The sequence below is a fragment of the Lepidochelys kempii genome, chromosome 2, assembly GCF_965140285.1.
Source record: "Lepidochelys kempii isolate rLepKem1 chromosome 2, rLepKem1.hap1, whole genome shotgun sequence".
In the NCBI taxonomy this organism is placed as follows: Eukaryota; Metazoa; Chordata; order Testudines; family Cheloniidae; genus Lepidochelys; species Lepidochelys kempii.
The window spans coordinates 180,033,933-180,148,245 of record NC_136381.1 but is presented as its reverse complement, the minus strand read 5'-3'; the positions used below and the strand labels follow the sequence as shown (position 1 = coordinate 180,148,245).

General features: G+C 42.1%; 2 protein-coding genes across 2 annotated transcripts; one reads left to right on the top strand and one right to left on the bottom strand.

Annotated features, from left to right (window-relative positions):
- Positions 1 to 11,580: 11,580 nt before the first annotated feature.
- On the bottom strand, positions 11,581 to 26,677 carry SFRP4 (secreted frizzled related protein 4). Its single transcript, XM_073332868.1, has 6 exons — positions 25,665 to 26,677; positions 24,700 to 24,780; positions 24,531 to 24,596; positions 21,322 to 21,520; positions 18,230 to 18,293; positions 11,581 to 12,162 (listed from the first exon to the last, which is right to left on the bottom strand). Exons 1-6 carry the CDS (start codon positions 26,212 to 26,214, stop codon positions 11,974 to 11,976), a joined length of 1,149 nt encoding a protein of 382 aa, XP_073188969.1. The 5' UTR covers positions 26,215 to 26,677; the 3' UTR covers positions 11,581 to 11,973.
- A 1,934-nt stretch (positions 26,678 to 28,611) lies between these two features.
- Positions 28,612 to 73,360, top strand: EPDR1 (ependymin related 1). Its single transcript, XM_073332869.2, has 3 exons — positions 28,612 to 29,285; positions 62,814 to 63,022; positions 71,357 to 73,360. Exons 1-3 carry the CDS (start codon positions 28,627 to 28,629, stop codon positions 71,545 to 71,547), a joined length of 1,059 nt encoding a protein of 352 aa, XP_073188970.2. The 5' UTR covers positions 28,612 to 28,626; the 3' UTR covers positions 71,548 to 73,360.
- The last annotated feature ends 40,953 nt before the right edge of the window (positions 73,361 to 114,313 follow it).

The following is a 114,313-nucleotide window of genomic DNA, read 5'->3' as shown; positions in this document are numbered from 1 at the left end:
TTTTTTCTCTTGTTGTCCCTAGTACTTAACTGCAACCTGGGCTTAGTGGTTGAGGGGGCAGGCCGTTAGTCTTGGGTGAGCCTAGACCCGCCTGTCCCAGTTCTGCAAATAGTATGCATGGCTCAATTTCAGTTTGTTGCTCCTTCTTCCCTGGGCCTCTTCCTACCTGACTCCTTTTAACTTCACTCTAGTTAAGGGTTAAGGCTCTTAGATCCTCTCTCCCTGCAAACCCAGCTTAAGCAAATGCAGACAGAAAAATAAACTCTGGCTACCCCTCAAGCCCCTGTCGCCAGAGAGGACTACCATTCCTTGCCCTTGGTCCCAGCCAGGGATTGACCTGCTAAGGCCCTGCAGCTTCTTTTTTCTGAGCCTGCTGGGCTCTGATGGGTTGGTTCCATGAGATCTCTCTAGGCAAGTCAGAAGGACACACTTTCACGGCTCCTTTCTGATTACTTCACTGTTTCCTGGGGCAGGATATAGTAGGATTATGGGGCCTCCTGTAGGGAGATGCTGAGGACAAGTACATGCGTCGTACCTGCCTTCAGTGGACATGGACAACAGCTGATCACAGTCAACATGCTTGTAACTTTCTTAAATGTACACATTTGAGTCTAGAAATTTTCAGTTTGATCTTTACCAAAGGTGATTTCACTCACTGAATGCATGTTTTGTGTCCATTAATAGAGAAATTATCTTGCGATTGTGATCTGTCATTTGAGCTTGATGAATGACAAACAATTTTTCTAGTGTAGTTTAGTGTAAGTCTCCTTTTCGTGAGCCTCATTTGATCTCTATGAGAAAAGGCCATTAGTCTAGTGCAGAGGTGGGCAAACTGTGGGCCATATCTGACTTATCTGGCCCACGGGACCGTCCTGCCCGGCCCTTGAGCTCGTGGCCAGGGAGGCGAGCCCCCGGCCCCTCCCCTACTGTGCCCCCTTCACCGCAGCCTCAGCCCTCTGCGCTGCCAGTGCTCTGGCCCGCCACTCCTGCCGGGCAGCGCAGCGGCGTGGCTGGCTCTGGCCGGGCCACGCGGCTGGGAGCTCCTGCTCCTCTGACCGACATGGTAAAGGGGCGGGGAGTGGCGGGGTTGGATAAGGAGCAGGGGGTTCTGGTGGGTAGTCAGGGAGCAGGGGCAGTTGGATAGGTGTGGGAGTCCCAGGGGGCCTGTCAGGGGGTGGGGGTGTGGATAGGGGTCCAGGCAGTCAGGGAGTGGGGGAGGTTGGATAAGGGGTGGGTTCCTAGAGGGCAGTTAGGGGCCGGGGGGTCCCAGGAGTGGACAGTCAGGGGACAAGGAGCAGAGGGGGTTGGATGGGTCAGGGATTCTGGCCAGGGCAGTCAGGGGACAGGGAATAGGGGGGTTGGATAGGTGTGGGAGTCCCAGGGGGCCTGTCGGGGGGTGGGAGGTGTATAGGGGTCGGGGCAGTCAGGGGACAGGGAGCAGGGGGGGTTGGATAGTGGGTGGGGTTTCGGGGGGTCCCGGGAGGGGGTGATCAGGGGACAAGGAGCAGGGGGGTTGGATGGGTCAGGGGTTTTGAGGGGGCAGTCAGGGGCGGGAAGTGGGAAGGGGCGGATAGGGGGCAGGGACCAGGCTGTTTGGGGAGGCACAGCCTTCCCTACCTGGTCCTCCATACAGTTTTGCAACCCCGATGTGGCTCTCAGGCCAAAAAGTTTACCCACTCCTGGTCTAGTGGCTAATATCTTTAGTCAGATCTTGCATTCAACAGCAGTATAAGAAAAAAAATAAAACAAATGTCTCAATTAGAAGATTTTATTAAGAAGTTTAGAAGTATAGGACATCTTGTAAATAAATTTATAAAAAATGCTTTAAGGCTTTGTCAGACCTGGAGGAGGTAAGACATATATGAGAAGCTGAATTTCATATCTCATTGCTAAGGATGTGAGTTTGTCACAGAAGTCACGGATTCTGTGACTTTCCATGCCTCTGTGACTTCTGCAGCAGCCGGTGTGCCTGGCTCAGGGGCAGCTCAGGCAGCCCCTGTGCCAGGCGTACCGGCCACTGCTGGGGCAGTCTTGCATCCTCATGCACCTCCCAGCTACAGAGGTTGGGTTTGGGAGGGGGCGGGGGGTTGGGGCACGGGACAGGGTGAGGTGGACTCTGGGCAGCACTTACCTGAAAAGCTCCCCAGAAGTGGCAACATGCCCCTCACTCAGGTGCTAGGCGGAGGTGTGGCCAGGCAGTTCTACACACTGCCTCTGCCCAGAGCACTGGCTTCGCAGCTCCCATTGGCCGGGAACCTTGGAAGACCACTTGGAAGCTTTAGTCAGTGCATATTTAAATGTCATCCTGTATAGTAAATTGGGTACCCAAGAGCACAATACAGAGCTGTTGTATGTTCTCTGGGTTTTCTTTTGCTTTTGGATACAATACAAATTATGTTCTTTAAAACCACACATTATCTGGGACCTGTGGAGCTGGATGGATGCAGAGCATATTACATCATACTAAGGTGGAAGGAAGACAATTCTGAGAAAGCGCCATGATCAGGGCAGCGAGGGATGCATCGATGGAGTGCAATTGTTTAAGGCCTTTTCTAGAGCCCTGATCACGTCACAGGTGTTCTACAGCAGTGCTTCTCAGGTATCTGATGTGGGGGACCGGCAATTTTTTTTTCCAATGTGCGCGCAGACCGGCAGTGGATGGCTCGCAGACCAGTACCGGTCCGCGGACCACCACTTTGAGTAGCACTGCTCTACAGAACGCTGAGAGAATGTGTTGATACAAACATTGTCTGCCCTCTCTTTTTGGATTGCAGGGAGTGCAATTTGCGCCCGCACACACACACAGACACTTCACCACCACCGTGGGTGAATGGAGCTCATTATGTTTTTCAACAAATGGGGTTTGCCTTGATTACACTGTAATAAAGTATGAAGTGGTTATGACTTCAGACAGCATTATTTTATGACAATGCAAAATTTTTTGATGCTGTGAACTAGATACATGTCTTATCAAGTATGTGTGAGAAAACAGCTATTGGAAGACTGCCAACAAACTAATGAATGTTTGATAGGTACCACACAAAGGCTTTGAATGCTGTAGTATATTTATTGCACCTGTTTCAGCTCTAGCTGTATTATAGATCTGCCTGGTTAAGTGTGATATAATTTTATTTACTGTGCTATTATTTGCTTAACCTTGGTTTTTTTATAGATCATTACTTCACCCCAGGCCTCATAATTCAGATATAGCCAATCTCCTCTGAACAAAAATATGGTTACTCTTGTATGTTAGATTTTGAACTTTAGCCGTAGATGGATTGCACTTTTTTATTAATGTCCCTTATCTCTTTTGAACAGCATCATGTGAGCTTCATTAAAATGATCAGTTTTAGGTTTTGATGCTGAAATGTTATCGTTAGATCTGTGACACTTATTTGTGTATATTGCCCATATATCATGCAAGTAAAATGTGAGTATGTGTGATCTATTACTGCTTAATTACCCTTTTTAATTATCTTCTTGAACTTACCTTCTTTTCACAGTTAAGACTTCAAAAGTCTGAAGGAGATTTGGTGAAAAGTTGTGTTCAAAGCCATAAAAAATACTCTTTATCCTGCTGGCAGAGTGTTTTTCATACATAGAGGTTGGGTGTCTTTTGTAGGTACTAACCTACATGAGAACATCAAAATACATTCTAAGGGTTACAACCCAAACACTGTCAACATTTTAGCACCCATATTGTTGTGTCCTTTTCAGAGCACAGTTAAACATTCAGGTGTGATGTACATTTATGATGCACATCTGGAATAATAGAGTTATAGGTTAGAAGGCAAGGGTCATCTAGTCTAGGATTTGTTGTGTCTAAACCATCCAAGACAGATGGCTATCCAGCCTTCTTTTGAAAGCCTCCAACGAAGGAGCTTCCACAACTCCCTAGACAGTTTGTTCCATTGTCCAACTGTTCTTACAGTTAGGAAGTTTTTTCTGAGATTTAATCTAAATCTGCTATGCTGCAGTTTGAACCCACTGCCTCTTGTCCTGCCCTCTGTGTCAAGAGAGAACAACTTTGTACATCTTATTTATGACAGCCTTTCAAGTATTTAAAGACAGCTATTGTGTCCGTCCCCCCTCAATCTTTTCTTTTCCAAATTAAACATACCCAGTTCCTTCAGCCTTTTCTCGTATGGCTTGCATTCCATTTCTCTTTGTCATTATCTTTTTCATTCGCCTCTGGATCTTTTCCAATTTCTCCACATCCTTCCTATACATTGGTGACCAAAATTGGACACAGTGCTCCAGCTGAGGCCTAATCAGCACCAAGGAGAGCAGTACTGTCACCTCCCATGACTTGCATGCTATGCCTCTGTTAATGTGACCTAAAATTGCATTTGCTTTTTTTGCAACAACCTCAAATTGCTGATTCTACGTTGTATCCTGCGCTTTTTTTATGTTTGTTTGTTTGTTTTTGGGGTGTTTTTTATGGAAATCCCAGGCTGTGGCTCCTTGTGCGATACAGATTTTAAGGTCAATGGAAAGGCAATTTCTGTTCTGTGTTGAGTTAGATTTGATTCTAGCTAGCAAACAGGAGGGAGCTAGCAAACAGGAGTGGCTAAGGGGAGATTTGCGCAGACTTCTCCAGGTGAGGGAGGAGCGATTACGTGACCCATGAGGTAAGTTTGTTGTCTGTGTGTTTGTGTGTGTTGTGATGTGCTTGCTGCTGGACTGAAATATACCATGTGGTCTGTTTGTTTGGGGGACCATGTGCTGACCTTGTGGGTGCTGAGCCTAGCAGTCTGCTAGGCAAGGCTGAGAGCTTCTTAACGAGGCTTTGATCCCTAAGCCCTTTAGCACCCATCAACCCTTAACCAGGGGGTGGGGCTATTCAGGAAGACCAGGGCTTTAAAAAGTTCACTCCTAAGCGACCAGAGGAGCTAGCAAACAGGAGCGGCTAATGCGAGGGTGTTTACAGGGGAAGTGGGAAAGTGGGGGGCTAAATACACATAACATTCCTTAAATGTCTTTAAACTTAAGCCAAAAACACCCCCTGATAAAAACAGAACCTCAACAAAGGAACTAACTTCAGGAGTAAAAAGAGAATGCAGGCAGAAGTTCAGCAACAGAGTGGGGACTATCCAGTTTATTGCACCCAATGCAGCATGTATGATTAGCTGCCCTATGGGCAGGTGGTGTATGTGTGCATTCGGTGCAAAGAGCTTCTGGCCCTCAGACATGTACAGGCTTTGGAGACCAGAGTGGCTGAACTGGAGGAGCTAAGGGGAGACAGAGAGGTACATAGATGAGACTTTCTGGGACATAGTAGAACAGTCCCACGCCCAGTCTGACAGCCTCTGTGCTGTTGAGGAGGATGAAAGTCTCAGGGAAGGAGAACATCCAACTGGAGCAGAGGAAAATGAACCCATAATTGGGAGCCTCCTTCCAGATGATGATGTGGAATCCTCTCGCACTGAGGATACCTCTCTGGGGGAGGGAATCCCGGTTATTAGGAAGAGACAGGTATTAGTAATGGGCAATTCGATTATAAGAAACATATACAGCTGGGTTTGCAATGACCAGGAGAACCACATGATGACTTACCAGCCTAGTACGAAAGTTGCGGATCTCTCAAGCATCTAGATAGACTTATGTGTAGTGCTGGGGAGGAGCTGGTGGTCTTGGAGCCATTGTGGATAGTTCTCTGCAAACATTCACTCAATGTGCAGTGGCAGTCAAAAAAGCAAACAGAATGTGGGAATCATTAAGAAAGGGATAGATAATAATTCAAAGAAAATATCATATGGCCCACATCTTGAATATTGCGTGCAGATGAGGTTGCCCCATCTCTAAAATTGGAATTGGAAAAGGTTCAGAAAAGGGCAACAAAAATTATTAGGGGTATGGAGCATCTGCCATATGATGAGGCATTAGTAAAACTGGGACTTTTCAGCTTGGAAAAAAGACGACTCTGGGGAATATGATAGAGGTCCATAAAATCATGACTAGTGTGGAGAAAGTAAATAAGGAAGTGTTATTTACTCCTCATAACACAAGAACTAGGGGTCACCAAATGAAATTAATAGGCAGCAGTTTTAAAACAAACAAAAGGAAGTATTTTTTCACACAATGCATAGTCAACCTGTGGAACTCCTTGGCAGAGGATGTTGTGAAGCCCAAGACTACAACAGGGTTCAAAAAAGAACTAGATACATTCATGGAGGATAGGTTTTCCCAATGGCTATTAGCCAGGGTGGACAGAGATGTTGTCCCTAGCCTCTTTTTGCCAGAAGCTGGGAATGGGTGACAGGGGATGGATCACTTGATGATTACCTGTTCTGCTCATTCCCTCTGGGGCACCTGGCATTGGCCCCTGTTGGAAGACAAGATACTGAGCTAGATGGACCTTTGGTCTGACCCAGTATGGCCATTTTTATGTTCCTATTCATATTTAGCCATGAAAATTAACTGAAGATGAGGCAACTTTCCTGAAAATCTGGTAGAGGAAACATTTTAGGATTTATTTGCAATTACAGTCAACTGCTAAGCACAACCATAGCAGATTTAGTGTCATTTATGTGTACTTAGAGTAAATATTTTTTCAGGTCTCATTTTCTGAATTCGGGTTAGAATGTTGGGTGAAATAATTTAAAAGCAATTTTGGGTTATTTTAGATTTATAATTTTATTTTTGTTCAGTGAATGCTTTTTAGTTAAATGCAATGATTTGATCAGAATAACAAAAATAAGCAAATGAAGTAACAAAGATCTGAGTTAATACAGTGACTGGGGCATTTAGTTTATTTTATAGGGGACTTCATTGAAATATTTTATGTGCTTAATAAGAAAGTTGTGATCCATAAGTTTCTATCTCTTACTAAACTGGATACATGCTTGTGTGGTGACAAAAGAGCCGGAGCTAAAGCATCTAGGATCTGGGCACATTAACTACATTAGTGATGCAGCCAAACGCTCTCCTCTCAATTTGTCAAAGTTATGTATTAAAGGATTATACCCAACTGATACCCATTTTAGGGGTATGGGCAAGGTGGTGCTATAACTTTACTGGAAGAAAAGCTACACAAAGAGATGGGACTAGCAATGCACACCAAATAGTCTGGTCAGGGCTTCCTTGTGAAACTAGAAATAATTTTAAAAAGCTTCTATCTCAATTACATTTAAAACTCCCTAGCTTTGACTCTGAGAATTGTAAGTTTCCCTGTCCTCAACTCCCAATTTACTACCTCCACCCCCTCAAAAACAGACCCTATAGTAGGCAGGTGACCATATAACCACAAAAGATAGCTGGGGCCCTTCAGTTTGGCCTGCTACCTTCTTAGAGTCAAAGTTTAGGGCCAGATAGGACCACCTGGTCATCTAGTCTGACCTTCTGTAGATCACAGGCCACCAAAACCACCCAGCACCTGCATACTAAATCCAACAGCCAAAATTACACCCAAGTATTACAGTCAACAGGAGACTAGGCTATTATGTGCCACAGACAGCAAATAGGAGGAGCAAAGGTACACCAGTGGCCGAGGCCCCCACAATGGCAGATAAATGATTAAGTGAGATATACCCAGATAATCCTGGCATGTGACCCCACCAATGCATTGCAGAGGAAGATGAAACCCCCACAAGGTCACTGCCAATCTGACCAGCAAAAAAAAAAAAAAAGTCTTTCCTGACTGCACATATGGTGATCTGTTAGACCTTGAGTATGTGAGCAAAAACCAGCCAGCCAAGCACCTAAGAGGGAGAATGCTCGGTAGCCCTTAGAACTCTGGCCCACCCCATCCAATGTCCCATCTCCAGCCATGGCCATTCCCAGTGCTTTAGAGGAAGGAGATTAAGGGTTTGTCTTCAGTACAGGGAGATCAAGTCTGCTGCAATCAATGCAGGACGGGGTGATTTAGTGGGTCTAGTGAAGACCTGCTAAATTGATTGTAGAGCACTCTCCGGTCAAGCCCGGTACTCCCGCACTCTGAGTAGAGTAAGGTAGACGACCGGAGAGCATCTCCTGTCGACACAGCACAATGAAGATACCATGGTAAGTCGACCTAAGTTATGTTGACTCCAGCTACATTATTCATGTAGCTGGAGTAGAGTTACTTAGGTCAATGGGTAGTGAAGACAAGCCCTAAAAAAACCACATCCAGAATACATTAGGAGGGGGGAAAATCCTTTCCTGACCCCTGTAGTTGGCCAGCTGAAACCTTAAACATAAGCTTTTAGGAACGTAAGACATACATTGGAAGTGAGCCCCAGAGTACCCCTGTCCCCTACCCATCACAAACAAATCCGAAATATAATCACACTCATAAATTTGTCCAGTTCTCTCTTCAACCTAATTAAATTGTTTGCCTCCACAACTCCTATTGGGCCCAACACTAAAAAAAGACGAGAGGATGACTTCTGTCCATCAACATATAGATTGAGTCCAGCACATTCTCATTGTGCCACTCTGCCTTGCTGTTCCAATAACTGTACATATATCTTAGTGACTGGGAGTCAGGAACCCCTTAGTTCTAACCCTGGCTGTGACAATGAGTTGCTGTGGCCTCCAATATGTGACTTCTAACCAAATTTTCAAACTTGAGTAGCTAAAGTTAAGTGCCTAAATCCATATTTTAGCAACAAAATAGCACTCAAATGTTAAAATATTCACTTAGAAGCCGCACACAGGCATTGTGTGGATTTGTGAGCCAATATTTGTAAGGTAATTTGTAAAGGTAAAGACATATTAGTACTACATATGTATATAGTATTATATAATGGTATCATAAAAATTAGAGATGGAAAATAGAACGTTAGCTCATCCAGTCCATCTCCCTTGTGTGGATAGGATTGCTCCTTATACAGTATTGCCCCATGCTATCTGCAGTACTGGCCTTCATTCCCAAGCATTTTTAACCGTAGGTATTTCCAATTGTAAGGACTAGGAAAGTGAAAGTGCAGTCAGCATAAAACATGCATATAACATACACTAGGGAATATGTAAAAGCAAACATACAAAACCACTAGTATTGGTGCATCAACATTTATTCCCATACAGTGGAATGTTGAATGATCTCATTATATGAAGGAATGGCGCAAATTCTATGTAGCAAATAATTTTTACACTTTTTCTTTAATATCAAAAAAGCTCTTGATAAAAGTTTGATTTTAACAGATGTAAAATAATATGTAATGCTGCTATAATTTCTAAATAGCGGTGTTTCATTCAACAAACACACTTGTGCTCACAATATTGTATGCTCACAACAAAGCTTGTTAAAGTGAAGTATCACGGCTACAGTATTTGCTGGTTTAACAATGCAATGTTAGGAATGTTGATCCTTTTTTAATCATTACAGTTACATGTATTCCTCAGCTTTTTTTTAGGGGTTAACTTGAGATGGATATGAAAACAAAGCATTAGAACTTCCACAATGCTCTAAAACAGGAATTGGCAATCTTTGGCACACGGCCTGCCAGGGTAAGTCCCCTGGTGGGCCGGACCAGTTTCTTTACTTGCTGTGTTTGCAGGTTCAGCTGATCGCGGTTCCCAATGGCTGCGGTTTGCTGTCCCAGGCCAATGGGGGCTGTGGGAAGGGCCAAGGGATGTGCTGGCTGCTCATTCCCGCAGCCCCCATTGGCCTGGAATGGCAAACCGTGGCCAGTGGGAGCTGCAATCGGCTGAACCTGCGGTCGCAGAAAGTAAATAAACTGGCCTGGCCCACCAGGGGGCTTACCCTGATGGGCCGAATGCCAAAGGTTGCCGATTCCTGCTCTAAAAGCATACTATTTTAGAAGCTTTTTAAAAATACTGATTTTTTTTGCTTATGGTTGTTTAGGTCAATATTTTCAAACTTGGGTGTCTAATTGAGGTATCTCAAGTGATATCCTGGCTCCAAGAAGCCAATGGGAGTTTTACTATTGACTTCAATGAAAACAGGGTTTCATCCATAATTTTTATTTAGCCACCTAATTATATGGCCTGAGTTTCAGAAAAGGTGATCATCCCCAATTCCCATTGTAATCAATGGGAACTATGGGTGCTCAGCACTTCTGAAAATTAGGCCACTTAGGTACCTAAACATAGATCTCAGACCCATATCTGCAAGGTTGAATTTCTGCATCTGCACGAAGACAATGGCTGGAGGTGCCTATCTTAGGATGCCCACATTTGGACATTTTGGCTAGAGCTTTTAGTCACTTTGTTCTTCTAGTTGTGTAAGTACACAAAGCACACATCCATTGCCACTTAGGGGGCTCACAGCTAGAAATTGCACATGTGAAAATTTCATTAGCTTGCACGCCAGCAAGCAAGATGATTATGCTGCACAGGTACGAGCATGGCTAAGGAAAGTAATATTTTTGCTGGGTGCTATTTGGATTTATTTGAGCATCTTTTGTTGCTTGTGCTAGATCATTTTGTTACCGAGTCAGGGTGACAAATTATGCCCTCATATAAAATACATGCAACCTTCATTAGGATTCCTATAAAAAGAAAAGGAGTACTTGTGGCACCTTAGAGACTAACAAATTTATTTGAGCTGTAGCTCACGAAAGCTTATGCTCAAATAAATTGGTTAGTCTCTAAGGTGCCACAAGTACTCCTTTTCTTTTTGCGAATACAGACTAACACGGCTGCTACTCTGAAACCTAGGATTCCTACAGTAACTTAGATCAGCATGCTAATGTGTTGACACAATAAATCGGCAGACATGCAAAGGATTTTTTAAAACTTGGGGTTGTGTCTTTTTTTCTTCTTATTTAAGATGGATAAAGAAGGCAGGAAAGTTGGGTGCTTGCTTGTTTTTAAGAATGGTATTTTGCCCCTTAAAAAATAGAAAATATCAGGGGTTTTAAGTCTAGTATTTTTTGGTTTTGCTGCAAGATTTCTGGGGGTTCTCTGTGACATTTGTTGTGAGCTCTAACTGCTTAATTAAAGCTCAGGGGTATTGAAACTTTCACAGCCAAATGTTCATTAGGCAATGGCATTAAATAGGTGTCAGCAAAAAACAGTAGCAATGGCTTGAGCCAGGTAAGATGCAGTCAGGAGCAGTGTAAACTGCACCACAGAGTTGTGCCAATGTACCTCATATTTAAGTTACCTCACACCTTTGCAATTTTAAGCCCTGACCGAGCAAAGCATTTAAGCACATGCTTATCCTCGAGCACATGAGTAGCTGCATCAACGTTGTCCTGGACCTTGTTCAATACGAGTGCCTTCCAGTTGTGCCAAACTGTGTGGTAGTGTAGAGGAGTTTATGAACAGGGAATAGCAATCTCATTTGCTTGTGTGATCTAAGCAAAATTTAAAATCAGGTCCCCAGTGGTAAAATGGCTAATTGCCCACTTTACTCCTGAGATACTCTAGTCCCTCTCTTGAATATTTTAACATCTGCACTATAGAGTAACTGAAGGGCATGTTTACAGTAACAGAATAATATTTTCCTTCCAGTTGTTTTAAATCACTTTTCATAACAAAGCCATATTTCAGCAAATGGCAAACATGTAAATGTTACTGTTAAGCACTCTATTCTTTTGTTTCACTTTAATTTGTTCCTTTTAAAAACATTGATTTTTTTTATCTAAATGTTTAAATATATTTAAAGTTATAACAACAGAAGCCAGTCTGAAGTACAATAAAAAAATTAAATGTTTCCGTTTGATGTGTTTTTGCTATACAAACACACACAGTTCAAACACCAATAGTGAAAGCGTATTTATGGCACACACATAAAAAAATTGGATAATGCACATCCCAATGCTTATTAGTAAACTATGCGTTCGACTGCTCTGAATATGATAAGCGCCATCAATCAGCTTTAATATTTCCACACATCAGTGCAAACCTACAATCTATGGTTTGCAGTGGCTTAAAATAAAAAGCAAACATTTAAAAGTAAAGTGCTACAAACAATGTCTATGCAGAATACCGCAGTTGATGAGTTCTGTAGTAATACACATGCCACTCAAGCCAGCTTGTGACCCTCATCATGCAAGAAAGTCTTCCCTTAGGGAAATTCATAACTCATACTTTTTGTGGGGTTGCTTCTTTCTGGTCATTTCTTATTTTAGTGGTCTTTTTGGGGGTCCTCAGCACTGGGCTGGTGTTCTTAGTGTTCAGTTTTGGTGCACCACTCCGACCAGTGCGTCCAACGTTTTGATTTTTATCATGGGCTGTTCGCACCTTTTGTTCTTGCAGTCTCTGTTCCCACCTCTAGGGAAATAATTTCAAAACAAAACACTTAGAAAGAAATGTTACCGCATTCTGAGTTAATTCATAAAAGCTAACGTAAACTGTGAACTCTAATGTAGCTCTCAGTAGCTTAATATTTTACTCTACTTACTGTCAGTATGTCACCGATGTCTACAGTAACAGCCTGGACCTGTATTCCTGGTGCAGTCAAAATTCCCATTGATTCAGTGATATTGTCAATGAAACTGGTGCAATAGATAGCTGCATACTATGGCCCTTATCCTGCAAAGGGATCTACACATGCAAAACCTAACAACTTCTTGGGACTTCAGTGAAGTCAGTGGGCATAAGGGTCTGTATGCTCTCGCGATGTGACGGAGAGACTGCCGAGACTCATCAAGCCCTCGGATCGCTACCCCTTCCTGCTTCTCCACGTGGGCACCAATGATACTGCCAAGAATGACCTTGAGCGGATCACTGCGGACTACGTGGCTCTGGGAAGAAGGATAAAGGAGTTGGAGGCACAGGTGGTGTTCTCGTCCATCCTCCCTGTGGAAGGAAAAGGCCTGGGTAGGGACCGTCGAATCGTGGAAGTCAACGAATGGCTACGCAGGTGGTGTCGGAGAGAAGGCTTTGGATTCTTTGACCATGGGATGGTTTTCCATGAAGGAGGAGTGCTGGGCAGAGACGGGCTCCATCTTACGAAGAGAGGGAAGAGCATCTTTGCCAGCAGGCTGGCTAACCTAGTGAGGAGGGCTTTAAACTAGGTTCACCGGGGGAAGGAGACCAAAGCCCTGAGGTAAGTGGGAAAGCAGGATACCGGGAGGAAGCACAGGCAGGAATGTCTGTGAGGGGAGGGCTCCTGCCTCATACTGGGAATGAGGGGCGATCAGCAGGTTATCTCAAGTGCTTATATACAAATGCACAAAGCCTTGGAAACAAGCAGGGAGAACTGGAGGTCCTGGTGATGTCAAGGAACTATGACGTGATTGGAATAACAGAGACTTGGTGGGATAACTCACATGACTGGAGTACTGTCATGGATGGTTATAAACTGTTCAGGAAGGACAGGCAGGGCAGAAAAGGTGGGGGAGTAGCACTGTATGTAAGGGAGCAGTATGACTGCTCCGAGCTCCGGTACGAAACTGTAGAAAAACCTGAGTGTCTCTGGATTAAGTTTAGAAGTGTGTGCAACAAGAGTGATGTAGTGGTGGGAGTCTGCTATAGACCACCGGACCAGGGGGATGAGGTAGATGAGGCTTTCTTCCGGCAGCTCACGGAAGCTACTAGATCGCATGCCCCGATTCTCATGGGTGACTTTAATTTTCCTGATATCTGCTGGGAGAGCAATACAGCGGTGCATAGACAATCCAGGAAGTTTTTGGAAAGCGTAGGGGACAATTTTCTGGCGCAAGTGCTAGAGGAGCCAACTAGGGGGGGAGCTTTTCTTGACCTGCTGCTCACAAACCAGGAAGAATTAGTAGGGGAAGCAAAAGTGGATGGGAATCTGGGAGGCAGTGACCATGAGTTGGTTGAGTTCAGGATCCTGACGCAGGGAAGAAAGGTAAGCAGCAGGATACGGACCCTGGACTTCAGGAAAGCAGACTTCGACTCCCTCAGGGAACGGATGGCCAGGATCCCCTGGGGGACTAACTTGAAGGGGAAAGGAGTCCAGGAGAGCTGGCTGTATTTCAAGGAATCCCTGTTGAGGTTACAGGGACAAACCATCCCGATGAGTCGAAAGAATAGTAAATATGGCAGGCGACCAGCTTGGCTTAATGGTGAAATCCTAGCGGATCTTAAACATAAAAAAGAAGCTTACAAGAAGTGGAAGGTTGGACATATGACCAGGGATGAGTATAAAAATATTGCTCGGGCATGTAGGAATGATATCAGGAGGGCCAAATCACACCTGGAGCTGCAGCTAGCGAGAGATGTCAAGAGTAACAAGAAGGGTTTTTTCAGGTATGTTGGCAACAAGAAGAAAGCCAAGGAAAGTGTGGGCCCCTTACTGAATGAGGGAGGCAACCTAGTGACAGAGGATGTGGAAAAAGCTAATGTACTCAATGCTTTTTTTGCCTCTGTTTTCACTAACAAGGTCAGCTCCCAGGCTGCTGCGCTGGGCATCACAAAATGGGGAAGAGATGGCCAGCCCTCTGTGGAGATAGAGGTGGTTAGGGACTATTTAGAAAAGCTGGACGTGCACAAGTCCATGGGGCCGGACGAGTTGCATCCGAGAGTGCTGAAGGAATTGGCGGCTGTGATTGCAGAGCCATTGGCCATTATCTTTGAAAACTCGTGGCGAACTGGGGAAGTCCCGGATGACTGGAAAAAGGCTAATGTAGTGCCAATCTTTAAAAAAGGGAAGAAGGAGGATCCTGGGAACTACAGGCCAGTCAGCCTCACCTCAGTCCCTGGAAAAATCATGGAGCAGGTCCTCAAAGAATCAATCCTGAAGCACTTGCATGAGAGGAAAGTGATCAGGAACAGCCAGCATGGATTCACCAAGGGAAGGTCATGCCTGACTAATCTAATCGCCTTTTATGATGAGATTACTGGTTCTGTGGATGAAGGGAAAGCAGTGGATGTATTGTTTCTTGACTTTAGCAAAGCTTTTGACACGGTCTCCCACAGTATTCTTGTCAGCAAGTTAAGGAAGTATGGGCTGGATGAATGCACTATAAGGTGGGTAGAAAGCTGGCTAGATTGTCGGGCTCAACGGGTAGTGATCAATGGCTCCATGTCTAGTTGGCAGCTGGTATCAAGTGGAGTGCCCGAAGGGTCGGTCCTGGGGCCGGTTTTGTTCAATATCTTCATAAATGATCTGGAGGATGGTGTGGATTGCACTCTCAGCAAATTTGCGGATGATACTAAACTGGGAGGAAGAAAAGGAGGACTTGTGGCACCTTAGAGACTAGACTTAGAGAGTCTCTAAGGTGCCACAAGTCCTCCTTTTCTTTTTGCGAATACAGACTAACACGGCTGTTACTCTGTAAACTGGGAGGAGTGGTAGATACGCTGGAGGGGAGGGATAGGATACAGAAGGACCTAGACAAATTGGAGGATTGGGCCAAAAGAAATCTGATGAGGTTCAATAAGGATAAGTGCAGGGTCCTGCACTTAGGATGGAAGAATCCAATGCACCGCTACAGACTAGGGACCGAATGGCTAGGCAGCAGTTCTGCGGAAAAGGACCTAGGGTTGACAGTGGACGAGAAGCTGGATATGAGTCAGCAGTGTGCCCTTGTTGCCAAGAAGGCCAATGGCATTTTGGGATGTATAAGTAGGGGCATAGCGAGCAGATCGAGGGACGTGATCGTTCCCCTCTATTCGACATTGGTGAGGCCTCATCTGGAGTACTGTGTCCAGTTTTGGGCCCCACACTACAAGAAGGATGTGGATAAATTAGAGAGAGTCCAGCGAAGGGCAACAAAAATGATTAGGGGTCTAGAACACATGACTTATGAGGAGAGGCTGAGGGAGCTGGGATTGTTTAGCCTGCAGAAGAGAAGAATGAGGGGGGATTTGATAGCTGCTTTCAACTACCTGAAAGGGGGTTCCAAAGAGGATGGCTCTAGACTGTTCTCAATGGTAGCAGATGACAGAACGAGGAGTAATGGTCTCAAGTTGCAGTGGGGGAGGTTTAGATTGGATATTAGGAAAAACTTTTTCACTAAGAGGGTGGTGAAACACTGGAATGCGTTACCTAGGGAGGTGGTAGAATCTCCGTCCTTAGAGGTTTTTAAGGTCAGGCTTGACAAAGCCCTGGCTGGGATGATTTAACTGGGAATTGGTCCTGCTTCGAGCAGGGGGTTGGACTAGATGACCTTCAGGGGTCCCTTCCAACCCTGATATTCTATGATTCTATGTGCATAACCTTTGCAGGACCACTACTAAATGACTTACAGAACACGCCTACTTGGCCTAGTGTTTCGCCTAAGTAGAGAGCAGTCTATCCTTTAAAAGTGTGTGTGTGTATGTGTATATATATATATATATATATATGTAAACATATCCCCATATAGGAAAGCTATATTTAATTTATGGATTAATCTTTTCACTAGACTAGAAATAACAGGGCTGATGTTAGGAATAGGACAGCTAGATGGCCACCTAAGCCACTGAATTTTTAGGGGTACAAGGTGACACCTGTGAAGGACAAAGTTTGTGCGGTTTTGCCTAGGGTGACAAAATATAAAGCATCAGCCCTGTGAAGTGTTGCAGAGTGGCAGAGAGTCTTTTGTGATTCAACAACAACCGCACACAGCCCATTAAACAAAATCAAAAATACCAGTTAGTACTTAGGCTTATATTTAAAAGCAACAGGTTTAAAAGGTGATTATTTCCTGTACTGTGGACAAAAACATACTAATCACTGAACAAAATACAGTGAATAAGCACCACAACTTGTAAGATATCTATAAAACCTGTAGCGGTCTATAAATTATTGTTTAAGCAGGTTTTGAGATGTCTAATTATGTAGTCAGACATGACAAAGGTGCTATCTGAAGGCCATTAAATCACACCATGAGCCAGAGAGGAGGCATGAGGTTAAAGGCTGAGTGTTTTCAAATGCCCAAGTCACATGGTAATGGTTCCATAAATCACAGCCTGTGCTGCCTTATTGCTATTATAATCTAGTTTTACTTTTTCCCCCATTTCTTTTTTTTAACTCTTTTTAAAAGTGTGTTTCCCCATTTCATAGGTAGTTTATAGTCAAAGGACTGGATAAAAAGAATAATAAAATGTAGCAGACACACAGCTGCAGCAAAGAGTTGATCTGTAGCTTAAAAGCTTCTTTAGGGAAAAATGAGCCTTCTTTCTCTCCTCCCTGGCATTCTCCAGCCAGCCAATAATTAAAAGCAAAAAAAAATAAAAATAAAAATAGTATGATCTCAGCCCATTATTTAATTCTTTGCAAACTTTTTTCAGAACTAAGAGGCAAACAAACCCTGCCTCCAATTGCTAATGTGCTCAGGCTCCATGCTGAGCACAGCTGAATCAGGACTCCATAACACCCTGTCCATGATGGATCTCTGCCCTGGGACTTACAGGAAGATTTGTGAGCAGGCTGGGGGTTGGTGGTGGTGGTGGTCAGTGACCTTGTAAAGTCAGGGAGAAGTGCGCTATGTCTATTCCTCCTCCCCATGCAGAAGGAGGTACAATGTAGCTGCACAGGCATCCAGACCAGTTAAGGTCCAGTCTGCAGCCCATTGAAATCAATGGGGTGACTCCCAATAAGTTCAGTAGACTTTGGGTGGGACCTTAGTGCATAGGATTCCATGCCTCAGTCCCTGCAATGTTTCTAAATGGATCAAAGCCTGTTTACATTGGCTTTATTCCGTGCAATAGGATTTGGCCGTACTCTCATATTCACTTTGTAATGAGCACTGTATACTTAACAATGATAGAAAAAAGAAAAGGAGTACTTGTGGCACCTTAGAAACTAACCAATTTATTTGAGCATAAGCTTTCGTAAGCTACATGCATCCGATGAAGTGAGCTGTAGCTCACGAAAGCTTATGCTCAAATAAATTGGTTTGTCTCTAAGGTGTCACAAGTACTCCTTTTCTTTTTGCGAATACAGACTAACACGGTTGCTACTCTGAAACGTTAACAATGATAGGTTATCATTCATAGGTTAATGCATTAGCAACTCTAGGAAAATAATTCACAAGTTCATTGTTGTAACAAATCAGTGTTTAAGAAAAGAACACTAACATAAAACATTTACATATTCAAAATATTTTAGATTTTTGTTAAATGTTTATGGATTAAATGTTCATAGATGTTTGTTGTAAAAATAGTTTTCTTCTAAGAAAATTATAAACATATAAATGTCTCATTATGAGAAACCCTCTCCAAAATTTAAGGCCAAAATATTCAAACTTACACACTTCAATGTACATTTAGTCCTCTAAATAGAAGTCCAACTTACAGTGGTGCTAAACACCATCACTGAAGACAGTAACAGCTGCCACTGCTCAATATCTCTGAAATTCAGGTCATTTATTTAGGTGCTCACATAGATTTTGATGGCTGACTTTTTATTAAGAATGTAAGAATTACTTTCATTGGTTATATTTACCTTATATCTTTTATCTAGCTGATCTTTCCATTTTTCAACTAAACATCCATCAAGAAGCATCAACCTAAAATTTTTAAAAGATAAAAATGTGAGCTATACCTAGTTTCCTATATACAAGGTATCTAAAAGATATGATCCCTGATTTTATATGCTTAGTCATCATTCCAGTTGATTTACCTTAGACAAAAAATATTTTCCAAAGGGAACCAGTCAGGTCAAAATGATCCCAAATTTAAGTTTTCCACAAATAAACTTTTGCAAACCTAAGACCAACAGAAATGTTTCCATTATTAATTTTTAAATTCTAATGAAAACACTGTTTTAAAAAATATCAACATTTCCCTGACATGTTTGCAACCCATACAACATAGGCATTGTACTGGTGCCTATGAAACACTTCAGAATCTGTGTCCTTACCTGCCATAGTGCTGTAGGTGAAAGATACCCCAGCTTCACCAGGTATAAAGAAGAATGATGGGTTGGGTAGCATGTCCCATGACACTCCATTTAATTAATCTCTCTCTCTGTCTAACTATATCTATATCGTGAAGGACAGCACAAGGCCCAATCGTTTCAGTCTCTCACTGGAACAATTGCTGGGCAGAAACTGTATGCCTCCATACCCCCCACTGTCAGACAGAGAGGGTCTCTATGCTGGTCCAACACAGGCTGCAGCCAAGGGCCATGGTGGGTTGGGGTAGAGGAAAGGCCGGGGTACAGTGAGCAGGCCGGGGATCTGAACTTATGGGGCTCCAGTGTCCCTATCGCACAGTGACATGGAGGGGCTTCTGCTGTAACTCCAGCTGGGAAATGTCACAGGAGAAAGAGTACACATGATTATACACTGTGGTATAAAGATTTCATTGGCACTTATTTATGACAATTGTATTACTCATGAGAAACATAAACCTCTGAAGCAGCTGGTAGAGGCCACTATCAGATATAGAATAATAGACTAGATGGGCCACTGGTTTGATCCAGTAGAACAATATTAATACTCCCATGTCCCTAACCACAAATGAGTTATGCAGGTATAAAAACTTTATACCACACTGTCCAATCTTACATTTTGTTTGTCTTGCATAACTGCATGTCACTCTGAAGCCTAGAATGTCTGTTGAGTCAATGTGAAGTAATGGAAACAACTATAAGCATGGTTGACAGCTCTTTTTCAGAATATCTCCAGCAGGGCTTAAATTCTTACAAAGTATTTCCAGGAGCCCGCACAAACCCCAGCCCAACATGCAATAAACACTCCATGGGGGGTTGAAAACATTAACCGGAGTTCCACTCTGGACAGCTCCAGCTGAATTTAAGCCCTGATCTCCAGGTTCAATCATCACTGGGATTTGCTGTCTGTTACCCATCAGTGTTTAAGCTCTCAGCCACACTGACTTTATGAATTACAGCCATGCAGTGTACAGCCATAGTAAGGCATGTATTTATGCCATGCCAAGAGTCCTAGAGTATTGTGATAGCAGACGTAACTCAACCAATCACCAGCCGCTAATTTGCATGCAACAATTTCATTGGGTGTATGAGGGAGACTGCACACAGATGGTGGACTACTTGACCCAAATGCCACACCCATGTGACAGCACAGGCTTTCAGCTACTAGTATTTGCATTTTTTTCCCCTGTAAAGTTAGCTGGCATTAGTACAAGAGAGCTATAGTACAGGCCACAGAATGAGAAAAATAAAATTGTAACTACAGAATGTCGGAAGCCTCTAACAAAAGCTTAAAATAATTTAATCTAAAAATCATATCATCACAGTTTTAAGGTCTGATATCTCACAATCTAGAATCATGAGTTGTTGTCTCACTGGGAGACTGGGATTTCCAAACCTCCATGCTATAAAGCACACATTTCAGACCCTCATTGATCATGAGATACCAGACCTTAAACCTATTGAGTAGTCGAGGCAATGCAATCCTGCAATAATTTTCCAGACTTTGCAGATATCAATTAAGATGCACGCATTAATCAGCTGAAGAAAGCAAAACATTGATATAAATATGCCTGATTCCATATGACATTTAACTGCTAATCGGGCATCTGCACTACCTAATATAGGGCCTGATTCTCCACTGTCTTGCACCCCAGGTAGTCATGTACATAGTGCAAAGTGAGTATAAAATGGTACCATGCAGAGTTGGTAGCATTTTACATCCCCTTTGCACAGATGTAAATGACTAAACAGATAACAACGCAGTGGAGAATCTGGCCAATATTATAGACCACTCCTTCCCTCCTCTAGTATTGATTATAGAAAAAAATAGTAGCATTAATCTGAAGGGGAAATCATTATGAATGAAACCACAATGTGATATTTCCTTCAGTGCTGATGTCACTTCAGCTCAAAACTAGTTACTGGGTGAAATCCTGGTCCCATTGAAATCAATAGGTGTTTGCCATCAACTTCAAGGGAGACAGGATTTTATCAGTTGTGACTTCTGACATTGTAAAAAGCCACTGTAACTCAAAACCTTCTGTTTATATACAACTGAGTTCAACAGGAAACATATAACAGTTTTTTCAAATCCATTTTAGCAGAGCATATGAAAATAAAAACCTCAATAACCTTTCCAAATCATTCACAACATATTTGGTGATTAGTTTCGTTTTCCACAGTAATAAAAAAGCAGATGGTGATCTTTCACTGGTTTTCTCTAACTGATTCCTGCTGGGTAGTTTGGGGTGATTAGCCCAGAGGGGTAATAATTTCAAATAAAGTTGCGGTGGCCACATTTTACCATGCTACACATCTGAGTCTCGTTTCCATGTACACATCAAAGTTTGTAAGTATGTGTTGTAGGTCAGAGTTCAGGTTGCTTATGAAATGTGTAAGTGAATTTTGAAATGTTAATGTTGTTACCTGAAGCCATGGTCTTGTAAAAGTAATAGAATATTTATATATTTTCCCCTGAACTGTATATGGGATACTAATCAGGGGAATTAAACTCAGCACTAGGTTCACATGTGCTTCTGAACAGAGAAAATGGCCTTTTCTTGCTTGCTTGCTTGCTTGCTTGCCTGCTTTCTATTAAACTTGACTACAGTACATTTCTGCACTGCATTGTAATTGCTTACCTTGAATGCCATTCATAACACATAATGAGAACATCTTGATTTGGGAGAAGATGTGGACACTGGCAGGATGAATTAGTAAGAAGAGGCACTTGAGACCGAGGAATGGGCACTGAAGATTTAAGTATCTCTTTCACTTCAACCACTGTAGTTATTTCATTGCAGCTACCTCTCTCTACACCCTTTACTTTAGCATGAATAACTGCAAGTAGGAAAATATATAGGCAAAGAAAATTATAATGTAAATTAATAAGAACTATTAATATGAGTAAAAGTTGTTTTTTCACTCCTTACATGTTGTTATTTATGATTAGCTAAAAATGTTTGTCATAAAGATTTACCAATGGTATTTGTCATAAATATAAATGACAAATGACAAATAAATATTTGTCATAAAGAATTACCACGAAATCCACACTATTTTAAATAATAAACCATTTAAACTACTGATGTCTAGATTACATCTAAAAACTGGATACATTTTCCAGGTGTAAATTAATTACGTCAAACATACTGTAAAAAAAAACATTGATTTTAAATGAAAAGCTGAAAAATTAATAGGCTAAGGTTTTCACAATGTATATAGTTTATAGTCTTCCTTCAAATAAAAGTCTTTGAGAAACTGTTTTAAAAGTGGTATCTCAACTGTGGATTTTACCCAGAATAGAGACCCAAATACAATATCCATTGACTCTTGTTACCTGACTATATAAAGGAGAAATTAAGATTGTATTTGGACTCTGGAATGCTAAACATCCTGAAGAAAACTATACACCTACGTGGATTTAAGAAAGGACCACTCATTAGTCTCAAAGGACACACCTGATCAGCGGCGCATCCTGTACCTGAGCAGTGTCTCCACTTTCTTTTTTAACATTTTTTATTCCATCTCCAATAAATAACATTAGTAACTTGCAAATTCTAGAAATATAGCAAGGTTTCACATAAAGGAGGAATAATATCTATTGAGAACAGTAGCTATAACAATCTGTGCTATCTGTGTTAACAGTAACTATATCAAAATCTGTAGCATCCACATAGTGTTTTAGGGATATTGGTGACATTTTCAAAAGCATTTAAGTGAGTTAACAGTCTATGTCCCATTTTCAAAAGTTACTGAAACATTATGGGATTTGGGGTCCTATGTAACTTAAATGCTTTTGAAAATGTCTACCCATAATCTTTACATGAATTTTTAGTTGGAAATTTGCTTGGAAATTAAAAAGCTGAAGACTTCATATAGACGTACTATAAAATATGATTGTTGTTGGGAACGGTTTACAAAATAAGCTATAATATCATAGCTAAACCCAGATAACCATCAGTGATTCTTTTGTATTTACAACTAAACAGTACCCCCCAATCAACTGGAAGAATGCGTTAGTTGCAGTGCTTAATTTGTGCCAGGACTTGCCAGTGCTCAGTCCCGGCACCTCTAGGCTTGGCAGTTCACAGCCCCAGCACCTCTGGGCTTGCTGCATCAGTTATGAATATTAAAAAAAAATTGCTTGAGCCCCAGCACCTCTTTCATTACAAATTACTGGTTAACTGTATATACTATTTAAAGGGGATTTCTAGCAAAAACTGGATTTGTACTTCAACTTTTCTCCCACTTTATCTCCCCATCCCACTTCAAATGGTAACTCTCCTATTGATTTCACTGAGGGCAGAACAAGACCCTGCATCTCAAAGCTAAAATCTTGAATACAAATGTCGTCAATGGAATGCAGTGTTTTCAGCTCTTTTAAATGTAGGACCAGTAGCGGCATCTTTCTTCAGCAACACTCCTGTTGAAGTCAATGGAAACAGGATTGGGCCAAACATGATTTAAAAAATTCTATTTCAGAATACAGACATTTTAAGTTACCATATATATTTATATGCACACACAGAGTACAGATGTATGTATATATTACACAATGCAGAATCTCAGTGTTCCACCAAATGATAGTGTGTGTTGTAGAGAGAGAGAGATTGGGAAATTAGATATTAGAAAATATTAATGTTTCATATAAGTGCATCAGAATGCAACAATTTAAAAGAAATGTGTTTGCAGTTTGCTTTGTAAGGTTAATATTACAACTGTCTTGCTAATAGCAAACTGAATTTGAAATAAAGGATTATTTAACAACAAAGACTTAAGCACGTACCCAAACATTTTTGTTTTAATTTGATATTGAATATAAGTTTTTTTAAACTTCCTATCCATTGCTTAAAATAAGAAAATTAAAATAATATCCTCCCAGAAACAGTCACTGTAAACTGCAATAAACCATAATATTACATATTAAACTCACAGCTCACTTTGCATTCACTCTTAATCTTACAGACTTGTTATTGAAAGAAGAACTAAATTATAAATAAATATTTTGAGTTCCTCTGGTCACAAATCCTTTTTGTGGCTGGGCACTTGTCAAAATGCCATACAATGTACAATAAAATCCAGGGGCTAGATCTCAGCTGGGGTATGTTGTCACAGCTCCATAGACCTCAATAGAGCTATGAAAATTCACATAAGTTAAGGATCTGGCCATTGCACTCTAATGGCTAGTATGCAAAATATAGTAAGTATTCTATGACTTAATTTGTGATTAAATAAAACAAAAAAGTTGCTTTTCAGGCTTTTCATGTCTCTCCAATTTCAGTGTTTTCACATGCACTCATTTCATCGAGTGAGAACTGCACAGTAGTGCTTACTTGATCAATCAAGATTCCAATTTGTTCCAGCTGAAATAGCAAAATAAAAATGGCAAGTCATAGGATCTCCAGCTATTTTGTGACTTGTCACTAGACTGAGTCGCGTTAAACAACGTCAGGAAAATTTAGAAACGGCTCACATGACCCTCTCCATTTTTGCTAAACAATCTGTCCCACTAAGTTGTGTTAGACCGGTCTGTATTCTAAAAACACTACAACAAGTTTGTGATTTTAATGACCAGGTTAACTTTAGATATTTGTTTCTTCTTGTTTTTCGGGAAAACAAGGTTTCGGGAGCAACATCGTTTAAAGTGCCAGATAAAACTGCTTCTTTATGATTTATGTATTGATTTAACCTTAAAACCTACGCTGTGGCTTGTCATGGATTACAAGCAGAGGAGCTATAATAATTTGATAATACCAAAAGAAGCAGGGGAAGGGAACTGGAAGATAGTGCGATTATAGAGAAATTTTGCCAAGAGTTGAAAATGAGATTATTTCACTGGTTGACTTACTGTAGCTGTAGTTTTTGGTCAGGTACGTTGTCAGGGTAGGCTTTATCTTCCGGCACTTGCATCGAGCTTCAAAGAAAAAAACCCAAGATCATAAGGAAAAATTACAAATTAATGTCAATTGCAGAATTATTTTCGAGAGAAATAAAGGGCGACCCTTACGAAGACGCACCATGGTTTAGATTCTTGCAGTTAGACTCATGAGGTTTTTCTTGGACCATTACATCTTGAGTAAAATCCATCCACTTCACATCTATTTAAAAAACATACAAAATAAGATTTGCGAAGAACGTGGTTTCTGCTACCGAAAAGAAATGAACACAAGAAGATACGGGGAAAAAAATCATCTCTGATATCTCCGGAATCACTTCCCCAGCGCACACATCTTGTGGAGCATTTAAAATAGTTAATCTGTCCTAAAAACAACAGATTCACTATATTTTTGAAAATATGTCTGCATCAGGTCTGACACTTGTTTTTTTTTTTAACAGCACTGTAAATGGTTTTAAAGAAGGGAATAAGATCTGCAATATATAATTGTATGATTGCTAGTTCGCTTCATGGCCAAAAGCCTAATTTTGTGTAGTGCACTGCCAATTTGACACTCACAGTTGAAAGGCATGCTTAAACATCACTATTAAATGTTTACGTATGCCTAACTCTAAATCCTCTCTCGTTTTGACTAGTAACACCAGTGAGATTTGGAGAGGATATTGGAGTCCTTCTGCCCTGATTGGCTTTTCAGTGTTCTCAGAAAAGCTGCCTGCCCATAGGAAATTCAATCTCTTCTTGTTTGGGTTTGTTTGTTTGTTGCCGAGAAGCCTTTTTTTTAAAAAAAGACAAATATTTTAACTACCCGAGAGAGTAGTTGCAATCCTCGCCAAAACCTGTCTCTGTGTTATATTTGAGAGACAGATTGCCTACACAGTGCTGGAGCTTCTGGAGCTCTGTGCTTTTGGGACCCACTTAACTAAAGCTTTCTGCTTTCCAGAGACTTGGTGAAGAAGGGCACAAATCTGAATTCAAAATTGCCACCTTATAATCAAGGTTCTTTACTCCATGAGCCCTGCCTTTGTGTATCCGTCCCCCTCCCACCACGCACACACACACGCCCCCGGGGGGGGGGTCCCTCCTCACCTTCAGGGACATCGGTGACTATGGCTTCAGGAGATATGCAGACCCCTCGGTCATACACAGGCAGGTCATCGCAAGCCAGGCTTTCGGGCCAGCTGTGGTTGTACCTCTTCATGATGGGCTCGCATCCATCGCGGGCTCTTTGGCACACAGATTTGCAGGGCTTGATGGGGTCGTGGAGGAACTCCAGGGTGCAGATAGGGGCATACATGGCACACAGGAAGAAGCTGAGCACCTGGCTGCAGCTGATGTCCACCAGCTCCTGATACTGCTCGATGGCCAGGATGGCATTCTCCTGGGTACTGTGGTGCAGGTGATTGGGCATCCTGGTGATGTTCCAGGGCATGGTCTTGCACATGGGGATGCGCACAGCCTCGCAGGGAGCACCATGCACCCCTGTGCTGACCCGGAGCCACAGAAAGAGCGCTGCCAAGGTTGCTAGCATTTTCCCAGCCTTTAGCTGCGGGACTAAAGTCTGGCGCTCCGGAGACTCTCGGCTTCCTCTCCCGAAGTCTTGGGTAATCAGTCTCACAGTGCTGATCCTGTCGCTCATTCAGCTTTCAGTGGAAAGGGCTAAAGAGATGCTGGTCTATCCAAGTTCTTCCCTATCACTTTGGCACATAAAAACCACAGGCAAAGATGAACTTCTATAGCTCCTTGTGCCTCAGTGCTAAAAAGACACAGAGCTTCTCTCTTGTTCCAAAGTTCAAACGATCTGAGCTTTACAGACAGCCATGGAAATTGCAGGGCCATATTTATACCAGTGCCACAAGTGACGTGGGGGTTGGTCTTTCTTCTTGGCAGCATCATTCGTTTGGGGTGTGTGTATGTTTGTTTTTCTTTTCAGACAGGGTGACATCACCTCCACTCGGTTTAATCCCAGGGCGACATCACTAAATTTCTCATTGCGCCTCAAGATAAATTTCAGCAAGCCATTCAGTGTTGATCTGTGCAATAAATTCTCTCAAGACGAGAGAGAGAGAAAAAACCGCCTCCCTCATCTACCTCGGTCTGCAAATTCACTGGCAGAATTAAGAGACAAGGAGGGGAAGTTCAATAGGAGCAAGGACGGTACTCTTTTAAGCAGTTCTGAACTTTATGCCCTTTTCCTACATTTTCAGTGACAAAGCACAGAAACTTTTGCAGCTTTTTAAAAAACGCTGTTATTATTTCTGTCGCCTGTAGGTGGTTACGCAGTTACTGCAATGGCTCCAGAGGTAGATACATCATGTGAAACTTAGACTTTACAACAACATCAACAAACAAACAAACAAACAAAGAAATATACAAACTGGTCAATTACTTTTTCTGGAAACGATCTTGGATGGGGCAGCAGCTGCAGCCAATCCGAGCCTCGAGTGAACCTCAGTGCACAGCTCCAATAGTCGTGTTGCACCTGCAGTTAGAAATCCCATTAGCTACCCACTTCGCCTTCGTACAATCTCCCCATAAATCGGATCAGCAAAGGAATCGGTGAGAGGGGAAGATCTATTATTTAAAGTTTTTCAAAAGCACTTCGTGTCACAAACCAGCAGCCGCCAGAGTTTTAGAAAACAGTGCAGACCGTTCACATTCGAGTCGTTTTGTCCCTTTCAGTAGTCTGAACGCCGAGGCTTTCATTTGACTACATTCTACTTTTACATCGGTGTAATTCAGGAGTAACCCCAGAGTGTTCACTGGAATTGCTCCGGATTTACAATTTATTAAAAGAGTTGCATTTCATCCTTGATTACCAGGGACCAAATTCTGCCCTCAGTTCAACTGTGCAACTCCAGTGAGAACAATGGCATATTGCAGTCACTGGCATAGCGGGGATGTAACTGAAGGCAGACTGTGGCCCTCCTAGGGTAGCAATTTCCCATCCCCTCATTAAGATTCTTTTGTAGGATGCACTTGCAGTAAACTCAGGTTGATGTGCTTTCCTGTTTGTAGCAGCAGCAGCGCCCTCCCTTCTAGTTCCCTCTGTGTGCTTTATGTTGCCTATGTTAGTCTCTCCCCCTCTTTTCTAGGAAACTGCTCAGGAGGAGACAGCAAACTTAGGCCAAGGGCTCTCCAAGGCAAATGGGGGAAGAACGGGTATTTTTGGGGGAAAGGGGGTGATCCTATTAGCCATTGGAGAGCAGATGCCAGGGAAAGTGAAATGTTTTCCCTCAAAAGCAACATTTTAGACAGGTCTCTCTAAGCAGATCATTCTTCAACTCCCTTCCTCCATGAGCCCCAAACACACAACAAATGGACACGAATATATGTCGATATGATAAAACTGGTTGCAGCTTCCAGTCCTTCGCTTAGTAGCTCTGCTTTGAGACTAGTAGGAATTTGGGGAGCAGCAAAATTGTATGCTCAAATATGTGCTTTCACCGCGGCATAGGAACCCTTGACCGTACACACGCATAGAACACAGAGGAAAAAGTGATCAGATTTGCTCACAATCAAATTCCACATCACAGAAGCTCCTGTCAAAGACAGAGCACAAAATATAGGGTCCAAATGGAAAGCAAGCAAACCATCAGCTTCCCAAACAAGTGGCCACTTTGCTCCTTGCTGAAAAGTGTCTACTTTCCTATTCTGGTTTATATATGGAGCACGAGCATGAATGTATTTTAAAGCACATATTGTCCTTTTTTCCCTCTTTTTTTGCTGAATAAGAAATATGTGATCATTATAAGTAAACTGAGCAATGACATTAACATATATAGTTTGCTTCCTTTTTATCTTAATTAAGCCTTCAAGGAGAAAACGTCCAGGGCTGAACATAAAGAGGTATATGGAACAGATATCAAATACAGGCTTAATAGCCAGTATTCCTAGCCAGAGTATTACATCAGGAGCAGAGCTCCCGGCTGTGGCATTGGTATCATGTGCTGCCCCCCAGCTCCGACACTGGCATCAGATGATGGCTCCCCTCCTACAGCACGGGTATTAAAATCCAGCTACAGAATTGGGGCTCTCGATCTCATGCGCAATGCCCGTGGCAGGAAACCCGTGTAGCTTTTCCCACCGTGGCCGTTGTTTAAATAATTGGTGCCCGGCGGGCTGCAGGCGGCACTCTGCCTCCGCAGTCCCCTGCTGGCCGGAGAGAGAGAGAGAGAGAGATCAAACAGCAGCCGCCCTAGCTCAGCATCGCACCCGCTCCCGTCTCTCTCCCAGTTGCAGAATTTGCTGGGCCCTGGCTCCGCGCCTGCCGCTGCCGCAGTCAGCCAGACCCGCCTTCGCCTTCCCCGGACATAGCCACGCAGAAGGGGCCAGCGAGCGAGCGAGCGAGCGAGCGGCGGCCGCTCCAGCGCCTCAGCAGCCCCGGGCTTTCTCCCCTCCCCCCTTCACCCCACCGGGCTCGCGCGGACCAGAGGAGGCACGGAGGATGGCGCGCGGCGGCGGTTGCCTGGGGCAACCCCGGCGGCGGCTGCTGCTGCTGCTGGGCGGCCTCCTGTGCCTGCCGGGCTGGCCTGCGGGGGCGGCCGCCCCGCCGCCCACCCCGTGCCAGGCGCCGCTGCAGTGGGAAGGGCGCACGGTGGCGTACGACCACAGCAGCGGCAGGAACACCAGGGCGGCGGTGTCTTACGACGGCCCCGGCCAGCGCCTCCGGCTCCTGGAGGAGAGAAAGGGGCTCATCCCCTGCAAGAAGTAGGTGCTGCGAGCTCCACGGGGGTGGCCCCTCCCTACGGGGGAGGGGAGAGCAGCCTGTCAGCCAGTCACTTCTGGGGAAGGGGCGGCTTGGGGCGGGAAATCCCACACCCTGCCTCTCGGCCGTCAGGGACCTGCTGCCTCTGCAAACCTGCTCTAAACAACCCCCCCCCCGCCGCCGCCCCCCTCCGGCCGGGCAGTGCTGGCGTTGGCGGGAGAGAGAGGACCTGAGGGTGCTGGAGCAGGGTGTGGTTCGGTAAAGCTTTCAGGTGCACCCTGGGCCCGAGTCAGGGCACGTTGAAGTCAATGGGAGTATTTCCACTGACTTCAGTGGGCACTGGAACACGCCCCAAAGGGCTACACAAATACTACTGGGGAGCACAGTCCCCGAGAGTCCCCTGTTCAAGGGCTGTAGCCCCCTTCCCCTTGCTCCCCCCTCCACACACCGACAAGGTGGTATAAACGCCCAGAGAGAGAGAGAGAGCTTCCATTCCATCCATCCCACCATCAGTACCTTACTCAGTTTGCAACCAGGGGATGCATTTCTTCCTCCTCCTATTTTCCCCAGGGTTTGTTTATCAGTCTGCTTCCGCATGCTTATTATATCATTTATGCATCCCAGGCCACAGCTTTAGCATTGTGCTGTGAGCCTGCCCAAAGAATGTCACAGATAAATCATTTATTTCAGCCACTGTAATTTGGCAGATTGTGTAGCTCACTTTAGACCCATTCCCCAAAACTGGACTCCCACAGGTCCAACAGATTCTGCCCTTTTCATTTTCATCAGATTCAGATCACTTACCCCAGTGTAAATCAAAAGTAACTTAGTTTAAGTCAGTGAAATTTCTCTGATTTTACACTGGCCTAGTTGAGAGCAGGATTTGGCATCATGTTTTTAACTGATCTGATCAGTGATGGGTGGTAAGCACAGTGAGATGAGGTGATTTCTGGTGGATGGTGACAGAGGACTTCCCCCATTACATTTTTTTTCTTAGGAGAGGGAGGTGATATGGAGGTTAAAGGCAAAACCAGAAAGAGCCTTTTAAGTGAACTGAGCTGTCATATCATGGTGACAGATACTTATGTAACAAGCAACAGGAAAAGAGCCATCAGGGACTTGACTGATGTCCATGCTCAATAAATATACTTTACTATATTTATCAGTGGCAGCTTGTGAATCTTACTGGACTTGTGGACCCTCTGGAGCTGGACATGACTCACGGACCCCCTGGAAGACTCTCATGGACCCCTAGGGGTTCGCAGACCCCACTTAGAGAACCACCGCACTAGCATTTTGGCTGGGTTGGGCACGCAATTGGTTCTTGTAATAGACTGAGAGACCAGACAGTGCAGTGTTAATGCAGTTTCTGTCTGGCCAAGACCTTTGGCTTGGGCAGCGACACATAGGTTGTTGGCAGAGATAAAACTTCTTGTGTCAAGATGGATTAGTTGATCATTGGTATAGATGTTAAACAGTATGATGAGAATACACTCCCCTGTTATAGACTTTTTTTCTGTTGCCATCATTGGCTCTGCTTCCACATAGTTTGACATAAAAACATTAATTCTCTAATAGAAATTGTAGCAGTCGTAGGAGGTGGTGATATTTCATCACATATGTTTTAGTAAGACGCTTTAAGTGATGCTGATAGGTCAACAAACATGGTGCCTGCTACCACTTCATTTTCAAAACCATCTTTAGTGTATTGGGTGATGTTCAGCACTTGACTGGTGTGTGACTTGCCTGGATGGAATCCAGCTTGCTCTGGAGTTAGGTGCTTTTCAATGAGTGGCGATAGGCCTTTCATTATTTTCCCATTTGCCAACTCAGACTCAGGAAGACCTCTAGGGAAAACTCATTCCTGAGGTGAGGCCTTCAATTGAGAATGCCTTTTCACTGATTCAGTGGAATATAATTCTAGGTATCGAAACAAGATTTCAGTCACTACGTCAAGACACATGAGGAAAAATGAAGGTACCAAATCTGTTCATTCCCCTTGGTACTTCCAACTGGCATTTGTTTTTGTTCTTTCTTATTTGTATTGTGGTAGTGCCTAGAATTTACGAGGTGCTGAACATGTATAAAGGAAGATGAAATCTTTGCCCCAATGAACTTACAATTTACTCTTCCAAACTAAGTGTAATCAGTTTTGCTCTCATCCTGCATCAAACACTGGGAAGGAAGAGAGAGGGTTCTGTATTGCTCTTTGTGGCAGAGCAGACTCGCTCCTACCTACTTCCTAGCCCTCAAACAGCCCAGAGACATTTGTTCGAGTAAAACACATCATGCAATATATTTACAGTGTTCTATTCCACCACTTAAGGATGATGCAGCTACATACCAACAGTACCATGGAGTCCTCAGCTCCGGAGGGGAGAGATTGTTCATGGTTCTGACTCTACAAGGCAACCTCTCTCTCTCCCACTCACTCTCTTCACACTTCCTTCCTGTGCCTCTTGTACCCTCTGGGCTAATGAGTTAATTAGCCTTTTAACTCTCCCCAGTCCATTCCAGTCTATCAATTGCGCACTGTTCCCATAGTCACGTGTGCTCAGGGGCAACCCACTGGAGTTGCAGTGATCAGAGCGCTGGCTCAGCTGTTGTTGCCCAGCACTCCATCACACACCTTTCTGCCTTACCTGACAGTCAGATTTTTCTTTTCCTGTTGTCTTCTGCACTTATTGGAGGTGCCACCCTGTGTGGGTCTCTCTTGGTCCTTAGGCTGATCATCTAGGTCATCTTTGTGGTATCCACTCATTTCCCACCCATTGAAATCACACTTGGTGTGGGGAGGACACCCCCCACACTTCCATTTCAGTCCACAATTCGCCACATCATGGGCACCCTAGGGGAGTGCTTTCTCCCTCTGTGTCTGGCGATGGATTGAGAGCACTTCCCTCATCCCCCTGATTATTCAGGGCCTCGGACTCTCCCAGGCCTCTGAACTGTACCTGCGCAGCTTTTCCTTGGTGCTGTGGTGTGGTGGGCTACAGGAGCTTGGGTTGTCTTTCTCCACTATTTCTGCTTCCTTAATTCCTATCCCCTCCCCATCAATTTTTGCGAGGACTCTCCTTTTCTCCCCTTTCACCTGAGTTAGGCTCTGTTATCTAGGGTTTTTTCCCTTCCATTTGGGCTCTGTTTCTTCCCTCTCGGGTTTTCTGTTTCTCGGCCTGTGGCCCCCTAACACCACCTTCTTTTCCTAATGGGAACGGGTTCCAGTTGGTGCCCAACACAACAGGATGGGGCAGTCTGTCCACTCCCCCAACTCACTTCCAATTAAACCTTCCCTGGTCTTCCAGGTTTACCTCTGCCACAGGGCAGCACCTTTTTATGTGTCCCTGGTGCCTGCACTGGAAACACGTCATGTCAAACCCTGGCTGAAGCTCTTAGTTCTGGGCTCTTCCTTCTTCATCTCCACACCCTTGGTAGCTGTGGTTTCCCTGAATTTCCTCCCTAGTTCCAGTCCTTTATAGGGTTGACCCTCTTTCCTTCATAGGTCCACCTCCTCAAACTTCTCCATCAGTTTTACAGCTGCATCAAAAGAGATCAGTTGAAGCCATCTAACCCATTCCAGTATATTCTTGGAGAGGCCCTGAAGGAGTTGTGCCAGCACCAGAGCATCCATTATCTCTCCCATCATTTGGGTGTCTGGCCTGAGCCAACGGGTAGCCAAATCCATCGAGTTTTGAATGAATGCCTGGGGCTACGCGCGCACACACACACACACACACACACACACACACACACACACACACACACACACTTCACCTCACGCCTCTGATTTTTTGGCATTATTTCTCAGTGAAGAAGCTGACTTGATCTATGATGGCTACCTGACCCCCTCATAATCCCTGGCCTGCTCATCATTCAGGGCCATAGAGGCCACTTGAGTTTACCCAGTCAAATAAGGGGCTAGCTGTAGGGCCCAGGTTTCCCTGTACCAGCCTGCACACATAGCCACTCTCTTGAAGGTACCCAGGAATGCATCAGGGTTGTCCGCAGGGCCCATCTTACGGAGCCCCAGGGCTGGTGCCCAGTTGCTGCTCACTGCTACAAAACTCACCATCTGCAGTAAAAGCTGCTGCTGTTTGTTGGCTTGTTCTCTTATTAAGATCCTACAGGCTCATCTGTTGCTCAGCGCGTAAAGCTTACCTCTCCAGATGGTGGAACTGCTGGAAGCTTTGCAGCATCTTTGGCATCTCTGCCTATTGTTTTACCAGTCATTGCAGCATTGTATCACCATCCTCTACTGTCCAGGCCACCAGCTAATATCCTGGATAAGTGTGCTGGCTCAGCTGCTGTTGCCCAGTACTCTGTCACATTCTTCATCCAAATATCTCAAATACTTATTAATTCTCACCGTACCTCATTTTACAGACGGGTAAAATGAATCACAGAGGTTAAGTGACTTACACTAGATCACACAGAAAACCAATGGCAGAGCTAGAAATATGGGTGAAATCCTGCCTCATTGAAGTCAATAGCAAAACTCCCATTGACTTCACCGGGTTTAGGATTTTCCCTTAGGAGACCTGATCCCCATCCTGTGGCCTCCCAAACTTCAGACCAATGATTTCAAAAATTTTGACATTTACAAACTGTACTGTTTGTTTGCATGCATTGACAGATACTTTAACAATTAATACAGTTCTTAGTGCACTAAAATGTAACAAAAATAATATTTTTGCTCTTTTTGTTAATAATTTCCATTCTTTCCAGCATCATATAATCATTTAAAAAGTCTTTCTAAACTGCATGCTCCTGAATTCTTTTTCTGTGTCAGAATGGTTGTCACAACATTCTTATTCTGTATCCTGTTTTAAATCTAAATTTTCTTTCCCCTTTCTAAATTGTGGGGTTTTCTTTTAGTGATATTTTGGAAAGGAACAGTTTTAACCGTATTAAATATAAGATAGGTCAAACATGAAAGGTGGTAATTCATTCCTGGGATCTGTTCCTTGTCATACATGTCTTAAATTGATCTCAGGAGATCTATGAGGTACAAGTTTCTTCATCATATATCAGTTCTAGGTTGTTTTTCAAAACAGAAACAAGTGTAGAAAAGTGCATTAGAAAATCTGATGTTGTATTGTATTCTGATATGCAAACTGTACAACACATATTCCCATGTTTGCACAAACATATTGCTGTATTATTTGAAGATTCTGGTTTTTTTAAATATTTTTTGAATATTTTACATATTTGGACTGGATTCAACTACGTCTGGGCTGATAGAGCTGGGCACAGGGCAGACAGGTGCAGTCGAAGCCTTCCTTCATTAGTCCTACCCATTCTATTCCTGGGGGCATTCTGCACCAAAAAATTAAAAATTCTGCTCACAATAATTTTAAATTCTGCAAATTCTGCAAATTTTATTTGTCAAAATAACACTACATAATCACGCCAGTTTCAATTATTTTGGTAATTTATTTAAAAATACCTGTCAGCAAGTATGTCTTTAACAATACAAACACGCACACAAATTCCCCCAGGAGTAGAAAGTTAAAGAAACCCCGGTGACAATCCAGTTCCTGTTTCTCTGCCCCCTCCCCACCTCCTGAGCCCAGCTGGGGAACCAGACACCCACAAGCCCTCTCTAGGGCCCAGCCATGCCCTCCCAGCCAATACACCTGAATCCCTTCCCTTTCAGAACCCAGCCACAGGGACCCCCGGCCAAGATACTCACACCTCTTTCCCAGAGCCCAGCCACAGGGCCCTGCAGCCCGTTTTTGTGGGGGAAAATAAATTCTGCACATACATTAATTTCTGCAAATTCTGCATTCAGAGTTCCCCCAGGAGTATACATTACGATCTGCATTTGGGGACAGAGCCTGTCCCACTTCTAGCTCCTCAGAAACACCCCGAAGCCCAGCCCCTCCATGCCAAATGAGCCGCAATAATGAGCAAGCGGGACAGTGTCCCTCTCTCTCACATGCACAACCGCCCATCTCCCCCTAGCGGTGATTTACATTTCTACCAGCTGCTCCAGGCACCCAAACTGACATGCCTATGCTGCCAGGGAGGGGCATGTGACCACTCTTGTGGCTTCCCTTTGGTTCCCCATCAGAAGTAATTTTTCTGTGGGGAAGCAAAGAAATCTGCAGGGGACATGAATTCTGCACACACGTAGTAATGCAGAATTCCCCCAGGAGTACCATTCATTTATTGCAGACAATCCTCTGACCTTCACTATTCCTGGTGGGCAGATTTCCTGTCATACAAAATTGTAGGGAGATTTTATCACGTATGCCAATAGTGTCCACTAAGGGCCTGATCCAATTCCCACTAAAGTCAATGGAAAGATTTCCATGGATTTCAATAGGTGTTGGATCAGGCCTCAAGGTGTGATCATAACTTCATTTTACTTTGGACATAGTGAGTCATATCCTGAAGGCATCAGAAGTTCAAAATCAAAAGGAATTTTCCAGATTTTTGAAAAAAATAGTTCTGTCTCCTAACCTCTGTTATTGGCAAGAGAAAGATAATTAGGCCAAGGCACTGACTACAAAAACAAACAAAACTGCTATGCAACCCTCTAGAGAACTGTTAGTAACACTTCTCATGAGCAGCAATATACAAACTTTACTCATATCAAATGTAACTAAGATACAGTAATCAGTGCTGACCAAAGATTTAATTAAATTGTAAATAACAAAATGTTTTCTAAATCCTACAAATATGGGCCTTAATCCTGCAAACTGTTCCATGCTGTGGGACTCTTGTGCCAATGCCCAGCCCCACTGAAGTTGCATGATTTCAATGGGACCCAAAGGAGTGCAAGGATCTGCCTGCTTGCAGGATGGTAATCACAGTAAGGACTATACTTATTAGGGCTTTCCATGTAGGTATATCAATGGTGCGCAACCTGCGTCCCATCAGGATAATACATGGGCAAGCCGCAAGACAGTTTGTTTACATTGACCATCCGTAGGCATGGCTGCCCGCAGCTCCCAGTGGCCGCGGTTCGCTGTTCCTGGCCAATGGGAGCTGCGGGAAGGGGCTATGCTGGTTGCTGCTTCCCGCAGCTCCTATTGGCCAGGAATGGCAAACCACGGCCACTGGGAGCTGCGGGCGGCTGTGCCTGTGGACGGTCAGTGTAAACAAACTGTCTCACGGCCCTCCAGCAGATTACCCTGATGGGCTGCAGGTTGCCCACCACTAAGGAATACGTTTAAAAATGAAATGAACAAATTGTGGTATTTTCATACCCACTTCAGCCACAATGCCCACAGTGAACTGCTTAAAGATAATAGTGAGGTAGGTGGCCTCTTAGGGTATGTGTACACTGCAATTAAAAACCCACAGCTGGCTCGTGTCAGCTGAACCTGACTCAGGCTTGCGGGGCTCGGGCTGGGGAGCTATTTAATTGCAGTGTAGACTTCCGGGCTTGGGCTGCAGCCTGAGCTCTGGAATTTTCCCACCTTGCAGGGTCCTAGACAGAGCTGGCACTAGGCATAAGCAGACTAAGTAATTGCTTAGGGCCTCGAGCAACTTATGGGGGCCCCCTATTATTAGTATGTGTTGTGTGTTGGGAGGAGCAAAAATATTCCTGCTTAGGGCCCCCAATGGGCTAGCACCACCTCTGGTCCTACTGCCTGGGCTTCCGCCCAAGCGCGTAAGTGCACACTGCCGTTAAACAGCCACTGCAGCCTGAGCCCCGTGAGTCCAAGTCAGCTGGCATGGGCCAGTCACACGTGTCTAATTGCAGCGTAGACATTCTTAGTGTTTCATTAATCTCTTTTCTTCACTTACCTTATTTAAGAACAAACAAACACTGAACTCTGCAAATTGTGCACTTAGGCTGAGATTGACAAAGGATATTTAATTAAATGGGAGCTCAGTGCCTAACTTCTTTGAAAATCCCAGTTTTAGCTAATAAAGGCAGCCCGATATTCCTGTTTCACTCACTCATGTCTTCTGCCATTCTCCACTGCATTGTGTTCTTCAGATTATTGTAAATTATAAAATTCTTGGGGTAGGAACTGTCTTATTTTACATTTGTGCATCACCCAGCACAATGGAGCCCCGATTCTGGCTGGAACCTCTGGGTGCTACCATAATACAAATAATAAAGAAAACAATAATTTTCATCCACTAGATTGTGCCATCTCATGTTTTATTATATTATTCCATAGTTCACTCCAGTAGTGCTATCATATCATGTTCACTGAGCATGCTTAAAAAGTTCATCCTGGTTCTAGAGATATTACCATTTATTGTGGTATTCCCCTTTTTAAAAATAGGGAATATCTCTTAAATCTTTATTGTCTAATGCTGGAAGGAACTTAAGTGTGCCAATAGTATATAGTAACAGTAATACCTAGTTCTTGTAAAGTGCTTTGAGATCCATGGATGAAAAGCACTATATAAATGTGGTAAGTATCATTATCCCTATTTTACACATTGGGATCTGAGGCATTTGTTTCATTTGAATGTGATCTCTTTCAAAGGTAATAGGGCGAGTCAGTGAGACATTGGAAGAGAAGCTCAGGTGCTATTTTACCTTCATGCTATATTTTGCAAGTTTCAATTTAGCCTGAGCGCGTAGGTCTTTTAGATACCTTTTGGATTCAATTGAAAGGAGAACAATAGCTGCAGGACTCATAAAATTTCACTCCTGGTCCGTCACAGCTTTTACGTGCACATACAGAGATATACACAAAAAGGAATCCACATTGGTGTTAGCTTCTACTCTATAAGAAATACAAGAAAAATATTAAATTCACCGAATGGTCAGCACCATGAAGAGAGGAAGATATTTCATATTCAACCTTCTATAAGTATATCATGAACAATAAACTCTTTGGGACAGGAACTACAATTAAGGTATGTTCGTATAGTGCCTAGCATAATGGGACCCTAATATGGTCAATTCCTTTTGGCACTTATAATGGCAATAATAATGGAGAGTAAAAAATCTGAACTATTAAAAAGATGATAATATTTATTTAATAACAAAAATGATTATTGATTATTTCTCTAGTCTCTGTGCTATTTTCAAAGGACAGACACAAATGATGAATCTGCTTAACTCTTTGACTTGAGAACAAAAGCTGCTGATGCTGTACAGGAGGCACAGTGCTATGATTAGGCAAGTGCATCTTGCACTCCTGTAGCCTGTCTGCATACTTGTGTCAATCCTTCTCCCAGACTGATAAGAAGAACCATATGGTCAGGTGCAAATATAACAGCATCTGTCCAGAGATGAGATGATCACTTTTCAAAATAAACAAGAGTGTGGGCAGGTGTCTCTGATTTATCTTGAGCCAATTCTTAATTGTTTAAGGCTGTGCAGTTGTAAAGAGAAAAACAGTGGAATCTGACCTATTAAAATAATGTAATTCTTTTTGTTTCTGTGGCCATTATGATGACTTAACTGTCTAAGTCATTGAGCTCACATCACTGAATGACTGCAAATTTGTTTCTCAGACTTGCTTTTGAGAGTGGTTTTTGCTACTCAACATTTAGGAAATAAAATATGACTATGGATAAAATTTTCAAAATTGCCTAAGTGACTCAGCAGCCTAAGTCCCATTTTCAAAACTAACAGGAACTTAGGTCCTAAGTAACTATTAGGCTTTTAAGTGCCCAAATCACTTTTGAAAATAGGACCTAGTCTTCTCAGTCACTTAGGCACTTCAATAATTTTGCCTATAGCTTCATCTGCCATTTCCGAGGTGTTCGTAACTCTGAGGTTCTCAGGGGATCTTTGGTAGATTCTAAATATTGCTGAGGGGTTGTTAAAAAAAAAGATGTCTTCTTAGTGAGAATCACTGTTAATTCATAGTTCTTTATGGACCAGGTTGCTATTGCATTTAATGGGAACTGGATTAAACCCTTCATATTTCTGAACCTCATAAAGTGGGGATAATACTTTATTCCTCCCACTGTGTCTGTCTCTTCTATTTAGATTGTAAGCTCTTTGGGAAAGGGACTGTTTCTGCTATATGTGTGTGCAGTGTCTAGCACGCTGGGTCCCAGTTTTGACTGGTGCCTTTATACACTACCGTAATACTACTATTAATAAAAGTAAAGCAAAACCATATCTGAACTAGGAGTACATTATGTCTGGGTGTCTTTGAATCAGATGCACAGGACAAATGTTTTCACAAGAGAAATTGTTATTATTTGCATTAGGGGACTTTTTGGCATCCTGACTAAAGGAGTTAGGACATATGTGTATGTGTGTGAGTGTATATATATATTCTTAATTTGTTCTGTGTTTGCAGACAGTATATATGCAGTGGTGATGACATGACTGAGCAGTTATACAAACACTGTGAAAGAAATCTTTATATTCATGATCTTATACTAGTTTCTAGTTCAACTTGAGGTTTGATGTAATTAAGATGGCAACATTACATTTATCTTCAAAGGGCCAAATACTATATGTCAGAACTACCTTTAAAATTTTATTTAAAAATAAAATACTGTAGCAGTGGAAGTGCAGTATTGTTCTTTAAAATGAAGTTATTTTCTCCTTGAGAGAAAATGTAGCTTTGCATCTTAAACTGAGTATTATATTTTCTCTATGTATTATATACAGTGAAAGCCAGTTTTACTAAACTCTGATACTGTGAAACTCATGGTGAAATAATATAAAGTCCAATATTACTTCAGTGAAGTGTAATATAAACATTTTAATAATGGTTACAATGAACTTTTTCTTATAGTAAAGTTGATCTGTTAGAAAAATTACTGCTCTGTAAAAAGGTTCCACTCTCCATTGATTTATTTACCTTACAGTGGGCCAAATTCTTTTGTACTTACTCAAGTGGTATAATAAATTACTCCATAAATAGTCCCTCTGAAGTCAATTTAAAGGGGGTATTCAGAACAGAGGCATCTCCAGAAATTTATCACATCTTATGCACAACTGAACCACTCTCACTTTAACTTAAAATGTCATGAGGGAGGAGCTGCTGGGCCAAATTTCATGGAGTGGTGTTGCAACCCATTCCACAGGGTCGCCGCACCACTCAGCTTTGGCCCAGCACCCGTCTGTCAAGGAGCCAATGGGCCAAACCTGAGTGGTGCAGTGAACTCATACGCCACATTACAACCTCACTTGCTTTAGTGGCCTTCTCAAATGGGGGGGGGGCGGGGCCTAGAGAAAACTGATCCTCACCCTGGGCAATCCTGCCCCCGCCCCAGTTGGTCCCCTGGCCTATGCTATACACTGTGGGTACCATGCATACAGCTTCAGGCACTAATGATTCAGAATAAGTAAGGGTATCATAATCTGGTCCTATGTAACTAATTTAGTGTTATCACAGATCCTTGCATATCTGTTAAAAGCACGCTGTTGTGGGGTTTATTCAAGATGAAATGTTTTTAAAAGTCTGCAGCTAATATCCAAAAGTGGCAACTATAATTTAAATGATGTTTTCTTATGGAAGTTGTTCAGAGAACTAATGTAATTATCCTTGAGGTTTTCATCATAAAATGCCACATCATTAAATGGCACCAGTTCCCAACAGGAACAGAACAAAATAATTATGCTTATTTTTTTTGCTGCGTTCTTGTTCTAAACCTGTGACTAATTACAGAAAGAAAACAATGTAAGATAGCTATGAAAACCACCGGTTACAAGACTGTCCACTCAGGTTTCAGGCATTAATCTTGTCCATCTGTTTCTCTGTCAGTTCTTGAACTTTCATATTTAGCATAGCAAAATCTATCAGCTTCCTTCTGTCATCTCCTTGCAGTTCAAGATGAGGTTGATACTTCATCTAGAATCAGGGAGATCTGAATATACGAATGCACAAAAATGTAGCACCCTTTGCTTTTCTCAGTTCTTTAAAACATTTTGAATGGAATTCACTCCTGTGTAGATGGCTAGCATGAATTCTGTCCACCTCTTCAGTCCCACATTAGTCCTCAAAATAAGGGGCAAGGTGGTGCATAGACTTTGTGCCAGGCTTCTGCAAAGATTTCACCCTCTCTCACTAGGAAATATATACCTACTTGTGTCATATAAAACTTATGTTTTTGAGGAGGAGAAGCTAGATTTCACCTGAAGAGTGTAAAAGTGTAATGATTTACATGACTGTGCTAAAACTTTTGAATGCTCAGGTGGAGAACAGTTTCATTTGTTTAGAAGTGCAAGGAAAGACATTTTGTTGTACTCAGTTTCATTACTTCCTTATACCATTAGCATCTGTGGTTTCTATGATATTTGAATGCTTTTCTTGCCAGGAAACTTGTGTTTCTGTCACACTTTTAGGCAGACAGCACTGGAAAGTTTACTCATTCTGCATGGGTATGACTCTTTCTAAAGGGATTGTATATTTGGAAAACCTGTTTCCATAAAGGATCAGGCATTGTTGTTATAATTTAACTTAATCCAGATTCATTATCCTATACCTACTGCTGTAGATACACATTCATTGTTTCTTACACTGTGGCACATACGCATAACCCACCCTCCCCCCGCCCACACACACAATCAGTCTGTTATGTTATTCTACATGCCTTACAAAAGAGGGAAAAGGAACCTTGACTATATAACTGATTAGGTGGTAGAAGAGTCAAGATGTTTCTGGTGTCTCTTACACTTTTTTGTAGCAATGAGGAGGAAAATTAGGATGGGAGACTGTGGCGGGGTGGCGACTCACCGGTGTGGTGCCGCCTACTGGTTGTCCAGGGAATTAGCTCTTTCCAGCCCCAGAGCACCCTCTGCTGGCTGATATCTCACCTGCCCCTGGCACCTTGTGTCCCTCCCAGACCTTGGTGCCTTTTACCAGGGGTTCTGCCCATCGCAGCAACCCACAATCTGGGGAACTCCCAACCCCCTATCCCCACCTCGCCTCAGTGGCTACTGCCAGTCACCATCTAGCCCCCACTCACTGGGGCTGACTGCAGTCTTTAAAGGCCACTCATCATTGGCAAGGGGGGTTTGGACCTGCTGCCTCTGCCTATTTCGGGGCTGCCCTTCTGCAGCCCCAGTACCCTTTGTGGGCCCTTAACTCAGCCTGCAGTTTTGCTAGGCTGGAGCTCCCAGCCCCCTCTGCCCTTCCCCAGCACTGCTCCATCCTAGGTACCCTTCTCAGGTTCCCAGGTAGCCAGATCCTTCCCTGTCTAGAAGGAGAGAGAGAGTCTGAGTCCTTCTGACCCACCACCCTCTTATAAGGGTCAGCTTGGCCCTGATTGCACTGGCTACAGCTGTGGCTGCTTTCCCAATTAGCCCAGCTTTCCTCACTGCAGCCCTCTCTGGGGCTGCTTTATCCCCTTCTGGCAGGAGCAGGGTTACCACCCTGCTACAGAGACATAAAAGAAATGAAGGGAAGATGGGCCTAATGTTGGCTAATAGAGTCCCCCAGTGCATCAGGTAACTAGGTTCATTCATCTAGTTGTTGATGTTGTATGAGACTACTATCTTATCATCAGGGCTGTGCAGATGAGATGCTTTGTTTTTCTTCACTCTGTGCTTGAGCTGTTTGTGACTACAACCACGTGTGAATATGCACAAACACGGTTTGAATCTTAACTCTCTCTATAAAGACTAATTTTTCAATATGTATTTTATTAAATTAATGTTTACTCATATATTTGTTTCTTTACTCTTTCTTTGTTTATCTATAGATTTGTTTTTGTTTGTTACACTATATTTAAGCTGTGATGATTTGTAATATATAATACTCATGGATGTGAAACCTTATGACTGCAAGCATAAAGTGTGACAGCATATAGGTTTCTGAAATGAAACAAAACAGCAAACTTGGAAGCACCACTTAGATACAAACCATACATTAGGAGATAAAATTATATTATACAGTACTTATATATATCTGACTGTTGTTAGAAGTGGTGACCTCCTTCTCTATTTCTATGAATACTGTTATGGATTTAAAGCACTGTTTGTTTGAATTTACTTTAAGTGCCTATTTGTGTTTTGAACTAAATAAAAAAAATCCTTCAAAACTACATAAAATTTGGATTATGACATTGCAGAATATATGTTGTAACTGAGATACCTATATGCCATAGCAACAGGGACTATAAATGTAAAAAATGTTTTTGGGATTTTTTTTAAAAACAGGTGACCTGAGTTAAATTTATAGTCTTTTGCTCAGGGGTCAGATTAGGCCAGCTTGCCCATGCTTAATTACCCATTGGTTTTAAATACTACCTTCTGTTAACATCAACCTGATCTTCATATTAATTCCCCCCAAAACTTATTCAAGTGTAATTTTGGCTTTCCATGGGAAGTTCAATATAAACAGAGTTCTCTCTCTGTTTTTATGTTCAGAAATGTTACTAGAATTTTTGTTTAAAAAATAGCAGATCATCATTACCATATTTATATGATGCCTATTAGAATCGAGTATTCGTAAACACAGAATATATGCATAAATCTATGACAGCCAGGACTCTATCTACTGAAACTGCAAACATAGCAGAGCAAACAACAAACATACATATTTAGCTACATTAGCCATAATTATCTTTAAAATATCAATATATGCACATCAGTATAATTGTAATTTTTATGTTATTATTATAATTCATTCCAGTATAATGAGTGCGGGATAGGCCAAACGTCAATGTAACTAAAAACAAAATTTGGTCAAGTTTACACATAGATATCCATCTGTTTCTGTTTATCAGGTTAATAACTATAGTTTGCTGAATCTAAAACTCTGATGAAGCAGCCGGTAGTGTCTTACAACATAGAATCCTGGAGTTTACTTTGCATAGGTGCAGCGCTGTTCCCACATGAAGTCCCATTGACTTTAGTGGGGTTCTCCATGCATACAGACCTACACAGGTGAAGCAGTGCACCCATGCATAATGAATTGCAGGTGTAACTCTCACCTGAAGTATGACAGCCATAAAAAGCTCTTGGAGCTTAGGGCAACAGTTTCCCATATGTGCCACTCCAGCAGCACAAAGAAGGGCTTAACTAGCTACCCAGGAATTTTCCCAGCATAGGGAAAATCTCCAGATGGTGCAGTCATGTAGTGTAGAGGACAGTCTGGCCTTCTGTTTTAAGATCCTACTCCTGGCCTCTGCCATATTTACCCACAAACACTTCCTGCCAGAAGAGATGAGCCGCAGCAGGATCTTCACCCCTCATATGCAATGAATTCCCCTCAGATCCTTACTCTTTGATTCACCAACGCCTTATAAGCCCATCTCTGAGAAACTCTCAGTAGCCCCTGTCACTCCCTGAAGAACTTCTACTACCTCACTCCTCTTCAGGGTCAACCTCGTACAAAAAATATGGAGTTTCTCTAGACCATGGCATCTCTGAGATATGGAATTACAATAAAATGCTACATGGAGCAAAAAAGTCTTTCACATCTCTAAGACAGTGGTTTTCAACCTTTTTTCATTTGAGGACTCCTAAAAAGTTTTGAATGGCGGTGTGGACCCCTTTGGAAATCTTAGATACAGGTTGAAAATTTCTGCCCTAAGAAGTTATCCAATTAACTTTGAAGATTGAGTATAAAAAGGGAGGTCCCCAAAACCAGCACAGTTCTTTTATGGCAGGGAATATGCACCAGATAATTCAGGTGGTTATAATCAAGGATGTAAAGATATAGTCTATTAGTTATTTTGCCTAAAATAAATTCTAGAACATTAAAACCAGAAAATTCAGTTACCGTAAATTTGTGAAAAATAAACTTTTGGAAATTAAGATTTTACAAACAACGTTCTCTCTGCCCTCATTCCATACTCCAGCATGCACCCATATAATCTGCATTATCCACTTGATGGATATTGGCATCTGTGCTAAGTATTTCAAATGCCTTTTTTAGATTTTTGTTTCAACTACTCTTTGTACTCCATGTGTAACAAGTAATAAGGACCTGATTTAAGAGTCTATTTAATTCTACTGACTTCACTGGGCTTTAGATCAGGCCCTAAATTTGTTTTGGAAAATATGTTACAGTTCATTGTCGTCTATGCTGGTATTTGTACAGTAGCTGGAGTGATAGCGATTATCTGGTTGTACTGGGATGGCTGGGTCTCATGCTCACACTGTGATGGAAAATGAGATAAGTATATTGGTGTACATATTTTTCATAGAGAGGGTGCTGGAAAGGGATCTGTAAATAGTAGCAGGTGTTTGGGAACCTAATGTAGATGATGAAGTGTGAAAAGGCTCTTGATAGCCATGTGGGAGGTTGGAGGGACAGGTCTCAACTGTATTGGTGAATAAGTGGTTAATGTTGATGTAGCTCTTTCTGAAGAGTCATCTACCCAGTCACAGATGCAAGAAGGTAGCCTTTGAGAAAAGAACCCCAAAGGGTTGGATATACAACCTGAAGAATGTGTCCGTAAAGAGGTACGGATGTGCCAGAAATGCCTAAGCTTTGGAAGTCCTGAAAATGTAAGCTGGAGGCATGAGACCCCCTCAGTAGGAAGGCTGATCTTCTGGTATATTAGGATAATAATTTAAGCCAGGGATCTCAAACTCAAATCACCATGAGGGCCACATGAGGACTAGTACATTGGCCTGAGGGCTGCATCATTTACACCTTTACATACAAAGATACAAAAGCCACCCGCCTCTACCCCCAGCCCTAACCCCACTCCACCCCTTCCATGAGGCCCCATCCCTGCTCCTCCTGTTCCAACCCCTTCCCCAAAGTTCCTGCCCCAACTCCGCCCCCTCCCTGCCCCTATTCCAACCCCTTCCCCAAATCCCCGGCCCGGCCCTGCCTCTTCTCCACCTTCTCCCCTGAGCGTACAGTGTCCCCGTTCCTCCATCCTGGAAAGTCCTAAGCGCTGCCAAACAGCTGTTTGGTGGCAGGAAGCGCTGGGAGGTAGGCGGAGGATCAGGGATGCGGCCCACTCGGGGAGGGGGGGGGGCAGAGGCGGGGGGTTAAGGGAGCTATGACAGGCCTCAGGAAATAACTCCACAGGCCGCGTGCGGCCCACAGGCTGCGTGTTTGAGGCCCCTGATTTAAGCAAACAATAGAGACAAGCAAGCAGCCCATTGATCAAGATTTTCAAATTTAATGATTTTGGATGATTTTTATCTTAATTTTTGGGTGTTCAACTTGAGACAACTTAAACAGGCTTGATTCTCAGAAAATGCTGCGCATCCATGCTCATTTTCAGAAAATGCTGAATACTCATTCTCTGAAAATCAGACACCCCAAAAATGAGGTAGTCAAAATCACTAGTCACTTATGAAAATCTTGGCCATTACTTCTTATTAAATGTGCCTGAAATTGGAAATACAAGAAAATTACAATATGCACACTTTGGATGGTTATCAATAATCATAATAATAATAATTTGTCCACCTCAAAAGATAAGTTACTTTGGTAAGAATATTTGTTGTGATGGTGGACAAAATGTTTCTTAGAAGGAAAAAAGTAAATCACTATTGCACATATAAGAAAAGTTCTCAGTTCTTGCTGATGAAAAATGTTCAAAGTGAACAGCAGCTCTTTTTTCCAGCTGATACCTGCCACAGACACTTTCATGTCAGGAAAGTTAGACAGTCTTACCTGTTTGCCAGAGACTTTGGTTTTGTATTCATGTCAAATGCCAAATGGTAAACCTATTTCTGTCATGTTTTAATCAGCATGGGGTAGTCTAAACATATTAAGTAGGTCTAGTGACCTTTTCCTGAGTAATGGAAAACTTTCAGCAGTGCCCGTGCTGTATTTTTATACCACTGTTATTTACAGGTCTTGTCTTCCTTGCTACTATTTCTTAGACCTGTCCTTGAATAAAAAATAAATGTCAGTCAGGCGTTTAGTCACACCTGTTTTTTAATACATTTAAAATGGCTATAACTTAAAAATAGAAATGTCTTTAGCCAATCTGTTTTAGCTGAAAGTCATGTCTTTAGGAACAGTTGTTTAACAATGATGGTCAATTTCTGCAGTATATTAACGGGTAATGTATGAAATAATTCTGTAGCAAATATACTTTTAGCAATTTACCTTAGAGCAAACACTAGACGTTTTAAAAACCTATTTAAAAATTCTTATTTACTTAAATATTTACATCTTTACAGTCAAAATTAGTTTCAACAACAAGGATTATTATTCATTAATTTATTAACAATTATCACAGTAGCAGCTAGATACCTATTGTCATTACAAATTTTAATGTAATAAAGGTGAAATTTAAAAACTGCTTTTGATGGAAATAAAATCAAACAGAAATAAAAAAGCACAAATGCTCTGAAAGATACCTAACCAAATGTTGTCACCTTACATTGTGCACTCACTAGACTCATGTTTTGGCAGACCTGCAAAGAAAGCAAATTCTCTAGGCAAGAGCCCTTTGCGGAGAAGGCCCTGCAGCTGATTGTGCAGTGTTTAACCTCAAGAATAAACAGGAAAGAGCCTTCCAGCTGATCTAAATGTCACAGAGGGAAAGAGTGAGAGGAAGCCTCCTTTAAGATGGCTGGGTTACAGGGCTTTAAAGGTTAGGATGCACACCTTAAACTGACCTCAGAAATGATCACGAAGCCAATGGGAAGACTTTGAGTACAGAGTTATGTATTCATAGTGGCCCATTCCAGAGGTCGCCAGCTGTATTCTCCACATGCTGAGGGAGGTTCCAGGCAGTATACTTCAAAGGACTCCCTTCCAAAGCCTCGCTAAGCCTCACTTCTGTAGCGCCCCATAACACTAGCCTCTGTTGAATGCCTCTTCCACACAATATTACATTATAGGAGATGAGTGAGATCAATGAAACAAAATAAAATAAACTCTCTAATCCTGCACTCTAATTTGGCTCTCCCAGTGCATCTTGTTTGATCTGTGTGTATCTTTTAAATGGTAAGATTAGGGATCAGGATCTGTCCTTATATTTATCTCCAGTACAGCAGCAAGGATAGAGCCAGTGCATAAAGTAACAGTTATGGAGGTGACAAATGTGTGGGTGACAGTGGAAAGACCTACTGATCAGATGAATAGTTGCAGGTTTCTGACCAGTTGTAATTAATGAAAGGTACAATGGATTCAATAGAAACCAAAGACTTGGAACCATTTTGGTGAAAAGCAGCCACATGTCTCCCAGTGCCAAGAAGCATCACCTCCATTTTATCTGTACAGAGCTCTAGCCAGGCTGCTTTTGTCCAGGCCTTTAACTCGTTCAGGCACTGGGGAATAATGAGATGGTGTAATTTGGGTTAATTGAAAAAGACACATACAGCTGAGTATCCTCAGTGTACAGGAGACACTGCAATCCCCCATATTTCAGAATCCCTCAGTGGCTTCATATGTCCATGGAATAAGAGTAACAAAATGACTCTTACTGAACTGCCATGTGAGGACCCTCAAAGAGAATGAGCAGTTGCCCCGCGCTACTCTCTGGAAGCTCTCAGAAAAGCCATTTGGTCCACTCTGGCAAGATTCTGCAGATGGCAGTACCTTGGTATCAAAAGCTGCAGATAGAGCTGATAACAATAACACTGACATCTAAACCTTGTCCATTTCCAGAAGGAGATTATTAACCACTGATATCAACGCAGTCTCATTTTCGTACCATTTGAACCAAGACTTGAGAAGGATCTAAGACACTGACGGAATCCAGGGGCAGCTGGAGTTGGCCTATAACTACTTTCTCAATAGCCTTCCTTAAAATTAGGAGAATTGAGAAGGACAACAACTGGCAGGGTTATTCATGTCTAAAAATGGTTTCTTGAGTGAGACTGACACCACTTGGGTGATCTGTTGAACCTGTTGTCCCTTCACTACCTTTAAGGTAGTATAGGGTTGCAATGGATTTGGAATTGCTCAATTTAAGTGTCACAAACTGATCCATAATTACGAACCTATGGTTTTTTTAAACACTTGTTATATATTGTACCACACTTGCTTACTGCAGTGATTGTCCAAAGTGCCATTTCCCTTATGAACATAACTATGAATGCTTAATTCTTTCTCCCTGTGTCGCTGTCTGTCTCTCACATGCCGCCTCTTATCTCCCATGATACTCTGTTTTGCACATCTAATTGTGATGTTATTGACATAAACTGTGACCATATAGATCATTGTTGCAACCAGGGTCCTATGGTTGCACCAATTCTTATACAGAGGAGGCCAAGTGGGGTTTCTATGGGAAGATTGTAGTTTGCTGGTTATGATTATACTGTCTGTATGTGTGTATCATTTTTGTATTTGAAGTTCTGAATATTGGCTATGTATTTGTTTGATTCTATGTATCCTCAGTGAAGCATTTGGTCAGCTTCTTGAGAAAGGACTATTCTCAGTAAGTTCCCAATCAAGAAACACTTAACTGACAATGGACTTCAGGAGACACCAATCCACATCTGAGCTTTCCTGGGAACCTTCAAACTAACATGTAAACAATAGCATCGGCCTGTCAAAAGCTGAATCATTCATAGACATGTGACTTGCCCAGGTGACTGCAAACTTCATCTTGTTAAGGGGATTTTACAAAGGAGAACAAAAGGGTTTCCACCCACAAAGACTATATATTGCCCTGTAAACCCCACCATTTCATCTTCAGCTGGCTTAAAAGATAGTCTCTCCACCCCAAAGAGATGCCTGAAAGAAACTGGAACAAAAGACAGTAACTACAGGGGTGTGAGTGATTGCTGGACCCAAACTAGGAAGGAATCTAGTCTATCAAAGAAGCTTATTGGAACATCTCTGAGGGTGAGATTTACCTGCATTTAGTTTCCTACTGTATTAGGCTTAGACTTGCATGTTTTGTTTTATTTTACTTGATAACTTACTTCGATCTGTCTGTTATTACTTGGAACCACTTAAATCCTACTTTTTATGTTTTTAATAAAATCACTTTTTGTTTATTAATTGACCCAGAGCAAGTAATTAATTCCTGGGGGAGTAAACAGCTGTGCATATGTCTCTATCGGTGCTATAGAGGGCGAACAATTTGAGTTTACCCTGTTTAAGCTTTATACAGAGTTAAACGGATTTATTTGGGTTTGGACCCCATTGGGACCTTGGTGTTGGAAACAGGAGCACTTCTTAAGCTGTTTTCCGTTAAGCCTGCAGCTTTTGGGGGACGTGGTTCAGACCTGGGTCTGTGTTTGTAGCAGGCTAGCGTGTCTGGCTTAACAAAACAGGGTACTGAAGTCCCAAGCTGCCAGGGAAAATGGGCTCAGAGATAGTCTCAGCACATTAAGTGGCAGTCCCAAGGGGGTTTCTGTGACCCAACCCGTCATACTAATCAATGTTTATTCAACCCAGGATTTTAACTCCTCAAACTATGTGGGTTTGAGCCCATCCACTGGTGTATAAACTGAGCTTCCTTTGATATACACAATATTATCTTTTTTCTGTAGCAAGGAAAGACAGAGAGAGAGACCTGCACAAAGAATTCTAGATGAGGCAAAGGAGAGTTATTTTTAGGTTGGGAAGGAAACCTGACGAAAGAGCCAGAACTTCAGGTTGTTTTTATTTTCAGTGAAGTGAATCTTCATCATGCACAGAGCTTATTTAAAAATAAACTATACTCAAAGCTTTGAATAAAGATGTTAGAAAGCTAAAGTGAATGTAACTTCCCTACTGTGATGTCTGACTCAAAATGGCCTGTCTTCCAATCCCTTTTTGAATCTTATCAAGTTCAACTAAGTCCTCAGTTTAATCACCTGTTGTGTGAAAAAGTACCATATTTCCTTTTGTCAGTTTTGAATTATCCACCTTTCCATTTCATTGAATGTCCTCTTGTTCTTGTATAATAAGACAAGGAGAAGAGAAGTTCCCAATTTCTCTTCTCCATATCCTTCATTATTTTCTGTACTTTTATCATCATGCCCTTCTTATCCATCTCCTTTCTAAGATAAATATAAACTATCCCAGTGTGATAGGGCCTTCAGTGACTGAGCAACCTAGTGGCTGGTTAAGGAGGGCTGAAGGAGGACCTGACCTCTCCTTCCTCAGGTCCTGGCCCAGGGTCCTGTGTCACTCACCCCTAAGCAGGGTAGATGGAACTCCCTCTGAGCTGTGAGGAAGGCTTCAGGGCCTGAGGGCTGCTCCCTATTTAAGTCCTTTTAGTTTGGGGCATGGCCCCGCTAGTCCAGTTTTCCCACAACTGGGGCTTCTCTGCAGATTCCCCTTAGCAGGGGAAGACTTACTTACCTTGTTGTACCAATAAAATAAAAACCAGCAGGATTTTATTAAAGGGAAAAAGGCAAAATACCACATTTATTGTGAATACAGAAAGAATCATAGTAAGCAGTTAGTTATAGCTATAACATTCCATTCAATCTCATTTATTCACACATTCATTCATACAAACACGTACACACCCACACACACAGGTTCTGCAAAGTTGTTATCATAGTTACCAGCCTTAGAGTTGCTCATGCCAAGCCACTGGTCAGGTGGCCTGGACATGAGGAGGGAGCAGGGCCTTGTCAGATGCTCATCTGATGCTCCTGGAAGTTGGTTTGCAGAATCAGACCCCCAAAGTTCTCACTTTTTAGAGTCTATTTTTATAGGAATTTCTTCCTATGCCAGTCTATGGGAATTGCTTCATCATGCTGTTGCTGAATCAATCAACAGATAGCACATTCCTGACGGCTCCAAGATGTTATCTTGTTCTTTGGTTCTCCCATTCTTGAGGCTGTTGGGTGGATTCCAGTCTGCCCTCCGGGGGAGGGGGGGGGTCCTCTGGTTAGTTCCACTTGATGCCTTCTTCAGCCGATGGACACTGGATTCTTAGGCTGGCACCTCCCTGATCATTCAGTTATTATCCACACCAAGCATCCATCCACATACATCCTCTATCTCTATTTTAATCACAATTGTTAATACAACAAAAGGGCGGGGAGTCTCTGGGTGCTGTTTCTGTTGTTAGAGTATTGCTTTGAGTCTCTCTCTCTGTGAATTGCTTTGAGAACAGACTCTGTCTTAGAATGTACTAACACAATTAGCAGCTTGCAAGTTTCACACATAGAGGGAGAGAAACAGTACCAAAAACCAAGAGACCTCTTAATTAGTAATACCCTGGAATTTAAACTCTGGGGAATCAAACTCATTTGTGATTTTAATACAGAACTTCTTTAATATGATCCAACAACCTCCAGTTACTTGCATTGGCAGGAAGGTTGCTGGTCTGTGCCTTCAGGCAGGCATACAGAGAGCTCCTGCCTCTTTGCCAGTCAGCCCCTGGCTGAGCCAGGCTCCCTTCTTTTCTCACCCCTCCAGGCTTGGCATTGGCTGCAGGTATAATGAGGTGGAGCTAGATTAACCCACAGGTGTTCTTTAACCCCTGCTGTGCCCAGCTGCACTCTCTATGAACCTTCACACATCCCCCCCACACCCATGACCTCCTCTGGGGTCTGCCCCCCCTCAAACTGCTCTCCACCATCCAGTGGAAAGAAGTCTGAATTCAAATGGGCTCTGTCTCTCCCGGCCTGGTGCTGGATGCGGAAGAAGAAGGGCTGGCGGGAAAGGTACCACCTCATGATTCGGGGATTTGTGTCCTTCATGGCATGGAGCCAGCAGAGGGGGGCAAGTTCGGTAATGAGGGTGAAGTGCGCACCCGGAAGATAACGGAGCGAGTCCATGGGGTCTATCTTACCGCGAGGGCTTCTTTCTGGATTACCGAATAGGTCTTCTCTTGCGGGAGTAGCTTCCTGCTAATATATAGAATGGGGTGTTGGACACCCCCTACTACCTGCGATAGAACTGCTCCTAGGCCCACGTCTGAGGTGTCTGTTTGTAACAAGAACTCCTTGGCGAAGTCAGGGCTGTACAAGACGGGTTCCTGAGGGAGCCGGGCCTTCAGAGTTTGAAACACCTCCTCACAGGCTCTGGTCCACAGGATCCTTTTAGGACTCTTGTTCTTGAGGAGATCGGAAAGGGGGGCCACAATGGAGGCAAACCCTGGGATAAAGTGGCAGTAGTACCCGGCTAGTCCCAGGAATCAGCATATATGCTTCTTTGAGGACAGCGGGGGGCACAGCTGGAGGGCCTGGACTTTGTCAACTAAGGGTCAGATTAAGCCCTTCCCAATGTGTACCCAGGGTAGGTGGTCTCTTTCTTCCCAAGGTGACATTTGGTGGGGTTCTCTGTGAGGCCGGCCTCCTGGAGGGACTGCAGGACTGATGTCACATGTTCCAAATGGTGTTGCCAGTCGCAACTATAAATCACCACGTCATCGAGGTACGCAGCTGCATACCCACTATGGGGGTGAAGAATTCTGTCCCTTAGCCACTGAAATGTGGCTGGGGCCCCATGTAAACTGAAGGGCATGGTCTGGAACTGAAAAAGCCCGAAGGGGGTGGAGAAAGCTGTCTTTTCCCTGGATTCGGGTGTGAGTGGGATCTGCCAATAGCCTTTGTTAAGTCTAAAGTGGTTAAATCTATTCCGCCTTTCCCAGCTGATCAAGCAGTTTATCAACCTGTGGCATTGGGTAGGCATTGAACTTCGATACTGCATTGACCTTTCGGAAGTCTATGCAAAAGTGGGTGCTTCCACTGGGCTTAGGGACCAGTACCACGGGGCTTTTCTAGTCGCTAAACAACTCCTCAATCACCCCCAATGCTAACATCGACCTGAGTTGGTCTTTCATGGCCTCTCTAAGCTTCTGGGGCAGGGGCTGGGGGTTTTCTCCTACCTTAATACCCGGTTCTGTCTGAATATGATGAGTTATTAGGTGAGTACGCCCCGGTTGGGTCGAGAAAATGGAAGAGAAAGCGGTGATCAGTTTCTGCGCCTGACCCTTCTGCTCTGGGGTAGGATTGTCCCCAATGTTAATGATCCCTGGAGTTGAAGCCTTCATTGCCTGTTGGGCCTAGTTCAGGTTCTGGTGGGTACGGTGTTATTAGCAAGCCTTCTGGGGCTTTCCATGGTTTTAACAGGTTCACATGGTAGATTTGTCGTACCTTACGTTTGTCTGGTTCACCTACCCCACACACCGGATCACCTCATACGGTCCTTGCCAGTGGGCCAGGAGCTTCAACTCCGAACTGGGCAACAATAGCAGCACCCAGTCACCGGGCTGAAACTCTCGGAGACGCGCCTGTTTATTGTAGGCTGCCTCTTGGGTATCTTCGACATGTAGGAGGTTCTGCCTGGCAGACAAGCCTAGAGCCTGAAGTCTCTCCCGCAGGTTTAAAACATACTGCACCATGACTGTTGCTCCTCCCACATTTCTCAAACAAGGTCTAAAATCCCTGGTGTTGCATCCCATACAAAAGCTCGAACGGTGAGAAGCCAGTGGAAGACTGAGGTATTTCCCAGACCGCGAACAAGAGAGGCAGGAGCAGCTGGTCCCAATGTCGGACATCCGTCAGGATGAACCTTCAGAGCATTGTTTTTAGGGTTTGGTTAAAGCACTCCACCAGGCCATCCATTTTGTAGGGTCTTGGTTTTAAGTAACTGGCAAAGCTACTTGATCGTCTGAGACAAAGTTTGTCCTTTGATCTGTCAGGGTTTCCCGGGGCACCCTGACTCGGGTGAAGGTGTTCATAAGTTCCATAGCCATCCCCTTGATATTCATGGAGCGTAGCAGCACTGCTTCGATGTACCAGCTCACATAGTCCACCACAACAAGAATGAACTGGTATCTGGCAGCACTCTTCTCCAGCGGGCTGACTATATCTACTCCAATTTGCTCAAAGGGTACACTTACAAGTGAAAGAAGGATGAAAGGGGCTCCCTCAGCTGGCCAAGGTGCAGGGAGCTGGTGCTGTGGGCATGAGGCACAGAAATCTGCCACGTCTCTGTAGACCCCTGGCCAAAGGAACTGGGCTAAAATCTGGGCTAACGTTTTTTCCCTTCCAAGGTGCCCAGCCACGGGTATGGCATGGGCGAGTTGCATAATTTCCTTACAGTAAGGTCGGGGCACCAAGAGCTATGTTGAATCTCTTCAGTTGGTTGATATTTATGTATGTGGTACAGACTGTCACCTTGAAACTCAAAGTGTGGGAACCATCCCAGTTGGTGGGGTTTGACAGTCTCCCTGTTCACTGCCGCCACCTGGGTGTATGCCCGACTCAGGGTATCGTCAGCCCGATGCTCCTCCACAAAGTCAGACAGGCAAGTCAGGATCTCTGATCTGGATAATAGGGGGAGCTCCCCTCCTGGCTAGGAGGGGGCCTGGTTGGCCTGGGTTGACGCTGAGGACTGGGACATCCCTTCAGCAGGGTCAGCAATCTCCCCTACCTCACAAGGGTCGCAGCTTCAGGCCGGCCGGTGGCCAGAGGTAGGGGCCCTTGACCGTTGAACGGGGGTCCCAGCAGTTCCACTAACAATTCCCCAAAATAGTTCCAGTCCCTGCCCAAAATAATTGGGTAGGCCAGTGTTGGGGCCAGCCCGACCATCAGGGGCTCTTCGCGTCTCCCCACTGTTAAAGTCACTTCTGTGCGGTGGTAGGCCCTCACATCCCCATGCACGCACTGTAACATAATGGTGCCCTGAGTTGGGCTGGGATTAGGCACCTCTGTACTTTGTACCAGGGTCTGGGCACACCCTGAATCTACTAGTCCCATCATTTCTTTCCCATTTACCCACAGTGTGATGGTCAGTTTTGCTGGGTCCCCAGCATGTGCTCGTGCTCACGGAGTCCAGATCTTCCCAAAGCTACATTTCATGTACGGACATTCTTTGGACCAGTGCCCAGAACAGCCACATGTGAAACACTTGGGTGGCACATGGGGTTTCCTACTTGGGTACCTAGGTGGTCGGGTCATGACGGGTCTCCCCGAGTTCTGGGCCAAACAAGGGCCCTGGCAAGGCCTCTGGTGGACCTGTGGTCTCCCAAGCTAGGGTGCGGGTAAATGACTCTGGACCTCTGGATTGGAGAGCTCTGGCACCTCTAGATCCTTGAGCCCTCCAGAGCTCTGAGAGGGAGGAAGGGTGCTGGCGTTCCTCACGATCTGGGGTCCATGAGTGGGTCCATCTTTTAGGGACATGGGGCTCTTATTTGCAGCTGAATGCAAAGGGGGTGCTGTTATGGGGGACTGGCCGGCTAGGTAGTTCTCCATGAGTTGGATGGCATCTGTTGTGGTGTCAGGGTGATGCCGCAACACCCACTCTCTTCCTCCAGGGGGCAGGATCTGGACAAACAGCTCAAGCAGGACCACCTCAGCAACCTGTGTCCCTGTCTTGGCTTCTGGTTTGAGCCATCTCCAGCATGAGTCGCGCAGCTTCTGGGTGACTAGGCGGGGTCGGGCCCCCAGTGGGTACCAATCCCCCTGGAAGCATTGCCAAAAGGTTTCCTCTGCGATATCTAGGGCGTCAAGGATCACTGCTTTAACTTGGGCATAGTCCTGGACAGCAGTAGGATCTAAAGCACATGATGCAGTCTGTGTTACCCTGGTTAAATACGGGGCCAGCACGGCAGCCCATTGGTCTCTGGGCCACCAGGCTACTGTGGCCACTCACTCAAAAGTCTCAAAGAAAGCCTCAGGATCATCATCAGGCCCCATTTTGGCAAGCCTGATAGGGGCAGGGGCAGGCAGCTTTGCTGGAGCAGCAGATTGCAAAATGGATGACACCTGTTGGACCAGCTGTTGCTGTTGTTGGGCTGCCAATTTGCGATTTAGCTGCTGCTGCTATGTGGCCATCTGCTGCAGTAGTTGTTGTTGCTGTTGATGCTGGGTGTTTTCCTCTGCCATCCATTTCAGCAGCTGCTCCATCTCCATTCAAGTGTTTGTCCCCGGGACTGTCTCTCTTTTTTTTTTTTTTAAATTTCCTTCAGCAGGGACTAGGGTGAGGCCCACACTCTCCACCGTTTGTGATAGGGGCTTCAGTGGCCATGAAGCCTACTGGCTAGATCATTGGTTAGGGAGGGCTGAAGGGGCACCTGAACTCTTCTCCCTCAGGTCCTGACCCAGGGTCCCGTGTAACTCACCCCTAAGCAGGGGAGATGGACCTTCCTCCCAGCTGTGAGGAGGGCTACATGGCCTGTTTTCCTGGGCTGCTCCCTATTTAAGTCCTTTTAGTTTGGGGCGTGGCCCCTCTAGTCCAGTTTTCCCGCAATTGGGGCTTGTCTGCAGGTTCCCCTTGGCCGGGGAAGACTTATTTGCCTCCAGTGGCTGTGTTGGCAGGCAGGTTGCTGGTCTGTGCCTTCAGGCAGGCATACAGAGAGCTCCTGCTTCTTTGCCAGTCAGCCCCTGACTGAGCCAGGCTCCCTTCTTTTCTCCCCCCTCCAGGCTTGGCATTGGCTGCAGGTATAATGGGGTGGGGCTAGCTGAACCCACAGGTGTTCTTTAATCCCTGCTGTGCCCGGCTGAGGTCTCTCTGCTCCTTCACACCCAGTCTTTTCAGCCCTCTCAATAGAAGACTTTTCCCCAACTTTTTGAACCCTCTCTAGTTCTGCAATATCCTTTTATTATTTCTTTTTGTACACTGTATGCCCTAGGAGCCCCAGTTGTGCGAGGTGCTGTACAAACTCAAAGATAGGGTGGCCAGTACTACACACAGTGTTGCAGATGAGGCCACACTATTGATTTATATGAAGGTATTGTAATATTTTTGTTACTATTTTCCATCTCATTTCTTATGAGTAACCCCATTGTCTTTAAGGGGACTACTAAAGGCCCCAATTCAGGGAAGTACTTAAAGATTTGCTCAAATGCATCCCCATTTAGGACAGAACATAAGCACATGCTTAAATCCCATTGAAACACAAGACAGTGGGCTCTAAGCTTGTGTTTAAAGTTAAGCATGTGCTTTAAGTGCTATCCTAAATAGGAATGAATTTAAACATGTTTCAAGTGTTTTCCTGAATCACATCTTAAATTAGAATGGATTATTAAAGTTTGCTAGATTAGGCTCTATATTATGGAACTTCAGTTGGCCCACAAGAAACAGCAAAGAAAACGATGTAAATCTTTTCTTACTGAAAAACGTAGTTTCCTGTCATTTTTGGCAAAGTAATTAATCGAATTTATGTTACAAAAATCAAAAGAATAAAAGGTTGTATAACTTTTTAATGATTTTTTTTCAGTAAAATCACAGAAATATGTAATCCTCTTAGTTGATTTAGCTTTGACTTTTCAGGTTTTGATTCTTTTCTTATATTTAAAATTTTCTTTTTACCTGAACTTCATAACTAACTGGATTAAGCTGCCTATATCTTCCAGTTCAAAACTCGTATTGTCAAAGTTCTGTTTATAACTTGTTAATTAGATACCTGATACAGAAGGCTCAGGCTCCTTGGAAAAGAAAATCCTGTAAAATCTGAGAACATTTTTGGTCAGTCTAAAAAGTACTGCATTGACACAACATTAGATTACATGTACTGCCACATGTATATATACAATACCGTATTTGTACAATATATTATAATTCTGCATCTTTGCCAAACATGTGAGATCAAATATGGTAATTACTGTTGTTGAAGTCAGATACACCAGAAAAAAAACGTAAGTCTGAAATTACTGAAACATCATGGGAAAGAGGAATGGAGTTCCCAGAAGTATACCCCCCAAAAAAATAAAAATGAATGCTTCACAGTTAGGAAATGAGTTGGCCAGAGATTTCCAAAAGCAGATGAAGTCTTCTTGACCTGAAAAAAAGTATTTATCATCTGTCTGAATGTCTACTCAGCAGCTTTTTGTCTCCTCTACAATGTTCTTATTTAAAATTAAAATGAAGAGATTAGCTGTTGCTATCATCATTTAATGAACTAGGCTTGTGAAATACACTGATCAATATTTTGTTTAGAAAAGTGATTTGTAAAAAGAAGCAATATTTCTATGAAAGTTGTGGTATACATTATCAAACAGGGCATAAGAAAGCCAAAGAATTAAGGATGTAGAGCTACCTGTAGGTTTTGTTATATTTATCAGAATAGAAACACTTGTTTTTTAAAAAATGAAATTTCTATCACTTCTAGTTGTGAAGAAGGCTTTCACAATGTTTTTAAACCAATTGCACCAATGATCTTTTTGAAAATGCAGCTAGACAAATCTAAACAATACCATCAAGACAGAGGTAGATTATCCACAATTCCAGTTATTTTAGTGGAGGTGAAAAAAATTAACTTTGAAGTTCATTTGCAACAATTTAAAATGACATCGTTCACATCTGAACAACACATCAGCAATAATAATAATACTAATATATAACATTCTGCCTTTCACCTTCCAAATGCTTTGTAAACATTATTAGCTAATATAAGGCCTGACTGAAGTGAGAGGGAGTATTATGCTCACAAAAGGAGAAGTAAACACTATATACATGCCTTAATGTACAGGATTTTATTAATTTTAAGTCATATAAAAAAGGACTGTAAAAGCTTTTAACAGAGTCCCTTTAAGTACACAGCATAAAGTAGGGGAGAGGAATGGAAATAATCTAAACCAGAAAGATAGAAACTGGACCAAGTAGCTCCTTTATAAATTATATTTGAAGGCGAGGTATAAAGGATTTTGGGGGTTGTTTTAAAAAACTGTTTAAGAAATGAAATTATTAACAGAATAATAGTAATTGTAGATAAAGATTCCAACTACATTTACTTTTTAAAAAACAAAGTATTTGAAAAATCCGTTCTCCTGCAAAAACCTACTTTCAGGAATCCATGCTTCCCCTTAGGAAGCCGGTGACATCTCAAGCACCTAAAACAACTACAGGGAGTACATTTAGGACTTGGTAGGAAAGTAAAAGAGGAAATGGTTTTCAATTTTTTTGTTTTAAAATATGCCAGGTTGTCCTTTTTAAGTCTATGCACATTTTGTTGTTGTTTTTGACTGGTAAACAGTTCTTTTTGTAAAATAACAATTTAGCAGTTCACCTTCAATAATGTGTAATGAAATAAAAGTCTGGCAAAACTGCAGAGTACCTTATGTTCACTGTGTGGAGGCATATAGACATACACAGAAGCAATCCTCACTGTAAAAATTAGGATAATAGGTATGTCTGAATTTTTTGTAAGACCTAGGGAGAGTATATTTATTTACAGTATAAACTTGTTTACTTGCTTTATTATCAAAGATTATCACACACACCTCTGCACACCAATGATTTCATTGTGGGCATAGTAGTCTATTTTGTTCTATTTAGAGTCTTATTCTGTGCTCATCATTTTAGTATCAGAGTGCCCTCCAGTTGTGCATTAAGCGACATTACTAACCTCTGTAATGAGTTTTTCTCATCCTCTCCCCAGGGTGAGAAGTGTGTACAGTGAAGTATCTTGTGTTGTTAGGGTTTTTTATTTTGTTTTATTAATATACACATTGCTAGGTATTTATGTTTGAGAAAGCAAAGTCAACTAAATGTATCTACAGGGTTTGGCTCCAATTCTGAACATAGCTATACACACGCCTAACTTTAAACATGCAGGTCGTCCCACTGAAGTTAGACTGGCTACTCATGTGCTTAAGGTTGAGTACATGCATAAGCATATGGAGGATTGAAGCCTAAGGTACTCTCCACTTGACTAAGGGTGGCAGAATATATCTCTTATGTAATATAAATAATATATAATTTGATTTACAAAATACAGGGTAAAACATATTCCCTTCCCCCAAATACCTTATAATATATGAGAGACAAGACAGAGAAGGCAAAACACTGGATAACAGTTCAGGGAAAGGAAGGTGTGAAGAGATGATTGTTAGGGGAAATAAAGTAGGAAGAATTTCCACAGAAAATAGGTTTTGAGGAGGGATTTGAAGGAAGAAAGAGAAGTGAAATCCTTTAAAACCAGACAGGATGTAATGTGTATGTCACATCATTTTAAAAGATAAATCAGCATTTTTATCTTTGGTTAATTTGCAAATTTTCCAGATGATAATTCAAGGTCAAAAGTTATTGCTATGCCATGAGACTCAGCTGCATGTATGCAGCTCGCTTTCCCAAAGGCATTCTCTTTCTCTCTGAATCTCAAGACGCCACTGCTGAACTTATGCAAGCAGAAGAGGAAGCTGAGCTGGATTTAAACCCTTAAAACCTGATCCTGAAAACACTTAAGCATATGCATAATTGTACTTACATGAGTAGTTCCACTGTATTCAGTGGAACAGAAGTTATGCACATGCTTAAGTGTTCACAAATTCAGCATTTTACTGACCAGATACCAGATAGTTCTCCTGACCCCTATCACAATGGTGTGAACTTTTCTTTCAACAAAGAGAATGTAAATTTACTTTAGGCCAGTAATGATTCTGTGGCAATTTTTGAAAGAATCAGGATGTCTTAATCAACTTCCAGTTTGTCTAATTACATTTCACTTACCTACATTTCCCCCTGTATTTGGATACACTATTCTTCACTTTCTCTCTTGAGCTGCTGAGAGTGTTGCTAAATGGCTTTTAACCACTGTTAAATGTTTTTCATGTTTTAACCTTTAAATAACTTCACCTGAGCAGTGGGTGAAGTGATTCCTACCTATATATATTTTATATGGTGAATTAATAACATTTTGAATTGCATTTACTTCCACCTGGTCTTATGTAATATTACATTAAAAAAATTACATTACAAGAATGTTCAGGGTTGAAAAGTCAAGCACTCAAAAATTAGGAAATGCCACAATTAAGGTTCCCCATATGCATTATGATAGAGTCTTTAATTACATAATCACACCTATTTTTTCCACAGGACCCCTACATCAGTGCAGGGGATAGATGGTACTCTGAGAATGAATCAAGGTTGTATAGTGAGTAAGGCTTTTGTTTGTAGGAGCCGTGCCTCACTTGTTGCAAGGGTTGTGAATGAGGCAGGTGATTCCAGGAAAAGAAGAAATGGTTTTCTGGTTAAGGAAGTTGAATGCCACCCTGAAGAATTGGATTCTGTCTTTTCTTATACTTCAGAGTTGTGATCTGGCTTAATCATTTAAGCCAAATACTTACATTAAAATGTTCACAGATGGCCATTAACTTTGTGCTCAGTTTCTACACTTGACACCAGATTTGCAGAAGTGCTGAGCGCTTACAACTGCAACTGGACTGAAAAATCTGACTGGAGCTGTGCTTTGAACATATAATATGCTGTACACATGCTAAATACTCTGGAAAACTGTTCACTATGTGTCTCAAATTGGGCATCCAAAATTAGAGGACGTTTTGAAAATTTTGGCTTTAATTGCCCTGAGCCTCAATTCCCTGTGCCTCAGTTCACATGGTAAGACCTGTGAGGAGACTAAGCATGCTCACTGAGGACAGAATCTTCAGAGAATTTAACCACTAAACTCAAACAAGTTGAGTGTATGAAAACTGAAATTTTTCAAAGGCTTATATCTTGCCCAAATTTGGACAGACTTTCACAGGGACACAAATGATATAACCCTGACACAAAGGCCATCCTCCTGCCAAATGTCAAGCCCTTGCTCCACAAAACTGGCAGGTGCTAGGGCTTCTAAACTAAAATGTTGTTTAAAAAATGTAACCAGGGCAAAACATATTTTCCCCTCATCTCATTCTTAGAAATGGCTGAAGGACTTCAGCTGAAACTTTTTAAAAAAATAAATAAAACCCTCATACTGAGGCAGATACCCAATATGGAAAATTTCAGCCAAAATGGTTAAAATTTGACAAAGTTATAAGCGACTAAAAACAGGGTGTTATAAAGAGAAGTCTCAGGCAATGTTAACTACAGGGAGTGCTACTAGCTGTAAAAACATCATGAACGTTAACTGTTTTCTTTTTTTAAATGTTTCAGATTCTTTGAATATATATTTCTCTATAAAGATGCAGTGATGTTTCAGATTGAACAAGTCACAAAGCTGTGCTCAAAGATTGCTTTGACTGAGCCATGGGATCCTTATGATATTCCTAACAACTCCACTTATGAAGATCAGTACTACATCGGGGGGCCTGGAGATGAAATTATGGTACAGGAATGGTCTGACAGAAAACCAGCCAGGAAATGTAAGTGTTTGGTTTGGTTTTGTTAAAAAATGTCTGCATCTCCTTTACCCAAGATATAATTTTCCAGCTGACTGTTAGTATTGGCTTTCATATTACCACAAAATTTGCAGGAAGAAATAACATGTAATAAATATCCAGCACATACTGTATATCATATTCATTGTATTGTATTAAAGAAAATGTCCCCATTATCTAAGAAGGGTTAAATATCTACAGGAGCATATAATGGAGTTGTTTGCATGTCTCAGACAAAGTTTGGGATGAAATCACACCATTTCCCCATTAGAGTCCAGTAATCTGAGCCCAGAATTATTCATAAGAAAATCTATAATATAGAGAGACTCTTTCACAGTTTAAGGAGTAACTGCACGTGACCTGTGTGGCTTGGAGATTACCCAGTGTGACCCAAGGACTTCTTGGAGCCAACTGACAGAGGGCATTGGGGCTCCATAGGGTTTTATAGGGCTCCCTTGGGTCAGATATATGCACAATAATCACTGAAGGGTAGCATGTGAGGTCTCTGCTGAGAGCCAGTAGCCCAATGGTAATCCTAATCATTTCAAAATGCGTGCATGGATAATATTTGAGGAGTTACGTATCTGAACTGGAAATTGTGTTCTTAAGGCCCTGGTGTTAAGGCAGATTACCAGGAGGTGACATACCTTGGGCGGGTTCCTCTCGGGCACAGGGTAGCAGATGCCTATCTCCCTGTATGGCCGTTTGGGCATTGTGTATTGTGTGCCTCACACTGTAGACCCATTTGCATACTGAGCCAGTTGTTGATTAAGAGATTGCAAAGTCTACAAGAAAGGAGTATATAGGCATCCTGTTTGTGAATAAGGACAGTGGATTGTTCTGATATGTTTATGGGTGCAAACACCCTGGATCCTTTGCTGAGAAGGCAAATTGACACCATGTTTTGCCTCATGAAAATTGGGTCACAGCCAACCTGGCTGAAAAACACTGGAAGGACCTTGGGTGAGCATTGCTCTACAAGACATGAAAGTATCTAGTTAATTAAGTCCGGGTTCTAAAACATGTTACGATTTTATTTGATATGTGACCATTTGTTTCTAATACTTCTACTTGCTATTACTTGAATCACTGTGCTTTGTTATACTTATAACAAATAAACTTGTACTTGGTTTCACTATAAACATATTGTGACAAAGTTCCTCCTCTACCTTGGGTCTTGTGCTTATTGGCAGATTTGCTCGCCTCAGAGATTCACGGCAGCTCCCAGTTTGGCTGTTTTCATGAACCCACAGTCCAAGTCAACTCCTCCTGTGTCTGATCAGGAGTTGGGAGGTTTGGGGGGAACCCGGGCCCGCCCTCTACTCTGGATTCCAGCCCAGGGCCCTGTGAAATGCAGCTATCTAGAGTGCCTCCTGAACAGCTGTGCGACAGCTACAACTCCCTGGGCTACTTCCCCATGGTCTCCTCCCAACACCTTCTTTATCCTCGCCGTAGGACCTTCCTCCTGGTGTCTGATAATGCTTGTACTACTCAGTCTTCCAGTAGCACACCTTCTCACTCTCAGCTCCTAATGACTCTTGCTCCCAGCTCCTGACACACGCACCACAAACTGAAGTGAGCTCCTTTTTAAACCCAGGTGCCCTGATTAGCCTGCCTTAATTGATTCTAGCAGCTTCTTGATTGGCTGCAGGTGTTCTAATCAGCCTGTCTGCCTTAATTGTTTCCAGAAAGTTCCTGATTGTTCTGGAACCTTCCCTGTTACCTTACCCAGGGAAAAGGGACCTACTGCGGCTAATATATCTGCCTTCTATCACTCTCTTGTAGACCTGGGTCAGCTGGGTCTGGCCTGGTGGTCGGGGATGGCTGGCAGGCGAGCTCCCTCCCACCCAGGCTTCAGGCCATCCGGTGGAGTGTGGGTCCGCTGCTCTATCTCGGCGTTTACCTTTCTGCCACACATCCCTCTCCGCCGGAGAACTGGCACGATTTAAAGGGCAGGGTGATAGAGTGGCTCCAGAAATGGACAGAACTACTCCGGTGTCTCTCCCTTCGAGGGAGGGCACTGGTGCTTAATCAACTGGTCCTGTCCATGCTCTGGCACTGGCTCAACACCCTGGTCCCGGCCCCGGATTTCCTGGCCAACCTTTGGACGTTGATTCTGGAGTTCTTCTGGTCAGGACTGCACTGGGTCTCTGCAGCGGTTCTCCATCTACCCCTGGAGGAGGGAGGGCAGGGCCTGAAGTGTCTCCGCACTCAGGTCCATGTCTTCTGCCTCCAGGCCCTGCAGAGGCTCCTTTATGGTACAGGTAGTCCGGCGTGGAGCGTACTGGCGCACACCTTCCTGCACCGCTTCCGGGGGCTCCGATATGACCGGCAGCTCCTTTATCTCCATCCGAGAGGTCTTCCGCAAGACCTCTCTGGGCTGCCGGTCTTCTACCAGGACCTCCTCCGGACCTGGAAACTGTTCACAGCGACCAAGTCCGTGGCGGCCTCTGTGGGGGAAGATCTCCTCGCGGAGCCCCTGCTACACAACCCCCAGCTCCGTGTGCAGGTGGCAGAGTCGCCCTCGGTGCGCCAGAGGTTGGTCCTGGTGGAAGTCACCAGAGTCGGAGACCTCCTGGACTATGACCGGGGAGACTGGCTGGATCCCCTGACGCTCGCTCAGCGCATGGGGTTCTCCAGTCCTCGTACTGCCCTGCGCGTACTTCAGGAGGTGAGGGCCGCTTTGCCGCCCACTGCTCGGGTTTACCTCGACCGGGTCCTGCGAGAGGGCGCGCCCCGCCCACCCTGCACCCCAGGCCCTCCGGACCTTTTCATCGGGCCCCTGCCCCGTGGACCCGACCAACCCCACCGCCCCTTCACCGTGAGCCGGCTGTGCGAGTTGCAGCCGGTCCGGTTCCAGACCGCGCCAAAACGACATCTCTACACGCTCGTGCTCCACACCCTCCACGTCCTCACCCTTGCGTCCCGCCCCAACACAAAGTGGCGGGACCTCCTGCCACCTCTAGAGGGTGAGGAGCCCCGGTGGGCCAGCCTCTATTCCACCTTGGTCCCGAGGCCTGCCAGGGATATCAATTGGCAGCTCCTTCACGGGGCCATGAGCACGGCCGTGTACTTGGCGCAGTTCACCCCAATCCCGGACTCCTGCCCTTTTTGCGGCATGAGGGAAACCCTGGCGCATGTGTACCTGGAGTGTGCCAAGCTGCAGCCCCTATTCTGGCTCCTCATGAATGTTTTGTTAAGATTTTGGTTGCACTTTTCCCCTCACCTCCTTATGTATGCACTCCCTGTCTGTGGCCCCACTAAGTCACGGGACCTCCTGGTCAACCTCCTCCTGGCCCTAGCTAAAATGGCCATCTATAAAACCAGAGTGAGGAGGTTGGCCGATGGCGTCTCCTGTGACTGTGGGGCCTACTTCTGATCCTCCGTCCATTCACGCCTCCGGGCAGAGTTCCTCTGGGTGGCGTCCACTGACTCCCTTGATGCCTTTGAGGAGCAGTGGGTGCTGTCCAGGGTTCTCTGCTCGGTGTCCCCATCCGGTTCCCTTCGTTTGACCCTTTGACCACACTCCTGTCCCTGTTATTTCATTAGTTGACCCCTGCATTTATTTGGTGTCCAGGTCCTGTGGATCTCCCTCTTAGGCTGGGCGGGGGGATCCTTTAGCAGTGGGTGGGCTTCACCCACCCACATACCGGATCCCAATAGGATCACTTTCTTGTAGCCATCTGGCCAGACCCTGTCACAATATATAAGTGCTGTGCTTTAAGCAGAGCCGTGATCTTAGGTGTAAATGGTAATCTGGGATGTACTGTTTCTTTGGAAATGGCAAATCTGTGAATACTACCAGAGTCCACTGTATCAGGGACTGGACACTCCAGGGAGAGGCTTGAAGTGGTCGTAGGTTAGAGTGTGCCTGTTGCTAACCTGTAGAGAGACAGGAGGGCCTATGTAGATCTAGAAGGGGGTGCTTGTGTTGCCTCTGACTGAAAGAACTGGGTAGCTGTCCCATGGCAGGCATAGACAAAGCTTCTTCGCGCTAAGAGTAGGTAGTAGCAAGATACCTCACAACCCTGGGTACCTCTGGGAAGCATCACACCCAGACCTTAACTATAAAAAATAGTTCTTAAACCCCTCTGAATTTAAATTGAATTTACAGCATTATCCAGTTAATGCAATACTTATGGTTATGACCAACAAAATATACGGCTAGTTATGAACCTTAATACTCAGCCAAGGGAAAATATTTCTTTAATAAAAAAAATTAAAAATAAAACAAAGGAAAAGATTGTTAGAACTCTAACTAGACTGGATGCATCCTCACACATTCCACTAGAGACATGTCACCACCCACACCAGGAAACTTGTTATTCAGATCCAGTATCATTGGCAGATTTATGGTACTTGATATCCAGATAGTATCAATTTGCACTCTTGAAGTCATTTGAATATGCCCTGCTATATTGTACACCAACAGTTATTTTTGTGTCTTTCATAATATTGAAAGAAAACAATGTCCTGTTCATGTCTGTCTATCCATACATCCCTCCCTCCCTCAGAACTAATTTGGTTTGGATTCTGGAGGTTGTTATTATGGTAAGGTTATTCTGGTTTCATGGAAATATATTGTACTTCAATAGCATTTTATTTTGCATTCATTTTTATATGAAATTCACATAAACCATAATGAGCAGGTCTGAAAAGGATCCTGTAGACTGTTCGTTTATTTATATATGTTCACGAATGTATTACAATTTTCTGAGAAGTGTGTTGAATTTATTGCTCATTTTATCAGCCTTTATTTAGACGTTCTGTGTGTGTATCACCACTCAAATTGTTTTGTTAATGTGGACTGAATTTTAAAATGATAGAATAAATGTGCATGACCATTTGGATAAGAGAAGGTAGAGGCCACTAAAGGGCTGGAAGAAAGAAAAAAATTGTCACTAATAGGGGTTACTGAAATGCGGATGTCACTGCATCTAGCATGATGGTGTATATTTTCCATCCATTAGGGGCTGGAATCAGGGTTTCTGTAATAAGAAATACTAATCAAATGCACTAGGATTTACTGTAAGGATCTCTGGACTTGGTAGCATCTAGGGTTTAAAACTTAAAAAGTATCAAGTGGTTATGTTCAGATGTATTCTCCCTCTCCATGTCTTATAATTTAATTTGTAATGTATGTTAACCTCCCTGTGATTGAGCAAGGAGACACATGGGAATTGGTGCACTGGTCAATTTTGAAATTTCAGTGCAGATTCTAGCTTATGCAAGGATACAATGCTGAAATAATATACACATCCAAATTCAAGAAGTATAACATTTTTTTAAAAAGCCAAGATAGAATCAACAGCTTTAAAATGCCCTAAATTCTTGATCTTTAGTCTTACTGTTAGAAACTCATTTTTTTTTAAATTATTTGTTAGACAGTAACCAATTTTTTATCAATCTTTATAATCCCAAAAGAGCCTTCCACAGAAGAAATCCCTTAATTATTACACCAAAGGAAAAATATCTGCTCTGCCAGTGTTTAATTATGGCACCTTTTAAAATCTGTATGATAAAATACAATAAAATTCAGCTTTGAATCGCCTCTTTCATACAAACTGTGTCCCAAATAATGTGCAAAAGTAGGCTCTAGATCATCAAGGTGTTTGAGCACATCCGTAAAACTATACAGTCACCAAGTTAAAAAAGGGGAAGAGAAAAGTTAAGAGGTGCAGACAAGAGAGAAAATATATGCTCTGAGGTGAGATTTAAAAAAGGTTGGTGAATCAATGAAGCCCTTCTGGATGGCGGAAGCTGTAGAGAGAGAAATTCTTGCATCAGCAGTGGCAAGATTACATGAATTGACAAAGGGAAAACTAGTGGTGGAGGACCAGAGAGAGAGAGGAGGTCTGAGACTTAGGCTGGACTAAGTCCATGACGTATTCTCAGTCTCAGGATACAAATTTTGTGCTCTTGACTTGTACCTTGCAGTGGAGAATAGGGTCCAAGGAGTGCAGGATTTGAACAGGATTTCAAATGAATGGTGAGCTAGGGGAGATGCTTAGGGAGGTGGAAGTTGCACTAATGAAGGTATGGGTAAAGATTTCCACAATGGGGGCAGGCAAGGGGAAGGCTTATATGGGCAATGCTGTGGAGAAGATGATGGGCAGATTTGCAGAAAAAGAGTTGTGGGAGAAGTAAAATTTTAGGGATTAGGATGGTGCCAAGGATTTACAGGGAGATGGGAGGAATGAGTCAGGGAAAGAGGTAGAGGAGTTCAAGTTGTGTTTGGGAATGCTTCTTCTTTTCCAGGATGAACACTTCTGTGTTTGAGATAGTTAACTAGAAGAAGATGAAAAGAAGCCATATATATTTTCATTAAAGATGTGACAAAAGGCAAAATATGTACAGCTGAAGTTCATCAGTATAAAATTCACAGTTAGCAATTAAGATAACTAAAAGGAATGAAGGTAGAAGGTTGTGGGTCTCCACAGAGGAGGAGTCTTGGTGTAGAGAAGGAATTCCCACCAAAACAGAGAATGAGCGACTTCATAGGTAAGAGGAAATCAGATATCCTACATAGCTATGGAAACTGAGTATTGCATAGTGTCAAAAGTGGCTCTGAGGCCCAGTAGTATGAGACTGGAGAAAGAGCCTTCAGTAGCAGAAGGAAGAAATACATTTGGCAATGTGTTAACTACGGAAAGAGAGATGTTTTCAAGTTATGGTGACCATCAAGGATACTCAGACCTCTTCAACTACCTCGGAATACCTGTGGGATGCAGTGTTTGATGTTTACTCGAAATGTGGGACCCAAAACATTTTTCATGCAGGAAACACAAAATGCTGTGGAGTTCCTCCCTTTTGTGTAAATAACTCCTTCTAAAACTTCAATTTCATGGTTCTTTATTTGTGAGGTAAATAATTTTTGAGAATAAAAAGGAGATGATGTAAATTTGTGTGGAACGTACGTAAATTTAGGATTAAAATAAGTGATGTCCCTCCAAGTGAGGGGCATGTGGGAGCTATGAGAGAGTCAGATGGAGAGGTGAGAGAAACCTACTTTCTTGTTTACGTGGATGAGAAATTGATACTTATAGGTGGAGCTGCAGATTTGCCAACGCACTTTTTGATCAAAACTCATTTGTAAATTTAGTAAAAGTCACAGGTTTAGGGGAAACCGGTTTGTAAAGTCATGGATATGAAATTTCAACTATACCTCTTTAAATACAATATACATAAATGCCTCCTTCTTCACTGCCCTCACCGCAATGGGGGGCGGGAAGAGGCATTGACCTTGTATCAGTTCCCTCTGCCTCGGCACAGCAGTCCTAATCCCACACAGGGAAGGCCCTGGAGTGAGAGGGCTGGAGAGCAAGCCCATCCCACACTCACTTCACAGCAGCAGCTCCTGTCCCATAGGACTGGGCCTGGCTCCCCACACTGGGTGTTGCCAGCTGGCATGCAGGTCACAGTGCACTCACTCAAGTTTGGCCTGGCCACCAATCCATCATGATGTGAGGGAGCCAGGGCCAGTCTTGCAGGACAGGAGCTGTCACCATGGGATGAGTATGGGGTGGGCTTGCTCTCCAACCCCTTCCACTGGGGCCTCGCCTCTCTACCAGGCTGGCGACCACCTAAGTGCTTCCCACAACCCACTGATGGGTCATGACCCAGGGTCTGGAATATAACTGCTTTATTAAAATGATGGGCACAAAGAAAAATCTCAGACAAACAAAAGTCAGAGCATCCATGACATTTTTACCACCCTGACAAACTTACCGCCCTACTTATAGGTCAACACTTGTTTTAGGTGAATATAAAGGCAAAGGAAGCATTATGTCAGAAAGGTCCAAAGAACTGAGAGAGTGAGTTGAGGAAGGAAAAGAAATGGAAGAGAGTGGGGGGTTAGGGAGGCAGTATTGGCACGAATTAGGGCAATATTAGATCGAAAAAGGGAAGTCTGCAGACATGATTCTCTGATCAGAACAATTTCCTGGTAATTAGGGATTAACTCCTATTGGATTAACCCAATCCTAAATTGATTGATGCTGTCCATTAGAGTAGCAGATATCAGTCCAGCTCATGACTTGCTTAAGATATATATACAGCATACAGAGTTTTCAAAAATTGCTCCATAAATTAATATTCAGCTCATGACTAAACATTTTATCTTGAAACAGCATGCCAAACATTTTTCTTTTCATTTCTCCATTAAGGCTGGGATTTTCAACGTTCTAGGTGTCCAAAATTCCCGGAAAGTTGTCACTGAAGTCAGGAAAATATGCAAATGTTCTTTTGTCTCTTTAATAACAACTTTAAAATAATTCATGCTTGTCCCATAAAATAGTCACATTTTGTGCTTCATTATAGTTGAGTCCTGGGTTGGCGTTTACACAGTCAAGGACTGTTACCCAGTGCAGGAAACCTACACCAAGAACTACAGCGTGACAACCTCCACCCGCTTTTTTGATCTACAGCTGGGTATTACTGACCCCTCTGTGTTTACCCCACCCAGCACCTGCCAGGACGCCCAGCCAATAAAGATGAAAGATGAATGCTGATTATGAACAACGGGTTGCCACATGCAAACAATAACATGGAGGATAATTATTAATAATCAGCAACTGACATGTAACCTGTTTTTTGCTCTTTTTGGAATTGTGAGTTTTCATTTGAAAGAGAACACAATATTTAATTGAACAGGACGGTAAGATGTGTAACAGAAAGGATATCTTTATGTCAGTGTTTCACTAAATTAAACTCTGTTCAACGATGCACTTGGTGTGTTTGTTACTGAAAAAGTAATGTTTATAGGCACTGTAGTTAGCTGTGAATATTTTTTGAAAGTTTCATTATTTAATATTTTAAAATGCCAACACAAAAGTATATTGTGCTCCTATTAACATAAAAGAAAAGTTGTTTGGAGGGTTTTATGGAGTTGGTAAAATATATTCTGCTTAAGAGCTTAACTGTAACCATAAAATGGCATAGCTTAAGACGACTACATCAGAGTGATTAAATGCATTCTCTTGGTTTTTTTATCCTTGCTCTTCAAAAAGCTGTCAGTCAAGTGTACAGGGGTTTGAGGTTGTTGGTTTTTTTGCAAAGAAACCAGAGTAACTATTCATATAATACGATGTGACTGATGTAATACTTTAATGGGTGGAAAATAAAAAATTAAGCCAAAGTTTTCTTACATTTACTAATCCTTCAGTGAAGCCTTTCTGATTAGACATTTTTCTGTTTTATTCATTTCTAATTCATGCTTTGTCAAGGCATTTTTGCTTTTAACCTATGCAAGGAAATTAACAGATACTGCATGCTGAATTGCTATAATTGTCTGTAACTCCTATTTTCAGAAGTCTTTCTTTTTTTCAGAGAGTATGAAAGGCCTTTACAATTTCAGGTAGAAGTAAAAAGCACCTGCTCCTGTCACCTAACTAGTCAAAGCTATATTAATGCACATACAGCTCCTCACATTGCAATTCAAATGAAAAACCTAAATGTGTGACAAAAGGGAAAATGGTATTTTAAAGGCCTTTTGCGTGGTATGATTACAATGCACTATGAGCGAAACACGAATGACAATCCTGCTTTTGTTTGCACACATTCCTTTGATCCCTGAATATGTTCATTGTTAAATCAGCATTCCAAAACATTATCATCCACATATAGCTATTTGCTGGTGGAAGGAATGAGAGCTTAGTTATAAAGAAAGAGAAAAACCAAAAAGCCCCAGGTAATGTACATTTTTAGCAGTACTAGCTTTTATCACTTAGACACTGTAGCACATTATGTATTTTCCTTTCAGAGCTGGAGTCATGAAGGAATTTTCTTTAGTGGAGCTCTTCCTGCAAGTATACATGTAAACTAGCTGAAATATAACTAATTAATGATATTTTCCCAAACATTAAAGTTTATGGAGATGTGCTAGTGGAAATAGAATTGGATTTCCTATCAATTTAGTATGCATTTAGTCTCTGTGATTCCTCTGTAATTTTGTGACAACTTAAATACTAATTGCATATTGTTTTCATTAGGGCTTCTTGCTGAAAGCTGGAAAATATAATAAACTTGGCTAGCAAACATGGAACTGTGATTCCACATCATTAGGCTTTGTTGTGGTTTGACAGATAACTATGTAATCTCTCTGCGTGTGGGTGTAATACCGTGTCTATAATTATATTGGTTCTAACAATAATATTAGATGGTCTTTTAATATTCATTTGCAGAAGTCTGTAACACAAAGTGCTTTTAAAAATTTTGCAGTGATATCCAAGTTAATTTTCAATGGCAAAATATATATGGTTTAAAACAATGCTGTTTTTGAATTTTTGAGTTCTGCCCTATATATTCAATAAAGGGACTTGTTAAAGAAAGAACAAAGAACCTTGGATTTGTTTTCTCATTGTTCTAAACGAGTGTGTCATTAACCAAAAAGTTTGCTTAGTTTGTTATCATAGTCTTCAACAGAGGCCCTTAACATTGCTTATTGGCTCTCTTACACCACTCTGGCAGTGTTAAGTACTTTATAGTGGGAGTAAATTACATTTATGCCCACTTTAAGGTCCATTCCCACTGCCTGACTGATGTAAAGGGGCTTTCGTGTAAATGAAACTGTGGGACAGTAATTTCTTCACAACAACTATCCTGGGTGTAATACAGTAATCAAGCATTTTCTTTTCCCATTAAAATCAATGAGGGCTTCATGGTAGGGAGCTTTTGTGAAAATCAGGCCATTTATTTAGGTGCCTTAATATAGATGTGAAGGTAAAATTTGTAGAAGAGCCTAAGTGAATTAAGAGCCTAAGTGGCTAAAAAGCCTAAGTCCAATTGTCATTCAGTTAGGCACTTTTGAAAATTTTACCCACTGAAATTAAGTAGTAACAAACTAATTGTCAGTGGGACTTAGGCTCGTAAGTCACTTAGGTGTTATTAAAATTTTTACCTCAGATGCCTAAATTTAGGCTCCAATTTCTGAGAAACTTGACCCAAAGTCCACATTTAGGCACCTCACTAGTCTCATTTGCAGAGTTCCTGAACATCCTCAATTCCATTTGACGTAATGCTTACACAATTGTTGTTTATATGAAATCGTAGTTTCTTTTGCGAGATTTGGATGGAAACTGCACTGCTACCGAACTTGGGATTGATCTAAAACTGGCCGCAAAATTCTAGCGCTTGGTGATTAACTTGCGTTCACTGTGTGGCATTTTTGTTTCTCCGCTTGGTGGAAAAATATTTGAACCCTTGTTTTGCGTAGGTGTAGCCATCAGAATGTGTTGAACTTTAAAGGGGGAAAAGACAATTTGTACTAGTGGACTGGAATGCAGTACTACAAAAAGATTGTTTCACTAAAATTAACCTTGACATTGGGTTGTGATTCTCCTCCTGGATTTGTCCCATTGGAACTCCATTGTAAATGGGACTAGCTAGCCACTCATTAATTAAACTGCAGAGCAATACCGGCAAGCTCTCTAGTGCCAGACTTTCCCCCAGAAATGTGTATCTTGTGCTGTCCAACACTGCTGAACAATGCAAGCTCATATAAAGTCTGTCATTTCATTAATGGAAAATGATATGCAGCAGCCTTGTTATCCCCAATTGAGTTTCCTATACACTTTAATCCACACTAGTTAAGATAAAACAATAAGATAGGTTTATTAACTACAGAAAGAAAAGAAAGTTTTTAAGTGGCTACAGTTAATGAGGCATAAAAGTTAGGATTGGTTGCAAAAGAAATAAGATAAAACACACACTAACTGCTTAACAAACTAAGTGAACTTAAAAGCAAAAGGTTTTTCCTCACCATAAACTTAGAGCAGTCTGTACTAATTGAAAAGTCTCTGCTCCCCCCATTCAGTTCTTTACATGTCACTGATGTCATGAGCAGAGATGAAGAAGGAGACGAGTGAGGTCAAGTGTTTTTCTCCTCTTTCTAATTCAATTTCTTGAGCTAGAAATATCTTTGCTGAGTCATGGTGGCCAAACAGTCTCTTGTGGACATGAGGTTTGAACTGTCCTTGTGATGAAATGTAAATTTCTTGTTCACGCCTTTCCCCTGCCAGAAAATGGCTGCTTAACTAAGTGATAGCCCACTTGACTTTGTTAATACCTATTTTGGGGTGCGAGCATGTCTTTGTCTCCAAGAACTGGTTTAGGCCTGCCTTTCTAACTCTGGAACATGTTATGGCAATGTTCTATAGTAGAAAAATTTATAACTTTACATACAATGTTGCTACACATATTTTACCGGGACAATAATGTTCAGCAGATTATGAGTTTTCAAATGATACTTCACAAAGCATGCTTTGTTCAAAATTTATCATAGTCTTGTAAAAAGGGTGAACATACAAAAAAGTGGGGTGAAAAGATATGCTATTATCCCCATGTTACAAGATGGAGTAGCAAAGTACAGGTCTGTCTGTGCTTTGCTACACCATCTTGTAACATGGGGATAATAACATTTCTTTTCACCCCACTTTTTTTTTGTCTGTCTTATTTATGTAGCTTATAAACTCTATGGAGTAGGGACTGTCAGGGTCTTCCTCCTGCTGCACACACACAAAAAATGTATGCTTTATACAGGGCTGGCCTTACCAAGAGGTGAACTGAGGCAGCCACCTCAGGTGCCAGACCGTGGTGGGGGGACACTAGGACCCAGAGTTTCAAAGTTTTGGCCCAAGCAAGGGGGAATGGGGGCGTCATTTCAGCTCCCCGCCTCAGGTGCCAAAATGCTGTGGGCCAGCCCCGACTTTATACATGTATTTCTACTACACCCATATGTGCTTGCTGAGTACACTGATTGTGAATCATGACCTCTCCAAAGGCCAGTTAGTGTTAACTGAGCTCACCTCAGGCTCAAATCAAGCCAGGCAAACGTGGCTAAGCTGGAAAAAGAAAAGAAAAGCTCACTGGATTCACATGCCATAGGTTTTTCACAAGCTTGACTGCTCTACCAAACAAACAGTTCTGATGTTCTCGAAACGGCACCAGTTCAGTTGTCATTTTTTACATTGCAATCCACGTCACTAAGGGAGGTTTGAATTTTGTCCTCGCCAATAAAACAATCCTTCACTCAGAGTTACAAACTCAGTATTATTTTCAGTGAAAGAAGTGTTCTCTCAGTAGGCAGACAAGTTCATTTCAGTGCTGGTTTCTGTTCTTGTATTGGACAGGATGGGGGCATGTAGCTAGAGGCAGATTGTGTTACCCTCTGTGCAACCAGGGACTGCTGGGAGGCAATCTGTGATACCCCTTTAAGGGTACAGGACAATTTTTTCCCCCAGCTCACCCCAACACACAGAGCCAACCAACTTGCTACAGCTAGTTCCCTCCCCCTTTCCAGTGACTTGCTGCTCGGGTGAGCAACTGAGTCGCAGCTCCTGCACTCCTCCGAGCACAGGGACACCAATTCTGGGGGACCTTTATGTGGGTTATGCAAGTGTAGAGAGGCTCCTGACTGCACAGCTGCATTCCAGGGAGCCATCGTCTAGTCATAAATCGAAATAGAAATTGAAAGCGGTAAGAGATAGTGTAATACATAAATCATCCAAGCCCTAAATGCCTCAATAATAATTTCTTGGCCTGCTGTGTACTTCTGGCCAGCATCATGAGTCAGCTTTCGGTTGTCTTTCTTGGGCCAGGGACCTGTGTTGGAGAACTCTCTCCCACATATGATACTTCATGGGTTGCTTCTCGGGCCTGGTTATTGAATCAGGGTTACCCCTGACTCTTTTTGGACCCTCTCCTTTGTTTTGATTTCCTTTTTGGTATCTTAACTCCTTGTCTTTCCTGGTTTTCGTTTTAATAAAGAGTTGCTGTCTTTTGTTTGGTGGGTGGTTTGCCTTAATGACACAGGGCTTGCTCTTTGCCATTTCCTTTTCGGCTGGTTGGTGGTCTTTTCCTGTGGTTCTTATTTATTTAATACTGTAATATTGTTAATTTACTGTACTGTCACTGTGTGCATATTCACACAGTGGGCACCTTCTACATGCATTCAATTAACTAAGTACATTTAACTGTGGCTCTGGGTGCTCAGATATTAGTGATGACAAGTATAGCATAAATACCAAGATACGGTAGGTAACTTTAAAGGGAAAAATTACAGTTTTACAAAAGGACATACATTTCTTAAAACTAAATCAACCCTTTTCACAAAGGATTATTTATGTTTCACACGTGTTCCTTAGCACATAAAGATGGTTCTCTCAACAGAAGGGCATTGTCTTTCAGTGACGTCTGCTCTCTATCCACACGCATGTCTATGCACCTCATTTTGCTGCTGTCAGGCAAAACACACCGTCATTGTTCCAGGCACGTCATGAAGTTCCATTGTGATTCCTGTGGAATGGCAGAACAGGAACAGAAGTAGTGGCAACTCAGAAGCTGGACCAGAAGCATAGCTATGAAGGGTTGAATAGGAGTTATGCATTGCCCATGGGCAGATGAATAAACCATTCTGTTCCCATGAAAGCTAATTGGATTTATGCTGACACAACCAAGGGACAATATACTCCCGACTGATAGGAAATATATGCTGACAAAAAACTTATGTCGAGAAACATTTTTAAATGTTTTTTTTCTTTTAAAACTATACAGTCAACTTATGAACAGCCACGACTTGGGGTTTCTACCCATAAATATGAGGGTAGTGATTAAAAAAAAACCCAAAAAACTCTTCTAATACCATGTGGAAGGAGAGATAAGCAAGGTTCTGTTGTATATCATCTGTGCGCTAGTAAAATGCTTGCTAATGTTATCAGTATAGAAGCCTGTTCATACCATTGCAGCCATGCATCTCAGTCTGTGATCCCACAAGTACAGCTGGCTGGAAAAATGGGGGTTTCCACCCAGAAAATGTGAATGAAAATATTTTTGGTTTTCATTGTAATAGCAGAAAATTTTGATTTTTCAATTAAAAATAAAACAAAACCAAAATCTGCACCCAAAGAATAAATAAATAAATTAAATAAAATCAGCCAAAACCTGCCAAAAACCTAAAAAAGATTTTGCTTTCCGACCAAAAAAAATTCAGTTTGGGGGGTTTTTTGGTTTTCTAATGAAACACTTCCCAGAATTTTTGTCAATTTTGTATTTAAAGGGTATAGGTAATAAAGTAACATCCCACGCTCACTTCAGAGACACTCACAATTCGGGAGGAGCAAACTCATTTTGCCTAATTCCCAACCTACTCAGACATTCTGAGTTGTAATTTTCATCTCAGCCTTGGACATTAAGTGGGCCATGCTCTGTTTAGAAGAGGACCTTTGAAAGGAGCAGAGAGAGGAAACAGCGCACCGAGAAAGAACAGGGTGAAAAGTGGAGCAGAGAGTGGAGAGAATGAGAGTGCCCTGTAAGGAGATTGAAAAAGGGAGCAATATGAGAGAGAAAATTCGAATGAAGGAAGAGATACCTAATACACCCCAGAGGACTGGCTCCTTGGCCCCTTCTTTGATTGCTTTGTGAGATGGAGGGGCAACTTTGCCCTGCTCTCCTCAGCTGTGGCAAGTGGAGCTCCGGTGCAGATGACGATCTAGTCCAGAGTCTACAATACACTGTACACAGGCAGCTCGCCCATGCCTGTGCAATTGCTAAACAGAGCCTAGGCTGCCCTTTAACTTTAAAAAAAATATTGACTCTTTCTTGGAAAAGCACACATCTGGATTTAAAGTAAGAGTGTCTTGAGAACACCACAAACCCCCAAAGGATATTGCAGATTCACAAAATATCAAACACCACAAGGTGTGCTCATCTCTACGTACAAAACGCTTCCTGCCGCTCACTAAGGGTATGTCAACACTGCTAAGGAGCTGTTTAATTATGGAGTAGATATTTGGGCTCCAGTTGCAGCCTGGGCTCTGGGACCCAGGGTCCTAAAGCCTGGGCTCCAGCCCAAACTCAGATGTCTACACTTCAGTTAAACAGCCCCTTAGTCCGAGCTCTTTAGTCTGAGTCAGCTGGCATGGTCAGCCACAGGCTTTTAATTGCAGTGTAGACATAACCTGATAGACCCCGGGCCTGTGGAGATTGGTGTTAAACCTTTAACCCAGGGCTTTAGTATGGCTCAAGTGGTGCATGGGGCTTTGTGTGGGCTCTGCTATAGGGTGAATTTGACCTTTTGGGCTTGATTCTGAGACGTGCCAACTACTTGCACTCCCAATGAAATAGGTAGGTAAGTAAGTAGATAGGTAGATATTATTGGAAAGCAAAATCCTACCCAGTTAGTGGAAATTAACAGTCATCATGTATGACCCCGTCTTTTTCTTTCCAAGAAAAGCTTTCTTAACTGAGCTGTTGAAGTTGGAAATTAAATGCTCTTTACTTCTTTCCATGTAATTTCCATCTTGTGCTCTTTCTTTTCTAGCACACTGCCAAAACTATATTGCCCTTAGGATTATTTTTTTTCCAGTGATTTTACTTTTACAGATGTGAATGAAAAGGACAAATGGGCCTAACAGGAAATGTTCTGAGAAATAATCACAGGGAGTAGTCTAAAAAGAAACAAGGCATGATGATACGTTCGCATGTACCTGATGCCTTTCCTACCACGTGAACCACTTGAGCTGGAATTGCAAAACAGGCAAATGAGAAAATTAAGCCACAGAAAGCAAAGAAGTATGATACTTCAGAGATTGCTGGTAATATTGTATATATTATACAGTACTTGCATGACATCAAAAGTGTTGCTCAGAAATGAAATTACCCTCTCTGGAGGTTCTCTTTAAGAGCAGTAGTAAATGTGAATAATATCTTAACAGCAAGTTGCATCACATCCAGCCAAAAACACCACACAAGGTTGGCCAAAGACAATACATTTTGTAAAGCTTCCTGCAAATATTCTTCTTTATTTCCATGGCAGCTGCTGGAAGCATTGGCTCTTAAAGGGCTTTGAGATGCATATAATAGGTACCAAGTGTTTGGTCAGGTGTTTCAAACCATGTAAAGAACTTAGGTCCACCTGTTTCACAATATCTTTGTAGAAGTCCTGTGCTCATTGGTAAACAGCACTTATTTTATACTGAAAAATGTCACACTAAAATGTTCCATTGACTAATATTAGTTCACACAAAAATTTGGGGGACAAGTTGTAAACCCAAGACCTGGCCATTAATAAACTTTTGACATTTTTATTTAGAAGAAAATCGAGTAGCACCTGTGTCCCCCAAAAGTTTTCCATCTACATTGGCTATTAGCTAAGACCTTTCCATTTGGATGTGGACTTCATTGCAGTTATGTAGCTGTCAGGGTTCCCTCCCCACTCTGAACTCTAGGGTACAGATGTGGGAACCCGCATGAAAGACCCCCTAAGCTTATTTCTACCAACTTAGGTTAAAACTTCCCCAAGGCACAAATTCTTTGCCCTTGGACGGTACGCTGCTACCACCAAGTGATTTAACAAAGAATCAGAGAAAGGACCACTTGGAGTTCCTATTCCCCCAAAATATCCCCCCCAAGCCCTTACACTCCCTTTCCTGGGGAGGCTAGAGAATAATATCCTAACCAATTGGTTGCAAAGTGATCACAGACCCAACCCCAGGGTCTTAGGACAATAGAGAAACCAGTCAGGTTCTTAAAAGGAGGATTTTATTTTTTTAAAAAAAAGGTAAAAATCACCTTTGTAAAATCAGGATGGAAAATAACTTAAAGGGTAACAAAAGATTCAAAAACACAGCAGAACTTCCTCTAGGCTTGGTTTCAAAGTTACAAAAAACAGGAATAACCCTCCCCCCAGCAAAGGAAAAATTCACAAGCAGAACAAAAGATAATCTAACACGCCTTGCCTGGCTTTTACTTACAATTTTTGTAATATGAGAGACTTTTAGGATGGTTTATAGGAGGAGTTTTCTGACCTGATGCTTCTCTGATTCCCAAGAGAACGCACACAATAAAGCCTTCCGTGTCCTGTCCCCCCTGCCCCAAGATTTGAAAGTATCTTCTTTCCTCATTGGTCCTACCAGGTTGTTTGAGCTTCTTAACCCCTTACAGGTAAGGAGGAATTCTAGGCTACCCTTAGCTTTATGGTTAGACCTGGCCATTAATGATCTTTTGACATTTTTATTTAGAAGAAAATCGAGTAGCACCTGTGTTCCCCAAACATTTTCCATCTACATTGGCTATTAGATAAGACCTTTCCATTTGGATGTGGACTTCATTGCAGTTATGTAGCACTTTTCACTTCCAGACTAGCTTACTATGATGTACGCTACAGACAGTACGAGTCTATAGCTGAAGATAATGTAGAAATTGTACCTAGTTGAGAATAGTTCAGCAGCCCATTTGCTTTGTGGAGCTCTTCACTAAGAGTAAATTGTACTTGGTTTCTATAATCTGCAATGGCTACCAGTATAACTCAAACGTAAGTTTTGGCCTATAAAACTGTATAGCTTATTTCCTCACCACCTAAAAGACTGTGTTGTTCCTTGGTGATACCATCACAGTTGTAATTAGCTTGAGTACTTGAACTAACAGCAACCTGGTGGCAGGACATTTTTAGGGAGGGAATTTGACTCTGGCTTTACTCACCCGGCTGACATATCAGAGGCAGATTTGTTGACTTCATGGCACATTGCTTGGCCCATGTTTACTCAGGCTTCTTAACTGATGGGATATAGGACGGGTTGCGTTTCTTTTATTTATGTGGACAGAGTTTGGTGGTCTTCTGCTAGCATTGCATCAATTTTCCAAATCACTGTTTAACTATTGTTTTAATTATTAGGCATCCACTAAAAGATGGTTTTATTCGCAAATTTATTAACTGAAATAAATTAAGAGTCACAGTATCAAGACACTTGATCCAGATATCCTGGCCAAATTCTAGCACAGGTAATTACATCATACCTACCTAAATTCCCCCTGCGGTTTCAATCGGACAAAGAAAGAACGGGGTAATTATGATTTATGCTGCAATTCTTGAACCAGACTATTATTTAGTGTTGCTATATATTTTTAAACATTGGTTGCCTTTCACTGCGGGGTAGACAGACCAACCGAAAGATCGTGTAGATGAAAGGTGCTAGATAATGTATTTTTATTGTTATCATAATCATCAACCACCTTGCCTTCATTAAACAACTGAAGTGTTTATGAAAAGTACTATATGTTCAGAGCCCTGGATACCGAAATCCTCTACTGACATCCTCTGTCAAGCGCTTCAGGATTTACTGATGAAAAGCTCTGGAGAAGAGCTCACTAGTACTATTACTACTTATTCACAGGACAGTACAGCACAGGCAGCATTAGTGCAAACTCCTCCACGCTACCCCACCAATGTGTCTCAACCCTGACAACTACTTCATTATCCATGCCCATTTAGTCCTTTGGCCCTTTAACTCAAGTGCCAAAATGGAGGCCCAGTTACCACCAGCTGTGATTATATTTTTCTGTGATGTGGACATATGTCTTTAAGTAGCTAGACTGACAACACTAACTCATTTTACATAGGCTATCACACAGTCATCAGATACTCACAACTGCTGGTTGCTATTAACTTGAGCTAGATGCGAACTGGTAATATATGGGTGAAAGCCTCCATATCTCATTACCAGTCCCTTGTATTCCAGTCTTCATATGTAAATCATAAGATCACATCTAGTATAACATACAGCTCAAGTTTATGAATGGCATTTTTAATCTCTTTTTTTTTAACCCAGACTACAGTGAATTGTCATTTTTAGATATGATCGCAAGTTAAAGAAGGGGCCGTCTGTCCTCTCTAAGAGAGATGTTCCAGGTGAGCACCAGAAATGGACTTCCTGGCCTTCACATGTTGTGACCCGGAGTTCTCTCAACACCTCCAGCATTTCAGTGAGGGATACCAAGTGAAGCTCTAACACAGGGCCGGCTGCAGGGCTGGGCAATCATGGCAGTTGACCTGGATGTTAACTTCTAGGGCCGCCAAATCAGCATGTGGGAAAACATCACCTCACTCAGCTGTTTTGGTTTGGTTTTTTGCTCGGCAAAAAACATTTTCCACCTAGGGCCAGCCCTTCTCTAACAAAGTTTTCACTTACATCCCATAACCTTACTCTTTTTACACAGAAGCAGATAGTTTGCCCCTCACCCAATCAATGTTATTAACAAAAGAACACAACATTTCTGCACAGTAGGAGGGCCTCACGATACTTGCTGAGCAAAGGCAATCTGAATTAACCAGACTATGTATGATCTGGAGCCAATCTACTCTCTGAATTTTTGTGGAAACGGTGGTAGAGGAAAATGAAACCTCTTCCTTGCTTCTTACACAGTCACAGCATAAAAAATCTACACACACACATACACACACATACATACATATATGTTATAAACATATTTATTTACAAAATGTGAGTATGCATATGAATTTTGGCATACAAGAATGATGAGATAAGACGGGTACCTCACCTACCACTTCCAGTTGCCTATTTAGGTTATTTGCAGCTATAAGTTCTAAATCATTCGGAAATGAAAGATGTGCTGTGGGTTTATATAGGTTCTGAACTTCTTCCCACAAAGTGAGGTAGAGAAATAACTCTTCAAGGGGAAAGTCACAAATGAAAGTTACACATGGTTGGGGATACATTTTCTATCTCATACAAACACGCATCATGCCTGTTTAAAAAAGGATTTGTGCAGTTTGGAAAAGGTGATCTAATGCCTATAGAAGAAATGGGCTATTTTTACAGTTTGGAACAGTTGCCGTTTACCTCACCAAAATCATGGGCATTAATTCAATTGTTCAAGGTTTCAAAATTGCCAGAGTCTCAACCACAGGGTTCTCAGTTCCATTCACATTTTAAAAAAAACCAGATACTAATTCTACATACAGTCTGCTAGCACTGGCCATCCCAACCTGAATGAGCAAAGTACAGCAACCATGTTAATGATTACCTTACATTAACTGCATTTGAATATAGCTTCCTATCTCAGGTCCAAAAGATGCTACCTCTTGGACATTCCTGCTCAAATAGACTAAAGTCCTCTGGAGCGAACAGCACCCCACTGTACTGAGCTCTATACATTTCTCTGTGTCTGTGGATGGCTTCCGGGAGCCAGGTGTTACTGACCTTGCTGACTCTACCCCCATGATCTGGGCTCTACCTGAGGTGTTTGACTGTGTGGCCACACAGTCTTGCCTGCTGGCCCAGTGCTGTCCTCAGCAAGTGCGGCTCAGCAGAGCCTGTGTATCCGCAGAGCAAGAACACTAATCTGAGGTCTCTGCTGCAGTCTCAGACCAAAGAGGTGCCAAGGAAGCCCAGATCAGCGGGACAGCTCCCCCTCTGCATAAAACTTCAAACGTGGTAGGGCAGAACCCTCCGTCTCTCAGCCTGATCTGAGAGAGGGAGGAAGATGAAGATAGAGACAGTGGATATGAACTAGCCAGCAAGAATATTACACTTGAAATTAGAATACTGTTTCTAACCATCGTAGTGAAGTTCTAGAACAGCCTTCCAAGGGCAGTGGTGAGGGCAAAAAACCTAACTGGATTCAAGATTGAGCTTGATAAGTTTATAGAGGGGACGGTATGATGAAACTGCCTACAATGGCATGTAGCCAATCTGCAACTGCTAGTAGCAAATATCATCAATGGCCGGTGATAGGACACTAGATGGGGAGGGCTCTGAGCTACTACAGAGAAGTCTTTCCCAGGTGTCTGGCTGGTGGGTCATGCTGATGTGCTTAGGGTCCAACTGTATCTTTGGGGTCAGGAAGGAATTTCCCCCCTTGATTTGGGGACAAAAACCCAAACTTTTGGAGACAGGACACCAGTTGGGTTACTAGTTTAAGTTACTACAAATAATTATTTTCCAGGTACCTGCCTGGCAGGCCTTGCCCACATGCTCAGGGTCTAAGGATCACCACATTTGGGGTCATGAAGGAATTTCCCCCCAGGTTTGGCAGAGACCTGGGGGGTTTTTGCCTTCCTCTGCAGGATGGGGCATGGGTCACTTGCAGGTTTAAATTAAATGGTGGATTCACAGTAACCTGAAATCTTTAAATCATGATTTGGAGACTTCAGTAACTCAGCCAGAGGTTAGGGGTCCATTACTGGAGTGGTTGGGCAAAGTTCTGCGGCTGGGGATGTGCAGGAGATAAGATTAGATGGTCATGATGGCCCTTCTGGCCTTAAAGTCTCTGAGGGTATGTCTACACTTAGAGTTTTTGTGCTGTAAGTTTCACTGGTGATAGGGAACCGGTAAAAGTAAAGCGCTGGTTTGTGTACTCACTCAATTCCTCAGGCGTCAGAGAGTGTTTAGGCTACTAGCACTTCCATTGCTGATGAGAGCAGCGCTGTAGGGCAGCTATCCCACAGTGCAGCTCTCTCGATAGATCTTGGGCGGGGGGTGAGCGGAAGGCATTCTGGGTCCCTGCTCAGTGCCCCGTGCTGTCCTGCTTCATGTTTCAGCAGCCCCATTACTTCCTGGTTTCTTCCTTGGCATTTTTTTTAAAACCTCCTGCTGTCTGGCTGCTTTCCCCGCCACATCTCCAAACAAAGGGAAAGGGAGCATCAAACTTCCCGGGGCTTACAGGGGTAAGGGCGGACGTCCGAGCATCAGAGCAGCAGAGATGCGGGCCAGAGTGGTCGCTTTTGGAACGGTGGGATATCTTTCAGAGGCCAAAGAGTGTTTATGCTGGTGCAAAGTGTCTTCACTTTCAGTGCGAAAAGTGCGAAAAGAACAGCAGTAAGAGCTGTACGCCTCTCGTGAAGGTGGTTTTCTTTTTAACAAGTGTAGACGCTCCTGTGGTTTTAGCACAAAAAAGGGACTTTTTATGCTTTAAATGGTAAGTGTTGACATACCCTCAGTCTGTCACTTAATCTCCTAGGTTTGAAGTAGTGGGGAGCAAGAATTCTGGCATAGCTCCCTCTCTTCAGGGTTTGTCTGTGTGAAAATCCCCCAAGGGCTGAGGGGAGGAGTGTGTGTGCACAAATAAACATAGAAATTACATGACACTCGTTGCACTATTTTAGCACAGTAAAATCCAGGATTTCTATATGTCATAATGCAAACATATGTAAGGTTCTGATCTTGTACTAGGTTAGCAGTTGGATGAGCTGTGATTTTACACTTTTTCAAACAAAAAAGTATTATTGTCACATTCACATATAATAGCTTTGAAAATATAACATGGCATACTCCACCTCCAGGTTTTCTTCTGAGCATTGTCCATGTTGATCCCTACTCTTCTGAGGAGCGTGCACCGTTGGTTTCAAGTCGGAGTTCAAGAATGCAGCGTTAACACTCAGCGAACCCTTGGTGCCTTCTTATCAGCAAAAGCTAAAAGAGCTAGAGCTGATTAAAACAGTGTAGGGGAACAAATCTTGGAATTATTTTTTAAACTTGAATGAAAACTCTTTTTAGGAAAATAAACAACAAATTTGTGAAACTTTTGACTAACTCAAGGAAGAACCTTCTTTTATGCGTTGGTCAGCTATTAGCTAGTTTGTTCCTATTTTAGTGGTTGTTAGGATTTGTCGTCTTAATATTGGTTATGTATTGGTATCATTGCCTAGTCTGTGGGTTGAACGGGTTCCCCTATCTGGTTCAAAGCAACCGCAGTTCAGCTAGCAGCCATTCTTTTGGCTCCAGCCAGTCCTATTTAGGCTGTTACATATGGCAGAATGCAGTAAGGAACTGTAGTTGAAATACAGTACATTATATATTGGAAAGATACTGTTTACAGACTGGTAGGCTCAGTCTCTGCAGTGCTTGGGTGAAGGCCACCCACCAAGATATATCTCCTGTTGTTGGAGAAATCCTTACAGGCTCATCTGTCTGTAACTGTAGAGCACAGCTGGGTTTCACAAGAGCTGTTTTGGACACCAACTCTGCAGTTACTTACTGGTCAAATGACAGAATTTAAGCGATTCATAGATCGTTATTCTCTGTGTAATCTCAATGTCAAAAGAGGATAAGGTTCTTCCTCAGGGGTATGGAAGTCATGGCTTTCTTCACCTACATGGCATTGTTTGCCATACTTTAAAGTAAATCTTTTCAAGCTTGATTAAGGATCGTGTACAGTCCTCTGCATGACAGCATGGAGTCTCTGTGATCGTACCTCAGAAGATTCAGGACCTTACTTGTGTGCATAAAGCTCAAGAATACCTGCAAGGGAGTACTATTCATCTCTTCTTCATCATCAGCTGTGATAGGAATAGATACTTCCAACATAGCTTTCTGGGGAGTGCACCTCAGCAATTGTATGACCCAGGGTCTCTACAAACCCAAAGAACTAATGCTTCACATAAATGTCTTGGGAGCTGAGGACAATTTCATTGACTTTCAACGCTCTCTTCCCTCATATCAAGAGAGGTCTTTGCAGACAAATCCATGGTGAAATCTTTTGTATTATGTTAACCAACAGGAGAAAGTCAGTCTCAACCATTCTGTAGGGGGATATCAGGTACCAGGAATAATGTAGTCAGCTTCAAATCATTTCTCTGGTTCTTCATTTTCACAACAAGGATGACATGCTGGCAGACAATTCATTCTGGAAATATAATACCCAGCGTGAGGGGCCTTCAAGGACTTCCTGCTCCAAATATGGGCATGAAAGAGGCTATGAAATAGGACCATGAAAGAGAATATAAGGTACCTTCAGTTCTGCTCCTGATATGGCAGAGATCTGTTCTCCCTAATGCTTCCTTCTGAACCAGAGTCAAGAATTTTGCCTTCCCTACAACGCTTCTTTTAGGGTCATCAGGAGGACCAACAGGACAAAGTTCAGGTGACGTAAAATAGCTCCATTTTTGGGCACTTCAGTTTTGATTCTCAGATCTCCTTTCCTCAGAATTGGAACCTCCAGCAATACTTTCAATTCTGCCAGATCCATTACAACAAGAGCAGGCATATATTCTCCACCCAGATCTGAAATCACTGAGACTAGTATATTGATACTGGCTCATTGATCAGTTCAGATTATGACTATTCCCTGAAAATTCAACAAATATCTCTGGAGGGCTTGAAGACTCCAACAACAAGGACCACTGGAATTCTCAGAAGGTAAGGGGCCCATTGGCTTCACAATTTTTAAAATTTGGACTTTTTGTTAGCTCTCAAACAATCCAGGTTATCTCAGTGCCATCACAGTCCATCTGCCAGCAATATCAGTTTATCATCCTCTTGTACAAAGTTCTTCATTCTGCATACATCCTACTTCTGACTTCCAATCACAGTTGCCAACTTTCACACATTAAATCAGCACCCTGACTTTCACAATAAACCAAAAATCAAGCTAATCCCATTTCAAAACAAGGCCAAAACAAGTTAGTCCCTAAGAACCCCAACACTGTATGTGACTAGATCCCCCTGGCATACAGTCTGGGATTGTGGTGGGCCCACCGTGCACCCCTGACTCTATCCCTCCCTTGTCCCCACTTGCCCCTGCTTGCTGGGAGCCGAGCAAAAAAAAAGAAGCAACAATCTACAACAAGCAACAAGCCACAAGCCAAACAAGCAACAAGCTACAAGCCAAAAACTGATGAACAAGTAACTCGCAAGCTAATTAAGCCAAAAACAGGCCCAATTTCTGCGTTTTTTTCATGGGTTTGGCATGTCTCCTTCCAATCCCAGTCCTCATATTGATTCTTTTTGGTGCCTTGGGCAAGTCTCCTAATTTCACTGCTTCTGTTTTTCCATTTAGCATGGGGATAATAAGACTTACATCTTACTTCACAAGCATACTGTGAAAACTCATTAGCTTAGGTTATTTAAATGCTTTGAAGATTCAATATGCAAATAAGTGCTAAGTATGAAGGTATTAATCATTGTAATTATTATGCTTCTATATGTATGACTGTTATCAAAAAGCATGATCATCTTATATATAATGAACGTAATGCCACATTTGAAAATGTTGCAACCACTATACTTTTGTTGGCTATAATAAACCTCTCCTAGCCTCATTCTGTAGTTTCCATTTCAGTAGGATGCTTTGTTTTAACCTAGCATTTTAGAAAGTCTGACATCTGCTCATGAAGCTAATTGCTATTTTAGTGTTTCCTTGTAATGAATCCTGGAACGAATATCAGCTGGTGTAACATTTTGTATCACCATAAACACCATTTAAAATGCACTTGTTATAAAAGGCTTTATATTTGAACTGCTGCTGCTCACGTAGGGGTCTTCCTTAGTTAAACACTTCATGTCCCGAAGAGAAGTCTCTGCAGATGGTGTGAGCTCATTCCCATTCCATGTTTGGGTTTGGTGTTGTTTCCACAGGATCTAAAGATGAACTGATGTTAAGAAGCAAGTGTAATGCTAAAACCTTTGGAAGTTGAAAACGAAGATTTTTGTGATAGCTATAAATCTTCCAGAGACATTCTGAAATTATAAATAGCTGCCTTGGCTGCATTTGGTGCTAGTAGGAAATTAAGCACTAATTAGTTCAGCTAATTTCAATTTTTAAGGTAAACAAGAATGGGTTTATTTTTTCAGTAAGGGTCTGGATGAATCACAACAGCCAGGAAACCTAACAGAACTTGGGCCAGATGGTGTGAATTGGTGTAGCTCCCCTAAATCCAGGAGAACGACACCGATTTACACAGGGTAAGGATCTGATCCCTCATCTATAATTTGCCGTTTGTAAAAATCCATCCCTAGTATTAATGGGAGCAAAAGATCTAAAAGAACTGGTAGGTCAACCAGGATCCTCCCATGCAGTGTAAGCTAAGGTGTTCCAGCCAGTCTAATTTTAACTGACCCACAAAATGATGCCTCAGTCACTCCCCTTTTGAGACAATACCATAGTCTAATAGGTCTCACTGTTCTGTCAGTGTAACTACCCCCCAAAGTGCCAGTGACTCTACAGAGGAAGATGCAGGAAGATACCTCATAATTTCTAATAACACCTCTCTGGTGTCATGGAAGCTGAACATTTTAGGATAACTTGTGGATGAGAGTGTTCTTGAATTTACTGTCATTTCTTTTTCACCTTGCAGGGCACAGCAGGTATCAGAATTCTCCAAGGCTGTATAAGCATACGCCACTGAAGAGTTGGAGGCAAACATACTGGCGTACTACAGAGGCAGCACTTCTATTCTTGTAATTAATTAACTCTTAGCATGGGGATGTTGTGAATTCAGTATTATATAAAGCTTGCAGGCAGTACCAACTAATGGTGACACATTTTACTTTTACCAGTGAATAGTGTCACTTTTTCAAGTGACAGCTCTAGTGAAATGCGAAATGCAAGCAAATAGCAACATTTCCGTAGTGCAATCACAGCATTCTAGAAGGCTAAGTAACAATATTTTCTATGTTTCCATTTTGCTTAACATTTAACTTTCTTTTAATTGTTGTCATAAATATAAAGGGAAGGGTAAACACCTTTAAAATCCCTCCTGGCCAGAGGAAAAACCCTTTCACCTGTAAAGGGTTAAGAAGCTAGGATAATCTTGCTGGCACCTGACCAAAATGACCAATGAGGAGACAAGATACTTTCAAAGCTGGAGCGGGGAGAAACAAAGGCTCTCTCTGTGTGTTGCCTTTGCTGGGACCAGAGCAGGAATGCAGGTCAGAACTCCTGTAAAGGGTTAATAAGCAATCTAGTTAGATATGCATTAGATTCTGTTTTGTTTAAATGGCTGATAAAATAAACTGTGCTGAATAGAATGTATATTCCCGTTTTTTCATCTTTTTGTAACTTAAGGTTTTGCCTAGAAGGATTCTCTATGTTTTGAATCTGATTACCCTGTAAAGTATTTACCATCCTGATTTTACAGAGGTGATTCTTTTATTTTTTTTCTTCAATTAAAATTCTTCTTTTAAGAATCTGTTTGTATTTTCATTGTTCTTAAGATCCAAGGGTTTGGGTCTGTGTTCACCTATGCAAATTGGCGAGGATTTTTATCAAGCCTTCCCCAGGAAAGGGGGTGTAGAGTTTGGGGAGGATTTTGGGGGGAAAGACGTTTCCAAGCAGGCTTTTTCCCGGTTATATATCTGTTAGACTCTTGGTGGTGGCAGCAATAAGGTCCAAGGGCAAAAGGTAAAATAGTTTGTTCCTTGGGGAAGTTTTAACCTAAGCTGGTAAAAGTAAGCTTAGGGGGTTTTCATGCAGGTCCCCCACATCTGTATCCTAGAGTTCAGAGTGGGGAAGGAACCTTGACAGTTGTGCTTGGCGTTTCCTGTTAATTATCATTACTAGTCATTAGTATTGTGGTAGTGTCTTGAAGTCCCAGCCACGCACCATTGTTCTAGGCTCTGTGCACACATATATTAATAAAAGACAGTCCCTTCCTCCAAACAGCTGACAATCTAACCTGTTTGTTTTTGTGAGTTAGTGTATATTCACATATGTATGTATATTGGGGTGATCCTTATCTAATCAGCTAGCCACCCAATACAGTTTGGTGAACCTATTCAATTTGTTATTACTGTTCATTTCAACAAAGCCGTTCCGCCAAAGTAGGGGAAAACATAAAAAAAGAGAAAATGTATTTACAAAGTCTAGCCTCTTCAGCATTTTTCCTTCCTTCTCTCATCCTTTCCCTCTCTCTATATTTTGGATTAAGGGGTAAGGAGAAACCTAGAATATACAGTATTTACATTTTTACTGGGTTGGCAAAAACAAAATGCACTGCATGTTAGATGCACGTACTGAATAGAAAACGGTCAGCCCTCAGTTTGGAGGAAGGTGAACTGATTTTAAAGTTCTGCCTACATGTAAAGTTTGGGTGGTAGCATTCACTCAACAAGAGTGGTTAAAGCACAATAGTTACACATTTCTGTGGAAAAGTGCATATCCAAGCATATCAGCATTTAACTCAATGACTTGTACAGACTGCTTCAATTAATCAATAACAACATTGAGCCAAAAGTTGCAGGTCCGTGGGAGTTGTTCGAATTTAGTACATCTGAAAATAAGGCCAATTATTTGGGATCCAAGTAAGGATTTAGGGCTGAGATTTTCAAACCTGCATATGGGATCTGAATGCCTCATTCCCATTAATGCTAATCCCTAGGCACTTAACCTTAGGCACCAATGTTTGAAAATGTGTACAATATTATTGCAAGCCTTTCTTATATTTCATCTGATTACTGTAGCCGTATGCTGTATATTTCAACAAGAGTTGCCAGGGTTTTTCCCCTATGGATAATGATACACATTATTGCACAGTGGTTATATTTTATGGTTCATATAGATTTCATTTTCTATTCAAGTCTCTTGCTCTTACTTTCCTTCCGTCTTATGATGTGCAAACAGACTTAAAAGTTAAAATCTCATCCATAACCTTTTTACCGTCTGAACAAAGATCTCTACTTTTTAGTGTGTAGTCAACTTGTTCTTTATTTAAAAATAAGAAAACGTAATTACTTCTGCTCCCACTGAGCATTGACTTCAGTGGGAGCATGACTGGGCCCTATAATATCAATATAAAGAGAAAGAACACAAGTGTTACCCTATAAATATTAGTAAATATATATTACATCAAAATGCAAAGGGGGAAATATATATATATTAACCCTGCTCAGTGATCAATTTATAGCTCTACATCTTGTGACACTGAAGAATTAGGTATGAAGGCCAAACATTTAAATAATGGGGGGTGAAATCCTGGTCCCACTGCAGACAACGGTAGTTTTGCCATTGACTTTAGCGGGGCCAGGATTTCACCCTGAGTGTCAAAAGTTAAGCTCATATTTAGGCACCGAAATAAGTGGGCCGATTTTCAAACAGGCCAGTGACTTCAGTAGGAGTTGTGGGTACTTAGCTCTTCTGAAAAAAAGCAAACCTTATTAATTATTATTATTTAAAATGCCTAAATATGGACATTATTTATGGACACTATTTAAAATGCCTAAATATGGACACTAAAGAAACCTAACTTTAGACACTGTTTAAAAAAAAAAATCTACCATTGCTGAGTGGTACTGCCAGGAGCAGTGAACTAGCAGACTGTCTGAGTCACAGCAGGAGTGACAGGGTCAGGGCAGTGGGCGTGAGGACTGTTGAACGCTGTTTTTTCCTGAGAGACTTGGAAAATATCATACTTCAGAAGGGGAAACCACTTAGTAATCTGGCCAGAGGACTGAATCATGAACAGAAATCAGCAGCTCCTGGAGTGAGAGAGAAATGGAGAATGATGGAGTGCAACCCCTGGAAAGGGGTGTTGGCTGGGCAGAGCTAATCCCCAGAACAGCCAGGAGGAGGCATCACTGAGCAGTGAGTAGAGCAGTTGAACTCAGGGTAAATAACTAAGAGAGTCCGTATCTTCAGATGGAAAATTGGGGGAAAAAACTGTCATAAAAATTGTAAAACTCCCTAAAATATTTTAAAGATGGCTTTGTCTGCAAGAGAGATGACGTAGAAAAGTGATATTGGTGCTCATTTAGGAGGACCCGCTTATGCAAACAAAACCTTTATTTCACACCACATTGTTGTATATTTTATATTACAGCTATAATTTACATTGGAAAAAAGATAGCTGTAGATCACAAACATGCACAAACACCAAAAGCAGCAACACAATTAAAAACACAAAAGTCAAATGAGCATATTGGAATCCATGTTTTGCACACTATGTACGATACAGATTAGGGTGCAAGAAGGAATTAAAGGGTGGGAAAGAGAAGAGAAAAATGGAAGAGAAAGAACAGATGGCTGGGACTGACTACAGATTATGGTCACTAGTTTAAATTTCTCCTGTACTCAGAATGTTCTTTATTTCGAGAAATTCTTCTTATAGGGCAGATCTCAAAATGTTGCCAGATCATTATTAAGCAATACAGCAACTCTTCAATGGAAACTATGTCTCCCCTGCACTGAAACCTGTTATCTAGCATATGCGTCTCTGCACGTACCTAATATTGCCAACTCAATCTACTGAAAAAAGACCCTGATCCAAAGCCAACTGAAGGCAATGGAAAGAGTCCAAGCCACTGAAGTCAACGGGATCAAGCCCTGAATTAAAAAATCATGTCCATGGTTACATTCAAAGAACATATATTCTGTGGGACAGTGCACTCCATTTATAAGAATCACTGATATAAGAATCAACCACATATAGTGATCAAAACTACTGGGACAAAATCATTCCTAAAGTTCTAAAAAACTCCACTTTTAAGAATCAACTGTTTATAAGAAACAAATCATCCAGGACAGAGGTTATTCTTATAAAAGGAGTGCACCATACCAGGAAAATTGCAAGCCCTGCCAGAGTAATATTGACTGGCAAATACATACCCAGTCATGTATTACTGCTTACTTAGAAGAGTTCATTCCTTCTAAGTCTGTCTTGATTCATTATCCCCTCACATTACATCGTATTAATGTTCCTCCGACATCCATTTCTGACAGTCCTACAGTTTGATTTATTCATGGCACTGTGTTCTTCATTTTCTCAGCCAAATTCCCAGTTATTCCTTATCAGTTATCACCCACGCCTTTAGACATCGACAAGAGCCTCAACTGCAGAGCTGTGTCCAGAATGCTTTTGGAACACTACTTTGTCCTTAGAGAATGTGTGACTGTGTTCTGAAGAATTTTAATCTCTGGAGTTGCAGCAATGATTGGCTTTGAGTCCCAGTAACTTCGGGGTGGGAAGTTGGCAGGCTACACTAGCCTGGTTCTGCTTGCTTCTGTTGTTACCACCTTTGCTCAAGTCTTCGCAATCTGTATCTTTTATTGGTACATGCTACAGCCGGTAATTTGACAAGAACAGGTAGGGTTTTAGAGGTTAGAACTAGAAAAGACCTATTAAAACACTGCAGCCAATTCTCCATGCAAGTGCAGGATATAGCCCTGATTAAAGGACATATTACACAGATTTAAAGCATCAATACGTATTTTACTATCCACACCTTGTTTTTCTGTTAGATGTTGTAGGCCCTCCTTTCCTTTACAGCTGCAGTACCTCTCGCCTGCATTGCAGTAACCCTCCCTCTGCCCCAGGGAAGCTGAGGGGCTGAGTGGACTGCATGTACAGTGCTCCCAGCCCCTGCTGGCTCAGGGAATGACACATCTTGAACTGATTGTTAAAACTGAGTTCATTTAAAGCAACATATTTTCCAAACTGATTTTTAAATGTAGGTCCAATTAAAAAAATTTTTTTTTGTCAGAGGAAAGAATTCTCTGCAGGGCCCTGAACAATGGACAGCGAGAGCAGCCAAAAAACATTGACAGAAACTTCCAACCACTTCCGGAAGGCATGACACTGTCAGATGTGCCTCTGCAAGACAACTCCTCCACAAGCAGCGTCCTCCACCACACACAGCAGGGGGAGCCAAGGACATTGGTATCAACCACTGTCCACCGCTGCCGCCAGATGCCTGTGCTCCCCTTTCTTGTGGTGTGGACCGTAGGCAGCTGGGGAAGACAAAAATCATCAGTCACAATTGCTGTCCTCTTCCATATAATTACTGCCAGTGACTGGGACCCTCACTACCAGTGGTGGAGCTAGCAGGGACCAGCAGACTGTGGCATATTTACTGACTGTCACCAGCTGGAGGACAGCCACACATCTGCCCAGAGTATCTCTCTATCACTCGTCAGAGCTAAAATGCACTTGTACGCAGGGCTGCAGGTGGTGATCAGGGTTTCTTTTGCAGTTGGACAGGTAAACAGGCAGTCAAGGCTTACGACTACTCCCTCTCCCCTTCTCGAAGCTCCCCCCTCCTTCTCCCTTGTACCTAATGTGTCAGTGCCAGGGGGTGAGGAGTTGACCAGCTCCAGCAGTCTCAGGCTCATTTGCCCACCTTACATGGAAAGTACTGCCTAAGTGCCAAATATGATCATTAATTCTGTACTGCCAACCCCAAGCAATCAAAACCATGACTCAGGCTCTCCAAACATCATGAAGATCACCACCTGCAGTTCTGCGGAAAAGGACCTAGGGGTGACAGTGGACGAGAAGCTGGATATGAGCCAGCAGTGTGCCCTTGTTGCCAAGAAGGCCAATGGCATTTTGGGATGTATAAGTAGGGGCATAGCGAACAGATCGAGGGACGTGATCGTTCCCCTCTATTCGACATTGGTGAGGCCTCATCTGGAGTACTGTGTCCAGTTTTGGGCCCCACACTACAAGAAGGATGTGGATAAATTGGAGAGAGTCCAGCGAAGGGCAACAAAAATGATTAGGGGTCTAGAACACATGACTTATGAGGAGAGGCTGAGGGAACTGGGATTGTTTAGTTTCCAGAAGAGAAGAATGAGGGGGGATTTGATAGCTGCTTTCAACTACCTGAAAGGGGGTTCCAAAGAGGATGGCTCTAGACTGTTCTCAATGGTAGCAGATGACAGAACGAGGAGTAATGGTCTCAAGTTGCAGTGGGGGAGGTTTAGATTGGATATTAGGAAAAACTTTTTCACTAGGAGGGTGGTGAAACACTGGAATGCGTTACCTAGGGAGGTGGTAGAATCTCCTTCCTTAGAGGTTTTTAAGGTCAGGCTTGACAAAGCCCTGGCTGGGATGATTTAACTGGGAATTGGTCCTGCTTCGAGCAGGGGGTTGGACTAGATGACCTTCTGGGGTCCCTTCCAACCCTGATATTCTATGATTCTATGATTCTAAGTTGGCTTAAAAATAATCAAATACAATGTGAGAACTTGGTAGCTCCAAGGCAACCACCAGCATCCTACCAAGAGCTAAGAGCATGGCCAGACCTCTCCACTGCTCCTGTTCTCTACAACGGAAGCAATGTGTCCTAAAGAAAGTTTGCTTCCCCCAAGGCGCCTGGCCTGGGATGGCAGGGGGAGGTGATGATGGAGTTTATTGTAAGATGTCCTTTACCTTCTACTCTGAGGGTCTCTGTTTGCACTCTCAGCCCTAGGAGCCAGGTCTGTCCTACGACCACATACATAGCAGTCCTGAAAGAAGGTTAACACCGTTGGGAGGTGGGGATTTGGCAGGCTGAGGGTGGGACTGGTTATCGGTATGTGGACTTTTTAGTCCCTGTTGTGATGGATCTGGGGAGACAAGACAGTTATGATCAAGTGGGCTAGATCTGCTCTTAGTCCTTAGATTTAGACTAGACCAGAGTGGAGCTAAGACTTTCTCAATCAGAGTCCCTTGCTGTGGGACTCTTTCACAGACAGTGTCTGCCAGTGTGCCTCTTTGGTTACCCATTTTATTTCAGCAGCTTTGTCATCGACTGTTGTTTATGCTCCTTTCCCTGTTCTCTTTGGTTTGAAGTTTAAGAACTCTGAATGAAAATGCTCTTCAACCACTGGACCACTCTTTCCTGTCCCTTTAGGATACTGTGATCACCTTTTCTTCTTGGGCATTGATACCATAACCCTTAAATGTGTTGTGCTTCACTTTGTTCTCCTAGATCACTCTTACTATACTGAGATCACCCAAGGCAAGTAAGAGGCAGACAGAGACAAGCAAGTTAGTGGCAGAAACCTCCTTCCAAAGCCAACTGATTGCACCACAGAGTTTGTGTATCCTTTTCCCATGACTGTGGTTAAGATTTTTTCCCCCCTTCCTTCATGACTAATGTCTGAAGTGTTCTGGAGGGTGAATCCAGATTCTTTTCACTCGTTCATAGCTTCAAGCATTTATCACTGTGTGGAATTTTCCATCTACTTCATGGATAAGCTAATTTGGCTCTAGACTTCTTTGACTGCTATCATGGGACTGGTGAGGAATGCTTCACAAAGGCATAATGGCTGATTGCTGGGTTTTGTTTCCCCCAAATAGCAGTAATATGTCCAACAATGGTTAATATACATTGTCATAGATGCTTGAAGTCCTTTAAGTCTTCCTGGAAAGTCAGTGGCAGAGAAAATATTGTGATGGGTAGCAGGGATAGGCCAGAAATAGAGCATGTTTGGCCAGCCCCCAGAGTAGGAGCTGCCAGAGGATGAGCTCTTTGTACTTGGCAATGGGTGGAAGGAGGCAAATAAGGTGGCCTCAGGCAGATAGAAGTCTGCAGCAGAGCTCTCTACTTTCCCTCTCCACAGAGAGACAGAGCTGGTCAAAAAACAGGAAGAAACATGCATGGCAAATTTCAAAATGTTTTTTCATCTTTTTGAAACTTTTAGTGATGTTTTTGCCAAAATTGTTACAGAAAGTTTACCAATATTCTGATAGACATATTTTATTTGCTAAAACCACTGTTTTCTTATTGAAACCAAGTTTCCTATAGTAAAAAATATCAGAAAGGATTTAAATTTTCAAAAAAAAAAAAGTCACAGAAAACTGGAAACATTCTATAATGTTGATAATTTTTTTTTTTTACAAAAAGTTTTATTGTTGCAAAAGGGGCCATTTTCTTTAAAAAAAAAAAGTGCAAAATATTTCCACCAGATCTAGAGACAGCGAAGTAATATCCGTTGCTGGGGCAGCCAGATTTAGGAGTGTTTGTCCACCAGCACTACCTGTTTAATGTCTTGGTTATTTCCAGCTGGTCAAAACTAATGAAGTTTTGACTCCAAAATTTTGCACACAAAACTCATCTCTGTCCTTCCCCATAACACTGACACTCAGCAAAGCTAGCCTGTAAAAAAAAATAAAATTCCCCCTTTCAATAATTCATTAAACAAACTATATTGTTTTAAATATATTGGTATTAATCAAAATGATATTTTCACACTGTGAAATTATGTAAATACAGACGCATTTTTCATGCTGATCTCCCCACAGACAAAAAATCTGTAATGGTCTGGATTTTTTTTCTTTTTTCGATAGGGTGGGGGAAAAGAGGAAAGTTTACTACAAACTTCAACCACCTTGCAACTGAGCAACTAGACCTAGGCTTCCCTTGGCTAGCTTATGGTGGTAAGTGCCACAAGTACTCCTTTTCTTTTTACTTATGGTAAAGAATGCAAAACCTCAGAATGAGCTAGTCTGGGACTTACAGTTATATTTAGAGATCTTACATGCAGATCAGATCTTCTGTATCAAACCTAGTCTGTAACTTTGTGTTACAGTATAGGCACACTGGGGACCTTGATTTGATTGCACTCAGTCCATGGTTAAGGCTTGAGAGCCAAAAGGAGAAGATGAGCCAAGTCAACAGTTTTGCATTAAGAATGGGGGAAAAGGTTGTCATGCAAGACAAACTACAATTAGCTCAGTATCATATAGCAATGAGGATTTAGACTTAAACTGTGCCTAATAAATGTACAAGATTAGTGAATGTGTGTTGTTGCATAGTTAATCTCTTCACAGCAGATATTTATACCAGTTATTCAGCCACACAAGGACATCTACATCCAAGATTCAGAACTTGATCTAAATCTCCAGTAATCTGTTTAGAAACATTATCATACTCATTATTAGTAAGAGATACATAAACAGGAGCAAAGTTTTAAAAATACATTTTGGACAGGGTTATAGGATACAGATTTTCCAAGAAAAGCTAAATCAACCTAGGGATGCAGATTTGGATTTGCAGAGATTACTAGATGCAAGAGCTTTGACAGCACAGCTTGTAAATTCCCAAGTAACTAGTTTTACATGATACTCAATGCATTGAAGTAGACACCTTGGGCTTGATCCTGTTCAGTGCAGATGCGGAATGTTGCATATGTGTATGGACAGTAAAAAAAAAAAAATTAGAGATGAGCAGAAGAAGAAATGCAGGAGAAGCTGGTGCTGCATTGCCAAAACTGCTATGTGGCTGCCAATATACTTCTGCCCAGTAGCAGGAATAAGGATAAAGGGGAGTGGGGGAACCGTAGCTCAAGCAGACTGGGAGGTTCACTCGCAGCTGCAGTGTTGACATATCCACCCGGACACCTTCCACTGACTTCACTTGAGTATTGGATCAGGATCTCGATGTACAGGAGGCTTGAGACTTACTACTACTGCATAGAGAACTATGCCTCCCCACCCACAAATATAGCCTCTATTTGTGCTTTCACTAGAATACAATAGTTCATGCCACCTGTGGGGTACAGCACAAATACTTACAAAATGAGGACCTATATTTATGGCTTAAAACACAGCATATACAGTGTGGTTGGCTGAGTTATTGTTGCTATTATTGCAATTTATTGTTTGCAATTGCTAACTTCTTTAGCTTCTTTAGGACTTTACCTATGCAAAATTAACATTGTATTAATGCAGGTTTATAATTCACTTATTAAAATTATTACAAAACTATATTATATTCTCATATAATAAAAATCAGTGTCTATATAGAAAATGTATATAACAATAAAAAGAATACTTTGAATTTGCTACAGCACTTTGCTTGCAAAGATATCAAAGCTCTCTGCAAAAGTGGGTATTATCCACATTTTACAGATGGGGTACTGAAGGACAAAGAGGCTAGTTAGGTGCCTAAATACTCATGAGTACAGTATTTGGGCCCAAATGACTTGCTCAAGATTATAGTACAAACCAATGACAGGTTTCAGAGTAACAGCCGTGTTAGTCTGTATTCGCAAAAAGAAAAGGATTACTTGTGGCACCTTAGAGACTAACCAATTTATTTGAGCATGAGCTTTTGTGAGCTACAGCTCACTTCATCGGATGCATGCCGTGGAAACTGCAGCAGACCACGGCATGCATCCGATGAAGTGAGCTGTAGCTCACGAAAGCTCATGCTCAAATAAATTGGTTAGTCTCTAAGGTGCCACAAGTACTCCTTTTCTTAGTACAAACCAATGTATAGAACACAGATCAGTTCTCAGTTCCACGTTCTACACACTACGTCACATTGCCTCCCATATAAAGCATACAGATTATAGACAAAGTGTTTGTATCAGTATGTGTGAAATATTTAAATTATAACAATTTAAATGGGATTCTAAACACATTCCACATATTGCATATCAAAGAGATACTTCAGAAGTTTGCCAACCAACCTTCCCTCATCAGATTCTTTCTACTCTTTGCTTGTACTGTCTGAGGAGAGGATTTTAAAAAGATAAAACCTTTATTTTACTGGAAAGACTCCCACTGCATTCAATTGGCCTTGGATCATTCAATGGGAAGATAGAAACTGTGATTTGCATACTCTACTGTCTGTCTCCTTGAATTTGTTTGAGAAGTTAATTTTTAATTTAACGTTTAAAAGGTTTTAACCGCTGGTTCTAAGGAATTTAAAAACTGTATGTACGAAAAATATATATATTGTTACTCTGATTGTTACTTTTATAAGGTGGCTTTTTTGGCATATAATCAGTAATTGTTTTCAGCTTGGTTTCCTTCTGTAGGCAGACCTTTTAATTTAGATGATAATTCATATCTGATTGGCTAATAATGTGGGTGGAATTCCGCAGCTGATGTTGATAAAAGACTTAGAGCGGCATAAATCTAGTTTTAGAAAAGAAGGAATAACTAGAGGTAGCAAAGGTTAGTTGCTTAGGGTGATAGGAGTTCATACCAAGCTATTGTAATATTTCATTTAGGAACTTAAAACAGAAACATGTTTAGAAAGTACTAGTTCCAAGTCAGGCTGGGTGCTAGAATATTAGATACTGTTCTTTAGATGAGCTAGACTGTTTTCCAGTTCTTCTTGTATACTGACATGAAGATTGCAGAATGATTAATGCATTTGGGAAAATTCACTTAAGGAAAAACTGAGAATCCTTTTTTTACAAGGTATTTTAAATTCTGTAAAGAGCATCAGCTAACCTACGCATAGCTTTCTCTCTTTCTATCACATTCCACTATTTTTCCATGGATGGAAATTTAAGGGCACTATGAAGTACATTTTGGTAAAAAATCAAAAATACAGAGAATTTGGCTATGTTTGTGTGTGAGTGAGGGAAGTAACACATTGTTCAGGATTTTAGCAAACTACACCCATATTAAAACTTCTATTATAGCTACACTGAGTGTCTAGCAAATATTAAAATGAAAACTAGAAGAAAACCTCCACATCATAAATGCCTGAAGCAAGAGAGAATCACTGGTTACTTTCCAGTAAGGCAATTAAACAGAAACAAACTCCAAAGATGCCATACAAAGAGCAGGAATGAATTAGCAATGCTGTCATGCTTTAAGCCCTATGAGACCCTCATCAGCATACATTTCTTTTTAAGATGAATAGCGCCAAACCTGATACTCCTTAGTCATTTGCAGCAGGAAGTGCTGATTTCTTATTGCATGTGGGGAAAATGCACTCATGACAGAAGTGCTTCAGGGAAACCTAACATCCTAAAGGACTGTGATGCAGTTTTTCAATCAAATACAGAATGAACACTTATTCTTACCATATTTCCAGGATGAGGATTATTTAGAGAAACTGCTTTTGTGACAGAACATGACTTCAAATTGGTGTCATCTTAAGGCCTTGGTAACTCAGTGTAAGATGTAGAAGTCTGACCCCTAGTGGGTGTGAGCAAAAATGCAATTCATGTGGCAACAGGAAATAGGTCAGGAAAGAAGAGCCTGTCAAAAGGAAAGAGAGGACAAACTGCAGAATAGGGGCTGTCAAACTGGCCTGCTGAGAGCTAGCTAGGCCTTTGGGGGTGGGTCTCATTCTGAGCCGTTAAGACAGCAAAATATTTAGTGTATTTTCAGCTATCACCTTCTCCAGAAAGAAATCGCTGTGGTTAGTGATATTAGACCAGTATGAATGGAAGGAGAGAAGTGCTCAGTGAAGTACTCTGTTAAGATGTGGCCCTCACAAAGCAATGAAGGTCTGTTGATGTAAGGACTCGGGCTGCCTAAATCTGAAGCACTCTGGTATCCCCTTGGGGACTAAGAACTACAAATAGTCAAAGGATGCTGGGATTTGTAGTCCTCTCCTTGGGAGCAAGTTGCTCATGAAGAAAGTTTGTGGACAGAAGCAGCAGGTGAGTGTGACCCATGTGCCTAATAGGGAGATATCTCTTTAAGAGATGTATGGGGGATGGCAGGTATGAATGAGTTGTCTGCTTCATTGTTGCTAGACAGATACCCAATTAACTCTGCATACTCAGAAGTTTCTGGAATTGGGTGTGGTAGTTTTGGGTATGCTCAATAGGATCCCTGTAGCTAGACTTGAACTTCATGAGGGTAAGTGGCCATGTGTAGATTTGAAGAAGTTGAGCCACAAGAGCTGAAAGCAGCCTGTTTTCCCTAACTCTGAAGCATTTTGCAGTAGGTTAGTGATATTGTTAACCCTGTCACAGGGAAGCCCCGGCAGAGTTAATTATAGAAAGGAGAAAACTGATTAGTTTATTTTAATTTTATACGTGGAATGCCATTTGATTTTAGCCACACTGTTTTAGTTAAATTGTCTCAACTAGTATGATTCACTTTTCTCTTTTTTGAATGTGATGATGAGGAAAGTCATTTATTTTGCTCTTCTCAGTTCTGTATTTTTCTTATAACAGGGTTTTTAAAAAAACTATATGCTTAATCTAGTGGTTGGCTAATCAGTGATTTCAGCGGAGGAGGAGTCGTCTGCATGGATTCCAGCTGAAGATTTCAACAAGAGGTAAGCTGTTGTTGCAGTGCTTTCGATGCTGCAGACTGGATAGCTTTTGGCAATCAAAATCTGTAACTGAGACTCAGATGAACTCAGCCTAAGCTTTTGGGAACTCTGAGTTTCTTCTCACCGTGTTTCTGTGGGGACTCACCTGTTTAGAGTTAATTTGTTTTCTTTGTTTATATAGATCTGAAGATAATATATGTGAATTATAACGTAGCTATGTTTATGTTGTAGAAATTAAGTCATTACTGTTGTTTCTTTATCTCTATAAAATTGTTACTTAAGAAGTAAATTTAATTCCTTTTGTTCTTTTTGGACTTGATAGTGGGCAGGTTGACCCTGTGTGATTCTTGCTGAAAAGCCTCAATGACTGAATTCTGGGTCTCCAGGTGCTTTTCTCTGGGAACTGGGTTTTTTTAGGAAGTGGAGAAGCACGGTGAAGTAAACTCTAGCCCAGTATTTTAGCCTTTTTGATACCAGGGACCAGCTTGCAGCCTTCCTAAACTGTGCCCGGGAAATCTTAGGGACTAGAACTGGTCCATGGATTGGTTGTTGAGAAACACTGCTCTAGCCCAGTGGTTCTCAAACAGGGGGCTAGGGCCCCCTGGGGGGCCGTGAGCAGGTTTCAGGGGGTCCTCCAAGCACGGCCAGCATTAGACTTTCTGGGGCCCAGGGTACAATGCTGAAGCCCCACCGCCTGGAGCCCTGCCACCTGGGGCAGAAGCCAAAGCCCGAGCAACTTAGCTTTGCGGGGAGCCCCAGGCAATTGCCCTGCTTGCTAACCCCTAAAGCTGGCCCTGGCTTTTTTATATGTAGAAAACCAGTTGCTGTGGCACAAGTGGGCCGTGGAGTTTGTATAGCGTTGGGGGGGGCTCAGAAAGAAAAAGGTTGAGAACCCCTGCTCTTGCCCACCCAAAGGTTACACAAGTCACACTGATCTAGCTCACCTGTTTTAACCTGGCTTAGTGTTAACCGGTGTGCACTTAAGTTACTAAGCTTCTTGAAACGTGTTGCTCCTCAGCTTACCCTGCCCCCTAGCCTAATTCACAATGCAGGGGTTCAGAGTAACTGTACCCTCAGAGATAGAGTTCTCGCTTGGCCTGCATTGTGTCCTAGTCTGATTCAGTGAAGAGGTCTCTTTGTGCTGAATATTAAAAGCAGTTAGTCAGAAAAATGGAGAAGATGGCAAATGGCTTCTATAAAAATACAGCTTCTCAAACCTGGAAAGGGGCAGAATTGAGGACTTTCTTGTTCATCACATCAATTTTAATTTATTTAAGTTTTGACAAGTTGTAGTCTGTCATTTAATGAACACTTTCAAACCTTCAGACTTCATTGTCAAATACCATTTGGGTGGCAATGAAAGGTCTGTCCAGTGAAGTGAAACAAGTCTACTTTAGCTAATCAGTGAACGAAGAGCAAAAACAGGCAAAGTTCTCAGCTGTGTCACTAAGTCATGTTAGGAATCTCTTATAAGGAGTAAAATATTTTATTAGTAGTCACAATGCTTGACAGAACAAGGAGAAATTTTAAAATTGTCACAATACAAATAAAGATTTAGCCCTTCTAAATTCAAATTACACTTTTCAAACAGCCCATAAAACAACATTTCAAAAGTTAAAGGTGATCTATTTTAGACCATAAAGAGAAGCTTCACGTAATTCTTGCTTTTGCTGCTACCTAGGTAAATAGAACAACTGACCATATGACTGAACTATCTCTCCATAACAAATATTTTAATTTAAACCAATGAGCCAAAAGGCTTCTGGGCCAAGACTGAAAACTGTTGTGTGAGGGGAAAATGGCTGCTGATTTTAAAAAAAGTTGTAACAAATCTTCAAAAAGATGGGCAGCAGGGGTGTCTTTTAGTGCTTTTTAAATAAGCTGACTGCATTGTTTTGAAAGCAGTGCTCTGAAGGCCTGCCTTAGCTTATTTTACTCTAAATTTCTCACATGTATAGATAGCCTTCAAGGGAGACCTTTGTTTTGTTTAACATCTGCTATATCTAATTGTTTACAAATATCTTAAATTCTAAGCTTAATTATTTTTACATTTAAAGTGCTGACCAAGCCTGTTGCTGAAAACCATACATAATGCAGATATAGATGTACTTGCAAAAGCCAGGGAAATTTAAAGTTTGAGACATTGTCATCAGATATAAATTCTTATGATGAATTCATAAGCAATTAGAGAGGCATTGTGCTTTGGTTGAAATGGAGCACTCTCCCACCTCTACCCTAAGTAAAGCAGTAGGGGTGTAAGTAGGGAGACCAAGCATTCTGCTAAAACTGATTTTGCACCATCTCTAATGACATAAGTTCTTTCGTGTCCCAAATTTCCACACCATATAATATCTGAGCATAAATGTTAGCACTAAACACTGAGAGCCAGTGTGTGCAATTAAATTACCCCATGCACATAAGAAACTAAGAGCTGCTTGCATGGCCCTTAAGCCTCCTGTATATATTTGTCTTGGACACCCCTGTATTAAAAAAGCAAATACCCAGACAAGAAAAGGTCTCAACCTGTTCTGTACAGTGGGCAATTATCCCCTTATGCAATTTTGGTCTCCGGCTGAAGGTAACCACTTTAGTTTTCTGATAAGTGAATCATACACTCCTGCTGATGCAAAAAAAAAAAATTGAAATCTTTTAAACAGATGCTTCAGACCAAAGGAGTTTAGGGCAACAAAACCATACCTGCACGCAGGAGGACTGACCTTGGTCCGTTCAGAATTCTAGGGGCGGAATAATGCTCGCCCTCTAATTGTGCCACTACCTCATGAATATAAAAATTAAAAAAGGGGACCCGTAAACAACCCTGACTCCTACCCCTCCTAATGGAAATAAGATGTTAGCTCACCCTTCTTCCCTATCCTAACTCTAGATGCCATTTGGCCAGAAAAGGTTTTCTCTAAAGATATCCCAGCCCTTGTGGATTAAGTATTCGGTTTTCCCCCCAAAGACTGCCTGTATAAACAACATCATAGGTAGATTTCAAATCTGAGGTCACATTGCTTCTCCAAAGGGGAGAGAATTGTATAGGTCCAATATGAGCGCAAACATTATCTATAGTTGAGGGGACTTTCCTAAAGTCAGCTTGTTCCTCTGCATAAAGTTTCAGCTCTCAGACCAGTCTTCTAACCTCCCCAGGAGGTATATGGAAGAGATCTGTAAGGCTTACTGGACAATAATTCTCAGAGTAACTTTTATTTCCTTTGTAATAGAGGAAAAATAATACCAGTAGATGCACTGGCAGGGAACGTCCCTGTTATTTTATTGGTAAATTTGCTAAAAGAGGAGCCCTCCAATTGATACTATCCTTACATTTCTGCTGGAATAATACCTTCACTGAGAGCTTTATTGTGAAGATGACTGATTTAAATTTAAACTTCCCTAATGGAAAATGTGGCTGTTCCAGAAGAGCACAATAGGTAAAGTCCATCAGGACAGACAATGCAAGAGGTTTAGCAGATAGGGTATTACTAAAGAACAGGAGGGAAAAAATCTCTTACAATGTATAAGGATAAGAGCTTTAGTATTTACGTTAACCTTACAATTGCCACTTATATAACTAAATTTGTCTTGATGGTAGTAAATTCAAATTGCTTCCACAGGGCCCTTTGATCAAACTTCTTAGCATGCTTTTTTAACATTGCTACAGCCCCTATTTCTAACAGCCCTAGCCATAGTCTGAAGCTGTTGTATGTATATAACCAAAATAATCCAAATCATACAAGATTTTCTTTCGTGGGATGAAAATATCCCCTGTTCATAGCCAAATTTTCCAGTCATTTTAACTATCAGTAAATACCATATGCACCTGTAACACACTCTTCATACTGGGTAGGTTTTTTTTTTAAATTAAGTTATTAGATGCAAGTTTCTCTCATTTTCAATCTTAACAATGGGATTCAAAGCCTAATAATAACTTGGTATGTTCCAGAAGGGCAATGTCAATACTCCAAAGCACTCCTGTTATTCCCTCTCATATTTCTGAGGTTAGAGAGCAGCCTCATATTTTCCCAGGAATTATTCCAACCTCTCATCTTTGTTTAATTGAAAGTATTTCAGAATCAAGATTAAGAAATAAAAGCATAATTAGGCCGTGTCCCTGGTGTTTATATTTCTGGGGGAAAGGATGAGTCAGAGGTCCAACTGCAGCACAGAGTATGCACATTTTGGAGCAAGTAGTGTGATCTCTACCCAGATACCAAAGTCAGAAGGTTCTTTCTCATGTAGAACCACAAGCATGGAGATGGAATTTTAAGGACTGCTGAGCTGTTAAGAAAATCTGGAGTATGAGAGCACTCCTTAGCTACAGAGGCTACCTGATAGAAAGGGTAAAAGGGAAACAGTCTAAAAATGTTTAGTTGAAGAGAATTTCAGCTCCAGATAACAAAATGAATGGTCAAATTATTCAAGTAAACTCTGCCAAAACCCTACTACTCAGGTAAAATCAAATGGTCCAAATTTAGGCACTATTGCTCAATCCCATGAGTTAATCATAGGGTTAAAGACTGTAATTCTGAGAGATATAGCCCTAATTATAAAGCCAATGGAGCTGTTTACCAACGCAGTCTTCTAACCAAGACTTTGGAGAAGGAGGCAGAATGACTAGGAGATGGGCCTGAGCAAGACTACATTAAAATATTGCATGATGATTGCCTCCTGGAATACTGGTGGTCTCAAAAGCAAATCTCAGGATATGGAACACAGAAATCATTTTATCCCAATCTGATTACTTTCCCTTCAAGAAATTTGGCTATCTAAGGGCGAGCCTTTTTGTCTTCCAGGCTTTGAATCTCTTTTATAAGGGAGTATTAAGCATGCTAAGGGGGGTATACATGCCCTCTAGCCTTTTGTTTCCATTAAAACAAATAACCCTTATTTCTTGGCCTTCAGTTTTCTTTTCAGATACATTTGTTTTTATTAGCCATGAATATTTAACCTCCTTCTACAATGAGTCTTTCTGGGGACAGCTTGAATCTCTCATTGATTCTTTTATAGAAAAGTACCCATATAGCAACTTCGTTCTTTGGGGAGATTTCCATACTCTACTCAGTCCTGAGAATGGGGAAATTCGTAATCTTTCCACTGAATCTGTATAGGGAACTTTTCCTTTTTAAATCCCTCTGGCCTACACAATCTATGGATGAGATGAGAAATATCTTAGACTACAAATTATGATGGCCTCTAAACCAGATAGTGATCGTCAACCCTCAGGTGAACTTTTGTTCACCTACCACCTCCCTATTGGGAAATACAGGCTCAGGCAAAGCAGTACAGCCCTGAATTAGAAGATGTAAATTTTGAAGTGGATTATATGGAGTAAAATACATATAAAGTTATGGACACATTCCATTAAAAATGCACCTGTCCTTTGCTTTAGATGCTCTTTGATTTATTTAAAAAAAATTTATCTAAATAGATTAATCCAAGCACTTCCCTTTTGCCCAATCTTCAGTAAATAACAAACCAGCAGCTAAAACCACTTATTTTTATGATATCCCCAGAGTCCTCTCAGTTCAGGAAAATGTGTCTTGTAGCATGGGCTGAGGGTTCATTAAAGCAGGACTATTTCATATCAATGGAGTTTGGAAGTTCCGAAGCTTAGGGGTAGTCACAAAGAATACCCTCCAACTGTCCCCTCACATGGGTATGGTCCAGCTTTGCTGACCATGACTGTGGCAGTGTCCCTCAGGAAGAGGTGGGGTTTCAGAAATAGGTCCTAAGTCATTTAGGGCTTGTAGGTCAAATCCAACACCTTTTAAATTCTGCCCAGTAGCAAGTAAATAGCAGATCCAAAACCAAGTGGTGTCAGGTATCATGGAAAAGATATACCCTGTAACAAACAAAGAAGTTACCGAATTCTACACCGTCTATAACTTGAAATTTAGGATGTAGCCTTATGTAGAGAAAGTATTGTAGTCTAATCTGGAGATAAGAAATACATAAGATACCTTCGTGGCTCGTGCCAACAAACCATGATCCAATCAGATGGTGACTGTAGACTTGAATATAATTAAAGGTTTACTTAAAATCTTTAGTCATAACTTTAAAAGGCAGTCGCTCCTTGGAGGGTATAAACTCCTACTGAGTTGCATGGAAAGATACGTGGCTAAATATTATAGCCATATTGCAGACATCTTGGAGTACAGTAATAGACCTTTCCTCATAGTCAAAGCTGGTGATATTTGATAATGGATAGGAAAAAGTGACAGGAGTGTTGAAAGCCGGTTTCCAGCACTGGGTAAAGATCCTGCTGTAGCAGACTGAAAACAGGGCAGGCAAACCATACTCCCAACAAGTCTCTGCTGACTCATAGGTGTTAGTGGTGTCAGACTTAACTAGGAACAAGGAACGATTGCAGACATCTGATGAATCATTCTTCCAATTTTATTCTGGGTCTTGATCTGTGACCAGAGCTCCTAAGTGCTACTGCAAAGCAAATTAATAATATACTGCTTGTTAAACGGTTGGGTTTTTCACACAAATGTGCATAAGACTAAATTTTAGAATTACTTGCAGACACTAGCTATAGCTCTCTTAAAAACTGGAGTTTAGATCAAGGAAGGCACAAGTGACTAGGTCAGGAGACATGGGTTGTGTTCCCAATTCTGCCACTGACAGAGTTTAAGCAAATAATCTCTGCTTTGGTTTCCTATCTCTAAAATAGTAATTATCTTTTGTGCAGTGTTATGAGATGCTATTTGGATAAAGAATTGCACAATGGTAAGTGCAAAAAATGACTTCAGATAGACCTGTGCCAAATGTATTTCTCAGACTAACACTTGTCATTCTGGAACTTCCATTCTTTGTAGTGTTCTGTGGAGGCCTGGCATACACTCTTCATACTTCAGAATTTAAGACTTGATGGAATCAATTTGCCCTGTAATAATCTCTTTGGAGACTAAATACTGTGGCAGTCACTTAATATTTCCAAGGCTTTGGAAGTTACAAGTGCTGATAGTAAAGTTTAGAATGCATCCTAATCTATAGCAGTGTGCTATAGACTTTGAGGTTGTTCATCCCCCTTGTGCCAATACCTGACCACCTCACATCAATGAAGTAACCTTGAGACTGCTCCAGTTCAAAAGAGCAAACTTTGGTGCTAACTAACATTTGGACTTGAATTAAGGGTTTCACTTATTTATTTTATAGCTCAGTAAACTAAGACTGTGTGTTTTGTCTTCGAGATGGTTCATATTTGTCACTGATTCATGTGAAGAAGACACTGTGACCTAAAGAAATGGGTAGGATAGGGAGGTGGGGGAATGAAATGGTTTTATACAATGGCTCCAGATTATCTGCTTTCATAGCTTTAGAAGAAAAACACTATGCAGGGTCACAGATGAAAAGATACTTCTCCTTAATTAAGTAGCCAATTTAGAACCAAAACTTTACCCACCAGACCAAGTTTCTGATCTCTCTACTGCAGTAACTGATCAGAGGTTTGTATAATATATTAAACCAAAGAGAATGCTTTTTAAAAACAATTAACAAACTAGCCTAAGACCACACAACCGCTACTATGGAAACTGTTCTCTGCTCAGTGCTCCCAAGGAAGGTGGAAAGAACAAGGAATCATGTCAATAAGATGCAGTGGGAGATGCCTGCTGTGAGGGGGTGTTAAAGTTAAGTCTTCAAACACCCATGTAGAAAATAAATTTACACATTTTACCATGTTAAGCATTATTAAACAATGTGAAATTACAATAATAAAATCTAAAAACTGCCTGGTTGATACAAGAACTCTTACCCAGATTAACAGGAGACTATCTTCCTATCTTAATTTGAGATGCAAGAGGGTTTTTATAGCATAACATGCTTTAGCATGTTAAATAGCATTTACTTGCTGTGGATAAAGGACTACTCAGGCTCTCCTAGGAGGCCTCTTAAGTATGCATAAATAGAAGGAAATTAACATCTAGATGGCTGGTACTGGATTCCTCTTGTGGAGAACACAGGTTCCTTTTCTAACTTTTTCCCCCCAGTTGTCACTCCCTTGCCTTGTGTCCCACCTGGCTGCAATAAGAACATTCCAAAGATTTAAAATTTGTTATACTCCGATTATATCCAGACTTTTTTATGCCAGCTGCTGCTCCATGATATCTGTACTTGAATTCCTTTGATATTATTACACCTTCAAAGCTACCCCGGGATGGTTCCATCCTGGCTCACCAGGTAGTGGGGACAGTAAAAAACCTCAATCATCTACCCCTGCAGAACACTAACTAGATGGCAAGGTGTCCTGTTGCTTTTGTGCAAGTGCCTTTTCCTTGCTACTTTGCAGCCAGTCTGCTCTATCATTTAGTGAAAACAGATAGCATGCCACTGTCTGGTCTAGTCTAACTGCCCACCGCTGCCATCTGGTCAGATGCACTCTGCAACTGCTTTCCATCTGGGATTACACTCCCTGCTTCCCCCTGTCCCCAACTCTCCCAAGTGAAGCTGTTGTTTAACTCCAGGCAGACATAAGACATAGTAATGAAGCTTTGGATTCTCTGAAATGTTGTGCATTTACTGTATAAAAGTGGCTTGCAAATTAGACTCCTCTGTGTTTCAGTGCTTCTGGAGCCGGTAGTTAACTTCTAGTCCAGAGTATTAGAATGAAGAAAAGTAAATGGATGGGGTCATGGCTACGGTGAGCAGTGCACTGTGGGACACCAGTGGGAGGACTGCTTTCACTGGCATTTTAAATGGGAAGTCAGATGCCTCTGCCCTGCCAATAAGCAGAGTTAAGTCCCACTCATACAGAGTTGCTTTAATTATGAAGCAGACTGATTTCTATCAGTGGAAGGCCAGAGAGTCATTTATGGGAGAGCACTGAGGGAGAAAGCAAGTTATACAGCCATGCACAGTTCATGCTGAAAAGAGGAGAGCTTTTATACTGGTTCAGCTTCAGTGTGGAGCTAGGCCTAAAGGTGATAGGAATGGTGACAAGTGTAGTGAAATGGAACGTAACATTAAAATGCATGAGCTAAAATTAAATAGCAGGTGTGTGCTGCATGCCAGTGGCAGCTGTAGTATGATCAATAGGTCAAATGAAATTTAAGACTTTATAATAAATTTAAAAATCAAGAGCAGTTTGAAATAACCAGTGAGGTAAGACGAAGGATAAAATCTGTCAGTCAGAATTGATTGTATCTAATATAGGCAGCATTGGTTATAGAAAACTTTTTTTTTCAGGTGTTCTCTTGAATGTCTTGCCACAATTAATGCCTAATTAGGTAAGGAGGGTGCAGTTCTTAGTGCTCCACTTTCCACAAGTGAGGGGAAAAACCATAAAAAGACTGACATCTGGATATGCTTTTAAAGTCAACAAACACTGCTGAATGTTTGACTGAGCCTTCAGGGCTTTGGGTATTATCTTACTGACCAGCACCAGTCTTCCTCATGCACACGAGGGCACTGTTTTTACTGTGTCCCCAGTGCATGACCTATTTATGAACTGGTTTTGCACTGCTAAAAATGTATAGCTGTCTTAAACTAACCTTTTCTCGCCACAGAGGACTTACTCAGAAAGTCTCTCTCAGACCATGCTACCTGCTACAGCTTGGGCCCTGGGCCCCACATTAATTTGTTGCTGCTCCTAGCTGACCTCCCCGCATCCCATTCCACTCAAGCCAGGCTCTGATTCATTGAAATGAGTAGGGAAAGCCACAAGGGCTGTGCTGGATCTTGGATTATTACTAAGTAATTAAGCAATGTCTGAGTCAGTGAAGCAAGTGCTGTAGTAGGTGAGGTAATACCTTTATTAGACCAATTTCTGTGGGTGAAACAGATAAGTTTTCAGGTTTACATAGAATTTTTTGATATTCCCTCACCCACCTTTTATCAATGAAGCAATCCATTCCAGGTGAATGCTTTATCTTCCAGCATAATCAGTCACTTAAGTAAAAAGAAAAGGAGGACTTGTGGCACCTTAGAGACTAACCAATTTATTTGAGCATGAGCTTTCGTGAGCTACAGCTCACTTCATCGGATGCATACCATGGAAACTGCAGCAGACTTTATATACACACAGAGAATATGAAAAAATACCTCCTCCGACCCCACTGTCCTGCTGGTAATAGCTTATCTAAAGTGATCATCAGGTTGGGCCATTTCCAGCACAAATCCAGGTTTTCTCACTCTCCACCCCCCCACACAAATTCACTCTCCTGCTGGTGATAGCCCATCCAAAGTGACAACTCTTTACACAATGTGCATGATAATAAAGTTGGGCCATTTCCTGCACAAATCCAACTTTATTATCATGCACATTGTGTAAAGAGTTGTCACTTTGGATGGGCTATCACCAGCAGGAGAGTGAATGTGTGTGGGGGGGTGGAGGGTGAGAAAACCTGGATTTGTGCTGGAAATGGCCCACTAACAGACTAACACGGCTGTTACTCTGAAACCAGTCACTTAAGTGTGTCTCAGAAATTCATCCAGGTTGGCTCTTAAGATTTCTGGGAAGGACAGGTTCCCTCCCACTGCCTTGGAAGTAGAACTCCATCTCACAGATGGACAATCCAAACCATGTTTACCCCTGGTTTTGTGAATTTTTAAAAATCTCCCATACAGGATTCATACTTCATATGCTAGTATGTCCCCGATATGCTAGCTTCTGGTTTTGAGTCCAGCATCATTCAGATTATCCTAAATTGTCATGGTCCCAACAATAAGTTTAAATCTCTTGGAGCAATAGGGAGAGCTGCAGGAGCTGTACTGGGACCACAAACAGTGGATACTGGAAAAAAAGTGTGGTATGGTCTTTCACTGGGCATAAAACCATATTAGTGGTCTGCAGTTCACAGTGCAGTACCTAGAGGTAGGAGACTCTCTGCATGTTTCTCGAGGGGTATGTCTACATTACAAAATTAGGTCAATTTTATAGAAGTCGATTTTTAGAAATCAGTTTTATACAGTCAATTGTATGTCCCCGTGAAGCACATTAAGTCGGCGAAGTGCGTCCTCACTACCATGGCTAGTATCAACTCATGGAGCGGTGCACAGTGGGAAGCTATCCCACAGTTCCCGCAGTCTC

What these genes read in the sequence shown, in the direction of transcription:
- SFRP4 (XM_073332868.1), bottom strand. Translation starts at nt 26,214, where the DNA reads ATGAGCGACAGGATCAGCACTGTGAGACTGATTACCCAAGACTTCGGG. An exon ending in AGTCACCGATGTCCCTGAAG is followed by an intron (nt 24,781 to 25,664) that starts GTGAGGAGGGAC and finishes TTTTTTAAATAG; the next exon opens with ATGTGAAGTGGATGGATTTT. An exon ending in AGCTAGATAAAAGATATAAG is followed by an intron (nt 12,163 to 18,229) that starts GTAAATATAACC and finishes TTATTTCCCTAG; the next exon opens with AGGTGGGAACAGAGACTGCA.
- EPDR1 (XM_073332869.2), top strand. Translation starts at nt 28,627, where the DNA reads ATGCCCGTGGCAGGAAACCCGTGTAGCTTTTCCCACCGTGGCCGTTGT. An exon ending in GGGCTCATCCCCTGCAAGAA is followed by an intron (nt 29,286 to 62,813) that starts GTAGGTGCTGCG and finishes TAAATGTTTCAG; the next exon opens with ATTCTTTGAATATATATTTC. An exon ending in CAGAAAACCAGCCAGGAAAT is followed by an intron (nt 63,023 to 71,356) that starts GTAAGTGTTTGG and finishes GCTTCATTATAG; the next exon opens with TTGAGTCCTGGGTTGGCGTT.